Source organism: Clarias gariepinus, chromosome 20 (assembly GCF_024256425.1).
Source record: "Clarias gariepinus isolate MV-2021 ecotype Netherlands chromosome 20, CGAR_prim_01v2, whole genome shotgun sequence".
In the NCBI taxonomy this organism is placed as follows: domain Eukaryota; kingdom Metazoa; phylum Chordata; class Actinopteri; order Siluriformes; family Clariidae; genus Clarias; species Clarias gariepinus.
Window position 1 is genome coordinate 11,785,712 of NC_071119.1, and position 112,450 is coordinate 11,898,161.

Below are 112,450 nucleotides of genomic sequence, written 5' to 3' on the forward strand. Positions count from 1 at the left end.
CGCGATTCCTCAGAACCTGCAAACAGGACACACATGGAACACTAATATTACTGGAAGCCTTGACTACAGTATGATCTAATACTGAATATTCAAATCATCTAATCATGATATAAAATCAATCCCGCACCTTTTTGGTCGGAGCGACCCTTACCTTCACATCTGTGCTTTCTATCAGCCGTACCCCGATTGCCCCGTTCCCAGCCACATCGTTTTCCACGATCTGCCCGTCGCCGCGGAAGCACACGCCATGGTAACTGTTACCGTAAATGCCATTGCCTCGGAGCTCCACTCGGCATTCTCGGTCCACCGTGATTCCGGCCCTGCCGTTGCCATGGACGCAGTTGCTGACGAGTCGTGTCAGCTGCGCGCTCTGAACGATGGCCACGCCCGCCGCCCGGTTCCCGGCCACCATGTTGCCCACCACGTTTAGCGCCTCACTGCTTTTCACATACACGCCCACTTCTGAGTTTAACAAATTGTTTAACAAATTGATAAGCCAAAGGAAACGTCATGTTCTCATTTAACATACGCTTAATAAATGTCTATTTCTTGCTTTGCAATTAAGGATTATTTATTAATTGATTAGGAATGATGTCATCCATGTCCACAATCAACCAATCATTATGTAACCATCATTTTATTGCTTTTTCTGTTTCTTACCTCCATTTTGACTGATGCAGTTATTCTCCACTAAAGCCACGGTGATTGGGCGGCGGTTGGAGAATCGCTCGTCCTCACTGTCCATGTCACTCTCCCACGCTAGCAGTTCGCCTTCTTCATGGAAGTTTTCCTGGCCTCCTCTCTCCCTCTCTCCTCCTCCTCCTCCTCCTCCTCCTCGCTCGCTCCCGGCTGAAAATGCTGGGTCCTTCCGGCAGAACACGGCCAGCCCGTACATACGGTTATGGGTTATGAAGTTTCCGATCAGCTGTGGAAGGCTTGATAACATCACCCACACGCCACAGCCCCTGTTCCCTAGGCGAACAAATTAATGACCCGAGTCAAACGCCTTTCCTTATCATTAGGAACGTCCAGAAGATTAGAAGGAGAAAACGTCATCTTAAGGAGACAGGAGGTTCTCACCGTAGATGTGGTTGCCCTCGATGAGACCTCTTCCTCTCTCGCCCACCACCACTCCGTCAGAGTAGCCATGACAGATGAAGTTATTGCGTAGGACTGGGTCACCTCCTCGACGGATGTCTGCACCACCCCACTGATTCTGCCTGATCACATTTTCTATTAGCAAAAAAATAAAAAAACTGTAAAGGAGCTGATGCACAAACTTTTCCCCAACACTACATAACTCCAATAATGTTTCGATCAGATAATGATGTTTTTAATCACCAGACAGATTCAAGAAATTTGATCGAAATTCCTATTATACAACAATTCCAACTGAGGCATCTGATTGGACAAGAAGCATTCCACTGGTAATGATATAGAGCATAACGGCACAGGGACTTTAATTATATATATACAGTATATATATATATATATATATATATATATATATATACAGTGAGGTCAATAAGTATTTGATCACCCTGTGATTTTGCACGTTCTCTTACTTAGAAATCATGGAGGAGTCTACAATTTTCAGCATACAGTAGGTGCATTTCCACTGTGAGAGACAGAATCCAAAAAATCCGGAAATCACATTGTATGATTTTTTTAACAATTTATTTGTAAATTACTGTGTTAAATAAGTATTTGATCACTTGCTTATCAGCCAGATTTCTGACCCTCATGAACCTGTTATTTTGCAAACTTCAGACGGGCCTGGACATGGGCTGACTTAAGCATGGGAACCTTCCGTGCGATGCAAGATTTTAAACCATAACGTCTTAGTGTATTACTGATGGTAGCCTTGGAAACGATGGTCACAGCTCTCTTCACGGCATTGACCAGCTCCTCCTGTGTAGTTCTGGGCTGATTCTTCACCATTTTTAGCATCATTGATACCCCATGTATCTATTTAGACTTTGGCTGATTGTGGGGTGCACAGGTGTCTTTATGACCGCTAACGACCTCAGACAGGTGCTACTAATTTAGAATCATGAGCAGAGTGTAGCTGGACTGAGGGTTAGAGATCAGGCTGATAAGCAAGTGATCAAATACTTATTTGACACAGTAATTCACAAATAAATTGTTTAAAAAATGTGATTTCCCGGATTTTTCTTTTTAGATTCTGTCTCTCACAGTGGAAATGCATCGATACTGAAAATTGTAGACCCCTCCATGATTTCTAAGTAAGAGAACTTCTAAGTAAGAGGACTTCTAAGTAAGAGAACACAGTGTGATCAAATACTTATTGACCTCACTGTATATATATATATATATATATATATATATATATATATAGTAATACTTGGCTTCACAGATGTTCTAACAGCTGTTCAAATAACTGTCGATCAGCAGCATGAAGACAGTAGGTTGGTATTTTATATTTTACATTTTGCATTACTAGAAAGTGGGGAAAGCAGCTGCCTGCCAAAACACACTGACACGGAAGCACTTTCAGCAAGAAAACACACCTGATAATGGTATATCATCCTAAACAACACTCAACACTATGTCTAGTTATTCACTGCTTCAAAGTTGCCTCTGAACCACCGTGTAGTTTTGTTCACGGCTAACACATGCTACAAAGCTAATCATCTTCTAACACAAGGCTGAATCCTAAATTCACCTTCAACCTTGGTGTCTGGAACAAGGGATTAATACATCCTACATAGTGCACTAGTTTACCATATAACGGCATTTGGGACACAACCCACGAAACCCTGAAGTTAGCAGATATTTTAAAGTGAAATAAGTGGAAATATAAATTAAAGGTTATCAGGACTTTTCAGTACCCTAATGGTTTATTCTCCCCACCTTTTTCTTACCTACATAAAAACTGTTGGTCGCCAGCTCTGCCAGTCACGGTTAGTTAGTTCCACCAGGCACGAAAGGAGGTGTATTGGCGGAGCAAAATACAAACCAAAAATGTAAAAAAAAAATCATAATCTGTTGATAGTAAATGGTATTTGAAAAACTGTGGTATAAAAACAATATCCCACTCGGCATCATTATATAACAGCCATGCTGATATTCAGTACAACGGCACTGTTAAACTTTATATTTTCAGCTGTAGAATATCAGCTAACTTCAGTGTTTCATTGGTTAAGTCCCAAATGGCGTTATATGGAAAGCTAGTGCGCTATGTAGGGTGTACATACATTTTCCAGACACCTTGATCAAGGGTTAGAATCAGATTTAGAATTCAGCCCTGTGTTAGAAGATGATTAGCTTTGTAGCTTGTGTTAGCCGTGAACAAAACAATGTTGTGTGATATTGCTTAAATAGATCGAAATTTAACATTAAAAATGAGTCCAAACCCAATGAAATCAATCTATTACATCATATAATTTGTATATAAAGAGGCACATTGTTTTGCTAGGTAGTGATTAGCATTCGGATTATATTGCGTTCAGAGAAAGCAATATCTCAACTACTTAACTTCAAGTCTACATACATGATGTAATTTTTGTGATTTTATTTTTTTTGCCATTGTTTTAGAATTCAGGAAAGTATTTGAACAACAAAAAAAATCTTAAACCCTTATTGGGGTTTGCTTTAGCCGGTTACGCGCATACTGGGGATGTCAGCAACTTCCTGTGCTTCAATAATCAATTTGAGTAATGTGTATTATCAGATACATCAGACAATGATCATACAAACCAGTAATCAGTCCTCTCCCATTCTCATTAACAGCAATGCCAGCAGCAAGGCCTTGGAATATGTGATTCCCACTGATGATAAAAGAAAGAGGAGGGGAAAATGAGTCTTCTTTGTGTATTTGCATTTTTTGCGTTCTTGCATTTATTGATCAAAAGCAACAGATATGTGAGATGAATCCAACCAGTGTAGTAGGAGACTGTAGCCGATCTTTATCTTTTTTTTTAATCAGTGTCACTTCCTGATTACTGCACTTTTTTTTACCCCAAAATTACCCACGATTCCGCAGCGCAAGAGAGAGAAAAACGTTGGCTCAGTTGTGATCACGTGACGCTCTGCGTTAAAACAAGAAGCCACTTGGATTCAAGAAACACTTGGATTCATCTCACATATCTGTTGTGTGATACATGATACTCAGTACTCGGAAACCAAGACTTGCTCGTTTTTAAAGTCAAAATGTATGATTTGCTTTGTTCGTCTTGCAGAACACTCGCAAACCGTGTTACTCACAATCCGAGGTTTCACTGTATATTATTTCTGGCAATCTTGATCATCAAAAGTAGCTGAATGTGAATAAAATTTACAGTGGAGCTTAATACATAGTTTCATCCCTGAATCAAGTTCATCCTTATAACAGCTCGGCATTCAAAAAAACAAAATCCGGCTCTTCATTTTACAAATAAGATGCAAACCTCACCATTATGTCTATGCTGTAAACCAGGTAGTAAGGGAAAACAGAGGCTTTTATAAGACACACACACACACATTCTTTTCTACCTGACCACAGGATTGCCGTTGTAAAGAATGTAGACTCCGGCCTCTTTGTTGCCGTAGATCTGGTTGCTGCGGATGGAACCTTTCCCATTGCCAAGGACGACAATCCCAGAACGTAGGCCGCTGTGGATCCTGTTACACTTCAGCCATGAAAGCGGGAAGAGAGAAAAGCAGGATTAAAAGCATGCGAAATTAGGAGATAAAGAGGTTCTCAGATAATCAAAGCTCTGCTGTACCAGCTGCAACGAGGAGCAGACATGCATTGGGACATCCAAGTGTAAAAAAATTACAATAATAAACATCTTTCCACTGTGTTATCATGTTGTAATTAAACTCAGATCAGATTTTAAAGCACGTGCAAAAAATAATCAATCATATAAATTTTTTATTATGATTATTATTATTTCTATTTAGCAAGCTAAAAAAAGGTTCCATCAGCAATCAGCTCCAACAACTTAGTGAGAAGGTAACAGTTACCAGGATGATGGGATTGGCTCCTTTGCGTATGTCTAGTCCTGCTTCGCCGTTTGAGTGGATGTTGTTTTCGGCGATGAGGCCTTGAGCAGAGAGCCGCAAGAAAACACCAGATGCTCGGCACCCACTTACTTCATTGCGCAACATCACCATCTAACACAGGAAGAGATCTCCTCAGAAAACATGCTGAGACCTCCTAAGTCGCGTTCGCCTTACTTGGCTGTTCGTGATAAAGGTCACGTGTTTGGGGGGGGAAGTTAGGCTTTCTTTTAACCTCAATACTACAGTTGCATGCTAAAATATCACCATTAGACAATTCAAATTATGCCCAGTCTGGGCATGGATGCACAATAAATTTGAAACAATGCCTAAGTATAGTTACTCAGTTATATATGCAGCATTGTGCTATCTAACAACAAGCTTTACATACAGGAGCAGGAGATTAAGTGAGGTGTTATAGCAAAAAGAGAACTGTATCTACTGTATGGTTTTATCTTATAAGTTACGTTTAAATGTTGTGGAACATCTGGGAAAAGCAGCTGTGTTAAGTCCTGGATAATGAAGCAGAACCTCCATAGCTGTGATACTCTGGTCATTGAGTACATTCAGGTTGTCAGCTGACCTCATTTTATTGCCACATAACACTGATGAGTCCAGTCCTGACCAAGTTAAGCAACCACAGATCATAACACTGCCACCACAGGTTTGTACAGTGGGCAGTGTTTTAATCAATTTATGTACAGCGTACTTCATTAGGTTATAACAGTGCTTTGAAACAATATTTTTTTTCTGTTTCGATGCATTACAATATGGGCTTTATATACATACATTTGGTACACCAAACCTGCTGTCCAGTAAAAGTTGGGGTACGTGTAGGTAAAACATAATCATAAGGATTGGACTTTAGAGCAAGGGAAAAAGGTCTCGTCATCTAATGAGTCCAGACTGACCCTATTCCAGATAAATGGCCATGTAACGATGCACCCATCATGCGTAGTGCCCACTGGAGGCAGCGTTACGCTCTGGAGTTGCTGCAATTGCTCAGGTCCAGGCTCAGCAACGTTATGGGGTAAAAATATTAAGTCAGCTGACAACCTGGATGTACTCTAATCAGGGTATAACATCAGAAGAGTTTTTCTTCCCTAATGACATAGACATTTTTCACAATCCGAGTCCTGAAATATGGCCGAGAACATGAGAAATCGTTTGAGTGTGCAACTTATTGGCCAGGCAGTGTATTACTCAAGTAAAAGTAGAAATCCTATTTGAAATTCTTTCTCCCGTGAATGTATGTATTTGTCACTGTCTGCTTCGGATTTTACCGGGGTTTATAATAGAGGGGAATCACGAATTATGCATAATAACCAGCAGGTGGCTTCAGATGAAATACTACACGCAATGTCATGCTGAAATGTAGTAACGTAAAAAGTATGGATAATTGCTCTAGGATGAAGGTGAGTAAAAAAATCCTTTAATAAAATGTGAAACATGTACATAAAAATAGTAGCAAAATAAATGTACTTGGTTACCGTCCACTTCTTTACATTGTCCTGCGAGAAAGTAAATCTCAACCTCAGTCTCAAATCTCTGGCAGACTAAAACAGGTTTTCCCTCACAAATTGTCCCGTATTTAGTGCCAGCCATCTTTCCATCAATATTAACAGTTTTCCAGTCCCTATTGATTCTAAAAAAAAAATAAAATAAAGAAAAAAAAAACATCCCCGCAGCATGATGCTGCCATCACCATGCTTCACTGTGGGAATGTTCTTTTGTTGTTGTTGTGGTGTTGAGTTAGTGTCAAAATTAAGTTTAATTGAATCAGACCAGGTAACTTTCTTGACCGTGCTTGCTATATGCTACATGGCAAATTCCATGCCTGTTTTTTTCCCTAACAAAAAGCTTTTTTTTCGGGCTTTTCTTCCACGAATCAGGCTTTTACTATGAACGAAGTCTTGCATTTCCTTAAAGGATCTTCTACTTTTCTGGCAGTGGTAAAGTGCTCGCCCTATCATCCGGGGATCGCTGGTTCGATCCCCGGGTGATGCTGTAACCTCTCACAGCCAGAGGCCTAGAGAGAGCTGATTAGCCGAGCTCTCTCAGAGGGGAGGGATGAGAGATACTTAGTGCTCCCACATTAATAACTCTACAGCCAATCAGGGGCGTCTGTGAGCACGTGCACGCGGAAAGAAGCGGCTAGCACTTTCCTCCGAGTGTGTTACTCTGCCCCTAATGGTGCGTGAGCAAGCAGTTCAAAAAGACGCGGTCGGCTGGCGTCACGCGGTTCGGACACGTGATAGTCTCCGGCCCTCTTGACTGAGTGGTAGTAGTAGCTTTAATGTGGGAGCCCCCTAGTGACAGGGGGGAATTGGCCACGACTAAATTAGGTTAGATTAGATTAGATTAAAAAAAAAATCAGGAAAAAAAGTCAGGAAAAAAAAAAGGATCTTCTACGGTTTCTCCAGTCTTACCTTGAGTGCCTTTGTTAAATCTTACATAAATGCACTTTTTTCCCAGTGCCATCTTCTTTCCATTTTTTCAGACCAAAAGGATTTATATTAAGATCTTATGACCAATCATGTGAGACTTTAAGCTCCACCGTTGTGCAATCAATCAACTAATTTGGGAACTTCTGAAAGTAGCTGATTGGAGCTGATCTTGTTTATGGGTCTCACAGCAAAACAGGTAAATAAATATGCATTCACAACTTTTCAGTTTTCATTTTTTATATTCAAGTTTAGATTGCTTGGTTAGGTCCATTACATAAAATCTCAAAAAAATAACCATTTTAAATTGAGTCGTACCCGAGTTCCTTAGGCTGTACTGCAACAAAATACAAAAAAAAACACCAAGGGGTGATTGCATTTGCAAGGCACGGTATTATAGATAAGTATTGTATTTAAACAAAAAAGAACATTAATATAAACCTGTACTGTACGACACCTTGAAGTCAGAAATGTTGTCAGAGGTGCTAATTAACACAAAACTATCCGTCCTGACTTCGTCATGAGTCATGCATGAATGCAAAAAAACTTATATACTGTATATTCGGTATACAACTATCATATTAGTTACTTCATAGTACTATTAATGCTCGAATGTAAAAATTTAATGCCTTATTTGATAAATGTATAGACTAGATCTTCCTAAGTTATTTGTCATTTTTATTTTAGGGGCCTGTACCAGGATAGTGCGTTCTAGATTACAGACGGTTGACATTCATCTGTCCTGCTTACCTTGGCATACTGGATGCAGCGCACTGCATAGTTGAGACTTCGAAACACGTTGGCCTCCAGTCTCGCCTGGGCATGATTACACAGATGAACACCACCTTTGCCATCACGCAGCAGGCAGTGGTGCAGTAGGCACCCATGCACCGAATTTGCCAAGTCCTGTGCCTCCGCATCCCTCTGCAGCTCTGCACTCAGATTCAGCAGCACAGGAAACGTGGAAAAATCCGGCTTCCGTGGCTCCAAGAGGTGCGCGAGACCATGCTGCTCGTAGGACAGCGTGTACCCCACATTATTTCCGTTCTCTAGTTTCTCATCATCACAAGAATCGCTTGATGTGTCCATGCTGTCATCCTCGATCATCGTGCCCTCCTGGCCTGAAAGAAGACCTCTACTGAGGGATTTCAATTTGGTCCTACCACTTTCCCAGTCCATGTCCTGTTTAGTCCAGTCCTCGAGGGCAGAATCTCTGGGACTGACTCCACCCAGGTTTTCTTTTGCATCTTGACTGCTCGTAGACATGGTTGAGATGGTTAACATTTTGGCCAAGGCAGCCAGGTGTTTATAAGCCCAGTTGCGCTCAGAAACTGGTGGACCTTCCACAGTGACAGAAGCAGAGTCACCACCAGAAAACTCACAGCTGTCCATTAGGCTTATGGCCACGCCTAGGAAGTGGGCGGAGCTGCCCTGGGCGAACGAACAGAATCGAGCCTGGCAGGTGCCCGGTCCTCTGACATGAAACTGACAGCTCTCGAAGTTGCAGTTGTCCAACTGGACATGACCTGAAGATGTCTAGTGAGTGCAAAGCAGAAAAATGTTAGGTACTTAAAATTTTGAAATATCATATTGGAAACTTGTGAGTGAGTGTGTGTGTGTGTGTGTGTGTGTGTGTGTATTTGATTACCTTATAAACAACTGGTGAAAACCATGCTGGCATCAAAACCAAATTACAAAGCCGGGCAGTTGGGCACTGCTGATCGAAGCTCACCAATAAAGCCACATCACCAAGCTTCCCCATGCCCACAATCTCAACAGGCACTTTCAGAGTCACCTCTGCCTGCTCCTCATAAATACCTGGATGGAGCAGCAGCCTATCGTACGGCCCAGCAGTCGCCAGTGCCCCTCTCAGTGTCTCATAGCCATGCCCGGGTACGGAGCCCACATGCCACACTTTCCTGTCTTTCCTGCGCCGGAACAGGTGCAGGCAGGTAGACGAGTGGAGCTCGGCTCCATTCTGCATCCATGTGCGGCTTGCCAGGGCTTGCTGGCGCAGCGCCTCACGCCAGGACGGCGGTGCCAGGTGAGGTCGGCGCGGCCAATTTGGATGCCGCCACTCCGAGAGGCCGAGACACAGTTGGCGCCAGCGTGTGCTATCCAGGCTCAATACGAGTTCCCGCCACCCGTGGCATACCAGGCAACAACGGCCCAAATCAGCCAGGGGTAGATAAGCCAGGATAAGGCGCCATAGCTCTGCCGGCAGCCTGGACTCCATCGCTGGCACAGGGGTTAGGGCATGTGCAGGAACATCACCTGAAAGGGGAGAAAGTAGGCATGCAAAGTAAACGTTCTAGAGTAATGCATTCTCATAGCTAGAATCAAACCTTTATGATGATGTGGTGCATCTGTTAAATCTTATTTAAGAAGAGATCTAGTTGATGTTTTTCATGCAACAGACACTATAATGCTGAGGACACAAGGGTACAAGAACTGCAGTGCTGAAGATAAACGCGCACGCAGGCGTGATCATAAGCTGTATGCACATCGCCTCGTGATCAAAAGCCCTTTATCTCTCATCTGAACACAGCGTTCATCACCGGGCCACAAAATCAGCAGTAAGCTTCTGCTGCAACTTTTAAGCTTCCTGCTCGCGCAGGGGAAGAGGCATCAACGACGTCAAAATCTTCCGAAACGCAGGCACTTACATACTAATATATAGAGTATATGAAAAGCATTAAGCCCTGAGCCTACCTTCGGCTCAATCGCTGCCGACTGCAGCTACAGTTTCCAAGCCAAACGCCGATGAGGTCGCAGCGCATAAACATCGCAGCCGCCTTGTTTTCCTCTCGCGCTGCTCCGGTTTTCTAAAGGCGTGGAAAACAGATGAGGGGGCGTGGCCTACTTCTGCGCTCACAAATGGGCGGGGTCAGGGGGATTACGTTCTAACGGTTCCGCGTGCATTCCTGTTATTATTTTCCACAGAATCTGAAAACAAAGATCTAAATGTAATTATTTGCACAATAATATATTTATGACATGTTATTTATTAAACACTGGATTTTCTTCCTCTTCAGCTTGTTTATTGAGTCATGTTTGTTGCTTTTTCAATTTAAATTTGTCGTTTTGGTTTTAATTTGCCTCTCTACTCTAAGCAAAATATGGTTATTTATTTACTAATTATTGCTTAATATTTTTTTACATTTGTTGATAAAGATTATGATTTATGGATGTTGTATTTTTGAATGTTTGCAGATTGTGTCTGTATATGCTTTATATACACTACTCTGAAAAAGTATTTGCCCCCTTCATGATTTTATTTTATTTTATTATATATATATATATATATATATATATATATATATATATATATATATATATATATATTTTATTATTTATTTATTTATTTTTGGCATATTTGTCATTCTTAAATGACTAAGATCTTTAAAAAAAATAATAATAATATAGCACAAAGGTAACAAAATGCAGTTTTTAAATGATGATTTCAATTATTAAGGAGAAAAAAGCTGTCCAAACATGCCCCATGTGAAAAAAATAATTGCGCTTGCCACTTGGCCTGATTACTGCCAGCCAGGTTGAATCAAGAAATCAGTTAACTAGAACCTGTGCAACAAAGTGACGCATTCTAAAATATCTAAAAACAACAACACTGTCTAAAGAAATTCAAGAACAGATGAGAAACAAAATAATTAACATTTTGCAAAAAACATCTTGATTATCCCCAAGACTTTTGGGTAAATATTATGTAGACTAATAAGACAAAAGTTTAACTTCTGCTTAAAACTATCAGTTTTCAGTGTTTCATAAAGAGAACATCATACCAACAGTTAAACTGCTTCAGGACCTGGATGACTTGTCATAATGGATGGAATCGTGAATTCTGTGCTCTTCAAGAAAATCCTGAAGAGGAATGTAGCGGCCATCAGTTCATGACCTCATGCTCAAGTACAGTTAGGTTATGCAGCAGGACAATGATTCCAGCAAGTCCACCTCGAAATAGCAAAATAATAGAATATAGAAATAATAAAATTAAGGTTTTGGAGTTTCCTAGTAACACTTTAGACTTAAATCCAATTGATGCTGTGGCATGACCTTAAACAGGCTGTTCACGCAAAAAAAAAAATAACAATATGGCCAAATTACAACAACTCTGCATACAAGAGTGGTCTAAATTTCCTCCACTGTGATGTGAAAGACTCGTTGCTAGGTACTGCAAATGATTGTTTGCAGCTGTTGCCTCCAAGGATGCCAAACCATTAGGTTTATGGGGCAATTACTTTTTCAAATAGTTCCAGGTAAAGGTTTGTACAGCTTTTTCCTTTAATAAATGTAATTATCATTTAAAAACCTCATTTTGTATTTACTTGTGTCATCTTTTAGTCATTTTAAAATTAGTTTTATAATCTGAGTCGTCTAATTGTGACAAATGTGCAAAAAAATATTTCATCATGGTTGGGGCCAATACTTTTACACTGTAAAGCTCTGATTTTCCTGCTAAATTAGATGCTTAAAATCTGTACTTTGTAATACTGTATAAGAAAATGACATTTAATGTGGTCTTTTGCAAATGAACATTGACTACATTTACTGTATATACAGAGTTGCTGGATGGAATTATATAATCTTATATTGATGAGGCTCAAGTCTCCTTCAGCACACATGCCAAAGGTGTTAACAGTGAGGTTAAGGTAAAAGTGGCTAATTCATGTGTGAAAATGATTTCTTATGGTCCCAGAAACACACTTTCACAGTTTTAGCTCAGCGAATCTTAGGATTGTTGTGCTGGAATATGCTCGAGCTATCAAGTAAGAAAAAATAAATCCTCACTCTATGATATAGTCAATCTAAACTCATCTGTCCACATGCCCTTTCCTTTTCTCCATAGTCCACTCGTTAGGGGCCCAGCAAACTCAAGCATTTTTTCTAATGAGTCTCACTAACAAGTTATTTTTCTTATGGCCAAACAGCTGTTTAGACCCACATTGTTTGTGTGGAATTGTGCTTAATTTCACCATAAATAAGCATTATTAATACAACTTTACCAAGCATTTAAGTAATCTACTAGTCAGTCGGTCATCGTCTATACCGCATTATGCTGTGTTCAGGTTCGCGGGGGGCCTAGAGCCTATCCCAGGAGACTTAGGGCACAAGGCGGAGTACACCCTGGACAGGGTGCCAATCCATCACAGGGCACACATGCACACACTCACATACTAAGGGCAACTTGGGAACCAATTAGTCTAATCTGCATGTCTTTGTGGAAGCAAACCCACCAAGAACAGGGAGGACAAGCAAACTCCATGCACACAGAGACGGAAACTGAATCTGGAACCTGGAGGTGCAAGGCAACAGTGCTAACTACTACACCACCATGCATAACAATGCATTGAACAGTCCTTAATATGATTCCAGTAATTAAAAAAATTATTTTGTGTTTTTCTTGATTGATGCAAACCAGTAATTTTAACCTTTAGAAAATGTGACTTTTTAGCCAGGCAGTGTTTAACACCTGGGGCCCAGACTATCAGGCATCCTAATGGCAGGAGTTTCCAACCTGTCTGCCAATTTTCATGAGTTTCTGAGCATGTTAAGCCCAAAAAGCCCCAAATGGTGGAAAAAATATCCTTAAAAAAAACAATAGAACCCTTCATACACTATCACGACATGAGGCTGATGTCCTAGTGCTTGGACTCTAATAAATAATTTTAGATACAGTATATTTGGAAATGCTCTTACTTTTACAATGAAACATAGATGTGATTTTCACCGTCTATGTTTTTAACGCAACTTCACCATGTCTATCTTTCCAGTTGAGGTCACAGACAGTTGTATAATTAGTTCACTGTATATAATACTGTGTATGGTTGGGTACATGACAAATACATTTTTAATTTTAATTTGAATGTGAAATTTGAATTGATAAAACTCATTTCTGATTTTTTGAAAAAGAGAGAGATAGACAGATGGAGAGAGAGACAGACAAATAGGGCAGGGGCAGAGTGAGAGACAGGAAGACAGTCAGACAAACAGAAGACAGGTAAAAGTGAAATAGAGGCAAAGAAGAAAAAGAAGAAATGAAAAGAGAGATTCTCACCAAATTTAATAAAATCATCCCCAAATTTAACTGCGTCCCTGACCCAGACAAACTGCCCCACCTACTGGGGGCAGCGCAGAGAGAGCTGCACACTGGCAGGACAGTACACACACAAACACACACCTAGCACCATGTTAATGGCAGTGAGTGACCACTTAACATCATATCACACTAGCACACACACAGACACAAATACACACACACACGTACTGATTGCTGATGTTGTTATTATTATTATTATTATTACAATAGCATTCCTTCTTTTTTTCAGTAGTTTTCATCAGTATCACTTTACCTTTAACTGCAGAGCTAAATGTCTGCACTATTTTTTTAAATATATATACTGTATTTATTATTATTCACTTTTATATCACTCTGTTTTTATTTTTCTCTTTTTTATTCCTGCTTATTTTTGCAAGATTAATGTAGATATTTGTCATGCCAATAAAGCACCATTGAATCTATTCTAGACAGCCAGACAGATACACAGGATGACGGGGGGATAGAAAGTGAGAGAGGACAGATAGAGCAAGACAAGGAAAACAGTGACAGAGTGAGGGATAGGTAGTCACACAGACAAACCAATCAGACAGATGGACAGAGGGAAACCAAGACAAAATGAAGAATAGGTAGACAGAGATATACAGGTAGAAAGGTACAAACTTACGGAGAAAGACAAAGAAAGATAGCTAGACACACAGAGAAGACAGACAGACAGAAACAGACAAACAAACCAGGGTCAGAGTAAGGGAGTGTGTGTGTGTGTGTGTGTGTGTGTGTGTGTGTGTGTGAGAGAGAGAGAGAGAGAGAGAGAGAGAGAGAGAGAGAGATGGAAGAAGACAAAGACATGCCAAGAAAGACAAAAAGTTAAAGAGGAAGACAAAGAAGGGACAGAGACAAGTAAGACAGTGACAGAATGAGGGATAGGTAGATAGACAGACAGGTAAAAAAGTGAGAGAGAGACAGAAAAAAAGACGGAAGAGGGAGACAGAAAAAGAGAAAGTTGAAGAAAAAACAAACAAGTATATTGAAAGAGAGGAAGAGTGACAGAGACAAACAGACAGACAGACAAAGAAGCTAATGACAGAGTGAGGGATAGGTAGTTGGACAGACAAACTGACAAACAGATGGACAGACAGAAAGAGACAGATCAAGAAGACAGTGACAGAGTAAGGGATAGCCAGACAGATGGGTACAAAGTAAGGTAGAGGGAAAGAAAAGGACATAGACAGTGAAAGAGAGAAATAGTTAAAACAGCCAGACAAGTAAACAGACTGAGTAAACAGACTGAGGGATAGGTAGACATACAGATAGGTACAAAATCTGAAAGAGACATGGAAGAAGACAAAGACATGCAAAGAAAGACAAAAAGTTAGAAAGGGAGACAAAGAAGGGACAGAGACAAGGAAGACAGTGACAGACTGAGGGATAGGTAGACATACAGATAGGTACAAAATCTGAAAGAGACATGGAAGAAGACATAGACATGCAAAGAAAGACAAAAAGTTAGAGAGGGATACAAAGAAGGGACAGAGACAAAGAAGACAGTGACAGACTGAGGGATAGGTAGACATACAGATAGGTACCAAATCTGAAAGAGACATGGAAGAAGACAAAGACATGCAAAGAAAGACAAAAAGTTAGAGAGGGAGACAAAGAAGGGACAGAGACATAGAAGACAGTGACAGACTGAGGGATAGGTAGACATACAGATAGGTACCAAATCTGAAAGAGACATGGAAGAAGACAAAGACATGCAAAGAAAGACAAAAAGTTAGAGAGGGAGACAAAGAAGGGACAGAGACAAAGAAGACAGTGACAGAATGAGGGATAGGTAGACATACAGATAGGTACAAAATCTGAAAGAGACATGGAAGAAGACAAAGACATGCAAAGAAAGACAAAAAGTTAGAGAGGGGGACAAAGAAGGGACAGAGACAAAGAAGACAGTGCCAGACTGAGGGATAGGTAGACATACAGATAGGTACAAAATCTAAAAGAGACATGGAAGAAGACAAAGACATGCAAAGAAAGACAAAAAGTTAGAGAGGGAGACAAAGAAGGGACAGAGACAAAGAAGACAGTGCCAGACTGAGGGATAGGTAGACATACAGACAGATAAAAGTGAGAGAGAGAGAGACAGAGAAAAAGACAGAAGAGGAGGACAGAAAAAGAGGAAGTAAAAGAGAGAAAAAAGAAAAGTGAATGAGAGGAAGAGTGTGTGTGTGTGTGTGTGTGTGTGAGAGAGAGAGAGAGAGAGAGAAAGAAAGAGAGACAGATGGGGGAGTGGCGCTTCAGCACCAGTGACGTCATTTCAACATGGCTGCACAGGACGAGCTAAGTAAGTTTGCCTGCCTTTTCGCTCATATTCCTTGAAGATTACGCCCATATTCAGTATAATTTCCGTACAGACATTCGTATAAAAAGCACGAATCTCTATAATTATGGGTCAGTATGAATATCCCGCTGTGTCCGCGCTGTGTAATGCAGGGCTAGCCGACAGCTCAGTGCTACAGGCCCAGTGCAGAGTCATGGTCCTAAAGGAAAGTGTGTGTTTTTAACCGTTACTGAGCTCTGTGATCTCCTTCCGTGCTCAGAGTGCTTTATTAATGTGTTATACTCGCTTATTGCGCAGTGTCAGTGTGAAAGAAGTTAGCGCGGTGTCTTAAGTCAAGCTAGCTCTGTATATATGCGTTGGTACAAGTTTGCTAGCTACAGTGGCTAACATGCTACAAAAAAAGCACAATGTAAAGCTGTGGCTGTGTTTAAATTGTTTCTTAGACTGTGGAGGAGTTCTGGGGTGAGATATGATATGATATGTGATAAATAATGTAAGTTTATTTATTGTATATTATGCCATAATAATCAGTTTGTCATACATATAACTAACTATAAGCTGCTCTTTGTTAGCAAATGCACTTTTAGAGCTGGTGTACTTCTTACATAACCTTATCAGCTTAGTTCTGTTTAACTTTATATATATATATATATATATATATATATATATATATATATATATATACAGTACTGTGCAAATGTTTTAGGCACCATATTATATGCTGTACCAATTTTGTTCTACATGTTTATCATGTCTGCATAATTATGTACGAAATCATTCAGTATTTTCATATATAACGTAAGAATTAATAAATAAATAAGTAAATAACATTACAGGAGAATATATGCATGGCTGTAAAGAAAAAAATATTCCGACCAGTTTTCATGTAGAAACAAAAAAAACCTTATGTACGCTCCTGAGATTTGCATAAAAATATAAAGGAGTGAGTGTGACAAAGAAGAACTCATATTCTCCAGCAAGCTCAGTAAAACCTAACAACTGTTTTACTTACATACAAAACTATGGCATAAGCAAAAAATGGTTTTGAAAACATTTCTGCATGAAGGAAACTTCTATAAAGAGCAATAAAATAAACAGTCAATATTTGAAGTGAAAACTCATTGTTTAAAATCAGGAGTTTTAGACACATTTGTGCAGTCTTATAAGAAAACAGCTGTTAGGTTTTACTGAGCTTGCTGGAGAATATGAGTTCTTCTTTGTCACACTCGCTCCTTTATATTTTTATGCGAATCGCAGGAGCGTACATCAGGTTTTTTTGTTTCCATCTGAAAACTGATCTGTCTTGTACTATATTTCTTTTCTTTACAGCCATGCATATATTCTCCTGTAATGTTATTTATTAATTTCTAAGTTATATATGGAAATACTGAATGATTTTCTACGTAATTATGCAGACATGATAAACATATAGAACAAAAATAGTACAGCATATAATATGGTGCCTAAGACTTTTGCATAGTACTGTATATCTAGTAGAAGTGCTTGTGTAGATCAAATTGATGAAAAGGTTAATACAGGTTGTGATAGTAAGGTGTTAGAACGCCCTGCACATCATTGTTATGGTGGCAAAAATGGGACCTACTCAATATTAGGCAGGTGTTCATGATGTTATGGCTGATCTGTGACTATGTAGTACTAAACCACCTTTCTGTCCTCCTCTTTTTCTCGCTCTCCTCCTCCTCCCTGGCTTTAGATCAGCTGGAGCGCGTGTTCCTGCGGCTGGGCCATGCTGACACCGACGAACAGTTGCAAGATGTCATATCAAAGTTCCTGCCCCCGGTTCTCCTCAAGCTCTCCAGTGCTCAAGAGGGCGTTCGGAAAAAAGTAAGTCCACACCCAGGCCGTTATTTATCATACACACTTGGGATATGCGATGGGCTTTTTGTCCTACAATATTGTTGTTTCTACCAGCTGAAATTTTTCGGTGTCATGATTGCGCACTGTCCAGGTTATGGAGCTACTGGTTCACCTGAATAAAAGGATTAAGAGTCGTCCTAAGATTCAGCTGCCCGTCGAGACGCTGCTAGTGCAGTACCAGGACCCAGCAGCAGTGTCTTTCGTCACGGTATGTAATCACTCGCATATACACACATTATTCTGCGAGACATTATGTTTGTATAATGATATTGATCTGGATCTTTCAATCTCAATCGCATTCACATCTGAACACACACAGAAACAAAGTTTGTCACTTTGGTTGTCTGTGTTTAATTTTGTTATTAGAGCTACACAATAAATTATCGAAATGGACCAGTGGAATTATGTAATCACAAAGGGTTGCAATATCTTACAGGAATTTATTAAGGGTTTGTCAATAATATAAATTTTTTATTACTTATAAATAACCTTTCGAGGTGCTAAAAAAATATTGGCAAGCACCCTTTTAATGGTCCAATTTGTACTATTATTATTTTTCTGTTAAAAATGTCACTTAATGGCATCCGGACTTGGACTCACTGACGATTCTATTCATACCCTGACGCTTTTTTGATTAATAAGCATAATTTACATACCAGTAATGTGGTGTTTTTTTTTCCTCGAGTATGGAGTGGATATGTGTGTCACTTAAACGAGCATGGATGGTCATGAGTGTGCAGAAGAAACAGAAATGAAAGCGCAACATACTGTAGCATGGCTTCCTTCAAAAAAGGAAAGTGGAGTATAAAAATTTTAACCTTCGGAGATGAATAGACGGATAATCCGTGGCGATAATAAAAAGCAGTAACGTGAAACGCCACTTTGAGGCAAAATGCAGGTTGTTTTGAGCAAACATATCGGCAGCAGTCCGAGGTGAGGGCGTGTAAAATAACCGGACTGAGAGCGCAGTCAGAGCAGAGTCCTTTCACATTTGTTTCCAGCTGAGCAGCGTGCAATTAAAGTAGCATGGATTTTGAGGCAGCACAAAAAAAAACACTTACGGATGCAACATTTGCTGTAAAGTACGCTTGTCTGCGGTGGCTTACATTTTAGTTGATGGTAGACAAAAAGACATCCCAATGCCAGTTTACACAGCAAGACAGAAATATTAAATGGAAGACAGGTATATTGACCTGACATAAGATTTTTATTTTAGTACTTCTCCTGACCTAGATAAAATACGACTAAATACTAAATAGTAAATGTGATAGTTACCCATCTAAGCTTAAATATGTGCCTAAATAATCTGTGTTTATTTCTTTTCCCCTGCATTGACTGAGAAGTAATGTTTGTGTGTTTGCAGAATTTTACAATAATCTACATAAAGATGGGTTACCCCAGACTGGATGTGGCCAAACAGTGCGAGCTTGCGCCCACTCTGCTAACAGCCATGGAGGGCAAACCTGAGCCTCAGCAGGACAGGTGAGACTGATCTCACGTTTTTAAATCCGTAATTTGGTGCACAAGAGCTGCTCAGAACATGTCAGCAGAAGATCTGGTATAATAGCAAAACAGGAGATCTCCAGCACAATTTTATGGCGTCAGAAATTACTTTCAGAGATACTAATGGCCAGCGTGAATATTTGCAATAAATTGCTCATATCACAGATTTTTCTTTTTCTTTTAAACAGCTTGATGCATTTGCTGATTCCTACTCTGTACCACATGAAGTATCCGACTGAGCCTTCAAAAGCATCACCTTTTGTTCTCACGGAGAAGCCCAAAACAGTTCATCAGCTTCTGGAGTTCATGCTTGACGTCCTCCTGATGCCTTATGGGTAGGCGTTTGTTTGTAAAGTGTGTTAAAGGAACTTTAAATGCCCAGCTTCATAGAACGTTAAAGTGGAACATCTTTAATAGGAAAAGCTCACTGGTGCGGCTTTTAACTGCTCCTTTTTTTTCTCTTTAAACAGGTTTGTGTTAAATGAGCAGGCAAGTCGTCCCACTCCTTCCTCCCCACAGGGAGGCGCTTCAGGAGGAGCGGTAGCAGGACAGAGTCTTCCACAGCCTCCTCCAGGGATGAGCCTGTACGCTGTTAAAAGAGTTATTGGAGAAGCACAATGGAGTCCAGAGCAGCTAGAGCAGGTGAATGTTGATGCTGAAGTGTGTAAATGTAAATGCATTTTTTTTGTTTTTTAATAAAAGCATACTAGTTTGAACTTATTCTTCAGGTAACAGTGATCAAGAAGACTTTTATTCTTTCTTGGCATGTTATGTGGCATTTTAATACTGATTATGGAAAGGCACACGTTCACATCAGACCTGATAACTGGTGTAATAACTGTTCTTTCTGTAGTGCAAGCTGGGTATTGTGAAGTTCATGGAGGCTCAGCAGGTACCCGAAGTGGAAACAGTCGTCCACCTGGTCGTTGCCTCTAGCGACACCAGGCACAGCGTAGCCACGGCAGCTGACCTCGAACTGAAAAGCAAGCAGAGGTACTGTATCGGGTGTTAATATTGTTATTATTAAATGGTGTTTTTTTTTTAAATAAACGAAATATTAAAAGGTCTGTTTCTGTTGCAGCATTATTGACTGGAACAACCCGCTCATCATTAACAAAATGTTCAAGGTTTACCTGGGCGATATTCCACTCAAAACAAAGGTATGCTTCTTATTAATGGTACAGACTGTACATCAACCAGCTTCATTTCACATCAGTCAGGTAATTTGCGTTCCATCCGGTCACCCCATCCTTACAGGGGGCCTCGGTGAAGCGGGAATTGAAGCATGAACCGGTCAGCACCAGGGTCAAGATGAAAATTCTGCCACATCTGCTTCGCTCCAGACTCGCTGCTGAGTGTTTCCCTGCAAACATCCAGGTGAGTGAGAGAGAGAGAGAGAGAGAGAGAAAGTGCTTCAGCGACGCACAAAAGGGAGGGATGCTTTGACTTTGAGAAGGCTCATTAATTTTAACGGGTGCTTTGTGTTTTTTAGGTTGTGTATGACGGGCTGTTCGGAGCCAACACCAACAATAAACTCCTGTCTCTCACTTTGCAGTTTGTGCACCACATCTGTGTTGTGTAAGTGTTCTTGTTGTAGCGCATATAAGACTTGAAATACTGCAGGAACAGTATCCTCGCACACCCTGTGCAATAAAATGCACTAGAATGTGTCCTTAGTATTTCTTCTATGTGTTATCTAAAATTCTAAGCATTATTTTTATGCCAAAAAATGGCAACAGCTCTTTTGTGCCCAAGTGTTATATAGTATTTAGCAGGCGTCACTAAATGGCCGACCACAGTCCAGACTCAAACCGAGTGACCGTTCTATCCGGACCCTGATGCTTTTTTGATAAACAGGAATAATTAATATAGCAGTAATCTAGTGCTTTTTCCCCTTGAGGTAGGTGTGGCTATCTGTGTCACATAACAGAGCCGATTAACATTATAGTTCACCGTGTATAGACAAAGTGTGTGAAAACTAAAAACGAAAGCGCGACAAAGCATGACCCTCTCCGAAAAAAGTGAAGTAAACTAGTGGTAAAGCGCAGTGGTAAAGTGCACCCCCTTTTATCCGGAGATCGCGAGTTCAATTCCTGGGTGATGCTGTAACCTCTCGCAGCCAGAGGTTTAGAGAGAGCTAATTGGCCGAACTCTCTCAGAGGAGAGGGATGAGAGGTACTTGGTGCTCCCACATTAATCACGGCTCTACAGCCAATCAGGAGCGTATAGCATATGTCCTCTAAGTGTGTTACGCCGCCCCCAAGTGAGTGTGAGTAAGCGGTCTGAAAAGGTTCGGAAGAAACATGTGACAGTCTTCGGCCCTCCTGACTGAGTGGTAGTAGTAGCCTTAATGTGGGAGCCCCCTAGTGACGAGGAGGAGTTGAACACGACTAAATTAGGGAGAAAATCTGAGAAAAAGAGGGGGAAAAAAATAAAATGCCAGCACGGTGGTTTAGTGGTTAACACTGTCACCTTGCACCTCCAGGTCCTGGGTTCGATTCTCGCCCATGGTCTCTGTGCATGGTAATGGAGTTTTTATGTTCTCCCTCTGCTTGGTTGGTTTTCTCCTGGGGTTCTCCAGTTTCATTCCACAGTCTTAAGACAGGCAGATTAAGCTAATTGGCATTCCCAAATTAGCAACAACTATAGTGTGTGAATGTGCACGTGAAAATTGACTGGAGGTCCTACCACGGTCATACAAAATGCGAAGAAAATGGGAATGGTCACCATTGGTCTTCACGGTCCCTAGTTGGACTACAGAAGTTTCTAGATGGATAGTTGGGATGCATGGAGATTATTGAAATGATATTGAAATTTTAAACTGATCATTTTTCTTTTATAGACTTTTGATATCTGCATGTATAGATAGATAGATATCCGAATCCTAACACAAGACAAAAATTCGGATCTCGGCTCAAAGAAGATTTTATCAATCGGACCTTCTTAAAATTTTTTAATTCAGACCACTGGTCTATAGTTTATGGTCAACATTTTTAAAATGATTGATTTCTTTCCTCCCTCTCTGCAGGTGTCCTGATACTAATAAGCCCTTGGGCCTGATGCTGTTGAACGGCCTTACCAAGCTCATCAACGAGTACAAGGAGGTTGAAACAGCTCTTGTATAATAACTATTCTCACCACTTGAATTTAAACTGACTTTTCAGTAATCTGACCACTTATGAATAAACTTAAAACGGAATTACCATACTCTTAAATAAACACTGCTGTTAATTTTGCTCTTCAGGACCCTAAATTGCTGTGTATGGCCTACTCGGCTGTTGGAAAGCTTTCAAGGTGATTTATTATTTAAAATAGTTCAAGACTTCTTTTTTTTTTCCTCCCCTCTCTGAGTTCTCTAAAAATGTTCGAGTAATATATGTTTCCTTCCAGCCGCATGCCACAGCTCTTCACTAAAGACATAGCCCTGGTCCAGCAGTTCTTTGAGTCCATGTGCAAGGCAAGAATTTGACATTTTATTATAAAATTAAAAGTTTTACTGACACACAAGTTTGTTTTTAACTAAATGATATCTCTACCTTTGCGTTAACAGGAAGAAGCCGATGTGCGACTGGCTATACAAGAGGCTTTGTCTATGATGGTGGGTGCGTATGTCAACCTGCAGGGGGCTCTCCTTAACCTAATGGAGGCACTGGTCGCTGCATACATAGGAAAGGTTTGTCACATGACTTTGTACTGATGAGATAAATCTATATATTTATGTAAATAACTTGAAGAATGACCTAGATTTTAATTTTTTTAATGAGAAAAATGGTATTGCTTGTTGATTTTTCTCAGCCGGAAGTGCAGGTGCGTCAAGTGGCGATGAAGTTCGCCAGTGTAGTGTTCGCACCTGACCATGTTCCCTCTAGATACCTGCTTCTGCTAGCTGCAGGAGATCCGTAAGTCAATTTTACAATTATTATTATTATTATTATTATGACTGGTATATTTGGTTTCAAAGCCTTCATATTTTAACTATAGTTGTGAAGAAGTTTCAGGAGAGGCCCGGCGCTCTCTCAGATCTCTCCCATTTAAGAATGCGGAAAAGGAACAGCTCAAGCCAATGCCTTCCTTCGCTGAGATGGTCAGCTACATTCAGGAGAAGGTCAGGCCATCTGTAATAAAAATAAATTAATAACGGTTTGATTAATAATTGTGTGCCATTGTTGAGTTATTACATAACCTTAATAGGTTTGATTTGTCGTTAAGTGTTTTATTCTTCTCTTCACGTCGATGTGTTTTAGGCCGCAGAGAGGATGAAGACTCCAGCTAAATACATCGTCGGAACTTCGACCCTACCTTTCAACCCTGCCACATTCGAAGAGGTGAAAACAATCGATATCTCTCCTCTCCATTTGTCTCTTGCAGCAGTTTTTAATATAAATTATTCATTAGTAAGTATCGAGCCAACGATATCCAATCGCCATTTACCTTTTCTTTTTTCTCTTCTTGTTTTTTTTTCTTCTTTCTTTTAGATTGTGTTGTATCTCAGGATGTGTTTGGCTCATAGTGCTGGAGCCACACCTGCTTCGCAAAGTTTGATCGACATGCAGGATGACGCTCCTGTTGTTGGCCGGTATGTTCGGTCTTTGCTCGCAACTGAAGTTCCACCCTCTTCCTCTGCGCCTAAAGGAGGAGACGCCAATCCGGTTCAGGTCTACATGGATCTGCTGCAGCAGCTGCTGTCGGCCGTTGGAGGTAAAAAATCAGAAATAAAAGTGCCAGCCAAAGTACTGAAAATTTAAAACCCGGGGTATTTATCATTTTGATCGATCCAGTTAACTGCAATTTCTTTTAAGGAAATATTTAGGGCTATGTCTAATAATTGTAAGCTTATTCCAGTGTCTAAAGTGATCATGTTAGCAGGTCATGTTTTCATCATATAATTAATGGTCTGTATGTGTTTTCTTTATGCAGGGATTCCGGTCATGTATTGCTTGCTAGAGGTGGTGTCCGTCTGTCCACAGAAACTCGCTCCGAGATTTGCAAACAAAATTGATTGGATAAAAGTGAGAAATTCGAATTTTTAAAAGTGGGGGAAATTTCGATTTCAATTGTATTTGAATACTAACGGTTGATATTTTTGATTAGGGTCTGATGAACACCAACAAGGAGGACATGCGCGAGCTAGCTGCTCAACTCTATGCAGTAGTTGTCTCCACCATGTCTGGCAATGAACTCAAAACTGCTGTCCAGAACCTGATCAAGATCACAAGAGACACTCATGTATGTCCTTTTTACTTTTTGTTTTGTGTGCTCTGTATCCTATATGATATGACACAGTTGCAGCAGGCAAAAAATTTCCAAAAAGTACTGCTCGGGTAGCCTTTATATGTGGTGCTATCAGGGTTTAAGTTTGTATGTAGTGTATATGCAAAGTAAACAGATTCTTGCTGCTAAATGTGAAAGAAATGTTTGTTGACTGCTGTCTTTGAAACGCAGAGTCCCGAGTCCCAGCATGGTGCCATTTTGGCTTTAGGATACATGGTGGGCAGGTACATGAGCCGGAGACGTGGCTTGACTATGCTAGAGCGGAAAGGTGCCACATCCAACGATGATGAGGAGTTGATCACTCTAGCCACCAAAACTGTCGGTAAGGCAACTGACAATCAAGAAGCAGGTGCACTGGGTCACACTGATTTAGTTAAGCAGATTTATTTCAAATAGCTCAATAATAACATCTTAACATTAAATGCACGTTGTGTTATACGTTACTATAAATAAACATTGCCTCCCAAATGCACAACATTTAGGAGCCATATCAAATAGGAGCCATATCAAATTTTTAAGAGCCAAAATGTTTTTATTTGCGGATAACCAGGCAAACCTATGAACCCAGACATTAAACTTGTTTACATAAAAAAATGTCTGCGGAAAAATAATTTGGCGGGATATAAGATGAGTAATAGAACACATCAAGAAACCATTATGTCTGTTTGTGCATGCATGACGTAAAAACTGCTGAACAGATTTTAATGTGATTCACAAGGGTTTTTGGCCAGACTTGAGGTAACATACAAGCTTTGTTTCATCATAGTCGGCCTACAAGAAGAGAAGAAAACCCACTTGTATCATAAAAAAAAACATCTCAAAATTCAACAGATGGCGCTGTACATTTTTAATACACGCTTATGTGTGTAATTAAAATCTGCTTAATGAAACGCGCTCTCACGCCATTATTCCGCGCACTTCAAGTTAACACGTAAAATTTTTTGTTTAACTTCAAAATTCAACAAAATTCGCTGTACATTTTTTAATCACACAATTGAGTGTGCAGTTAAATTCTATGCAGACAACATGTAGTGATGACTAAATACCGACTGAGTCAGGTGCTCTAATAAATTTGTCCTACTCACACTTACCACGCATGAGCGTGCCAAAATAATGTCATGTTTAGCTGCTTTTGGGCCCCGGCCATCAACCCATGTTACCACACCCAGTAACTTGTGGGTTTATGTTTTGTATTGAATTTTTTTGTTTTTATGTTTTATTTACACATAAAATTTTTATTAATATGGTTACTTTAACAGTCGACTATTGGATAGACATAACGTTAAATCAATTACAGAATCTACTACCAGCTATAAGGGATAAGGATTGTATATTGATAATATTTTTTTTTAAAAACATGTCACAAAGTGCTAGCAGAGTATGTCAGGAAATGGTTCCTCCGATGAAACTGTCTTGTATATTTGCCATACTCCAACCGTTTAAGAATACAGGTAGGAGATAATAAGAAAGGATTGTAGATTGATATAACTGTAAATTTTTGCTACTGGTAGGAAATTCTGTAAAAGACCAGTTGGGGTGAATTTACCAAGAACTTTAATTGGTCAACTCTCAATTCTCTTAGAGAGCTCCTATCTTAGCTTAAAAAGTCCTAGCTGGGAGTCCTAGACTAAAAGTAATTTAGGAAACTTCTCAGATTAACTCTGAGAAAGGAAAGTACAAAAACCTTTATCTTAGTTAGGAGGTGTGGTCAACCAGGATGACTTAGCAATTCAAGGACTGTGATTGGTTGATAAAAAAATCTGTAAAGGTCTTAAATGGGCTTTTTGTGAAAAAAGAATAAATGATAATCGAACTGACAGTGAAATCATAATGTTTGCATATAAAGAAATTGTATAAGTCTCTTAAAAGTCCTCCTCTCCACTCTTAACAATTTTTACCTTAGGAACTGTTTTTAGGTTTAAGATGTTTCATGAATAATTTTAATCTTCACTAGGATTTAGTCCTAAATTTAGGGGGAATTTCTAAGAAAATGTCATAATCAAAAAGAATTGTCCAAAAAAAGATTTCTTAGAATTTCGTCACTAGGAGCAACTTTTAGGCTTAAGAAGCTTTGTGAATACGGGCCCAGAGCTTTTGTTTGGTCATTCTTAATAATTAAACGTTAGCTATTTGGGCTTCCCAAGCCAGCTAAGCTGTTTTCACATGTTAGGTAGCACGGCACTGCCCGAGTGTCAAAATCTGCTAAGTTTCAAAAAGGAAATACTTAACGTCATTACTAAATTTGAATAAAGTATACTACCAAATTACATGTTAAATAAATCTCTTCTATTGTTTAGCAATTCACCTAACCAACTGTTTTTCGACATCCAAATACATTCACTGTGAACAAAGCACAAGCGTAGAAGAGTGCTCGCAAAACGTTTGCAAACAGAAGACAGTTAAATGATCTGAATAAAAAATAGTTGTAAATTAAAGTTTGCAACTCAGTCTTTTGAAAATGTTTGAAACTACACCTGAAATGGCATGGTTTAAAAAGCATTCTGCATTAAGAGCATTATTTGGATACTATTTATTATTTTATGAATGCACTTCAGATCTGCATTATGCTTTTGGACTGTTACCAAATGGGTAATTAGCCAGCTGGTGATTTTGTGTCTTCAACCTTTGGGAGAAATCACTTTTTAATATGAGTATACATATATGCATGCACGTACGTAAATACATACATACATACGAGGTTAAGTCAAAATGATATGCTCTCTGGCTGTAGAATTTAATTTTAATTAACTTTTAGAAAAGAGAAATACATAATAGACGGTCGACAATTTGCACAGCAGTGCGCTAAAGTTTTTAGGCTTCAGCTCTTCAATAAGCATCTTACTGTAATAAATACTGTTGATTGTTGAACCTTTTTTTTTCTGATAATTTTCCAATACTGGGCATTGAGAATCCCAGAAAACTGTAAGCATGAATGAATTTTCCAGCTGACAGTTGATTTTGAACTTTTTCTTGGTCGGCGATTGAGGATGTTCCCGTTGGAAATGTCTAAAATTATTTATCAATGTGTCAGTACAAGTCGTCAATGAAGATTTGTGTTTAAGATGCATCACCCAGTGTAGAGACTATCAAACAGAATTAATCTTTGAATAATTTTTTTAATCTTAAAATAAGGATTAATCTTAAGGATGGAAAATAATGTGTTAATTGTTGCTCACATAAATGCTGATGCAGAATTTATGTTTAATGTGCAGGTTCCATTTAGACATAAAGTAAATCTCACGCTTACCTTGGCAGGATCGTTTTTGGACAGTACAACTCCTATGCTGACGATCGCTGCAGCAACAGCTCTGGGGGAGATCGGTCGTAATGGACATCTGCTAATACCAAGTGAAGGAGACGGATTCAGCAAACTCAGCCTGGTGGAGAACCTGCTGGCCAGGATAACATCAGGCAAAGAAAGTGGCAAGGTACCATGGATGAACAATCTCTAATGGTCATGTTAAGCGTTTTATAATTAGAAGTTCTTTATTACTGTAGTCACTTTTTTGGGGCTCGATTATAAATAAATGATGCATTTTCTGTGGTCAGATGAAGGAACGTGTAATCCAGACCCTGGGTTTCCTCCCAGTTGGAGATGAAGAATTTCCACATCAGAAAAAGCTCCTGCAAGGCCTTATGGATTCAGTGGAGGTACTGACTTAATTGTTATTTAAAGACTAAATAATTATTGCAGACTATATTTGTACATTCCTTTATTTATCTCACTTCAGTAACGCATTTACTTCTCCACTGTTTTCATATCTTTCACACTCTGTCTTTCTCAGGCAAAGCAGGTCGAGCTGCAGTTTACTGTTGGCGAGGCCATAACCAGTGCGTCTATTGGAACCGGCTCCGGTGCTGCCAGAGATGTTTGGACCTGCACTGAGGACCAGTACTGCCCTCCTGAGAGTGAGTGTGTGTGACTTACAAACATCCGAGTTATGAATTTCCACAGATATGAACGATTTTACGAACATTCGTATATGTAAACAAATCACTGCAGTTCGCACCTATGAACTTGTAAATATTGATAACTGGTGCACCACCAGATATCAATATTTACAATTATATACAACATTTTTAATGTGTAAGTGAATATATAAGATGTATAAAGTCCGGTATATTGTGTGCATGTGTGTGTGTGTGTGCGGGAGAAATCAGTCGGCCTCACCGGTTTCAGTAAATCAGCCCAGAAACATGATAATAGAAAAGGGCTGTCTTGTAAAGCTGTTCAGTTGGTGAATAATCCTAATTTCGGAAAATCCTCAAGAAAATAAAGTTCACAGTCCAATATAGTGAAAAACGGCGTTCGGGATTCCCCTTCTCCCCGGGGCTTAAAAGCGAACCAATGTTAGATTTCACATTTCAATGAGAGATAAATTTTCTTAGGCACAGTTAGGTTTTTTTTGGCTGTGTGGAGAAAGGGGACAGAGATTTAGTCAAGTGGATTGGTATGCTTTACATTGTATATTCGTGTCAAAGGCATATAAGACTCACTTTGTCTGACTTAAGAACAAATCCGACTTACGAATGTGCTCCTGGAATGAAACTACCTGTGCTAACATCTAAAGTGTATAGACTTTTAGCCACATCCACAATGTATTAATAGGATAAACCACTCATTTCTGTCTGTCACAGATATCAAGAGCAATGATGTTGTGTCCTGGGCATTGAGTGCCATCTTGTCCAAGTACATAGTGAGTCAGAATCCCCATGTGCGTCAGGCTGCCTGCATATGGCTCCTGTCACTCGTAAAGAAACTGAGCCAGCATAAAGAGATTCGGGTAAGCACGCATACTCAGAAATCCCACAGTCTTATATACGCGTGTGACAGTATAAATATTATTTTAGTTTAAAACTGTGATTGAGTATGTTACTTTAGTTTTAATAGCTATTTTTCCTTTCATGTAGTCTCATCTAAAGGAGATTCAGACCGCCTTCATTTCCATATTGTCTGACCCAGATGGTGAGTTAAGAAATACACTTCCTGTAATGATTGACGATTTATTATTATGTAACTTTAACAAAATGCTTAAATGTATCTATGTGCGCAGAGCTGAGTCAGGACGTGGCGTCTAAAGGCCTGGGGTTAGTCTATGAACTGGGAGGAGAGCAGGACCAACAAGAACTGGTGTCCACTCTGGTGGAGACTCTTATGACTGGAAAAAGGTATTTAATTAGCCGTGTATTAATGCCATATATCTAGATATAGATACATTTGAGAAAAGAAATTATTAATGCAGGTTATAAATGCAATCAAATTTTACAAGTTTGAATAATAAAGGCTTATTGTGGTCTTATCTAATATTTATTAAGGTCCTGTCAACAGCGGCTCTAACAATAGTTTCAGCTGTAAGGCAAACCACAGGATTACATTAATGGGCTTGTTCTTATTGCATTATTATTTATTTAACATTTCCACATGAGCTTTTTAGCAGTCAGAGGCAAGCCTGTAATTTTGTAATGTGTATTTTGTTCTGTATTTGTTTTTTTTATTTTTTAGAGTCAAACACACCGTATCTGAAGACACTGAGGTGTTTCAGGGTGATGCTCTTGGTAAAGCACCTGATGGGTAGGTCAACCAGTATTCACTAGTTTTAGTACCGAATGTTTTTCCCCCTCATATAAAGTGGGTAGGTTTTTCCTACCCACTTTATTATGCGTAGATACACTGCAGGGCAAAAAAAGATTCTGTTGATCACCTTTAGCTGTAATTACGGCGCAGTGTGTGGTGCGTGAAAATGATTTATCATGCTACCAGAACTATCATGTGGTCAGTCCGAAATCATCAGACCACATGATCTTTTTTCCATCACTCCAAAGTTCAATCTTTATGCTCCCTAAAAATTTTTTACTGTTTTTTCCCCCCTGATTAGTCTCATGAACAAGTGGTTTCCTTATAGTCATATTTTGCTTGTTTTATCATCAAGCATCCTTATTAATCTTTTTTGACCAAATTTCTTTCACAAAGTTGAAGGTTCAGCACTGTCCTGACAATCTGTTATAATGTATTTAACTGTTCTTAACCCCATTCCAGTCTTTTTAAATATCCTTATCGTTTTTGCTACTTGCAAAAATCAGGTCAATAATTTGACTTTTCAGAAGTAGTGATCTATCTATTTATTTATTTATTTATTTATGGTCACCGAGTGTAAATAGTTTAAATCTTTCTTGATTAACAGGCAAGGTCTCTCAACCTACAAGGAGCTTTGCTCTCTGGCTAGTGACCTTAACCAACCAGATCTTGTTTACAAATTCATGAACCTGGCCAATCACCATGCCATGTGGAACTCAAGAAAGGTAAGCTTTACAAATCAGATCATGTACTTATGGTTAATTTGGTTACAGCTTTTTTTTTTTGGTACTTTGCATCTGTTATAAGTGCTTTTATTGCTGCTTTTTGTTGCAGGGCGCAGCATTTGGCTTTAACATCATTGCAGCTAAAGCTGGAGAGCAGCTTGCTCCGTTTTTGTCCCAGTTAGTGCCCCGTCTCTACAGGTACCAGTTTGATCCCAACCTGGGCATCCGTCAGGCCATGACCAGCATCTGGGACGCGCTTGTCACTGACAAAACTACTGTACGGTTTTACACGCTAACTAGTCATTTTAGATTCTGTATCGACTGTATAGATATTTCACTACATTCGTGTCATATATGTACATATTTTGCTTGTTACGAGTGTATCTAAGTTTTTCTTTTTTTCTTTTTTAATTAAGGTTGATAAATACTTCAAAGAGATCCTGCAGGATGTTATTTCCAACCTGACCAGCAATATGTGGAGAGTTCGGGAGTCAAGGTAACATACAAAAAACAAAACCTTGGCAGACAGAATTGTGATGTTGCTTTTCAGCAACTTTAATAGACACTAAAGGTGACGATTCTTCCCTTAATAGCTGCTTGGCTTTAAATGATCTGATTCGCGGACGGCCTGCTGATGACTTCATAGAGCACCTGACCGAGATCTGGGAAACACTGTTCCGGGTTTTGGATGATATCAAGGTATCAGGATGGACATAAAGTCATGATCTTCCATAATATAAAGTGAAAAAAAAAATCAGATGCTTAAGTACGAGAGGTGTTCAAGTCAAACCAGGACTTTTGGTTGCACAGAATAACAGAACACGTCTGTAAGAGTTTAAAAAATCACTTTATTTCTCTATATAATCCTCTGCTACACTAATGCACTTATCTTAGTGTTTCACTAGTGCTTGGATACCATCAAGTTTTCTCAGTATACCAGAACCATGACCGGACTGCCTGCTGGCCTGGAACGCTGGCCTCCCAGGAACTCCTTTTGTGAAAATGACTTGGAGCATGGTCAGGACTGTACGAGGGCAATAACTGTGGAAGTTGTGTTTGTGAATGATTTTATGTACAGTTCCCAAAGACAGATCTGTCCTGCAAGTTTTTTTGTTCAAAGTCTATTGAGGATAACATTTCCACAATTATACACAATTTTTAACCAATGAAAACCCTCTACGAGGGAAATTTCCCCACAAGTGCTGGTTTGATTTGAACGCCTCCCAGGTTTCAGTTAACCTTTTTAAATTACTAATGCTTCTAAAGTGTCTAAGTCCATTTCTTAAGTCCATCATTTTTGTCTGCTTCAGGAATCGGTTCGAAAAGCAGCAGATTTATCCCTGAAGACCCTGAGTAAGGTAAAAAGTCATGTGTAATGCATATTTTCCACCAGTAAATGGGTAGAAAAAGGTAGTGATTGTATATGTTGCGCATACTACAATATTAAAAACATAACTAGTGATTGGTACTTTGTCTTTTTTTTGAAACCGTAATCAAAAATGTGTGGTTTTCAGATATGTGTGCGAACATGCGAGTCTACAGGTGCATCAGCTAAACGAACAGTGGGTGTGCTCCTTCCAATTCTGCTAGACAGAGGCATCGTAAGCAACGTGGCTGAGGTGCGCACTCTCAGGTAGGATGTAAAGGGTTTCTTTAGCTTAAAATATATAAATGTGCTTTCTATTTTGGATTCGAGTTTGTTTTCATAGTCATGTGTGTGTATGTTAGTATCCAGACTCTTGTGAAGATCAGCAAAGCAGCAGGGGGCTGTCTAAAACCTCACGCCCCTCGTCTCATTCCGGCTTTGCTGGAGGCGCTGAGTGTACTCGAACCACAAGTACTCAACTACCTCAGTCTGAGAGCCACCGAGCAGGAGAAGGTGAGCAGCAGCTAATCTACCTCTCTCACAGTATATGAGGTATGGAAAGCACCAAGGCGAGGTTTACATAGGCAAGCTTATAGTCTCATTTTTAGAAATCAAAAAGGTTTCATGTAAATTCACATTTTCAATTCCACAAAATAACCAGTGTGATGATGTTGACAATCGGGCACCATCAGTTATTTAAAACTAGAGCTGCATGATTAATCACTGTAAACCACAGAGCTTGTTTCCTAGAGAGGCGTATGGAAGTTCTGGTTCTCAACATTATACATTGAACACGCCAAAGCCTGCTGTACAATTTGGCTGAAGTGAGCAGCACGACTAATTTATTTTAGCAGCTTAAACAGAGGCACATTGTCGAATAGAAGGCGTGTTTGCAACAACAAAAAAAACAACCATCAAAAACCAGGTAAAATTAAGAGGCCTCGTTTCCCCACTGTATCCCGTGTGATACGATAGATATTACTGATGGTGTGGCATTATATCGCTTAATACATCATGCCCATACACACCGTCGTAAACCCTGGATCTATTTATATGCTCAAAATAATTGACCCGATTTTGAGTTTCCAAGCTGAAAGTATTTTTCAGAATCATAAAAAGCAACATGAGAGAAACTTTCTTCTCTATTCCTGCTACAAGTGCCCCATCAGAGAGCATCTTTAGTGTGGGTGGGAGCATTGTAACATGCCACAGTGCACGTCTCAAGCTTGATCCAGTGGACAGACTTGTGTTCTAAAAACATGCAAAATGCTGTAAGGCACCTGTTTGATTTTATTTAGCATGTAACGTGATGTGGTTTACAGAATTGTTACTATTTTTTTAATAAAAAGTCATTTAGGTCTGTAGATTGCACTTTACCAATTCCTAGAATAACTAGTACTTGTGAAGACTGGTGAAATTTTGTTTATACTTTATTAATCCCGAAAAGAGGTATGTATGTTGTGCTGATTACTGTTTTTCTAAAAATAACAAGAAAACCTGTTCGTGAAAGTAAGTTTGCATTTTTGGTCCAAATAAGCAGGTCCTGTTTGGTTAAATAGTTTTGCCTAAATAAACATATATATATATATATACTCTTTGCTATACCCTCTAGTGTTTTATTAATTTTTTTTTTCATTCTAAGAAAAATAATGTTTCGAAAATCTATAGCTCTATTTAGCCCTATTTAACACTAAGGATACCAGCACAAACAATAAACAGAAGTTGCTCTTCTGAGTGAAACCATAGCCGCCGTCGTCCTCACTGGACTCCCAGTCCATCCAAGGTAACTAATGTAGCTAGAGTAACTAATGGACTTCATTTAAAATCAGCTCGCTAATGTTATAAAGAACCCTAATCGATACGTACATGCATGTACATGAACATGCACATGTGCAGTGAAAAAGAATCAATGTATGTTTACATCCGAGACTTGCATGAACTCACCAGAATTAAATAAATAAATAAATAAATAAATAAATGAATTGTATTCCCCGTCCGAAATCTGAAACTGTTCTCCTCTCATCACAGAGTGCAATGGATACAGCCAGACTGAGTGCAGCCAAGTCCTCACCTATGATGGAGACCATTAACATGGTATGAATTCATAACGGCTCGCGCCAGACTACTGCTCTGTTGCTCTGCCAAAACATGCATTATGGCTGGCGGTAAATGGATTTTGCCGGATACACTCCGGAAGCTTAAAGCACTTACGGGGCCACCCCTATAACGAGGGGGGCATTACCTGGCCAAAGTGCTCCAAAATTTCACTCTTTGTCTCTTTAATTTCACTCTTGACTCTTTGATATCATATGTTGTATTATTTACATATATATATATAAAATGTAGAAAAGTAATTTAAGTAGATTGAAATCTAATGTGAGTGCATGTAATTAATTGTAAAGGAGCGCTCTTGATTCTAATTGGTCAGAAGGTGTTGATTAATTTTCAGTGACAGCAGCTGTAATAGTAGGGTGCGTGATTAATATTAATATGCTTGTTGTAATCATTTCTGAAGTAACAGTAAGTGCACAGAGGTACAATCAATAGATACAGCACACCGACACTGAAGACTCCTTACAAAAAAATGCTTAAAGTGTTGTAAATCTTTATTATATTCGTTCATGTTTGTTACAGTGTTTGCAGCATTTGGATGTGTCCGTGCTCGGTGAGCTGGTGCCAAAGCTTTGCGATTTACTAAAGAGTGGAGTCGGTCTTGGAACCAAGGTAAACATGTAAACACAATGTAACGTACGTGTATGTTTACTTTGTGTGTATACTGTATATGTATATGGAACACACGGTTATATATCGATGTGGTTTACAGGGTGGCTGTGCCAGCGTGATCGTGTCATTGACAGTACAGTGTCCTCAAGATCTTACACCCTACTCAGGTAGCTAACGCTATATGCTCATATTCATGTGTCTAAACAGTTCGCACACACACCTTCATTTTGTTTTTTTTGTGTGTATGTGGCATTTACACTTCTAGGTAAATTAATGAGCGCACTTTTAAACGGGATCCACGATCGCAGCGTCGTGCTTCAGAAATCGTTCGCCTTTGCCATCGGTCATTTGGTCAGGGTGAGTACATGAAGGTCGTTGAAAAAGTTAACACACAAGTGTGTTAAGTACAAATTTTGATCGTTATTTTTTTTACTTTTCCGCAGACAGCAAAGGACAGCAGTGTGGAGAAGCTTCTGCAGAAGCTCAGCACCTGGTACCTTGAAAAAGAAGGCAAGATTTATTTATACATTTTATTTATTACTTTTAAAAGGAAATATATAAAATGGTTTTCTCAGTATGTCCTCACTTCTTTCTTGTCCTTTCTTGTCCTTTTTTTTTTTCTTTTCCCCAGAGGCCATGTACAAGTCGTCATGCTGTTTGACCGTTCATGCCATCAGTCAATACAGTCCTGACGTGTTAAAGGCTCACGCTGGCGTGGCTTTGCCCCTGGCGTTCCTGGGCATGCACCAGCAGTCTGATGAACACGGGGACGGCGCAGATGCCAACCTGTGGGCGGAGGTCTGGCAGGAACATGTGCCTGGTAAGGAGGTTTGGACTTCATGGGAACCATAAATCAGACCAAGCTGCAATTTGGTGTTCTTCATTTTTGTGCTTCATTTGCAACCAAGGATGCCTTTATTTAAAAAGATTAGCCAGTCAGGTTTCATTAGCCGTATCATAGGGTTGAACATCATGTCCAAATTTTCCCCCTTTAATTATTTAAGAAAGTCCCTGACTTATGTTCGAGTTCTGCCTCGGGAGCATGTTCGTAAGTCAGATTCGTTCGTATGTCCGACAAAGCAAGTCTTACCTCACCTATGTGGAGTCAGCGCAGTTACGTGTGGTGGCCGTGAGTACGGTTTATCATGATTCACTGTGGGTTTTTGCTGATTTGATTTTCAATCTTTCAGTGTGAAAAATAAAATATGTTTAATTTTTGCGGCGGTCCTTGCGGAAGCTCACAGAACATCGGGCGGTCATCGTGAGTCACCGCGTAGGTGGGATAGGGGTGTTGTACACCTTTGACACAAATAGACAATGTAAAGCATTAAAAAAAAAACTTATAACACAGATTTGATATTTTTTATCAGCATTATGTTCCCACGAGAATGCGCCTCCAAATTACGAGGGGAATGCTGGCGCCGAAAAAGAGGCAGTTTAACTGCATTCCCTGAAAAGGCGGCGGGGGGAGGGGGGCATAACGCTACACAGTGTTTACTGCACGCTTGAACGGACCCCGTTTTATCTCAGAGCTGTTTTGGGCTTTGAACTCTGTCTCATTGAGGATTTTTTGAAATTACAAAAAGGTCCGCCAAAAAATTAAACGTTTAATTTTTCACACGGAAAGATTGGAAAAAAAAACTGCAAAAACTTGCGGTGAATAACGATTAACTGTACTTAAGGCCACCATTCAAAACTGTGCTGACTTCGCCGCATAAGTGAGATAAGGGTGTAAGACTCGCTTTGTCCGACATAAGAACAAATCCGACTTACGAAAAAACTGCTTTACTGGACAGCCATTTTTTACTATCAAGCTCCCATACTGGTTTATTGAAAGGCCAATTACTTTCTTCCGCAACCCCTAACACACACATACAATATACCAGACTTTAGACATTTTATACATTCACTTACACACTAAAAATATTGTATATAATTGTAAATATTGGTGTCTAAATTCGAACTCTAAACTCAAATGTTTGTAAGTCGGGCACTGTATGTATAACTTGTAAAAAACTGACCAATGGGGCCACTGTTTGAGAAAGGGTGCATATCACCACAATATTTTATTAGCTATTTTTTTAAACTTTTTTTTTTTATTGGTACTAATTTCCTGATGCATTAAAATGGCAACGGTTTGATCATTTAGAGCAGTGTAAAACTTAGGTTTAATGCGAATTAAAGTGTTTTAACAGAACTTTAACCTAGTGCTTTTAAATCTAGGGCTTATTAGAGCTTTAATCCAGCGTTTACAATCATTGCAGGCAGTTTTGGCGGAATCAGGCTATACATGACTGAGCTCATAGCCATTACCCAAAGAGCCTTGCAGTCTCAGTCCTGGAAGATGAAAGCTCAAGGTGGAACTGCCATGGCAACCATCGCCAAGCAACAGACCGGCTCTCTCGTGGCACCTCACTTGGGAATGGTGCTAACTGCGTTACTGCAGGCGCTGGCCGGACGCACGTGGGCCGGCAAGGTGAAAGCACACACACTTTTTTTTTACTTTTTAGAGCAAATATCAAAAACATCAGAAATGTAATTATTCATTTCTTTATTTTCTAGGAGGAGCTGTTGAAAGCTATCGGGTCTGTGGTGTCTCAGTGCAGGTTTGTCAGCTTATAAATTCTGCTTCTTTGCAAAGACATACATGTATGTAGTCCATTGTTATATGGTCTTAAATTTTTTTTTTTATATATATATATCTTGTGTGCGTTTGTAGTGCGGAGCTGCAAAAGCCTGCAATAGGTCAACCAACCATGCGTCAAGTGTTGGACACGGTGCTTAAGGAATGCAAAAAGGAGAGTCTTGTTTACAAAATGGCCGCTTTGCGCAGCGCCGCAAACATTTTGGAGGCAGCCAAAGAGGATCGCTTTCAGGAAATGGCTGCTATTTTATTCCCGATCATTAGGAAGGTAAAGTAATTGTAGCGTCAAGACGATTTTGTATTTCCAGCTGTTATAAAAAGCAGCGCCAGAAATATTGGCACCATAACAATTGAATGCAATGAAGAGCTTTATGTAGTATCTGTCTGCCAATATTACAGCAGTGAGTCATCTTATGTAATATTTGGATGCTCTAGTGTGAGACAGTCATCACGGGAGATCTCAGGTCCTCCTGTGTCCAGAGCATTTCAATTGTTTTCTCTGTTTTGGCAGTGTGTCGTGCTTTTTAAACAAAAAAAACGTGCATTAAAGTTCTCCTCGGTGGTCCTCAGAGTCAACCTGCGAGTGCTGGTTCAACGAAACGTCACGATGACGACGACGATGACGAAGATGTGAAGGAACGGGAACTGAAGGCTGACGTTTTGCTCTGCGCATTTGAAGCACTAGGAAAAGCCTGGCCCAAGAACGTGGATACGCAGAGTAAGAATGTTTAAGATGAAGCGTAGTATGTGTGAGTGTCATTAGATATTAAATCACTGTACTTAGTATAACTGTGTGTTGCAGATCGGTACCAGGCAGAAGTGTGTAGGCTGATGTGTGACAGATTGAAACTGAGCACCTGGAGGGTTCAGCTGGGGGTCTTGCAGTGCATGAAGGCGTTTTATCAGGGGTGAGGAAATGTTGGCATCCAGTTTTTCTATCTCTAACAGAAATGTTATTAGTGATGATTAAAAACTAAAGTAAAAGAATTTACAGAAAAGTTTGCAATGAGGAAAGGGTGAAGAATGAAAAACGATTCTCTCATCTTATACATGGCCCTCATCGTATTCTTTGGTTTGGGTTTAGATTGCTGCTGTTGGAAAAGGACCATCAGAACTCACAAGTACTGACTGAGCTTCTGTCAGAAACCTGCACTTCACTTGCATCACCACTGGGTAATACAGCTTCTCAATTTCAAAATCTTTGTTAACGAGAAGAAGAAAGAGAATCAACTCTCTCTCTCTTTCTGTTTCTCCAGAAAACAGAAGTTACTCATCCATAAGGACCGAAGCCTTGACGATTTTGGAGCTGCTCCTGAAAAGGATTGAAGGTAGGCTTCCTGCTTTGTTCAGTAATAAGAGAGCTCTACATTATAAGAAAATTAAAGCAAAGATGCTTAAAGGGATATATATATATATATATTTTTTAACTATACAAAGTATCTGTTTAGCTGAAACTCGAACAAAGCTTCTGGTTAGCTGTACGAATAGTAGGGCTGGGCAATATGGCTGAAAACTGTATCACGATATCAGTGTTTCATATCGGTCGATATCGATAATTATTGATATTTTTATGACCTATTTAAAATAAGGACCAGGAGAAAAATATATTACATTTAAACATTTTTATTTTAAACGTAACCTTTCTCTGATCAAAGTCCAAAGCGATGACAGCAACCAAACTAGCATCGTGACCTCTGTTTTCTTCCGACAAAGAATAAAAATTATCTAATATTTTATCGAACACATTTTTATTGATATCGATCACGTGTCTATCGCGATACATATCGTTATCGTTTTATCGCCCAGCCCTAACGAATAGTTCCGGAAAAAAGTAGAGTGTTAGAGTGCCCGACTTACGTTTATTCTGGGAGAACGTTCGTAAGTCCAATTTGTCTGACAAAGTGAGTCTTGTACGCCTTTGACAGGAATACAAAATCTAAAGCATACCAATCTGATGGTGTTCAGGGCTACATCAGTGGTTAAGGCACAACTACGGTTCGGAAGGTTTCAGGTTCAAATCCAACGACCACCAAGTTGTTCCTGTTCGGTTCTTGAGCAAGGCCCTTAACCCTCAACTGCTCAAATGTATAATGAGAAAAAAATGCAAGTCTCTCTGGATAAGGGCATCTGCCAAATGCCTAAATGTAAAACTTGATTAAATCTGTCTCTTTCCCTATGGCCAAAAACCATAATTTCGCTTAAGGAAATGAATCTCTCAGAATCCCAGACATTGTTTTGTCTCTGTTTTTCCACTGTGAACTGTTTTGTTGAGGATTATTCACAATCAGAACAGCTTTACAGGACAAATATTTTATATCATCGTGCTTTCCGGACTGGTTCATTGAAAACATAACCATTACACAGACATTTTATACAATGGCTGAAACATACTGAAAATATTGTATACTATTGTAAATATTGATATCTGGTGCACTGCAGTGTTTTTTTTGTACAATATACCTAAGCCACTTATGCAATTGAAACAGAAGTAGAGCCGCTGGCCGTTTATATATGTGGTAACTCGAATGTTCGTAAGTCAGGGACATGTACTGTACATACTAACTTTTTAAAAGATACAGAGTTGATTTAGCTCAGTTGGACTGCAGCAGCTTCTTATGAGTTTCAGCTGAATTCTAGGATGCATTTTTGCTTGAAACAAGGGTTGTAGAATTTGACCCAAATTAGTACTAGAATACATGTACACAGCCAATGTACAGAGCAGGAAAATTAAGGCTATGTTCTTGTATGCACCTCAATTTTGACTAAAGACGGATTTGAAAAAGCCTGGATTTTCCCTTTAACATTCAGATTAATTTGAAATGCTGAAGAACTGTTTTCCACTTCATATCTTGTTTCATTAATGTGTTTGTGTCTTTAGAGAGCGACCAATGGGATTGCCTGTGTGAAAAGAGCCGACAGCAGCTCCAGCGTTCTCTCGCGACGATGGAAACGGACAGCCGCCCTGAGCTAAAAGACAAGGCTCAAACACTGAGAAGGAAAATCCAGGGTCTGCCTTAAACAAACCTGCTCATGTTAGAAGATTATTCTTACACACTCCTCTCGTAAAAGCAAAAACCCTAAAATTGCATCACTTTGGCACAATGGACAATCCCACTCCCCATTAACATGTTGAAATGGAACAAAACTGCCTCCACGTTTGGTTTTGAGAGCCTGTAGTTTAAACACGCTGCTTCTGGATGTCCTAGATGAACTCTTGCACATTACCTGTGCCAATCATTTAACAATTACTCCTGACTAGATCCGGAGTGTCAGATCTTCCCTGGAAAAGACTGGTGAGTGTGTGTAGGGCTTTGATTGGATCAGAAACCTTGACCCACACAAACTGGTCCTTTTTGGAGGACATTTGACACCGGTGGTCTAGATGATCCTGATGATCCTGATGTGTGTATTAAATTTTGTGTTTAGAGCAACTACTTTAAGTATAAAACAAAAGCCTAAACTGTTGGGTGTCAGCCTAATGGAACTGCCACTTGCGTGTTTATCTACACTGAACTTGTCCCTCAGTGGGTTGTGTGACTACTGCTTTCATTCCTCATTCCACTTTAAAAAGTTAAAAGAAATCCATCTTCTCCAATAGTGTGATCTTCTAGCGCAACTGATTGAAAGAACCAAGCCATAAATGTTGAAATGTAAAATTCGAGCTTGTGTGCGTGTATATTTAAAGTAGATCTTGTAAAGTTTGCATGTTAACACCAAGAAGGAAAAAAAAAAACAGCACAGCAGCAGGCTTAGCCAAGTGTTAACTGATGAGTTTTGAAAAAAGTAATAAAAGAGCCAAATGAGTGGTTTGGAATGATTGTAATTCATAACAGCTTGTCATTTTGTATTGGAATTGGGTAGTAAATCCTGGTTAAATGTTTTATTTCCTGTTTATACCTGTAGTAGCATTCACCTCTCAAGTCTTACTGGAGAAGTCATCCCAGCACCAAGAGGTTCGGTTTTACTCTACAGCAAGACATTTAATCTAAGATCGAATAGCTGCTGTGATGCAAATGACAAAACTCACATGATCAATTGCACATGTTTATTGAAAAAAGCTAAACCAAACAAGATATAAGGAATGAAATACATCATGGGGAAGTAGAAAGTGTAGAGGAGAAAGCAGGATAGAACATCTTTTGAAAGAAGGCAGTATAGAGGAAATAAAATGCAGGATAGAAAATATAAACATTCTGTACAAAATGCAGGATAACGCTCAAGACCTGGTAATAGCAAAGTACTGTATAAGGTCTACCATGATTTACTGTTCGAAAGCCTTCACATCAAGTCAAAAACACAGCTCAAAATATCCTGAATAGACTAAAAGCCAATATACTAATCGTTTCTAAAAAAAAAAAAAAAAATCTGTATATGCATTTAGAATAAAGAGGCTAAATTAATAAAGATTATCCTCATCATCCTGTGAATTTAGTTGGCGAGGATCTCACGCTGGCGTTTATCCTTGGTCTTGGCTTTGTCATGCGAGCGCTGGGCCAGGACTTTCCCCTCGTGTGTCTGAGCCGTGCGCGTCACTGTAGAAATACCGTCCACAAACTTGGTCTTATAGAGAACGTTGGCGTTGGTGAACATGCCGTCTTTTAGAGACACGACCACAAACTACAAAAAGGGAAGAAAAAACACACATATATATATATATATATTTTAATAACACTAAATACAAATGAATATGATTTGATATACAGTGGAACCTTGGATTGCGAGTGTTCCGCAAGACGAGCAAAGATTTTTTACATTTTGACTTGGGAAACGAACAAGTCTTGGTTTATGAGTACCGAGTATCATGCATGCACTTCAAGTTGATCTCAACTGAACCAACAGGTGTTCTCTCTCGCGCTGCAGAATTGTGGATAATCATCTCCCCTACTGGGTGTTAGTGCGCGTCTCTGGTATAAATCAACATCCGTGCACGCGTGTACCGTTTACACTGACCACGTGTGTGCAAAACATCTTTTATTGTCTGTATGCATGTACAGCACGCATGATTAATAAAGCAAAAGCAAGTCTCATTAGAGAGGTTTATCCATTTTCTTTCTCTGTATCAGCCTGCTCTTTGTGTCTGTGTGCACGCATCATTGGACACCGTGCCCCACACACACACACACAGACCCCTCCTACTTTCGCCTTTACAGACACACACACTCTTTCTCTCTGCTCTACACAAACATTGCTCTTGCGATTCTTTTTAAAGGTAAAGTACGGGTTAATTTGTTTTATTTTTACTTTACAGCAGTGATTCCGTTAGTGCGCCGCTCAATCGCGTGTCAGATTTCTTGTTCATTTTCCGATAAAAGTGTTTCCGTTATGTGCGCGCGTGTGTGTGAAGAGTAGAGGAAGTGTAAATGCGTAAGACAAGAAGGGGGAGAGGGGAGCTTACTTTAGATTTACACACACACACAGCGCGCCTGCGCGCACAAATGGAAACACTTAAGCCCAATCCCAATTCTATTTTCTACCCCTTCCCCTACCCCTCGCCCCTTCCCCTTGAAACGAAGTGGAAAGGGGAAGGGTTAAAATATTTCCCCTAAGAAATGGGACACCACTACAACACTGTTATACGTCATCATACGTATCCGTTCATTTACATGTACACATACAGTATGGCCGTAAGCAAAACAAACAATGCGTTATCAAAAGCTCGGCAAACTGCCGTGCTACTGGACTTTCATATTTGTTTGTAGCAGTAAAGTGTATATGACATAAAAATATATTTTTGTAATATTGCGCAATCGGCGCTATCCGCTAGCAAACTTTAGCGTTTTTTTTGCAAACGTTTTTTTACAAAACATCACCATAAACACAAACACAAGACTAAAATTAATATACATATAATAATAACTTGTCATAAAAATCCTTATTAATGGCAAAAATTCGTTAAATTTACGGGTCTGCTTGCACGAGTGAGCGGCCATCTTGAAAATTTCGTTAGCCCTTCGTTTGAAGTGAGGTCCCGAAAAATCTTCGTTCGGAGGGCTATCTGGCCCTTCCCCTTACCCCTCCAACCAAAAGAGAAACGAGACACCCCTACCCCTTCACGTGAACGCGCCAAACGGAGGGGTAGGGCTAAGTGTAGGGGTAAGGGGTAGAATTGGGATTGGGCTTTACTGTCGGAATTTATCTTTACTTTTTTTAAAAGGTAAAGTGCAGATTAATTTGTTTTATTTTTACTTCATATTTTTTGTTAATTATTTTTATGTATTTATTTTCGGGGGGCTGTGTGACGAATAATTTGAGTTTCCATTATTTCTTATGGGAAAATTCAATTTGGTTTCGACTGTTTTAAAATATGAGCCCGCTTCAGGAATGAATTCTGCTCTTAATCCAAGGTTCCACTGTATATGAATAAGATTGCACAAATAGTTTGTAAAAATGCACTTCTTTGATACAGGTTATTCATAATCTTGTATGAGTGTATAAACCTGAGAGTGTGTGAAGTGTGTGCGCAGCATCTGGCCGATGTTCTGCGTGTGCGAGAGGTCGAGAGCAGCGTCCACTTCGTCTAGGATGTAGATCGGAGCAGGTTTAAAAAGCAGCATGGCCAAAATCAAAGAAAGTGCCACCAGAGACCTGAAACACACAACAAAGTGCATTAGTTTAGAATAAATACAACACACACACTTCAAACCACTTCCACTGGGTTCTAGGTGCAGTATTTGAACACGTGTCTGGCTTTGCCTGACCTTTGGCCTCCACTCAGTTCTGTCAAATTGTCCTTCCACGTGTTTCCAAGAGCAACCTTAAACTCTAGGCCGTCCAGGACGCCGCAGCCCTCGGGCGGGGCCAGACGAGCATCGGCGCCAGGCAACAGAGTGGAGAAGATGGAGCCGAAATCCTTATTCACCTAAAAACAGAATCATACAATGGGACACGTTTATTTACAGGTTCCTGTTCAGAGAAACACACCTAAAATATTAAACTCTTCCTAACGCTGACCTTCTGCCATGCCACGTTTAGCGCCTCGTTCTTCTTCTGGTCCAGCTCCTTAATCGTCTCCAGGATCTTTGCTTTATCGTTCTCAACAATCCTCTTCTTCTTTTTCAGATCGTTATACTAAATCAGACACGATTCAATATCATTACCAACAAATATTTTGATCCAACTATGAGTTATGTTAATATATAATATTGTTAAATTATATATGGTATACAAATAAAATAAAGTTGAACTGAATGAATGCAGACCGCTCCAAAGAGGTTAAAGTTCATACCCTTTCTTCAGCCTCACTGAGCATGTTCATGGCTCTGCGGTTGATGTTTCTCTCCAGCTTGTCTTTGGTCTCCTCGAGTCTTTTTAGTCTCTGGCCGGCTTCTTTAGGGTTGTTCACCTTAAAGTCGTATGCGGAGTTGGCCTGGCCGAAAAGATGCCGCTCCGATGAGATCCAGTCGTTCTCAGCCAGCATGCGGGTCACCTGTGTAACGCCGGATCAACATGCATTATTTTTACACTCTCTTTCTCTCTCTCATTCATCGATATCTCCCTATCCATCTGTATCTCTCCATCCCTCCACAAGCAGAAAAAAAAAATTCTCCAGACTTATTAAAATCAAGAATCCTAAAACTTAAAAAACCTAAACTGAAAAAGTACACCTATATATGTGTAAGAAAAAAATAACTACAATGTCTTGAAATATGATTTATTTAATTAATTTCCTTTTCCAATCTATTCATTTCTCTCCATCCATCCATCCATCACACTGTCTTTCTATCACACACCGTCTCTCACTATCCATCCACCCAATTCTCCATCCATACATCCTTCCATCCCTCCCTCGACCCATTCCTCCATCCATCCACCGACCGATTCCTTCACCCATACATGCTTCCATCACTTCCTCCATCCATCTATCAATCTCCCCTCATCCATCTCTCCATCCATTTATTCCATGCTCACTCTCCTTCTCTCTCCCTCTTTCACTCCACTCTTTTCTCTCTCTCGAGTATTAGGAGTGTAATCTGCTTTAATGTAGTCAGGCGCTGAATCAGGAGAGAGGGGAACAGAGAGCGAGCTGAGTGTGTATGAGCGCTGAATGTGTGTGTGTGTGTGTGTGTGTGTGTGTGTGTGTGTGTGTGTGAGAGAGTAAACGATTTGAGATTGGTAGGCTGTGATAAAAGATGGCGCGCGCACACACACTCACTCACCCTGGCAGCAGCATCTGCACTGTCCTTCTTGTGCTTGCTGATGTTGTGTTCCAGCTCTTTGATTTTGAGCTGAGCATCGTTGTTGTGTTCTCTTAAGCGGTTCGCCTCCTCGCTCTTCCCTTTGATCTCTCTCTCCTGGGCCAGGATCACCTCTTTCTGCTGGGTCAGCTGCTCCTGCGCCTGCCGCACTGCATCCTAATAGACACGGTTTTGCCCTTCATTCAGTATTTACATCATCACATTCCCTAATTAATAATTTCATTTTTAAATATCCTTATCAAATGAATATTGCTTTTAAATAGTTTTCTATCGTTATTGTCATTCATCTAATTCTGCTACTGTAATAGCACATTCCAGTGAGTATATTTCTTACATTTTGCACAATAATGCATTAAAAAAATATCTGAAATTATTAGAGGCATGTGTTTCAGATACACCATGCACCAAACATCTGCTTGAGCACGAGCTGATAAATTTGGTTACATTTGCATAATGTGCATTTCAGTTTGTTTGATAAATTTTCCTTTTTATAAGTTCATGAACAGCTTTGAGTGAATCCTGCTGAAATGGTTTGCGTACCTTATTGGCTGCCACCTCCGTGGTCATTGCACTGATCTGTTCCTGTAGGGCTTTCAGTGCCTCGTCCACAGCCTGAATCTGCTGCTCATAGCCCGCCTGCTCCCGCTTCAGCTCCTCAAGCTCCAACGCCACAGCGTCAGCCTCCTACACAAGCGGGTTTTTTAAGAGTTATGAATGCGTCTCACACTCAGAATTAGTGGCTTTTTTTTTTGTTGCATTAAACTATCAAATTATAACTTTTCTACCCTGCCATTATGTATATAACCAACCAATCATTCTGAAAAGGGTTATAAAATAATTTTCAAACAATTTGGATAAGTTTCACTCAGCACATTCCCCTCTGCGTCAAACCATGCAATGCTCAGAGAAATGCAAAAAAATATATATAACATTTCAAACCCTACAGTCCTCACTAAGCTGTTAAATTTATAATTTGACAGCACAATTAGACGAAGGAGAAATATGAGCGAGGTTCACAAAACATCCCAACAACATCCCACATGGCTTCCCACATGGGATGTTGTTTTCAACATCAAGGCTTTTGGAACAACCTCCTATGGACACGTTGAGACCAAAGTGGAGTTGCTTGTCCTTAATCCCCAGGGGATAACAGCATTTAAGCAGAAACGCCTTACATCTACAGTGAAGCAGTTAAAGGGGTGATGATTAGAGCCCAAGCAGTATGACATTAGCCCTATGTTGTTGTCAGTGTTTGAAGGCTCCTCTTGTTTTCCTATGGAAAACCCCCAACGTATTGTTTTTTGGGGGTCTTAATATGTTAAAAAAAAAAAAAAAAAAAAAGCCCTTAGGATGCCTGAGAGTCTGGGCCTCACACGAGATTTTGCTACATAGCTCATACAAACCTGGTACACATTTAGAGCATGTCCTGGGCTCAACTCAACATGAAGTCAGTTATTGTGTGTTGTTTGTCAAAAAGCACCCAAAGGAATATGATACACTCTTTCTAGGGAATTTATACGATCGATGCCTTAAACTTGTCACACAAAGTTATTAACCACTTTTTGCACATCACATTGAGTGACGACATAGTGTGATTCTTTTTATCCAGTATCTGGGGCTTTTTGAAAATATAAACATAAAATTCCCCCTTTTCTAAAATGATGTCATAATGGTACAGGGATATCTCCTTTAAACGCATGTGCCCACTGTCTTTCTTGTGGTTGCCCAGGTGGTGCATGGTGCTATATTTTGGACTTGTGTCATGCACCATTTGTAGAATTGGAATCATGCAACATGACCGTGGTCCGAAGCCCACCAGTAAGTCTACATCAGAATGACTGAACAATAAAATAATCAAGGTTTTGGACCGGCCTGGTCAAAGTCCTGAAACTGAAATGCTGTGGTGGACAGAGCTGTGCATAAGCGAATGTGTGACGCATTGTAAGGCTTTTTCTCGGCTCCGTACCTGTTGTCTCTCCTTGAGCCTCTTGTTGAAGGCGTCCGCTTTGCTTTTTGCCTGGTTGAGTTTCTGCTGCGCTGCTTTCAGCTCTTTCTCTCTCTCGGCCTCCGCGTTCTTCATCTTGTTCTCCAAGACTTTGTACTTTTCCTCTGCCTTTTTCTGCACCTCCTTCGTCGTCTTTAGTGTCTCCTCGCTTTCCTCTAACGCGGGAAACAAACCAGACGCTCAAGACACTTCAATCAAAAAGCAAATCGATACCGACCTAATATCATCTGGCAGGGCACGGCAAGTCTCATTACATCTGCTGTATATTAGAACACACTGTATTATTAATGCACTGTTATGATGATGATCAATCAGATATGCTGATCACTAAAAACATACAGGTTTCTACAGAGTTTCTGTGCAAGTGTGTGTGTGTGTATACACAAACCAATGGTTTTGCGGAGGTTCTCGAGCTCTTCCTGTTGTTTATGAAAAGAGCTTTGCTGGAGTTTTGTTTCCAGTATCTGAGCTTCTTCAGTTTTCAGGTCCAGCTGCTGCTTCAGGTTACGATACCTACAAGAGGAAATTAAAAACGCTCAAGTTTTCTATCCTGCTTTTTCCTCAGCAGTGGACAAAACCATACAGCCAATAACCAGCACAAAAAGTAAAAACAGTCATGTGTCCTTTTCTTTTCTTCTTTTAACATCATGCCAGCTTCCACGGCTATATTCACGGCAAAAGTGAGTTTTTGTTATTCGATATTAAAACTACATAAGATGTTTAAGATCTATTAATATTTTCTAAGAACTAAATTTGGATTTACAGTGAACCCTCAGTGCGTGTGCGTCTCTTACTGGTATAATGAACATCCGTGCACGCGTGTACTGTTTACTATAACACTGTGACCACGCGTGTGTGCATAAAACATTTTATTTTGTGTCTGTATGCGCGTGTTGAGCGTACGGGTAAAGCAAAAGCAAGTCTCATTAGAGAGTTTAAAGATGCATTTTCTCTTTCTGCCTCAGCCTGCCGTTGTGTCTGTGCACGCGTGTGCATCATTGGACACCGCACCCCTTCACACACTCCCATCTTCCTCTCGCCTTTTACTCTTTCACTCCACTCACACACTCTCTCTCTAATGGAAACACTGCTCTGTCGCGATTTTTTTTAAAGGTAAAGTGTTTTATTTTTACTTTACAGCAGTGATTGCGTTAGTATGCGCTCACGCAAGAGTTATTAGGGATGTTCCTTAATATTTTTTTTTTTAGATAAAACAGTCATTTCGCTATTTTTGTGTGTGAAACTTAAATAAGAGAGGAGGAAGAGGATAATGCTCATAATCCGAAGTTCCACTGTACTTGTTTAAAAACTTTTTCAAGTGTTAATAGAAAAAAAAAATAAGTTCCTCACAAGTGTAAAAGAATTACAGTTAAAAAATGTGTGTGTAGAGCTTTTGAGTTTCCTATTCTGCATTTTGTATAAATGACTTGATCCCAACAATAATTAAAAGGAAATGTACATTTTGTTCATTGTTTTTTTTTCACTCAGACATCCACCTCACTCAAAACGCCAAACCTTAAAGAAGACCCAGGATCGATGACTTACTTTTCAGCAGTTCCCTTGAGGCTGCTAAGTTCCTTTTCCACAGCAGTGAGCTCTGCCTCCTTGGCCCTTAAACGGTCCTGTACATCTTTTACTTCAGCCAGCTTTGAAAGCACAGAGGCCGTCTGAGCCCGAGCACCTACACACACAGTATACCTTTTACTGCATTAGTACATACAATTCACACTCAATCGACACAGCATGACTTTCTCGACTTCCTCACCGCCAGTCAAAGTTCCCTGTGGATCAAACACGTCTCCACCGAGTGTGACCGTTTTGGTGCTGACACCTTTATCAAAGGCAACTTTCTTGGCGTTGTCCAGAGTATCGCACACCAGCGTGGTGCCGAAAACGTACTCCATGGCCTTACGCAACTCAGACTCGTACCCCACCAACGACAGAGCTGTGTGTACGTTATCCTCGCCCACCTGATACATTAGACAAAATATAAAGGCTGGTGTCAATCAGTCGTTCGATCAATAAATATTTAACCCAATATAATCATCTTAATTATCATTACTAGTTTTTTTGCAGTGCGGACTACTCCATCGTCAATGGTTCGTGCAGAAATCTTGTTCAGCGGGATGATGGTGTATCTGCGCTTCAGTTCACCCTTTTCCAGAAGTTTCTTTCCAGTTACCTGAAAATAATATAAAACACAACAATTTTGTGCTGCGCATTATGAAAGGGTGCGACCAAACACAATGCGTCTTGTAGAGATAGGAGGAATATAAATAAAATCAGTTATGTATTGTGATTCTTTTGTGTGGTTTTTCATATAATCGTCACACTGACTCCAAAATAAATAATTTTAGGTTTTTTTTATAATCCCACTGGTGGTGCACTCCGAGCCATTTGCATATATTCATCCCGTGTAGTAAGTTAAATGTATTTAAATTGTATTTGAAGTTATTTCATATAGGTTTATCTGAATAAGTTAGCATATTATCGAAAGGTTTTTTGGGTTTTCATTAGCTGTAAGCTATAATCATTAAAGAAATAAACCCTTGAAATATATCAGTCTGTATATATGTAATAAATCTATATAATATATAGGTTTCATATAAATGTATACAAGGTATAAGTTTATAAGTGTGAATGAGAAGCACCCAAGTGGAACGGTGAGACTACAGGAAGCAAAGTTAATGAAGGTGCAAGACTTTAAGTACTTGATGGGGAGGCAGATGATTAGATGAAGGCAGATAAAAGGTAACACCCGAAAGACAAAGAATAAAATAGAAAGTTTACTTTTTAATTTGAATCACTTAAATAAAAGATAACTTTCCGATTTTATTCTAGTTTACTGAGATGCACCTATATTGTTTAAATGCTGCACTTGGTTTTTTAAGTGAGAAAACTATTATTATAAAAAATGGGCTACACTTAATTACTTAATTTTTTTTTAAAGGTTTAAAATTGTAACAGAAACGTGGAAAAATGTAATATCGAATCCCTTATAGTGACTTATAGAATTGCAATTATTTGCAATAGAATTGCAATTTTATACTTATAGAATTGCAATTTTAAATTAATCGACACCTAGGTATCGCAATATCGCAATTAGGTGATTCCCATCCCCTACAATGTATGAAATTACAGTTAAATAAGTAAGTAAATAAACAACGCTTTAAAACAACTGGTATCAGTCCATGTTGAGCTCACCTCAGTGTCCACCACTACATTATAGAGTCGACCTCCTGCCACCACTTCCAGAGCCGTCGCGTTACACACATCAGTCACAGTAAAGAGGTTTGCAACCAGACCCTTGACTTTATTGCGGTCCCAGTTCTTATCTGGGTCTCTGCAAAAAAAAAAAAACACACCATAAATTTCGTCAACATGAATCATTCCCCTTTATCAGAATCTTACAATGATATCATGATACACCTCATGCATTATAGAAATGTCTTTAAAGATAGCGTGTTGATATTTTAGTCACTACGAGACATTTAAGATAAATTTTTCCATCACGTACAGTGGGGCGAAAAAGTATGTAGTCAGCCACCAATGTGCAAGTTCTTCCACTTAAAAAGATGAGAGGCCTGTAATTTTCATCATAGTTATACCTCTGAGAGACAAAATAATTAGGAAAAAAAATCCAGAAAATCATACTAAAGGTTTTTTAATGAAATAATTGGTAAATTCCTCTGTAAAATAAGTATTTGGTCATACTTAGACCACTGATAATCTCCCTCGATCTGGGGCTCCACGCAAGATCTCACTCCTTGGAGTCTAAATAATCACAAAAACTGTGAGCAAAAATCTCTGAACCACACGGGGGGACCTAGTGAATGACCTGCAGAGAGCTGGGACCAAAGTAACAAAGGCTACCATCAGTAACACACTGCGCTGTCAGGGACTCAAATCCTGCAGTCCCAGTCGTGTCCCCCTGCTTAAGCCAGTACATGTCCAGGCCCGTCTGAAGTTTGCTAGCATTTGGTGATTCAGAAGAGGATTGGGAGAATGTCATATGGTCAGATGAAACCAAAATAGAACTTCGTGTTTGGAGGAGAAAGTTGCATCTAAAAAGCACCATATCTACTGTGAAGCATGGGGGTGGAAACATCATGCCTTTGCACTTTTTGTTTCTGCAAAGTGACCAGGACGACTGATCCGTGTAAAGGAAAGAATGAATGGGGCCCTGTATCGTGAGATTTTGAGTGAAAACCTCCTTCCATCAGCAAGGGCTTTGAAGATGTACTGTGGCTGAGTCCCAAACATCGCCCAGGTAACGAAGGAGTGGCTTCGTAAGAAGCATTTTAAAAGTCCTGGAGCGGTCTAGCCACTCTCCAGATCTCAACCCCATAGAAAATCTTTAGAGGAAGTTAAAGGACCGTGTTGCCCAGCGACAGCCCCAAAACATCACTGCTCTAGAGGAGATCTGCATGGAGGAATGGGCCAAAATACCAGCAAGTGTGTGAAAACCTTGTAAAGACTTACAGAAAATGTTTGACCTCTGTCAGTGCCAAGATTAAATTTTGTTATTGACCAAATACTTATTTTCCACCATAATTTGAAAATAAATTCTTTAAAAATTCTACAATGTGATTTTCTGGATTTTCTTTTTCTTATTTTGTCTCTCATAGTTGAGGTATAACTATGATGAAAATTACAGGCCTCTTACTTGCACAATTGGTGGCTGACTAAATACTTTTGTACCCCACTGTACAGTACAAGTACTCACGCGTATTCGAAGCGCAGGTTAGGGAACTGCCCCATGAAGGACTCGTATTTTTCACGCATGTGGTTGACTTCACGAAATAGCTGCCTTTTCTGCTCAATCAGATGCTCCTCCCGGCCGTCTGACACACAAACATGAAAGATTTAATATTCTACAAGCACCAGGTGTTAACTTTAGCATACTGTGTGTGTGTGTGTGTGTTGCTTTAGTCAGAACCTTCGTAATTGAGTTTATTGAGTTCGGCCTGTAGTTTGTCTTTGCACTTCTGCACAGCCTCAAAGGCGTCCTGGTCTTTTTTATACCCGCTGTCCATCTTCTTCACCTGAGCCTGCTTGCTTTTCAGTTCTTGCTGAGCATGCTTCAGCTTCATTTGTGCCTGAGTGACAAACAAAAGCAGTATTATTATTATTGTTATTATTATAATTTTTATTGACAAAGTGATTGTCTATAGAGAATTTCCACCTAAACACTTTGAAGAAGAGGTTACCTGCTTAGCCTCTGTCTCCGCTTTGCTCATATCATTTTTGCAGGTCACCATCTGACCTGCCAGCGTCGCCGCCTCACCGTCCTCGTTAGCCGAGAGCCCGGCGGACACGGCCTTGAAGTGCTGCTGGGCCGCCTCCAGTTCCTCTGCGTCCTTCTGGCCCTCCTCCTTCACAGCGCTGAGTCGCTCCATCATCTTCACAACCTCGCCTTCTTTTGCCGACAACACCTTCTTGTCCTTGAGGAAGCAAAGATTTTGGGAGCTAGGTTAAAAGCCAGCAAAGTGCTTGTATAAACATCCGGACATAACCCCATCAATGCTGATAACCGACATACAAAGGTGAATCAAAAATTAGCACTCTCGCAGTAGAATTTCTTTTAATTAACTTTTAGAAAGGTAATCTCCTTTTTTTCCCCCAAAACACTGTCCGTCTGTCAACATGCTATTGTATTCCCTCATTTAAAAAAAAACTGCTCTGCTGCCTTTACTTCTTCATCAGGAGAGAATCTTCGTCCTCATAGTGCAGATGAAAGTTCAGGACTATAGGGAGGATTGCTTTAACACCTCAAAACTGAGTTTTTGCCTTGTCCATCAGTCCTCTGCATTTAATCTAAAGTTTAGGCTTCAGCTCTTAAACAAGCAAGCATCTCACTAGAACAAGCACAGTTGATTGGTGAACCTTTTTATAAAAAGGATAACGTTCCAATACTTCTGGCCCTTGAGAATCCCAGAAAACCGTAAGCGTTGATAAATTTTCTCACTGTTTCTGTTCCATACTCTGCCGTTTCCTCTCAGACTCGTAGTGATGAATCCGTGTCTCATCACTAGTAATAATTCTCTATAAAAAACTTTTCACCTTCCTTAGAGTATCGCTCCAAATGTTGTTTGCAGATATTAAACTTTTCTGTTTATGCTCGTCTGCGAGTTGTTTCGGCACCAGGCACTGATTTTTCTTTTCTTCTACACTGTAATACAATGCTAAGGGGGTTCAAAATATGCAGTGATCTCCTTTGAACAGTTAATATTGAGATGTGTCTGCTACATGTGCTCTGTAAGGCCCTCATAACGACTTTAATTGGTGATTTCTGAGGCTGGTAACCCTAAATTAACCTCCTCTGCAGTAGGGGTACGTTTTGATTTTGCTTTCCTGGGAAGGTTTTAATGAGAGACAGTTTCATCACGTTGCTTGATGGGTTTTACAAATGCATTCGACACAATACCGTTCTTGCAATAACTGATCCAAAAAGGCTGACCCCTGTGTCTTAAAATATTAACTAATGCTATTGTTATTTAATTACTTAATGCAATGCTACTTTACAGTTAAAAAAAAAAAAAAATCTAGTATTGTCCTAGAATTTTTTTTATATTGACTGGTACTGTACGTCTTCTAGAAACACAAGCAGAAACTGAGGAAATGTATCTAATCAAGAACAGATTTTTACCTCCTCCATGCTTTTAACAAGTTCTTTTCTCTTCTTAGTTTCATCCTTAAGGTTTTGCTTCTTCAGATCGAGAGCACTCTGAGCTTTCGTGTCCACTCGCTGCGCCTCAGCCAGAGTCTCCTCCAGAGCCTTCAGAACACCTGCCACCTCCTACACACACACTCAGTTACTAACAATAAACCTTATAGATAACTGATAAAGTTTCTATGGTAGGAGTCTTCGCATGCACTACCTTGTCCCTGCTCTTCTCCAGCACTTTAATCTCTTCGCTGAGCTCACGGATGCGGTCTGCGTTCTTCTGCATGCTGCTCTGGAGCTCGCTGATGGAGCTCTGCATCAGCTGCAGGTCCCCGGCCGACTTCAGCTTGGTCTCTTCGGCGCACACGAACTGCCACGCTACGTAGAGCCGGCTCAGGTGCTCAATCTCCCGCATCAGCTTCTGGTACTCCAGGTAGGAAGCACGCTCCTGAGGGGAGGAACAGTTTTGTGAGGGGAGGTAACATGATTACTTAAAAAAAAAAAAGTCACTGTATATTAGGGTGAATCATTATCATTCCCAAGCCTACTATGAAGGTTTAGTTACCTCTTTGAGTTTCTCCATAGCAGGGGTGATCTCCTCATCCAGAATCTACAGAGGGTGAGACAACACACAAGCAGATGATGCGCAACTTTAACACATGCATACACAGGCAACTTTAACACACAGGTATACAGAAACGCAGACAGACCGTTTGAATCTCTTTCAGTTTTGCATCTTTCTTCTCAATGGTTTTCTGAGCGCTGATCTTCTTGCACTCGTACATCCTGGTACCAGCAGCCTCTTCAATCATGGCCAGAATCTACACAGAGATGCCAGTGTTATGTAGGAGGATGATAATTGTAATAATAATAATAATAATAATAAACACAAATATACAGTGAAACCTCGGATTGCAAGTAACGCAGTTTGCGAATGTTCCGCAAGACGAGCAAAGTTTTCAATCAATTTTGACTTGGAAAACGAACAAGTCCTGGTTTACAAGTACCGGGTATCATGTATCACGCATGTTTTCTTGTTTTGATGCCGAACATCACGTGATCACAACTGAACCAACGGTTTTTCTCTCTTGCGCTGAGGAATTGTGGGTAATCGTCTCCCCTGCTGGGTCTTAGTGCTCGTCTCTTACTGGTATAATCAACATCCGTGCACGCTAGTGATGCGCGGGTCGTCGGGTTGGGGCAGGTAAAGAAATTGTCACTTTATTTGCGGAGCGGATCATTAAAAACAAAATTAAATAAGAAAATCCATGTATGTTGCGTGCAACTCCCTATAGCCTATATTAAATATTTGGGAATATTTATTTTCATATTTCATTAAGTTCTTTGATAAGGTTACGTCATGTGACAAGTCACGAAAGCGCCAAGCAGCTACCGCTGCCAGTCACATCAAAAACTAAAAACTAAAAGTAAAGATGGAAGACGAGAAATTGAGGTCAGGAATTTACATCATTAAAAGAAAAAAAGGTCAGGCTGCTAAATCCAATGTTTTAGCACAGCGAACATAAAAGCGCTAACTGAACATTTCCATGTGATAAATGAAAAAAAAAGTGTCAGTGGTTATTTATCGTAGATTACAAACGCTGCTTTGTAAATGCTTAAAATGTGTATCATTATCTTATTATTTATATGACCTGATTTATCGTTTATATTCATAATCATATGTTGTTGCCAGTTTATAGGGCGATGTTTCCAAGCACTTTAAGGCTGAAATAAAGGCTGTTTTCATTTGAATTACAATGCCTAGTATGTCTATTTAATGGTCGCGGGTGCGGGGCGAGTTGTAAAAATAGATACAGTGGTGCGGTGCGGGCCAAATAATTTCATAAAAGCGGGACCCGCGAGTTGGAAAAATACCCGACGCGCGCATCACTAGTGCACGCGTGTACTGTTTACTACAACACTGTGACCATCAGAAAGATTTCTTATTTTTTTCCGATAAAATAGTGTTTACGTTGTGTGCGCCCGTGTGTGAAAAGAGTGGAGGAAGGATAACTAAGACGAGAAGGGGGAAAGGCTCCTTACTTTAGCTTCACACACACGGGGACACACACACGGGGACACACACACGGGGACACACACACGGGGACACACACACGGGGACACACACACGGGGACACACACACGGGGACACACACACGGCGCCTGCACGTACAAATGGAAACACTTATCTGTCTGGATTTATTTTTACTTTTTTTTTTTTTAAGGTGCAGGTTAATTCGTTTTATTTTTACTTTATATTTTGTGTTAATTATTTTTATGTATTTCTTTTTTTTGTGCTGTGAAATAAATCATTTAAGTTTCCATTACTTCTTACGGGAAAATTTGCTTTGGTTTATGAGTGTTTTGGAATACGAGCCCGATTCCAGAACAAATTATGCTCTGATCCAAAGCTACACTGTACACACACACACGTGTATATCTATATATATATAAATCATACATTGCTTTGAAAAAGAATTTGCCCCTTACAATTTTTTTGCATATTTGTCATGCTTAAATAATTTAAATCAAACTAATTTTAATATTTAAAATTCGGAGCTGTCCAAGACTACCTGGCCCTATGCAAAAAACTAATTTTAACTAAAATAAAAATAAATAAATAATACTTTTTTTCCCCACAACATTGTAAATAAACATACAGAATACGTATACTCACCTCAGGGGGTTTCATATTTAGGACTTTGGTTATTCTTCCCTAAAAACATAGCGAGACATCAGTTTACTGCAAAGGCATAAAGCATCAAAAAACTATCCACATTCTTATCTTAAACCACAACTAAGATTCAACTAAAAAAAAAAAAAAAAAATTAATGAAAAAAATTACAAATAGAATTGTAATTATCACCTGCATAATAAGAAAGTGTGGATTGTTGACATTCAGCCCAACAGAGCAGAAGAGATCCTGGACACGCATGTTGTTTGCGTTCACACCGTTAATGAGGTACTTATTCCGCCCACCTATAACAACCTGTAAGGAAAACCAGAAAATTAACGCATTAAATGACTAAAATCTTGCACTTAAAGCTGCAGTAAGCTATTTTTTCTTCTTCTTCAGAACTTTAAGCAGATCATTTCAACAAGTCCGAGCTGTCAGGGCGGATTTTTACTTGTCTACAGAGTTGTTTTTTTTCCGTGTTGAGATAACATTTCTGTCACTGAATCTCTGCCACACCAAAGATTACATACTGCCCCTTTAAATGTGTTCGTGTGTACGGGAGAAGCGTACTTGTCTAGTGATGGTGATCTCATCGTGGGTCTCAAACCCCAGCGGGCTCTGTTTCTTGTTCGAGTTGTCGAAAGTGATGGACACAGTGGCTTTAGTGATGCCGGCGAGTCCATTTTTGTAGACCAGGTCTTGGAGATTTGATGCTCTCACCTGAAACAAACCGGAAACACAAAACAGCATTAAGGGTGGAGTCATAAATATTTGAACAAGAATAGTGCTGTTAGATAGATCATGTCTATGAGAGGCATTATAACAATATTACCTTATATTAGCCAATATTTAGGTGTAAAAATATAATTTTTTAATATATCAAAATTAATTTCTTATTACTTTTTTACATTATATCTGATGTAAAATAATAGACCTTGTGTTATTTAGTAGATTTCACCATCTCTCTCTCACCTTTCATCTCTCACTCCTCACAGTCGCTAGGTGTTAGCTAGCTAGCTAGCTAGCAAAATAAAAAAGCACACGTTAGCACCTGATACAGTGACACGCGTTACTGACCTGTGATAAGTTGGAAATTCCGAGGAGGAAACAGATCGAGTCGAGGATGTTGGACTTCCCGCTGCCGTTCAGGCCGGTGATGGCGTTAAACAGCGGGTCGAAGCCGTTAATTTCCGTCCTCTCCGCATACGACTTAAAGCCCTCCAAAATGATAGACTTTATATACATCTCGAAACAGGTCCTGTGTTCCAAATCAAAGGCGGTAAATCCGACACGAGACAGAAAAAAATAATACGACTCCTTTACTCGCGCTTGGACGACTCGCCTCCGCGCGTGAGCTCTCACTCCAAACTTAAAAATCGGCGCCAAACAAGCCTCAGCGGCCGTTGTTCTTCTTCAGTGGTGTTTCGGTGACTTGCATGTTGAACGTGCGTACTGCCACCTACCGTTTTTTACAAGCAAATGCTACAAGCAAAAAAATAAAATAACATTATATTCACTCACTAGCGCTGTTCATTGACATTTAGGCATTTGGCAGACGCTGTGACTTACAAAGTGCTTTGTAGTTTCCCTCCCTCGCAAGCTTTTTACTTAGCCCTTTGACCATCCCTTCCTACTCTCACTACCTCACTCACTCTTTCACAACTACCTTCACTTTTTTACTGACTCATTCCCTTGCTCTGTTTATCTACTGTATAAATAAGAGAAAGATTTTGTCTGGTCAGAACTCGCTTATTTAATTTAATTTATAAACCTCAGAAAATCTTAGAAATGTTTATGTTTATATGTCCTTCTGTCCGTCCAGTCAGATTTTGTCACAGCATCAAGCGGATTTGCAGCTTCAGAACAGAATTAAGTGAAACTTTTGCAGTACAGTACTTCGATATCTGCCTGAAGTTTAACCAAGTGAAATTAACATGTTAAGTGAAAGCGATATCATAAACAGTTATATTTAATAATCTACTTTAAAATAAGCTACAGTACTAATAAGGTACTTGCTCAATGTAAACAAACACCTGCACCAATAGATATTAATCAGAAAAGCTAAACTGAATATTTTTACTGTGATTAGTTCATATTTTCATGAGTTAAATAACAGTGCTGAAGTGGTATAAGTGAATTTAAACACACTGGAGTCGTTTTAACACAAAATTTAATCTTTATCCGATCTACTTTTTCGATTTCTCATCTGTTTTTGTTTATTACTTATTAGCAATTTCCGTTCTAAGCTACTGTCTCCCCAGATTTACTCTCCGATTACTGAACAGGGAGTGGAAAGATCTACAACTTAGCGTAAACAAGGTGTAAAAACCTCAAGCTTACACAAGACTTCGTTGTATTAATAAGTTAGACAGAGAGTTCTGCCGTAGGGAAAGACAGACAGACATGTACGTGGGCTTCAACCTGAAATAATAACTATCACTGATTACATTCAAGCTAATCAGCTTCTTTTTAGCTTTAACCTTTTAACTACTTCTACAAACTCATTTCTCTTTTATTTTAGCTAGTTTAAAATAAACATATTAATACTTTAGAAAAATAAGGGAAACTTAAATTGACAATATACTGTATTTAAGATTCTAGTACTTTATTCATTCATTCATTCATTCATTCATTCATTTCATTGCCCAATTGTGTGTGTGTTATTTTTCCGAAGACCAACACCTTTGTGTATGTGGTATTTCCCAGAATGGGTTATTAAATTTTAAAACAAATGTTATGTAACCTTCTCGTACTACTGAAGTGAAGGTCAATTATTAATAGTAATCAATGCGCAACTCCTTGGCCCTCTTCCAACATTGGTCTACACACAACATTGACTCTTAATTATCCTCCTCTTTCTGCTCCTTCTTAGATTTGAAAGAAGGCAATAGCCTTTAATGGATGTGAACAATCTTTTGTTGTTGTTTTATATGGAGTTCTGAACAGTGATACATTTTAAAATCTCATAAATAAAGGAAGTTTTATATATCTATATCTTAAACTATTTGCAATCGGGTGACCAGATAATAAACAGTACAAGAAAGATTATGAAACTTTTTGTTTCTATTATTCGGTGTTTTTAGAAACCCCACAGCTTATACATCAGGCATATTATACTTTTTATTTCAGGACTAAAAAACAGTTACATTATATAATACATTATAGAATCAGCTACACTTTGGATCACTTGTAGGTCCTTTTAAATGTGTGTTATATCAGGATATTCCAGGCTTAGATGCTTGTAAAAGCCACAATTTATAATTTCCATAATCATCATGGAATATACAGCATATTAATAATCTAAATGTAAGAAGTGCATGGAAGCTTTAGAGGGAATTAACAATGAACAGTCTGCCTTTTTTAAATACTGTACGAGCATGTTTCTTTTTGTGTGGCTCAAAACATTAATTTAAAATTGTTCCTAATTACGAGCGTGAGTCAAAAATTATCCACACTTCGGTTCTATTAACATTTTTATTGGCCACACTTATTAGCAATCTCCGTTCTAAGCTACTCTCTCCCCAGTCACTGTTTCCCACGTGTGAACATGTTAGATCAATTCATTTGTAACTGCGATGTGAGCAAAATGGATGCCACACTTGTGATCTGCATAACAAAAGAGCAGCTTGCAAAGATTTGCTTTTTGTGGTCTGAGGCTGTAAATGGCGCCATAATGGCACACTTTGTATACAGTATGGAGAAAATGTTTGGATATCTGCAAACTAATTTTTGACTAATATTTTAGGTAAGATGAAAGTTTTTTAAAGAGAATCATTATTGGTGATGAGACACAGATTCACACTAAAAGCAGAACTATGATGACGAAGAATATAATAATAATAGATTATTATAATTGAAGATAGCAGTGCATTCTGTATTCGCAACATTTTTTATGAGGAACACAAAAGCTTGTTGACAGATGGACAAAGTGTATCTAAAGGAAATGAGATGAAATGTTAAAAAATGATGCATTAATCTTTTCAGAAAGTTAGTTAAAATCAATTTTACAGCCAGAATGCGGATAATTTTTGACTATAGCTTCGTATATCCAAAAATTGTACCAAGTACACTTTTGCATTAATTAATACTACTGATAAAGACATTATAAACTTGTACCTCTAAAACAATGCCATTTTCTAGCACATATCTGATTGTCTCCTTATATATTTAAGGAGGATATCAGGGCTATATTTGAATTTTTGTATTAAGGCTTTTGCCTCAGTTAATATAGTAACTGCATGATTCACTCCACTCAGATCAATATATTAGTCGTTTATTCAGTGGTCTGGGAAAACCCACAGGAAGACTCTGTGGCTGGATTTAACAGTTTGGCAAACAGCCAAAAAAGACAACAAATTGTGTTGGCTAAAATGGGGTTTTGCGATCTATAACATGCTCGAACACATCTAATTTAAGCAAGTATAAATATAATTCAAAAATATAGTGTAGATTTGATTCATTTTCCAAACTTAGGTATCTAGGGCTTCTGGATGTCAAGGCAGTTCAAAAAAAATGGCTAATTGTAAATAAAGGCCAGTATAATCAAAGTTTTCATGGAGATATTTATTATGTTTTATATTTTATTCATGACATGTCCAAGTAAAGGTAAAGGAAATCAATACATTGCAGTTGCATTTAGACTAATACTGTGTTGTTATGTCTCAGAGGAATTAGAATTCCCATATGGTGGTAACCCAGTCTTTACAAAGCTAGAACTTTGATATTGAGATACAGTATGTGCAAAAGACAACATAATTCAGTTCAGGAAAGCCTGACGTTTTTCTTTTTAATTCCACCATGTGAAAGGTTTGCCCACTAGGAGACTTGCTAATCACTTTCCCCAGTACGCATTCCGATGACGGATTTGTCCATGTTAGTGGTGTGCCGTCCGGAGCAAGAATCCAAACGTTCAAACCCAGATTTACAAAGGTACGGGACACAAGGAGAGACACACCAGGTTAAAGGCATAGAAGCAGACCCGCATTAGAACCATGCAGTCACCTCTGTTCGAGTATATGGACGTCGGCTTAATGTATGTCCAGTCAAAGTTCCGAAGATGTAATTCAGTGTGCTGATGTGATTCACTAAGAGCAACCAGACAGCGGGCCAGACAATACTTTGCAGCACAGTTTATTGCCTTCACAGGACGCACCTTGTCGAAGTGCATCAGAAAGCAGGGATCATCCTGTAAGAGAAGAAAAGCAAAAAAGTGAATAGTAATTTATTTTGTACCAAAAAAAAAGAATTTTTAGATTTTGTTAGTTGACATTTGAGTCTATTTTAATTTTACCCACAATGTAAGCATTAGGCCACAATTTATCTCTAAAAATAACGTTCATCTCTCATACAGAACAGCTGCCAAAGCTTCAACCATCACACTAACCATCTTATAGATCTCTATCTAGCTGGGTGAGTTCCCGCTGTACTCAGAGCATCATCATATAGCTACATTTAATTCTTTCTAAACTTTTAGTTCAGTGTTTGTAAGAAAAGAAGCACTGTTAAGCAAAAGTTAAGACTGAGACCTGACCGTTATCACATATAAGTAAGATTGTATTTTTTTTTTCTTTTATTGAACATCAGTATAACTACTACTATAGCCGTGTCCTTCTATGATGTGCGAGTAACACAAATAATAACACAGAAATAATAAAAATAGGGAGCACCAATTAAGGAATTAGTACCAGAATCACTAAATGCATCTCAAACCTTTTAAAAATATGCAATGTCCTTCAGGGTAAAGTTGTCCTGGAGTAAATCCTTGCAGATAATGATTTAGAGAAAGAAAAGGTATGAAAGTTAAGCTTTTAACTGTTTAGTAAGTTGCTCTGGATAAGAGTATCTGCCAAATTACTGAATGATTAAGTGGTCTTTATATTATCTTTTTTTAATGCATCTAGATCCTTATGACATCTGAATCAGTAATTAATTAATTATCATGCTTTTTATAAGTGATATAGCACAAATGCAAAAAAAACCCTTAAGCTTTAATTATGAACCAGTGACCAAAATGCTTTTCACTAAATTTGCTTTGTTACGTTCATCAGAAATATTTTCAGTTCACATTGCCTGATCAGATCTGCTAAACTTAAGTAGGCATGTTACTGCCACTAAGAAATGTAAAACTATTGTTATTTTATAGTTTACTAATATAATATTTAAATATATGTATACATATTTTATTTATCATCTCCTTAATTAACTATGATAGAAAATTAGGATAAAGAACTTTAAATCTTCCTGCATTTTGTAGTCTCACAATCTATAAGTTAAAATTACTTAATTATTAATAATGAATAGGATTCCATGTTATAAATTTACACAAAATGCCATGATGTTGCATTTGCAAAAAAAAGTCTATCTACAGCATATGCAGTACTTTGAAAAGGTTTTTTTCATGAATAAAACTTTTAATATAAGAATTTCTTAAGTATTCACCTACTGCTGTGAAACCCCTAAATTAGCTTCATTCAAAACAGTTACCATCAGTTATCATATAATTAGTTAAATATAGTCCAACTATTTGCAGTTGCATTTATTCCAATATAAATACACTCCAAACAAACCTAGACAAAGAAAAGAAAAAGTCAAAGAAAAACTTCTGTAGGACAGTCATCAGAGTTTAGTTAGTTTAATAAATTTCTCCAGATCACTGTTAAATGAATATTTATTTTTTTTTTAATGGAAAAACAGTAGTAACCAGGTAAATAGAGGAAATGCAAAGAACCACCAATTATTTACACAAACAGCATTTAGTACTTATGAACAATTTGTAAATAATGTTTTAACCGTAATCTAAATTACATTTAAATAAAAAACATAAAATACATTGCAACACAAAAATACATACCAGTTTTTAATGTATGATGATGTCAAATGTGTTAATACCATAATATATTATTTAGCCAAATGTAGTCAATTTAATTTAACTCAATTAAATTTTACTTATATAACGCTTGTTACAATGATCATTGTTGCAAAGCAGCTTTACAGTATCAAAAGAAATTTATGGAAATGTGTATGAAAAGTTAAAAAAAAATGTATAAATCAGAATTGCCGGTTGTCAAATTTCATCAATTTAATAAATTTGGTAGACTAGTTTTTATTTTACCCTTATTTTACCATTACAGTACATTGTTTACAGACTGTAACCAATTAGCATAAGTTTAGCTACATATCTGCCCTTTACCTTAAGGTCTGCAAATAAAGTAAAAACAAACATGACCAGAGCTTTACATTTTGATTTATAAGTATTAGATTTTTAGTACTTTTTTATCTTGCCACCCTTATTTGTGATTTTAGAAAAATATTTGATGATAAATTACCTGAATTTTAGTCAATAGATTCAACTTTGTTTGAGCGGTCTTTGAAGTTCAGTGACTTTGTTGTGGTGGTTGTATTAATTGAGTTGTTAGGGTTGATGAAGTAGTGCTTGTGTTGTTATGTTACCTGTAGATGTTGTTCGAGTTGTTTGTAAAGTGTTTGAGTGGTTTGATTGAAATTTTAGTTGTTTAACAGGTGTTATTTTTTGCATGGTGTCTGAGTGGTAATCATGTTTTTTAAACAGTTTTTGAGTTGATATAAAAAGTGTTTGCGTTGTTGCGTTATTTGAGTGGCATTTAAGTGGAATTGTTAGCATGACGTTTGAGTTATTTAAATAAAGATTGCTTTGTCTTTAAGAATAAGTGTTCTCTGACTTATTTAAGTGGTTTGTGCTGTTTTGTAGTTTCTGTTTGGAGAGTGCTTTAATTGTTTAAGTAGTATTTGAGTTGTTTTGTACTGTGTGTCTTTACATTGTGGTTGATTTGTTTGGGTGTTTGAGTTGCTCGAACAATGTTAGAGTTGTGTTTGAGTTGTTTGTATGTTGTTTGACCAGTATTCACGAATTTTAAGTGGTTCCTTAAAAGATGTTTCAGTTATTTGTGTGCCACAGAAATGTCTAGCATCGCGCATTAACGCATTCCCCACTAATTACAGATGGAACCTAAAGGTATCCAGTTGAGGAAGAGTTTGGCTTACTATGTCAGGGTCTCTCCCATCCAGAATCCTCAGTTCTTCAAGAGTCCACATCTCCGTCCTCACGTACTGGTCTTCCAGTCCGATGCGATGGGATTTCTTATTTTTGATATGACGCACTTTTTCACACTGCACCACTGAAATCAGTACTTGTTTGTTCTTAGATACTGTGCACAAAAATACAAAATTTCAATTTTGATCCAGACATTATTTCCCTTTATATTTTAAATTCAAACTCTACAGGGACTAATCAGCACGTCTGGGAAGCATTTGGATAAATAGCTAATTAAACATGTTGACAGTGAATTAATCAAAATGTACATCCTTTTATTTTAGGCACCTTATTTATTATAGAATAATTTAAGCAAAGGAGGTTAAATCTAGAACCCTATGTGGAATCCTACAAAAGCCTATTTCTATATCAAAATAATTGTTCTGTAATGTAACTGATCAGAAATAAAATTGAAAAAGGTTTAATCGTTAACAAACACCAAATACCATCATATACTTTAACCACATAAGAGATCTGGACTTAACGTTAACATTCGCACTGATGGAGCATTAATGCTTGTACTATACAAATATTTTTCTGAAATTAGGTGTCCAATGAAATAGCTCACGCAGCAGCTATTATTCATTCCATTCTGATTCTAAGAAATATGTAACCGAACACGAACACTTACATGTAAAGACAAATCTAATATTATCCTTATCCATCATCATTTATAGTATGAATGCAAACCCAGGCATCTTACTGGACACACAGAGGAAATGTCGTCCACTTTTTTCCTCCTCAATCTCTATAAACTCCACCATTTTCTGTTTTTCTGGTCTGAACAAGACCCTCTGCATCTCCTCTCTGAGCAGTGATGACATCTCTGAGAAAAAAAAAATAAAAAAAATAATTTAAAATAATGCAATAAATTTAAAGAGACAAAAGCAAAACGAGATTTACTCCAGCTTCAGATAACTGCGTGTCGTTATTGTCCTGCCTCTCGTGCCCTCACACCCTTCTCCTTCTCCGCTCGCCTGAGCTTCATAAGTTATCAAGTAGCATCTTCCCCTTAACCCTCCATTATAAAAGCACCAGTTGCTCTGAGACCACTCAGAATATTTTTGTGGCGCTATCAACCATAAAGATCCAATTTGTAGTCGATTTACGAATGCATAATTTATGTCTATGAAATTCATTCACACAAGTGCACACCCACTCTTCCACTCCTTAAAAGTGTATCCACACAAACTCAGAGGCATTTATTATTGTTGGGAAAAGATAATCAATAGCTTCCTGTGTGAAGATGTCAGATGCCACTGAACAGACGCCAAATAACCGAGTTTCAGCTGGAAAAAGCACTGTATTAGATTGGTCCTGTTTGTGTAAGGAAAGCCAGGGAGTAAAGTGCCATAGGAAATCCTGAGAGATTCGACCAAAGTGGTTTCACTTTATTTAAAATGGAAGAAAAGCGCTCGCATACCCCAGCAAAGAAGTAACCTCGTAAGGAACAATATTCACATACGGAATGAACTGTTTATTAGGGTAATCTTTTGAAAGCAAAAGTAAGCAAGAGACTTAAGCAATAAAATAATGTTCTGTATGAAATTACATTTGGGACATCGATAAGGGAATAATAGATTCTTCCATTTTCCAAGTGCATAAAAAACTGTCAGTGTGACAGATCCTCAACCTCAGCTACTCTACATCACTCTAGGAGATAATGCGTCTTGAAATAGATATTTTTTTTCCATGCAAAATTATTATTATATTTTGTTTATACCTATATAAATGTCTTTAAATCTATTTTCCTTACATTGTCTCACATTGCTGCATGTCCATGTGGTCTTGTCTATGTGTTCAAGTATATTTTCTGGCTGTTTTCTTGTCCTTATATGAAAGTAACAGTATGCATGTGAACTGTTTTTTTTTTAAAGAAGCCCTATGTAATGACAAAATAAGTCATACATAATATACTTTAATTCATAGAAATAGGTTTCCTATGTTAATGTTAAAAGGCTTATCCAGTAAAGTAAATCTCACTAACAATATTGTAATCTATTCTTGCCCTCTTATAATCCAACCATAACTGTAAAATGCTGACAACAATGAGACATGCAAAAAAAGAAAGACACTACAGGCATATGAAAGAATGATAAAATATACACATAGTCTTTATGTACAAACTGATATTGTAGTTTATTGTATAAAAATCCTGTGTTATGCTGCTACACCATATGAAATATAAGAAAACTCATCTTTTACTGATGATTTTCTACTGTTATCTACTTAATCTTTTCTTACTGAATTTGTGAATCAATAATTCTAAGAACTGTGTAAATTCATATTAGTACTTCGCTTCTCCCTGCCTTGACTAACATGCTTCTGATGTTCTGATGATGTCATTTACAGACAAACACCGTGCCACACCGCAAACACCAAAGCATTTCCAATGCTTTTAACATAGTAGTATGTTTTTTTTCTGCCCACAAAGACTCGGCTGGTAAATGGCTCTGAGTGGACACACATGTTTCTGAAAGCCTTTAACATTATAAAATGATCCATCACAAGTTTCCTTTGAAGGTTTAAAATGCACAAGATAAATAAAAATACAGTCTGGTCCTAAGTATTTGGACAAAGCACACGGTGTTCCACCAAGATGTCCACCAAGTTCACTGTCACCAACCACACCAAGGATCAGGCAGTCACCAAAACAGCCATCTTCTAATCACGGATACTGCTTTTAGGCCAATACAGTAGAAGGAATACAAACATGTTCATACCATCCTCAAGACTGTGCACACTGTGAGTGTTTGAACAGGATCATGAAGATAACATGAGAGACAAAGAAATTTCAAAGTGTACTTACTTAAATTGGTCCTTTCCTACAATAACCATGTCCACTCGTCAACAGGCATCTCTCCATTTTATTTAGCAGATCCCGAGGGACCCATGACAGAGCTGGTGACGTGAGTGCTACGTAATCATAGCCACAAGGACAGAGGTAAAATCTAGGAAATTTGGCAGTATACACCATATACAGTATAGTTATGCAGACACCCCAGTATTTACTGTCAGCTCAGAGTAGGGGGTCCAACCAATGTAGCTGAGACAGCACTCACATATGTGTGAGAACGAACACAGCTTAGATTCCCACCTTTACTCTCACATGCATACACACATTTACCCCAGAATCTTATTTGGCGCGTAGAGTGATACAGTATCTCTCCATAGCATATACTGTATCTCCACAGATTTTAATATTGATGGTATTTTTACCTACATACACACACACTTTTACTGGTGGAGTAATGCACCAGCTTCAGTAGGATAAAATATTCAATACTGTACATGGAAATGTAGATCAATTTTTCTTACGTCTTTCTGTATATCTATATATATATATAGTATTTACTATACTATACATTTACACACAGCGCTAGCATGGGCGTAGTGGTGCCAAAGTGAGTGTTGCATTCGTAATCTTAAAGACTTAATTGTTCTATTCACAGTTTTAGAAATATATTCCAATATCATTTAAAAGAACAGCCACAACTCACTCACTCACTGATCTTCTAAACCGCTTTATCCTGTATTCAGGGTTGTGGGGACCTGGAGCCTATCCCAGGAGACTTAGGGCACAAGGCAGGGCACACACACACATACACACACTTACACACTTATTCACACACTACAGGCAATTTAGGAATGCCAATTAGCCTAACTTGCATATCTTTGGACTATGGGTTTGATTACTGGCAAGGCTTGATTCCTGTCTCGGCATGCATGTTCTCCCCGTGCTTGGACGGTTTCCTGCCACAGTCCAAAGAAATGTAGGTTAGGTTAATTGGCGTTCCCAAATTACCTGTAGTGTGTGTGCTTTGTGATGGATTGGCACCCTGTCCAGGGTGTACCCCGCCTCAGGCTCCTGAGATAGCCTCCAGGTCTCTACACAGCACAATTGTAAAGGGTTTAAGTTTATGTATTGGTATTTTTGCCTTTGCAGCTGGTGTAAAGAAAATAAAAATAAAAGGTGTCAGGCTTTAAACTTTCTACAACCTGTGGCAATTTGTTAAAAACTAGACATAGTTAATACTGTATAGCATTTTGTAGAGAATTTTATCTTTCCATCCATTAAGGCAGGGCAGAAGTGTTCACCATCTTGAAAATTCAGAATTTTGTTGTTATTCATTGCTTTGAAACAGCGGAAACAGGGAACTGACTCTCCAATGCTCCTATGAATGGAGGAGGACGTTTAGGGCCCTGGACTCATGCCTGCTGCATTTTCAAGAATTGTAAAAGAGGACTACAAAGTCCCAGACATTACTGACATTAATCAGCATCAAATCAAATTCAAATGAATTTGTCACATACAGTACATGACCATACACAGTCTGATATGCAGCGAAATGCTAATACGACTGTTTGTGAACTACAAAAAAAAAAAAAGGTAGGATGGAATAGAAAGACAGGGTTAAACTGCAGTAAAAAAAAAATTTCCCTACTGAAGTTAGATTACAAGTATAGTTTGCTTGGAAGGGTTGCCATGACAAAGCATATTGCAGTTAGATTAATTACAGCATAGTAATCTCACACATCAGATGGTACACTTAACAAGAACATGCAGGAGGCAGCAAAATATGCTTGTATTATGCTTTTCATAAAGCATACATTGACAGTTAAATATTGAAAATATGACAGGAGTTAAAATGTTGTTTGTGGCCCGTACGGGGATCGAACCCGCGACCTTGGCGTTATTAGCACCACGCTCTAACCAACTGAGCTAACCGGCCGAGACGCTAAACTAGTCCGCAATATTGGAATATAACCATCTACAATGGTCTGTTATAGCGTATGTGATATATGTTACAACATTTATTTATAGGTAAATGAGCTTTTAGAACCTCATACCGCAAAATAAAATTTTAGAAAAACTGAAACAACGTACTTCCAGGACCAACGTATTATATACAACATAAATTAACAAAAAATAACTACAGTAGCTAACTAAGAAACCTAATTAGCTGACTAGCTAAGACAAAACAGATTAACAATATAAATTAACTTGGAAACTAAACTAAACCAAAAGTCCTATACAAAAAATGACAACATAAAGTGCACGTGCAAATGTGCAAACAAGAGCGACAACATAATACGTTTTAACACTCTGTGGTAATGAGTTGAGGTAGTGGAATGAGAAACAGTTATCATTTACTTGTAGATAGCAGCAGAGATTGAAAAGAGTTTTTTGTGAAAATAACAAATATTGTGCAAAAAAAGCATTTTTAGGTTGGAAATGCTTTTTCTCAATTGTTAGATGGTTGTTGATCAGTGTGTTTGCGCCTGTGTTCATCAGTTCAGTCCCAGTGTAATTGAGGTGATTAGGGTTGATCTGAGTGATTGTGTGTGTCCAGTCCCTTTTTGTTAAGTAGACGTATGGCTTGTGGAAAGAAGCTGTTGCATAGTCTGCATGTGTGCGCCATATGCTTTGGTACCTTTTTTTAGGTGGCAGGAAGGTGAAGATTGAGTGTGATGGATGTGTCTGATCAGCCACAATGCTGGTGGCTTTGTAGATGCAGTGTGTGGTGTAGATGTCTTTGATTGAGGGAAGAGAGACCCTGATGATCTTCTCTTCTGTCCTCACTATCCGCTGTAGAGACTTGCGGTCCGAGATGGCACAATTCCCAAACCAGAAAGTGATGCAGCCGCTCAGGATGCTCTCGATGGTACCTCTATAGAAGGTGTTCAGGATCGGTGATGGAAGCCGGGCCTTCAGGAAAATACGCTGTTGGACATTTTTGTGAAGAGAGCTGGTGTTGAGGGACCAGGTGAGCTTCTCCTTCAGGTGGACACCCAGGAATTTGGTGCTGTTGGCGATCTCCAAGGAAGAGCTGTCGATGTTTAGTGGAGAGTAGTTGCTCCATGTCCTCCTGAAGTCAACAACCATCCCTTTTGTTTTATCGACGTTCAGAGACAAGTTGTTGTCTTTGCATCAGCCTGTTAGCCTCTACACTTCCTCTCTGTATGTAGTGCTTGAGGTGGCAAACTGCTGGTTTATCACACATTAGGAACAAATTCTCAAATGCAGGTACATACAATGGTCCAATACACAATGTAGCATTGAAATATCAAGAATATTAAATGATTTATGTTTACACATGTGCCAAAAGTAAAAAAAAAAAAAAACATGATGTGTGATTGGCGTGTAGGTATGTATACCTGTGCCCTGCAATTGGTTGGCACCCTCTGCCTGAACTTCCTGGGATATGAGGGACTAGCTTGAGGTTCTTGAAGACGTTTTACCTTTCATTTAAAAGCCTTCATTAGTTCCAACTAACTGGCTTCGGCTGGTAGGTATATAAGCTTTGACTTCCATTACTCTGCTTTCAAATCGTCAGAATGGCCTGTCCAGAAAGCTACTGTGTTGTCATTAAGATCCTGTGGTTTTGCAAAGAGGAAGGCTCATTTATAGTTAAACACCACCCCACATCTCCAATGCTATTAACATAGTGGATTCTTTTTGTCTGGGTTGATTCTAATAGTCCCTCAACGCTTTATTCTCTTTGACTCTCTTCTTCCCACATAGACTCAGCTAGGAAATGACTCTAAGTGGACATATACTTCTGAAAGCCTTTATCGTCACCACTGTTCCATCACAAGTTGTCTTAGTGATAGGTTTAGTGCATACAAAATGCACAGGATAAATAGGAATAAAATATAGGTGCTGACAAGAGCATCAAGTGTGTAATTTTTTTTTGTTGTAAAAATATAATTGTGGGTTTTGTATCAGAGGTAATCCTTTGACATAGATGACTTCGTCTTTTAAACATCTGCTTTCTCTGTCTGAAATGTGGACAATAAAATACCAATAATATTCTTAGTCACATTTGCAGTTCCAACATACTCCAATAACAGGCTTACAGAGAGTACTGTGAATGGAGAAGGGTCCAGATACTACTGACTTACAAGGATAATAATTTTATGAATGAGAAACTAACTGACAGCTAGCAATAGCTGAGAGGATTTAACTCATTTGGTAGAAAGGTTGTCAAAGACCTGCAGGAGGAAGCACAAAGTGCTAGGTACAGGAGACATACGAGGGAGAAAATGCTTAGTTTGGCCCGTACGGGGATCGAACCCGCGACCTTGGCGTTATTAGCACCACGCTCTAACCAACTGAGCTAACCGGCCGGTAAAAACTCCAGCGCGCCCCTTCTACGCGCGCATGCCCGTCACCGTGAAATGCATTTTTTTTTTTACTGGTAAAATAAAAAAAAAAAAATTAGAACTCCAAACCGTTATCTTGGCCGGTTAGCTCAGTTGGTTAGAGCGTGGTGCTAATAACGCCAAGGTCGCGGGTTCGATCCCCGTACGGGCCAAACTGAGTTTTTCACTGACAGAATGTAATAAATAACCGCCTGTGGTATTGAGACTGAGAAACTAAAACAAGTGCTTTTATTACTAGCTGTCAGTCAGTAGTTTCTCACTTATAAGATTGTTATCTTGCTATACAGTAATATCTTGGATTTGTGTGAAAGCACTCTCTATACGCCTCTCATTGGAGTATTTTGGAGTTATTCAATCTTACAACTCAAGAGACTTCTGCCAAATGTATTCTAACAGCACAGGTATTACTGACTGTTGCTTTCCTGGAACAGAACAGTTGACACCTTTACCCTCAGATTAGAAATTAAACTGTTAAAATTTATATATGTATATATATCAATGCTGAATTGGGGTTTCTTTTTTCCAGTATACAAGTCCGTGGAAAGGAATTATGTGACACAACACACAGATAGTATGACATGAGGACTAACATGCCATACTGAAAACTCAACCTTCATTGTGTTATATTTCCCTGTTGCATTGGTTTTCACTTACACTGGTATGTTCCAGGTGAAACACACTGAGACACAATGACCCTCCGTGTTGCTGTAGGTAAATGTGGATGCTTTTGTAGTTAATTCAATTACATGTGTACTTCTAAGTTGCCTTCAATTCAATTCAATTCAATTTTATTTGTATAGTGCTTTTAACAATTGCCATTGTCCCAAAGCAGCTTTACACAATAAAAAAAAAATATTTAAGTTTGTATGAAATTTGAATGTGTATGAATTAAAATGGTCAGATAGTCCCTGGTGAGCAAGCCGAGGGTGACCGTGGCAAGGAAAAACTCCCTGAGATGGTAGTAGGAAGAAACCTTGAGAGGAACCAGACTCAACAGGGAACCCATCCTCATTTGGGTGAAACAGAGAGCAGGAATTGATCTGCATTCATAGTGTGTTAGTTCATTCATACTGTGTGTCAGTTCAGCATAACAGTTAATGTTAATTGATGTTAATATGAAGTCCAGTTAGTTATTGAAAACTCAGGTAGACTTGTATGAAGTTCCAGTCCTGAACTATCGATCAAATCCTCAGAGAAACAGCTGCCAACACCAGTCGAGGCCAGAACCGTCTTCTAGGTAGAGAGAACCATTCCCAGACACGAGACACATGGGGCATCCATGTGACGAGATCTCCAACCAGAAGCGGGGCACCAGGATAGTGCATCCTTTGATCGAAGTAGGTGTGGCGGTTTGTAAGACACTAGCAGTTCACTTAGGTACTGTGGTGCAAGACCATTGCTTTCAATATGTCAAAAGTAGTATTTTAAAATCAATGCAAAATTTCACAGCGAGCCAATGAAGTAAAGATAAGATAGGTATCCATAGTATCCATAGTATAACAAATATGGACCGAATTATGTGACACAACACACAGATAGTATGACATGAGGACTAACATGCCATACTGAAAACTCAACCTTCATTGTGTTATATTCCCCTGTTGCATTGGTTTTCACTTTCACTGGTATGTTCCAGCTGAGACACAATGACCCTCCGTGTTGCTGTAGTTAAATTATTTTTCTACAGGATTCAGATATTACTGGCATGCATGTTAATATCCTTACAAGCAAGATAACTGACAGAGAGCTAGCAAAAGCTGAGAGGTGGTAGAAAAGTTGACAAAAACCTGCAGCACAATTAAGTTACTGATTTTTTTTTACAGGTAGAATTTCAGAAAAAATTCTTTTGAACTCCAACACTTTTTTACAGGCCGGTTAGCTCAGTTGGTTAGAGCGTGGTGCTAATAACGCCAAGGTCGCGGGTTCGATCCCCGTACGGGCCATCAGGCTTTTTTTCCATGTCATGCTGTACATAATTAATAACTGTCTGCTGCACAGACCACTGAGATTGAAAAACTAAAACAAGCAGTCTTATTTACTGCTCTTCTGAAAAATCTGTGCAGACTTGCTTACTAGCTTCTTGCTCTTGTTATTATCTTGCATAAGATTATTTTTATTTAGTATCCACTATTTAATATTATCATAGTTTAATATTACTATTATTATGCCAGTATTATTATCTTGCTAAGATTATTGTCTTGCAAGAAAGTATTATCTGTTATGTACTTGTGAAGTTATTTACAAGAAAATGTGAAGCCGACTGTTGCTTTCCAGAACAGTTGACACACCTTTAGCCTGGGATTAAAAACTAAGCTATAGAAAACTCAAATTATAGTTGTGCAGCATTATGTACAGGTAAGTACACATAAATAAAGAAAACAAATGCCATGTCTCTGGGTCTATATAATAATACAGTGGTCCCACTATAAATATTAGAATAGAGGATTCAAAACCATAAGCTGAATTACTGTAATTGATGTCTAGTATACCAAATATGGACAATTCTGTGTATGGTAGAAAAATAATTACACTTCAGCGGATGTTAGGAGTGAATGCAATTCCCTGTTACACTGAGTTTCGGTTTCACCGGTATGTTGCAGCTGTAAAAGCTGTATCACTTTGTGCGTTGATTTTTATATAATTGCTGGTTCTTATACTGATGCGCTGGTAATTATATTAAGTCTCAGCCTCAGAAGCAAATGCATAAAGACTTTTCACTTCACAACATGTGTACTTCTAAGTTTGCCGTGACTCTTTTACAGAAATTGTTGCCATTGCTGTCTCACTGTAAAACAACTATGTGTAATTACGGGACCCGCCCCGTGAGTACTAGATTATTTGGCATGCTATGCACAGTGCCGGCCTGTGGGGTTGTGAGGCCCGAGGCGAGTTTATGAAAGCTGGGCACACTGGTGTAATTGTGTATGTAATTTCAGCACCTGCAATTAGGAATGTGTATAAAAAGTAGTTTTTTTGCTTGAATTAAATGCAAAAAAGGGATTACAGACAAACACATTTGCTTTTCTCAACCTATTTATTTTTCTTAAAATCGGCAACAAGATGGACAACGTTGTGAGAGGCAATACAGGGTCTATTGAATATCAGGTTGCCACATAAATATATATATTTATACACCACCGTGCCACCCGAGACAATACACAAATCAGTTCAATATATCTTAACATAAAGATTAAAATATCGGGAAGTTTATTTTTGACAGTACCTTTTCTGTCAAGCAACTGCCTAATAAGCAATGAAACGTTAATAAATTGTAAGGGCATATCTAATATAAGACATTTTTTAATCAAATGTTAGCAATTTGAAAAGATATAGTGGAATCTATGTGGTCCCCCGAAAATAATGTGGACTTTATAGATAATTGGAAGACCTTTGAGGGCAAAGCTGGCCTGTTAGGGCGGGACGGTGTCCATCCCACTCGGGAAGGTGCTGCTCTCATTTCTTGTAGTATAGCTCATAGTCTCAGAAGAGGCCTAGTTAACCGGTGACAATCCAGAGCCCAGGCCAGGGAGCAGACAGACAGGCTAAACCAACCGTCTGCTAGCTGCATAGAGTCGTCACTCAGGGTTCATCATATTAAGACTGTCTGTTCCCCGAGCTAAGCAAAAATGTAGAATGACTTATCAGATCACTGTCTTGTCTCGATTAAAGTGTGTCTTAGTAATAATGTACGCACAGCACCGCGCTACCGCTTTAAACATGTGTTCACATTAAATACCACACAGAGCTTTATCAATAATCTCCCAGAGTGACCAATTTTGATTGGATCGCCATCTGACTCCAAAGCACTTAATCAGGCAACCAAATATTTAGAGTCAACACTTCGGTATAGCTTAGATAATGTAGCTCCAGTTAAAACGGAAATGATTAAAGATAAGAAACTTTCTCCTTGGTATAATGACCACATAATGATACCTTGGTATAATGAACTCTAAAACAAACCGATCGAAAATTAGAATGCAAATGGCGTCAAACTAAATTGTTAGTATTTCAAATAGCATGAAGGGAGAGCATCCTGAACTATAGAAAAGCTTTTAGTGTAGCTAGATCAACGTATCTCTCCACTCTTATAGAAAATAACAAAAATAATCCTAGATTTTTATTTAATAGCATAGCTAAATTAACTAAAAACAAGACCACTGCAGAAATCTCCACAGCAACAACATACAGTAATGAGGATTTCATGAACTTTTTCAATAACAAAATCATAAAAATTAGGCAAAAAATTCAGGCTTTGAAACCAGACAATTTAAGTGATACAGGTGATCATCACATCACATCACATTAGAACCTAGAATACTTTACTCCCCTTGAAGCGAGAGAACTAATTTCACTCATATCCTCTTCAAAATCGTCAACCTGTGAATTAGATCCTATAAAGACAAATTTTCTCAAGCAGATACTTTCAGCAATAACAGAACTCCTGTTGAAAGTAATTAACTGTTCACTCAGCAGTGGGTATGTTCCTAAATCCCTTAAATTAGCAGTTATTAAGCCACTAATCAAGAAACCTGACCTTGACCCCTGTCAGCTTTCCAGTTACAGGCCAATATCAAACCTCCTGTTTATCTCTAAAATTCTGGAAAAGGTAGTATCACAGCAGCTATGTTCATATCTACATAAAAATAGCATAAACGAACTGTATCAGTCAGGATTTAGGCCTCATCACAGGACACAGAGACAGCACTTGTTAAAGAAGTAAATGACCTCCTACTGGCCTCTGATCAGGCTTGCGTCACTATACTTGTGTTATTTGACCTCAGTGCAACTTTTCACGCTATTGATCATAGTATTCTCCTACACAGATTAGAAAATGTAGTCGGAATTAAGGGAACGGCCCTCTTGTGGCTCAGATCCTATTTGACTGATCGTTATCAGTTTGTAGATTTAGATGGTGATTATTCCTCATGCTCTCAAGTGGAGTTTGATGTTCCACAGGGTTCAGTTTTAGGCCTAGAAGATACGACCACATCACCTCTATCTTATCCACATTGCATTGGCTTCCTATGAAATTTCGCCTCGATTTTAAAATACTGTATTGACATATAAAGCATTAAATTGTCTTGCGCTGCATTATCTGAGTGAACTGCTAGTGTCCTACAATCCGCCACGCCTACTTCGATCAAGGGATGCAGGCTGCTTGTCAGTACCACGTATTATTAAAACTACAGCAGGGGCAGAGCTTTTTCTTACAAAGCCCCAAAGTTATGGTCTCTGAGTACCTGTGACTTCAGTCGCTCAATAGTTAATTGACATGAATAAATTGAATCTTATTGGAGACATTAGACTTGTGGAGTTACACAGTTGTCTGCTGACAGAGAGACAGTAAAACAACAATAAGGCAAACTTAAAAGTACACAAGTGAATTGAAAAGTCTACATGGACTTACTTCTGACGCTGAGACGTAAGAACCAGAGCTTCAGTATAGGAATCAACAATTATACGGAAAGTACTTCATTTAACTACGTTTGAATCGAAAGGATCCACATTTAACTTCAGCAACACGGAGGGTCATTGTGTCTCAGTGTGTTTCACCTGCAACATACCTTAAAGTAAAACCAATGCAACAGGGAAATATAACACAATGAAGGTTGAGTTTTCAGTAAGGCATGTTTGTCCTCATATGTGTTGTGCTTGATGTTTTCTATGTCACATAATCCGTGCCATATTTGGTATACTAGAAAAAACAACCCCCAATTTAGCATTGATTCATAGTTATAAAAAAAAATAATTACTGCTTAATTTCTAATTCCAGGGTAAAGGGTTGTCAACTGTTCTGTTCCAGTAAAGCAACAGTCAGTAATACCTGTGTTGTTAGAATACTCGTCAATTCCTTACACTTGGCAGAAGTCTCTTATGTTGTAAGATTGAGTAACTCCACAACTCCAACGTACTCCAAAAAGATGCGAATAGAGAGTGCTTTTACACAAATCCAATATATTACTGTCTTGCAAGATAACAATCTTATAAGTGAGAAACTACTGACTGACAGCTAGTAATAGCTCCAAGGATTTAACCCAGGATTTCTACCTGCAGGAGGCAGCAGAATTAAGGGGTGTATTTCCTGCACAGATCTTTTCAGATAACCAATAAATAAAACTGCCTGCTTTTTTGGCTGCTTATGACTGGGTGTGTTGTCCTTGGTAGTGGACCTGCTTTTGCACAGGATTCAGGGATTAATACTCTTACAAGAAATAAACAGTCTAGCAACTGAGGTGGTAGAAAAGTTGTTGAAGACCTGAAGGTGGAAACACAAATTAATGGGTGTATTTCCTGCGCAGGTATTTTTGGATGATCAGTAAATAAAACCACTTGTCACTTCTCAGTCGCAGTGCTACGTGCGGTCCTTTTTTACGTTCAGCCAGTGAAAAACTCAGTGTGGCCCGTACGGGGATCGAACCCGCGACCTTGGCGTTATTAGCACCACGCTCTAACCAACTGAGCTAACCGGCCGGTGGGAGGTCTTTTCATCTACATGTCTGTGGCCGTTGCCATGACAAATACGCTCGCGAGTTTTTAAGTATTTAGAACCTAATATAGGACATGAAAGAGGATCTACATCCCGACTACAGAGGAAGAAGAAGAAGTAGGAACGCGCTCCTCACGCGACTAATAAACGGACAGTTCAGCACCAGTGTTTTGGAAAGCGCGAGAATAAAAGCGGGCGGGGCAACAGAGCACGAGTGGTGTGAGATTATTCTTTACCATAGATATATGTTATATACACAATAGAATGGCACTATTAATTTTTACCAAGTCTGCTGCTTCATTGATTTTAGAGCTTTTGCCGGATGTTTCTATTGTATACTGAAGTATTTTCAGATTTAGTATTGTACACATTTAAGAGTGCAAAAAGGTTTTCATTGATAATTACATTAAGTTTATTTTAAAAAAGCATTATTGACCCTTCTTTTTTTTAAGACCTCTGCAGTTCATTCTGGCATTCTGTCAATCAACATCTGGGCCTCTTTCTGTGATTCCCTTTCCTATTGTTTGGGGCATCCTGAAAAAAAAACTTGTCCGAAAAAGAAAATGTAAGAGCTACCATCAATCCTGTGTTATAAGGCTTTGACTCGTATGAAATACTTGAGATTATACTATGTTGGGTCAAATGAGATGTAGTGGGTCGTTTACAAATGAACACCTGGTTGGCTTATACCCAACAACTGGTTTATATTTATTCTCTGGTTTCTCCAAACGGCAGCCTGCAAAATGTTTGAAATATTACTATTATTGTGTCACAAAGTGTAGTTTAAATTTTTTTTTAAGCGAGAATGTATGTGTGTACAGCTCAAAACATCAATCGGTTATTTAAAATAGCGTCTATTTAAAAAATTGCCCCAACGATTTCGGAGATTTGAGCTCCAGGCAGGTATAGCAGGTGACCTGCGCTCATGTAGCCGCCCAACGCAGCCTCACCTCGGAAAGACCTTCTGAAAACTACCGCTGGCTGTGAGGTCTCTGCAGTGGCTAAAACAGCGGATTGATTTTATTTGGGGTATTTCTAACAGGCAATCGTTGGTATAATACGGTATAATATGTCGCAGCTGTGTAACGTATCCTGTACTCTGCGTTCCATTTGAAATAAACCCGGTGTCCTCAGACCCTCGATTGTGCACTTCCAAGTCAAGTCTGTTCTTTGCGTTCTTGGAATTGAGACACGGCATAACGAACTTTCTGGATTCTTCCCTTCTGAAGCGAGGGGCACGCGACTTAAAGCTGGCAGTATTTTATGGTAAGTTAATATGAATTGTTTAACCTAAATGATAAATGTTGTTGTGGTATGAGCAAGCTAATTTTCATGTTTATTTACTTTTCCACCTTTTACTGTAAGTCGCACCTTGTTATGTATGGAACTCCAAAGTGTTCAAAATGTAATAAATAAATAGGACATGATTAAATAAATAACTCTATGAATAAATAAGACACAGATATATAATATGAGAATGATATTGTGAAATAATAGAACACATTTTGAAAAAAGTTATTATAGAAAAGTTATCTGCTATATAAATGTACTTATTATTATAAAATAATATGTCATGGTCATTATTTTTTCCAACAACAGAGATTATTGCAGAGGCATTTTATTTAATTCCAGCTGTTTTTATTCCAAAATGTCATCTTTTCAAAGTATTCGCGCATGATGGTTATCTGGACAGCACTAAAGTCCTGAGTGCTGCAGTGGAGATTTCAAGACGTGGACGACCAACAGTTGAAGAAAGTTCTTCCTCGGCGTATTCCAACCGAACGCGGTGCTGAATTGGTCTTAAACCAATGTTTCAGGAAAGTTTTGGAGAGAGAAATTATTGCTAATGAATTGTACAAATTAGCTTTATTTACAGAAATTCTGGGATCCAATTATTCTGATTATATACAGATGTATGGTTAAGACTGAATGTTCAGGTAAGTGAGACTTATTAAGAAGAATTTATAAAAAAGTAAAGGAAAAAAACAGCCTTTTTCTTTATTCGACACAGAATTCAGGAGTAACAGATAATTAGTATGTTTCTTCTGAGGGTTTGAAACGCTGACCCATAAAACATTTCCTTTGAGATGTTGTGCTTGAGAATTCATGAAAAAAATACAAAGAAAAAAGATTTAAGGAAAGGAAACAGATAAAACATTTGTACCAGTCTCAGCATGTACTGTACTTCTTATACTAACTTTGTATGACTTTTTTCAACTTTTTGTTTTTTGTCTCACGTAAGGACAGGGAAAATGATGTACATACAAATGTACTTTACATAAATCACTGTATCATTTTACTGTATTTCAGTACTTTATACAGGTCCTTCTCAAAAAATTAGCATATTGTGATAAAGTTCATTATTTTCTGTAATGTACTGATAAACATTAGACTTTCATAAATTTTAAATTCATTACACACAACTGAAGTAGTTCAAGCCTTTTAATTATTTTAATATTGATGATTTTGGCATACAGCTCATGAAAACCCAAAATTCCTATCTCAAAAGATTAGCATATCATGAAAAGGTTCTCTAAACGAGCTATTAACCTAATCATCTGAATCAACTAATTAACTCTAAACACCTGCAAAAGATTCCTGAGGCTTTTAAAAACTCCCAGCCTGGTTCATTGCTCAAAACCGCAATCATGGGTAAGACTGCCGACCTGACGGCTGTCCAGAAGGCCACCATTGACACCCTCAAGCAAGAGGCTAAGACACAGAAAGAAATTTCTGAACGAATAGGCTGTTCCCAGAGTGCTGTATCAAGGCACCTCAGTGGGAAGTCTGTGGGAAGGAAAAAGTGTGGCAGAAAACGCTGCACAACAAGAAGAGGTGACCGGACCCTAAGGACGATTGCGGAGAAGGACCGATTTCAGACCTTGGGGGACCTGCGGAAGCAGTGGACTCAGTCTGGAATAGAAACATCCAGAGCCACCGTGTACAGGCGTGGGCAGGAAATGGGCTATAGGTGCCGTACTTCCCAGGTCAAGCCACTTTTGAACCAGAAACAGCGGCAGAAGCGCCTGACCTGGGATACAGAGAAGCAGCACTGGACTGTTGCTCAGTGGTCTAAAGTACTTTTTTTGGATGAAAGCAAATTTTGCATGTCATTCGGAAATCAAGGTGCCAGCGTCTGGAGGAAGACTGGGGAGAGGGAAATGGCAAAATGCCTGAAGTCCAGTGTCAAGTACCCACAGTCAGTGATGGTCTGGGGTGCCATGTCAGCTGCTGGTGTTGGTCCACTGTGTTTTATCAAGGGCAGGGTCAATGCAGCTAGCTATCAGGAGATTTTGGAGCACTTCATGCTTCCATCTGCTGAAAAGCTTTATGGAGATGAAGATTTCATTTTTCAGCACGACCTGGCACCTGCTCACAGTGCCAAAACCACTGGTAAATGGTTTACTGACCATGGTATTACTGTGCTCAATTGGCCTGCCAACTCTCCTGACCTGAACCCCATAGAGAATCTGTGGGATATTGTGAAGAGAAAGTTGAGAGACGCAAGACCCAACACTCTGGATGAGCCTAAGGCCACTATCGAAGCATCCTGGGCCTCCATAACACCTCAGCAGTGCCACAGGCTGATTGCTTCCATGCCACGCCGCATTGAAGCAGTCATTTCTGCAAAAGGATTCCCGACCAAGTATTGAGTGCATAACTGAACATAATTATTTGAAGGTTGACTTTTTTTGTATTAAAAACACTTTTCTTTTATTGGTCGGATGAAATATGCTAATTTTTTGAGATAGGAATTTTGGGTTTTCATGAGCTGTATGCCAAAATCATCAATATTAAAACAATTAAAAGGCTTGAACTACTTCAGTTGTGTGTAATTAATCTGAAATATATGAAAGTCTAATGTTTATCAGTACATTACAGAAAATAATGAACTTTATCACAATATGCTAATTTTTTGAGAAGGACCTGTATGTTGTTTACAAAAAAAAAAGATGACACAATATACAAACAGAGAGTCAAACATTTAGACAGCATTTGCAAACAATACTGTATATAGCAGTGTTCGGCTCTTTTCGACAAATAATGAGCGGGCAAAAATCTGCATCCATATACTGTACAGTGCTTTATGTAGGTGCCGATTTTCTTTTCCACGAACTGGTTTGCTGACCATGATATTACTGTGCTTGATTGGTCAGCTAACTCACCTGACCTGAACACTAAAGAGAATCCATGGGCTATTGTCAAGAGGACGCTGAAAAACAACGATGCAACAATACAGACGAGCTAAAGGCTGCTTTCAAAACAATCTGGTCTTCAATAGGGCCTCAGCACAGACTGATCGAGCTGATCGCCTCTATGCCGTGTCGTATTGATACAGTAATTTATGCTAAAGGAGCCCAGACAAAGTATTGCACATATAAATTAACATATTTCTGTATTTTAAATACTTTTTGAATAATCTTCTAATATTTTGAGATATTAGATTTTTTTATTTCCCTTAACTATATGCTGTAATAATCAAACTTAATAGAAAAAAAGGATTTAAATCTTTCAATTTAAAGCTAGAATATAGACTATGAGTTTCACTTTTTAAATTAAATTACAAAAGAAAAAAACATTTTCAAGATATTAACATTTGAGATGCATTGTACACTTCAGCTGGGATGTTGCATTTGTGTTTTTCTTTTTCGGTTCATACCCTTTTGCTTCTTTCATGACCATAACAATAATGATTTAAGACAGATATAAAAAAGTGACAGTACTATAGAGGTATAAATGGATTAAGAGATTTAGGTGAAAAATGTGGTTAATCATTTCTATATGGGGCGCTGTATTTAATGTTGTGCTTTTGCTGATCAGATTTATCCATATTCTTATAGGCACCATAAAGCTGATTAGGTACATTTGGCTGGCATATTGAACATAAAGTCATTGTTCATTACCTGGACACTGATCGTCAAATTTTTTTTTTGTTAAAATCTCAACTACATGTTTTTACATCCAACCGCAGCTTACAATGGACTCTGGATTTGATTTTTGTAGCTCTAAGGTCAGATAGGATTTAGATCAGTCTCACATTCCCACTCATCTGATCTTCAGGCTCCATATTTTCACAATAAAAAATGAATCAGAGAACAGCATCGTTCCCATGTTTCACCCCCCCATTGACATAGGGTAAACTGTTGCACTATTAGAAGACCGTGATGCTGGACTCCTTGATGGGGGAGACAGAGAGAGACAGAGAAACAAAAATAGACAGACAAGTATATGTACGATAGGGAGAGAAATGGGAGATGGATTTGTAATCATCCTTATATATGTTATATGTTCCCACACTGTTAGATAAACCATTCCTTCTTGCTTTCGTCGATGGTCTCAGTGAAGTTGGGCTCAGTGCCGATGATAGTTGTGTCCGCCGATTCAGAATGCTCGTCCTCCTTGGACTCGTTGGTGTGGTGGGTTCTCTTGTGACGAATCATGTAACGAATAAGGAGCACCAGCGTGCACAGGATGGTAAAGATCACCACAGCTATAATGCCTACATCAAGAAAGGTATCAGTTGGCAAGGATAAAAGGCGAGGCTTAGCTTCTCTCGTATATGAAAGACGGATACAGTAAGATGTAATACTTCCTACCTCCGATTATTGCTGAATTCCTGTTCACCCCTCCTGATATGACTCTCTCTTCATTAAAGGGTAAACCATCACCTAGGACAAAAAAACAGTACATGTCTTATTATCACATTGCACAGTTTATGTAATGTCTGGAAGACTTTCCTGGGTCAGAACAAATAATATTTACTGTATAGCTTTATGTCTAAAACTTCAGCATACTGTATCAGCGATTGCATGTATGAAATCAGTTATGCCATGTGTTATATCCCTGTTACTATAGAAACAATATTTAAATGAGTTCTTTAATATAAACTGTTCAGCTTGACCTACTGTCAGATCTTTTATAGAGAATTATTCAACACCTTCTGACCAATTAGAATTGAGTATTTCACATTGCTGTGCATTCATGCACTTATTAATCAACGTCCTGGGGGTTTCTTAGGAAAGCTATTGCTATGAGAGGCTCCTGTGGTGAGGATGCAGATATTTCTGCATGCAGCTTGGATGGAGTTGACATTTTAAAATGCTCTTCTCAGCAAATGCAAATGCCGCAGTTATTTCCAAGCCAAGTTATAAATTTAGCCTGCGCTTTTTTACATGCTCTAGTCATAATAAGTAAAAATGTCTAGACTTGTGTTCTTTACTCTTCTTTAGACTGCATAATAAGAATAAATATTATATATATATTTGAAATATTGGGTTACCGTACCTCCATTCAGGTGCCAGGGTTGAGTGGCGGTTGACATTGGGAAAAAAGATTTGACCAGGTTGTCCTGGTGCGAGACTGGTAGAGCGAGTGGTGAGTAAAAACGCTGCCTTGAGAGGACACGAGAATGGTGCTTTATAAAGATTTCCCAATCAGTCCCCAGTAACCAATATAGCCAGTTTCTGCAGAACATAAAGAAACAGGTAAAAATGTAACGCTTATTGTTAACTTGTCAATCACATAATCAAAGTTGTATCCTTCATCTTTGTTGGGTAATTTGTCTGTGCATTCACTCACTCATCTTCTATACCGCTTTATCCTGTATTCAGGATCACAGGGATCTGGAGCCTATCCCAGGAGGCTTAGGGCACAAGGCAGGGTACACCCTGGACAGGGTGCCAATCCACACACACACAGAATGGGCAATTTGGGGATGCCAATTTGCCTAACCTACGTGTCTTTGTGGGCCAGAGGTAGCTTAGTGGTTAAGGCATTGGATTACGGTTCGGAAGATCTCAGGTTCAAACCCCACAACCACCAAGTTGCCACTGTTGGGCCCTTGAGCAAGGCCCTTAACCCTCAACTGCTCAGATGTATAATGAGGTAAAAATTGTAAGTCGCTCTGGATAAGAGCGTCTGCCAAATGCCCAAATGTAAAAAAAAGGATTCATCATTCTTTGGACTGTGGGAGGAAACCCACCAAGCATGGGAAGAACATGCCACTGAGACGGGAATTGAGCTTAGCCAGGAATCAAACCCGGACCCTGGAGGTGCAAGGCGACAGTGCTAACCACTTCACTACACAACCGTGCCGCCTCTGTGCATTCAATAAATAAACAAACAAATAAATAAGTAAAACCCTTGACAAGGCAAAAGTCATATTTGTATGTGTGTGTATGCCCAAAATTTATTTTTTGGGCATACAGTACAGTATTCAGTACAATGTGGACTAAATTCTGACTTCATATTCAGTAGCAGTTGCAAATATAGCAAAAGGTGGGTGAATTTCCCTGTAGATGGACCCACAACAACAACAACAACAACAACAGGACACCAGTCATGAAGAGGGGCAATTAAGTGGGTAATTGTGTGTAATTTGGCTACCTGCTTTTTTGTGTGCAGCAGACAGAGGAAACTAGAGGAAACCCAAACAAACAGGGGAACAACATAAGAAAGAAAAACATAGCACTGTGCCAACCTTTTTAAAGGTGAAAGGGTCCCTCTGAGTGCCACCCTACACATTGGGCAATGGATACGCCCCACCCTGGAGATATATCTTTTCATTATGGCAGTTGCTTATGGGTTTGGGTTGTAACTGTATATCTAAGCAACACCTTAGTCACTCCTGCCTATGCCACCCTCGTTACAATTTATTATTTAAGGATTTTTTTTATTTTTTTTATAATACTTTGTGCTCTCATGTTGTCCAATAGGGTCTGTCACTGTGATCTACTCATATAACAACCTTGCTCAATGGTCCAACAGTGGCAGCCCGGCAGCATTTTGGCTTGAACCTGGGGCTTCTGATCAGCGCAAACATCCCTGGTCCCTTCTTAGCCCTTAATGTTCTGTAATTTTCACAATCTGTTCTAAATAGAGAAAAACATCTGATCTGCATCAGGAAAAGGAAAAGCACTCTTACACACAACAAAGAAGCAAAAGTTGTCTCTTTGTTTCTGGTTTGGTTTCCAGTCTGATTTCCATACATGTAATCTATACACCACTGATCAATTCCTGAAAACGATCTTTAACTCCCCAATACAACCTAAACTACATTATCAACGCTGATACCCTTGGTTTAAAAAAGGAACTCTTTCTTAGGGTGTGGCTTAAATTTCTCTGGCCACATATTGATTTGGCCGTCCTATGGAATGATGCATGTTGTTGTTGTTGGAACCCTGTGCTGCTTTCTCATATCTCCCTCAGACCCTCAGATAACTCCTGCAGGATTTCAGTAAAATATATAGCTTGTCCAGTCACAAATGCAGACATGTTACCTAATCCATTGCAGAGAACTGCATTGAGCTCTGCAGTGGACTGAGTCACCATGGCATGTGAGGTAAGCACAGAAAAACACATACAGATTTTATTTTGTTTTTACTCTTCATCTGATGGGCATCCACAGTTTCGTGCTTCTGGAAGGAGTCTCCAGTGAGAATGGTTTGTAAGAGTGTCAAGCATTAAGCCATGACTGCTTAAATCAAGTTATGCATTACTTATTAATGTATTATATATATACAGTACTTCTTCTTCTTCTTTGTCTTTCGGCTGTTCCCTTTCAGGGGTCGCCACAGCGAATCATCTGCCTCCATCTAACCCTATCCTCTGCATCCTCTTCTCTCACACCAACTAACTTCATGTCCTCTCTCACTGCATCCATAAATCTCCTCTTTGGTCTTCCTCTAGACCTCCTGCCTGGCAGTTCCAACCTCAGCATCCTTCTACCGATATATTCACCATCTCTCCTCTGAACATGCCCAAACCACCTCAATCTGGCCTCTCTGACTTTATCTCCAAAACATCTAACGTGGGTTGTCCCTCTGATAAACTCATTCTTAATCCTATCCATCCTTGTCACTCCCAAAGAGAACCTTAACATCTTCAGCTCTGCTACCTCCAACTCTGCCTCCTGTCTTTTCTTCAGCGCCACTGTCTCTAAGCCGTAGAGCATCGCTGGTCTCACCACTGTCCTGTACACCTTTCCTTTCATTCTCGCTGATACTCTTTTATCGCACAACACACCTGACACTTTTCTCCACCCATTCCAACCTGCCTGTACCCGCCTCTTCACCTCCTTTCCACACTCTCCGTTGCTCTGGACCGTTGACCCCAAGTACTTAAAATCCTGCACCTTCTTTACCTCTGCTCCCTGTAGCCTCACCGATCCTCCTGGGTCCCTCTCATTCACACACATGTATTCCGTCTTGCTGCGGCTAACCTTCATTCCTCTGCTTTCCAGAGCATACCTCCACCTCTCCAAATTTTCCTCCACCTGTTCCCTGCTCTCGCTACAGAGCACAATGTCATCTGCAAACATCATAGTCCATGGGGACTCCTGTCTTACCTCATCTGTCATCCTGTCCATCACCAGAGCAAACAAAAAGGGGCTTAGAGCCGATCCTTGATGCAGACCCACCTCCACCTTAAACTCTTCTGTCACACCTACAGCACATCTTACCACTGTCTTACAGCTCTCATACATGTCCTGCACCACTCTAACATACTTCTCTGCCACTCCAGACTTCCTCATACAATACCACAGCTCCTCTCTTGGCACCCTGTCATACGCTTTCTCTAAATCTAAAAAGACCCAATGCAACTCCCTGTTACCTTCTCTGTACTTCTCTGCCAGCATCCTCAAAGCAAATACTGCATCTGATGTACTCTTTCTAGGCATAAAACCATATTGCTGCTCACAAATGCTCACTTCTACCCTTAACCTAGCTTCCACTACTCTTTCCCACAGCTTCATTGTCTGGCTCATTAGCTTTATACCTCTATAATTGCCACAGCTTTGCACATCTCCCTTGTTCTTAAAAATTGGCACCAATACACTTCTCCTCCATTCCTCTGGAATTCTCTCACTCTCCAAGATCTTGTTAAACAAACTTGTCAAAAACTCTACTGCCACCTCTCCTAAGCACTTCCATACCTCCACAGGTATGTCATCAGGACCAACAGCCTTTCCACTCTTCATCCTCTTCAACGCCCTTCTCACCTCACTTCTACCAATATTTGCTACTTCCTGTTCCACAACAGTCACCTCTTCTACTCTTTGTTCTCTTTCGTTTTCCTCATTCATCAACTCCTTAAAGTACTCCTTCCATCTTCCCATCACCCTTCTGGCATCTGTCAGTACATTTCCATCTCTATCTTTAATCACTCTAACCTGCTGCACATCCTTCCCATCTCTATCTCTCTGCCTTGCCAACCTGTACAGATCCCCCTCTCCCTCCTTACTGTCTAGCCTAGCATACAAGTCCTCATATGCTCTTTGTTTGGCCTTTGCCACCTCTACCTTCACCTTACTCTGCATCTCCCTGTACTCCTGTCTACTCTCTTCAGTCCTCTCAGTGTCCCACTTCTTCTTAGCTAGCCTCTTTCCCTGTATACACTCCTGGACTTCCTCATTCCACCACCAAGTCTCCTTGTCCACTTTCCCCTTACCTGATGATACTCCAAGTACCCTCCTACCTGTCTCCCTGATCACATTGGCTGTAGTTGTCCAGTCAACTGAAAGCACTTCCTGACCACCCATAGCCTGTCTCAACTCCTCCCTAAAGACTTCACCACATTCTTCCTTTCTCAGCTTCCACCACTTTGTCCTCTGCTCTGCCTTTGTCCTCTTCGCCTTCCTCACCACCAGGGTTATTTTACACACCACCATTCTGTGTTGTCTGGCTACACTCTCCCCTACCAACACTTTGCAGTCACTGATCTCTTTCAGGTTACAACGTCGACACAAGATGTAGTCGACCTGAGTGCTTCTGCCCCCACTCTTATATGTCACCCTATGTTCCTGCCTCTTCTGGAAGAAAGTATTTACTACTGCCATTTCCATCCTCTTTGCAAAGTCCACCACCATCTGTCCTTCTACATTCCTGTCCTGAAGACCAAACCTGCCCATCACATTTTCATCACCTCTGTTCCCTTCCCCAACATGTCCATTGAAGTCTGCACCAATCACCACTCTTTCACCTCTGGGGATGCTCTGCATCACTTCATCTAACTCACTCCAGAATTTCTCCTTCTCTTTTAACTCACATCCTACCTGTGGGGCATAACCACTAACAACATTTAACATCACGCCTTCAATTTCCAGCTTCAGACTCATCACCCTATCTGATACTCTCTTCACCTCTAGAACATTCCTTACAAACTCCTCTTTCAGAATAACTCCTACTCCATTTCTTTTCCTATCCACACCATGGTAAAACAATTTGAACCCTGATCCTAAGCTTCTAGCCTTGCTACCTTTCCACCTGGTCTCCTGTACACACAGTATATCCACCTTTCTTCTCTGCATCATATCAACTAACTCTCTTCCCTTCCCTGTCATGGTCCCAACATTCAAAGTCCCTACTATCACTCCTAAACTCTTGCCTTTCCTCTTCTCTCTCTTCTTACGAACACGCCTTCCTCCTCTCCTTCTTCGACCAACAGTAGCCCAATTTCCACCAGCACCCTGTAGGTCAACAGCACCAGTGGCGGTCGTTGTTAACCCGGGCCACGACCGATCCGGTATGGGAATTATATTCTTGATTCGCATCATTGATTTGGCAAATGTTTTACGTCGGATGCCCTTCCTGACACAACCCTCTGCATTTATCCAGACTTGGGACTGGCACAAGAAGACACTGGATTGCGCCCCCCCCGTGGTTGTACAGCCCCCCCCATATATATACAGTACATTTCTGGTTATTTACTGTATGTGTTGACAACTGTCCAACTCCAGTCTTCCTAAATTTCTTTTTTTGTCTCTTTTTTCATCAGACCTGTTTTCTTTAAGTATTACTCATTCTTTCCTGCACAAGATTTTAAATACAGTGAGTTCTGCCTTAAAAACCAGATATCAACAAACAACAATCTGTTCCTAGAGTCTTTGTTCAAAATTCAGCAAGAACACCAGCCGATCATTTCCTCTTCATTACCCATAGAAAGAACAGCATGCATTATGAAATCCAAATTAATCAGTGTCAGGAAGCTAGAAAGGCAAGGCAGCAGAATGTTGCTAACGCTATCAATCTCTACGCAGCAATCTGGCAGACAAAACACTTACTCAGCATTGATGTCAGTCTGAGGAATTAGACCACTTCGTTTAAATGTGTGAGCTCCCCCGATGTTACTTCTCAAGTAAAAATAGCTGACATGCTGGTATTTGTATTATGTTTTTAATAATATGGAAGATGTAGTTCATGCCTACAAAGTCCGTAAATCATGGAAACATTATTTCTTTTAAATAAGTGATAGAGAGATTTCAATTATTGTGGCTACAACAAGGATATGACTCATTATCTTTCACTTTGCTTCAAGCTCATTCTCACTAAATAATTAACTGGAGGCCACAGATTAAATCAGAACATTCTCACAATATATTAGGTTCTGGGCTCAAGTTACAAAATTAGGCATAATTATTAACTCATGGCCTTGTTATTTTTATCTGTGGCCATGATTCATTAAAAATAACCAGCTTGTTACATTAGAAGCTCTGTAAAATATTGTCAGTCTGCTTTAATCCATATATACATATATGTTAAAATGACCGGACTGACTCAATGGTAGGTTTCTTCCCCGCAAGGCTGCGGTGACAGTCCTGAGACCAGATAAAATGGGAATTGCATTAGAAAGAACATCTTGTGTAAAACGTATAGGTTGTATGCGGATTGGATGGTCCGCTCGACTGGGAAAGCAGAAAGACTAACAACATGGCTATCAGGGTATTCATCCAGGCTCCCATATCATCCTGCTTCTCCTGCTTATGGGTTTAAGACTTCAACATAGCACTCCATCACTAATAAACACTTGGCGAAATAATGTTAGGGGGCTGTTCCTTATGATTGACTTATGATTGTGCAGAATAACAGGGCACAGTTATCAGTTAGTTATTTCTTTATATAATCTCCTGATACACTAATACACTGATCCCAGGGTTGCACTAGTGCTTAGTGGCAATAACTTCCAGGCGAGTTACTTTAATGTGCAAGTGGTGCTTAGAAATGATTGTGTCTACAGTTCCCACAGATTCTACTAGGATCAGGTATTACACTCACTGAATGTTCACGAGAATGACTGCAGTGGGCTCTGAGCCACTTCGGCCAGGGTCGTCATTGACAGACTTATGGCAAATGTTTTACAGAAAATGTTTTACTGCGGCTTACATTCTCATCACCACACTGTGTTTAAAGGCTTCTGTAAATATACATTGATTTTCCGTGTTCATTTACATGAAATTTCATCACAATAAAACAACCATGTACAATATAAAGAACAAAATTCTGTTCCTGTTAGCACTAACTTTATATATATACAACTTTAAACAGCTATCTATTCCCCAGCTTTTTTTCTTTCCTCTCTTAAATTTAAAAAGGCAAAAAGTACATGTTGTATCATGTATATCCTCACAGACATCATAAAGAGTTTCAAGTAGTGTGACTTTCAGGCCTCCTTCAGCAACCATAGTCAGCTACCACAGACGCACAAACTGCTATTACCTTTGTCCTAATTACATGGCTAGTCTTAATTGCTGTCTGTCATGTTGTTAATTTAAAATGATCACAACAAGTTTCACAACATATTAAAATCAAAATTATTCATCTTGCAGGCAGTCACTTAAGATGCACAAAGTGAGTCTCCTTATATGGAATTTTACAAACTCAATAACTCATAAACGAGCGATTTAAATTCTAGATGTCAGATTTTGTGCATTTGTATAAAAAAATAATCAACATCTTATGATCAATCTGATATGCGAATTCAACAGTGCTATGGTATAAAATAGCCATCACAAAAGAAATATTATTTTAAAAATGGCTTTTATGCATGTAACGTGTGATAGTTTTTTTCATCCTACACACATGTGCCTTTGGCCTAACAAAAAGCCCTACATAAACGAAACGTATGGTTATTGCATTTGAGTAGCTCTTATTGCATTTGAGACAGCTAGGGTGTTAAAATGGTGGTTAATGAGATTCAAGGTCAAAAGCAGCTCCAAGCTAAGAGGCTGATCAGGATCGATACGCCAGTGGAGCACTGGATCAGACAATGCATCGAAAAAGGTCAGGTTAAAAAAAAAAAAGCTGCTTTTTCTCATTTCAGCTTACAGGATTTGCAATTAAAGATGAATTCATTAGCTGAAGAGCATTCATTAGGATTCATTGCTGAATGCATTATTCAAAGAAGAATTGTGAGTGAATTTTAAATCAAGGATTTGCATTAGAATTAGCTTGTTATACACGAAAGGTTAACTTTGTTTTAATGGTGTCTAAATGTTTTGTCTATTTGTCTACTGTCAGACTTGAATGATTCTGATCATCAAAATTATTGAAATATTACAAAAGGATAAAGTAAATACAAAATGCAGTTTTTAAATGATGATTCCATTTATGAAGGGAAAAAAGTTGTTAAACCCTACTTGGCCCTATGTGAAAAACTGATTCACATTTGAAAAAAAAATACTTGCCACACCCAGGCCTGATTGCTTTCAGTCAAGAAATCACTTCAACATGAATTAATCTGGAGAGGGCTACAAAGCCATTTCTAAGGCTTTGGGACTCTAGCAAACCATGGTGAGAGCCATTATTCAAAAATGGAGAAAACTTAAAACAGGAGTGGCCGACCTACCAAAATGACTCCAAGAGCACAATGACGACTCATCCAGGGGCTCATACTGTAAAAAAAACAAAAAAAAAAAACAGAACAACATCTAAAGAACTTCTCAAATTTGGCAAAAATATCTTGATAACCCCCCAAGACTTTTGGAAAAATATTCTGACAAAAGTTAAACTTTTTGGAACAAACAAAGCATTTCATAACGAGAACATCTTACTAACAGTCAAACATGGTTGTGGCTGTGTGATGGTCTGGGCCTGTTTTGAGCTTCAGGACTTGTCCTTATTAATGGAACCATGAATTATGCATTCACCCAGAAAATGCTAAATGAGATGCCTGATGAGAGTCTGGCCATCAGTTTGTGACCTCAAGCTTAAGCGCGCTTGGGCTGCATAGCAGGAGAATAATCTAAAAACACCCCACAGTGTCCACCTCTGAATGACTTTAACAGGTTAAACCCTCCAATGTGACTGAATGAAAATAATTCTGGAAAGAAGAGTGGACCAAAATTCCTCCACAGCGATAAAAGACTCGTTGTGAAAGTGCCTGATGGTGGCAAAAACTGACTTATGAGGCAATAACTTTTTTACATAGGGGCAGGCAGGTTTGGACACCTTTTTTCCCTTAATAAATTAACTTAAAGCATTAAAAAAACGTTATTATTATTTTTTTCTGGTTATATATAAATTTGGATTGGTCTTACAGTGGTGTGATTCAAATCTTGTGAAAACGGAGCAAGAAAGTTGAAAAATATTTTTATGATACAATTGTATCTCAAAAATCATCCAGTAGGTGCGTGTTCACGGTGCTTGAGGTAGCTGCGACTGTTGTCTATAACTGTGCCAAATTTTATAAAAAGCATGCAAAGCATCCTACAGGCTGCCATAGATTAATCTGTGTAACATGTCATACTAATGATAATAATAATGAGCAGAAAAAAACAAGTAGAATCATATGGTTGCAAACAATAGAGTGGATACACAGCTCTGGGGTTTGCCCATTAATATGAAATGATAAAGCAACAATTTATGCTGCATTTCTAAGTGTGTGTGACTTTTTCTGTCGCTTCCTCAGCCCAATTTTTTTTAAAAACTAAGTTCCAAATTTTTTTATATATATATATATTTTATTTATTTTTTTATAAATGAGCATGGCCACATCAGCACTTTTGCACTCATCACTGCAGGGGTGAGCGAGAGAAAAAAAGGGGAGCAGAGAGAAAGGCAAGGTTAAAAAGGGGTGCGATCAAAAGGGTTGCCATGGAAACAAATGGAAGTTTATGCAGCATGAGTAGAGAAATGGAGCGAGAGAGAAAGCGATAATGAGGAACGTGGCATCTCCATCATCCCCATCAACAAGAAGCGTTCGTTTCGCACTCACGTTTTTCTTTTGCCTGTCTTATCATATTCTGGGGTGGGAGCAGCACATGAGAGGAGGGGGGTGGGGGGGAGGGGGCAACAAACCTGGGGATCGCTGCCTGACCAAGCATGAATAGATAGAATAGTGTGTAAATTATATATGAGACACAGGAAAAATGGCACAAATATGGAAATGAGGTGATAACACAATGGTAAAAAATTTTTATATGTGATGAGAAACAAATAAGGATGAATCTATAAAAACAATATTATTAATTGATATAGAGTGTGTGCTTATTTTTCTAGCAACCTTCTAATGAGGCTTTGATCATCCTCATCTCTTGCTCACACACACATGAGCTCTGAGCAATGCAGGACAGCTGCAGAGCAATCCCTCACACAGACAGCATCACCCATTAGTTCACAACTGCAGTACATCCACCCTTACACAGAGAAGCAACACAGGTGCAAACAGGAACAAATAACATGCAACACAAATCATCTTCATCATCAAGTCATAATGAAAAGCGAGCATACCTATACCACCAGCTCGTAGCAAGGTAACCTCTTAAGTAACCTGTATGTTTCTATCCTCCTCCACACCATCTCCTGTGCGTGCATGTGTGTGTGTGTGTATTTGTGTGTGGCGGAAGCTCCCATTCAGCTTCTGCAGCTGGAAGAAAACCTGGACAGTGGACGGCACCTACAGCCTGGATCTGGAGCCTAACCTCACCCGCTGATTATGTCAAATCCTGCTTTCAAGAGATGGACCAGAAAGATCGAATCAGAGAGAGCAGCTAAAGAGGATCTGCATTCTGTAGTGAGCTGGATGCAATGATATTAAACTAACATGATTTATATGTTGTTTTTGTTGTAACCATGTGGGTGCCTGCAGGGGCATGTGGGTGTTGAAGCCAGAATGCATTCCTGCAAAACACGCACATTAAATATGCATAGAATGATATACAATATTTATTTCTACACATTCTCATAAATTTAAGTTTGTTATAGGAAAATAACGAACAATTAAGTGGTGCAATGTGGTCCGACCTGTAGCTGTTGCTATGCAGTGATCAGCCATAACATTATGACCAGTTTAGGTACCCCCCTTTTGCCACAGTTATGACCTGTGTGTTCTGAAACCTTTCTATCGGAAACACCATTAACCGTTTCCTCAATATGAGTTACATTAGCTCATCTATTAGATCGAACTACACGGGCCAGCCTTCACTCCCCATTTACATCAGTGAGCCTTGGCCACCCATGACCCTCTCACCAGTTCACTGTGTGCGTCCACTGAGTGTAATGTAAATTATATGTCTTAAATTATATGTTTTATATGTCTTGCGTGACTTATTGTTATTTTTCGGACAGAATATAACGCACTTAATCACAGCTTGGTGCAGGGAATAATAAGTTGGTGTTTTTTCTGCGTTCAGATGATGTGAGCCAGTTTAGATGATGAGAGCTCTGGTGCTCAGAAGTGTTTCTCTCAAAGCACAAGTAAATGTTCCTGAAAAGGGTAAAGCCTGATGTGGACATGTGCATAAAACAATAGACTTATAGGACAAGAGGTTCAGGTTATGTTCATGGTAAAACTGCTGATCCTGGTGTTTGCATGCACACTTTCAAACAGTCTCTAGATATTACACCTTTAGCAAGCAATAGTTCTTATTTCTTGGGAGCAATCATCCAGAGGCCAAAATTTAATTTTATGGAGAAAAAAGTGTAAAGCAAAAGAAAGTCTCATTAGAGAGGTTAAAGATTGAAGATTTTCTCCCTCTCTGTCGTTGTGTGTGTGTGTGTGTGTGTGTGCGCACATAATTTGAAAAGGTAAAGTGCAGGTAAAGTGCAATACTTTTGTATTAAATTTGTATTTTGCATTAATTAACCTTTATGTATTTATTTTTTGGGGCTGTGAAATGAATAATTTGAGTTTTCATTATTTCTTATGGGAAAATTTGCTTTGATTCACAAGTGTTTTGGAATATGAGCCCCTTCTGGAACAAATTATGCTTGTAATCCAAGGTTCCACTGTAATGTGATTTTTGTCATGGCGTACTCAAAATTGTCCCATATAGAAGGTATGACCAGTGTTCTAGGGATAACACTTAATGTCCATTGTAACCATATAAAAATATTTTCTCTTACAATTATAAAGAACAAGAATCGACGTACTCCTGTCTTGTGTTCTGCAGGTTAAGTTAGAGAAAGGTGAAACGTCCTTAACAAAGACCTGTGTCTGTGAGTATTGTTTGTCTTGATGTTACAGCTACCCTGGTAAGCATGATGGAGTGTGAAAAGACAAACGATCAAATCACATGATGAGTTGGGAAGATCAATGTGAAGCCTATTCAGTCCACTGAAAAACAATACCCTAGTTATGCCTATGTCTGGATCTTGATGCAGTTCTGATTTCATACCTTTGTAATGGAGCTACGAATGCTGAATTTAAATGAAATGTCCCACTTACTGATGAAATAGTGACAGCACATGGGTGTGCACTGAAGACTCCTGATCCCTGATGTATGCCTCCAACATGGTACACCAAGGAGGAAGGTGGTTTATTCATGAGCCTGAGCCTTTTATGCAGACATCAAGGAGACACAAAGGCACTTTATTGTCTCAACTGTGAATGTGAAGGTCTGTCAAGGCTGACTGAGACAATTAGAAAAGTAAGTCTAGGTCTCAAGCGAGCTAGTTCTGTTTCTCAAACTGGTGTATAAAATCTCATATTCATAAAGAAGGGCTCTGGTGTTTGTAGCTTAAAGGACACTTGTTCACATAACAAAAATTTTTTGTTTTTCTCAGATGTTGTTGATGGTCATGACAAGATCTTTGTGGCTCACATGGATTCCTCATGTGAGGACAATTTCCATTCAATAATCCTCCCATTTCCTTTCCTTCTCTTTACAATATACATTACTATAGAAAAGACACTGTACAAAGTACCGTAGATACGCTGTTTGCACTTACAAGGTGACTTTGTTTGCGAGGATAGATTTAATTTATATTATTTGCTATAACACAAGATCTTGGCAAACATGTAGTAACAGTCCTCTACACACACCTGGCAACCTTGTCACTTCTTGCCTGTCCCCTGCTCCTCCACTCAGAACATTCACGGAGAGAGCATGGGGCAGCATGGTTCTTTCCCCAGTGGGCTTCTATTATCACTTGTTGCAGTTTTAATTTTAGACCACTAGGGGAAAGGGTGCAGGTAGAGACATGTATATAAATAATATAAATAATATTTTAACAGATTTCAAGGTGACGCAAGGTGTATAAATACAAGACCGAGGTTATTGTTTTTGGTCCTAATGAGAACTCTTAGCATTTTAGCCCTGATCTGGACAGTTTATCTGTCTTCAGATCATCGCAGGTGCGTAACCTTGGTGTTCTCATTGACCAGCATTTAAAATTTGATAAACATATCGCCTCCGTTATTGGATCAAGCTTCTATCAGCTTCGACTACTCGCTAAAATGAAACACTTCCTCACCCCCAAAACTCTAGAAATGGCTGTGCATGCATTCGTTACGTCTCATCTAGATTACTGCAATTCATTATACTGCGGTATTTCGTAATCTCAAATTGCTCGCCTACAGCTTGTACAAAATGCAGCAGCAAGATTTCTTCGTAAATGTCATAAGCATGAACACATCACTCCGATTCTGAAATTCATTTTAAAATTCTTCTCTTTGTGTATAAATCTCTACATAACCTAGCACCAGTCTACCTCTCTGAACTTCTTCATCTTTACTTTCCTTCAAGAACACTAAGATCTTGTGATCAGGCTCTATTAGTAGTCCCACACGTGAGGCTCAAGCGTCGAGTGGCACGGGCATTTGCAGTAGCAGGGCCTTAACTTTGGAATACTTTGCCTTTAGAGATTAGAATGGCACCTTCTCTGTCTTCTTTTAAGTCCTTGCTCAAAAGATATTTTTTTTCGTTAGTGTATTAATTCTGTTATATAGTGTGTTAAACAGGTTGTGTTACTTTTGTGTGTATTGGTTTTGGGGTACGTTTTATGATCATGCTTTTCTGTGAAGCACTTTGGTCAGCCTGAAGGCTGTTGTAAATGTGCTATACAAATAAATTGAACTTGAACTTGAACTATAAAGATTTTCTTGAGTATATATGTTTCCGAGTTTGTGGAAAAGATCTCCAGCTCCTGAAAAGGTTCCTGGGACAGAAATATGACCTAAAACTTCAGAACACTTTTTAGATAAATGAAAATTTCTTTAGGTCAGATCCATTATGATGAAGAGGTTTGTGATCCTCAGTATGTACTCTTCTTTAGAGAAGCATTACTCAGAATTATTATTATTATTAATAATAATAATAATAATAATAATAATAATAATAATAATATATAAGGATATTATTTGATTCAGAGATTAAACATTCATTATCGGTGCAGTGAGAATTCCTGGCATTTAAACATGAATGTGGCAAAACAACCACTAACTGGTTTGCTGACCAAGATATTACTGTGACTGATTGGCCTACAGAAACAATTGTTGTGCCAGTAAACTTAAACTTACTCGTTGATGATTATTACATCTTTCAGCAAAGAAAAAAAGGGTGAAATACCAAAGATTACATTGGTAGATACAGATCCTACAAAAAGGGCCCATGTCTTTGGAAGTTTTTCAGGTTTATTACTTTTCAACATTGAACACTGGTCAATAAAATATGGCTTTTTAAAAAGTTTTCAAAAATAAACATCAAAATGCAATGAAGAGACTAATAAGAGCTTTTTGCCCATGACAAAAAGGCTAGATGCTATGCTTGGTGGACAGCAAACAGATTACTGCACATTATTACAAACACACAAACTCCACTCCAAATGAGTTTGAGATGCTTCTTGGCAGCAGGCCCTGAAGAACAAGACATTGTTAAAGATAAACAGAAATTAGACAAGTATAGGGAAATCCTGGAGGCGAAACAGAAATGGTTTATGAAATGAGGTGAATGTTCTGGAGTGACCAAGTCGAAGCTCAGAGCTCAATTAAATTTTGAATTTGTGGCCGGACTTGAAAAGGACTGTTCACCTGTTTAATCCCTGTTCAAGATGAAAGACATGGGGCAGTTTTGCAAAGAACAAATTAACGACGTAAAACCAAGTGTCCAGATGTGCAAAGCAGATTGAGCCCCATCTACACAGGCTCAATGCAGTAACTAACCAATTTGAAGGGGGTGAATACCTGTGCAATCTTTCATTTCAGGTTTCATAATGAAATCAAATTAATAAACCTTATTTTGTAGAAATTCATTTTCACTTTAATACTAATTTTGTAGAGCATTCAATGTTGAAAAGCATTAAAAAGGGCATATCTTCCAATGAGATTAATATATATATATATATATATATAGGCTATAACATTCTTTATACAGCATTGTATTAGGAAACATTACTACATGAGTATTAAATTCAGCAGGTTCAGAGTATTTGAAAACTGTAAGTTGATTTTGTTGACTAGGGCGCCATCTGCTGGAGATCTGCTTCTTTTTCACTTAAATCAACATGTATAACCAGTAAAACATATATGTTTATATATAGAGTTAAGAAACACTTATGTCTGCATAAATGCTAGTTTTATAGTAACTAATGTGGAATACATGGTAGTATTGAGTAATTTGCTTGATGATGAATAACTGACTAATAAGTGTATCAGGTTCTGTGTATCATATGTGGTGTGTGAGGGTGTAATGGTGTAATCTCCGCTCTCCCTGGTATCAAGAGATCTGTGATCAGTATGGTCAGTGTAGTCAGTGTTCCTCTAAAGCTGTGATCTAAAGCTGAGCTCAGCATGATCTACTAGATAATAGAATAATAATTAAATTAACCTGCTTTCAGCTTTATTACATTCATAAAGGTAGCTACAGTTTGGATACGAAAGCCTACAGCCACCCTGAAATCCTTCTTCAATGCATTAAGCTGGTCTAGGAGATAAACAGGGCCGGTTTTATATTATGTATTTAATTATATTTTCAAATTTCATTAACTTCTTCCCCATGAGGACACTAAAAGGATTCTGGGCCATCATTAATTATTAATAATTACAGAGCGACCGAATGGGTCAATTTGTCAGTTTAATGTCTGTCTAGTCACTTATAATGTCACCACACTGAGGGAGTTTCTCATGTTGATAAATATGGGGCTAATGCAGGTTGAGTCAGAAGGCCAAAGTGCTTGGTGATGTCAGTTGCACTCATCATCGTACTGCTGAGATCTTTTTCTCATACACAATTTCTATCACAATATAAATGTGGAACTACATTATAAATGTGGCTCTATTTAGCAGATTCAAGCAATCAGCAGTGGATAAGGAATATACCACCGTGGCATGTGGCGGGTGTCTGGAGCTCCCATTGTCCCATTGTACGGCTTAAAAAAAAAGAATTAAACAGAAACATGCTTCGTAAATAGAAAGGGCAATTTGTCTTACTTTAAATTCTTACTGGCCTTTAATGACTCCAACAATGATGTAGTTGCTCAAATATGTCTGGACTTGCTGTCTAGCCTCCCTTTAGCTAATTCCAGCATCAATCACTCAATCAACAAGTATTGTTTTTATCTCATGAGAAATATTAGTCATGCTTATTCTCCTGTTTTTTCTTCTTTGAGTTAATGTGCAACTTAAATATATATCTTATCTTAAAAACTTAGCACATAAAAAGTTTTTTAAAAGTAAAATTGTCATATATTATAAATTCATTACATGCAACGTGAAATATTACAATTTTATTTACAGCCCATGGAACTTAAAAATCCAGTGCCTCAAAATATTGAAATATTTTGTAAGATGTACAGGAACAGTTGTTGCATAATTTCTGGAAATACCTGTGCATGGTGGCTCTTGATGCACTGACTCCAGCCTCATTCCATTACCTTGTGAAGCTCTCACAAGTCCTTAAATTGGTTTGTTTGCCATCTTTTTAAAGCTGCAATTATGCCCATGTGCTTGTGTACCTTTCCCTATCACCCTATTAAAAATAAATTAATTAATAAAATTTCTTCTGCTTTAATTTCCTGTGCTTGGTGGGTTTCCTCCCACAGTCCAAAGACATGCAGATTGGGTTAACTGGCATTCCCAAATTGCTCATAAAAAGAAGAGAACTAAAGGTATGATATACACATTAAGTCCTCTCAGCGATAAAAGCAAAGGATTCAGTTTAATATGGGAGTTTAAGAAATAACTGGCAGCTTTAATGATTATTAGAGATGAGTTCTTTATCCAATTTGTGTCATTTTATGTTCAATTTAAAGAAGAGGTTTTGTATTTTGTTAGATTTTGTACTTGGGTACAGAAGGGTCATAAATACATTTTGAAATGCCATAGTATTAATCTGATGGTTTGTGTGTGTGTGTGTGTGTGGGGGGGGGGTGTTGTTGTTTTTCTGTGTGTGTGTGTGTGTGTGTGTGTGTGTGAGAGAGAGAGAGAGACTGATTCTACTCTTTTATTCTACTCTTATATTCCTCCCCAGATGAAAGCCAGGGAAAGGAACTAGTTTTTTTTTTGTTTTTTTTTACAATTGCATGTTTAAATACATGAGTTTTGTTTCAATGGTTCCAAGTTGATCCAATTAAACTTATATTTTGGTAATAAAAAGTTTCCTTAAAATTTTTTTATATATTATTTATATATAGCACTTCATTCTATTGTGCCTGCTACAATATTAATATTATTTTTTTTATAAATAAACAATTGTGTAGAAACATGACAAATAAAAAGAGTATATAATGTGATATTCAAATAAAAAAATAAGCAAATGACACAGAACCTATGAAAGAACACTTTGTTTTATGTTTATCGATAAAATATGTTCAATTATTATTATTATTATTATTATTAATAATAATAATAATAATAATAATAATAATAATAAATGAATATTATCATCATTAAATTCCTCTCGTAATGTTTGTTTGAAGTATGACAAGGTTACAACAAAACACGCATCTGTGTCATATTTTGCAGCTAAACTGCTATAACATGTATGGACTCTTATGTTTTATGCTTTGTATTCTAATTAAATTGTTTCCAAAAGCTTTAAACAAGTTGTCTAGAGGTTCATGTTATCATTTCTATGACTGCATATTGCAGCAGCATTATTGAAAAGCTGGCCATTTGTCATTTATTATAAAAATGTAATGCATTTTGAATCCACATCATAAGACCTACAGAGCCCCTGAAGGGATATTTGATAAAAAAAAGATAAAAAAAAAAAAAAAAAGGAGTTATGAAATAATTATCATTTTGAGGGGTTCAAATAGACATCCATTTTTTTTGTGCTTTTTTTTGTGCAAATGTTGCATTATAATTCGGCATTGTCAATAGATAACATTGACAATGTCAGTAAACAGTGTCAATAAACTGCAGCTTTTCAATATGAGTATAAGTTCTTTTATCCATCCACACTTGGATGTCTATTGGACGTCGACATTAAAATTAGATAACATACGAACAAACAGGGTGTTGACTCAGATGTTGTTATACACATACAGCATGTTACCAGGATATTTTTGTTTTCTACAGTTTACAGCATTTTGTACAACACAGCTGGTTTACAGGACTCAAAAGCAGATTCTGTTTTACTTCTGTTTCTCATATAAGTTTGGAGTTCTTTTTTTTTTCAGTACAGTAAATCGTCTCCTGTTGCGGTAGGCTCCTCTGGTTTTTTGGTCTGTATTTTGGGTAGATGAATTTTGCTCGAAGCAACTACCAAAATATTGGCTCCGTGCGAGGCAGTGCTGGCAACACAGAGCCAAAATGAGAATCCCAGGTTCTCTTCCAAAACCACAAGGGTGAACAGATTTTCCTGAAAGTTCGCTACGCGCTCTGTTAATCGATGACACCGAACTGCTGCGATGAAACAGGCGAAGCCAAGAGAACAGAACAGAGCTGAGGAAAAGAGAAATGAGATTTTGAGAAGTAAGATTTTGATGCAGTAGGTTATATACTAATATAAAAACATAACCATAATTATTGGCACCCATAATAATGTTTAGTCATTGCATAAGTTAACTTTTCTATTATATTTTCTATTATATAATTATATTTTCTATTATCAATTGACCTCACTTATTCATCATCTATACCGCTTTATCTTGTATACAGTGTCACAGGGGGCCGGAAGCCCCTCCCAGGAGGCTTAGGGCACAAGGCACCCTGGAAGGGGTGCCAATCCAACGCAGGGCACACACACACACACACACACACACACACTACAGCCAATTTGGGAACGCCAATTAGCCTAATCTGCACGTTTTTGAACTGTGGTAGGAAACTGGAGTTCCCGCAGAGAACATGCAAACTCCAAGCACACAGAGGTTGGAATCGAACCCAGACCCTGGAACCACTAAGCTACCGTGCCACTCCAAATTCAACCTATAAGTAAGAAATAACTGGTTCTAAAGATCTAACGAATCTGTCTCAAAGAAGATGTAAATGTATTTGCTCCAGATACAATAAGGAGGATTATGGATGATGTTTATTTATAAATGCATTTTCATATCAATAGTGACATTACTTATGATGCTGACTAAATATAAACTATATAAAGAATAGACTATTCAGAAGCTATCAATAACCTACCTGCTATGAAGTTCCAGAGATAGAGGCCTAATGGTCCTTTGATGGACTGGTAAGGCACTTTTCTGGCATTGTAAATGCAGAAGGCCAGACTCACCAGTGCAAAGCCAATAGCAAAGAAGAGGAAGAAGATTATGATCATATGAAGACCACTGTTGATTTTTCTAATCAGTTTTGGGAAAACTATATAAAAAAAGAGAGAGAGCATACATTACATTACAATAAGGTAAAAACACATACGATTACTATGCACTATATAAGATTAAAGCACAGAGTTCTATTGGATGTCTTGATATCTTCAGAACATTAGAATTTCCCTCCACTGGAACTCCTAGCATGACAATAGTAAGCTACATGAAAACACATGTTGCCAAGTTTGAAACACAGACCATCTCACTTAACATTATTGCCTAAATAAATTGCCTAAATGCCTAGTTTTTATATTTTTCTGTATTTATACAAAAAATCATTTATTTTTCCATATTTCTTATATTTTTCTTATATTTTATATTATATATATATATATATATATATATATATATTTTTTTTTTTTTTTTTTTTTTTTTTGTTTGTTTGTTTTTTTTTTTTTTTTTTTTTTCTCTCTCATTAGCCAAAGTTATTTTCTATATATATATTTTATTTCTTATTTTATCCGCATTTATTTTCTGTCAATAAACTTTTATTTTCAAGGTCACGGGCAGTCGTTTAAGCATTTCACTGCATATCGTACTGTGTACTGTATGTGACAAACAAAATTTGAATTTAAATTAAAACATTTTAATTTGTTAAAGGAAAGGGAAACAAAATCTGGCATGGGATACCACTATTAAAATCCAACTAAATGAAATTAATAATAACTATAGACGTAATAAGTGGCAAATTGCTGGGGTACAAGGAAGATGAAATACATTGTGAACTGCTGTTACTTTAGTAAAAAAAACAAAAAAACTTTTCTATCACAGTTTCTATCACACAATCCCAATTATTTTCCAACAGTGTTTAAAAAAACTTTACTTCATTCTATTTTTAATATTCGGTCTGTAATGTAACATGCTCAGACATGCAGATCATCATAAAATTTTAATTTATATGCAAAGTCCCGTATATGATGACATAATCTGGCACCTTCCAGGCAACTTTATTTTTTTTTAGCTTGGTACTTTCTCCTGAACATTATTGGCACGTCTGGTGGCAACTTAAAACTTGTTTTCTTTCTACATTTTTAAACCACCTGGCAAAAATGGTCTACCAGTTCGACCAGTTTATTTTGAGTTTTGATAGCCGGTAGCTGCTGGGTTTCAATATTTAATAGAAAAAATCCTCACTGTAGATTTTGAAACGACGACTGCCGAGGCCGCATTTCCGTGTTTTGCCGCCTTGAAAGAGCCCGTAGTAAATATCTCCGGTGAACTGCTCAAGCTCCGGATTCGACGCGTTCACCAGATCAACCCCGGTTTGACACAGGACGGTCGCAGTGATCCAGCGCTCGGTGGAGAGCGCCACAACCAGGAGCACCACAGAGCCGATACTCAGTATGGAGCCTACCGAGAACACGATACGCTTCCACAGAGTCGGCATTACTACTTTCACATGCACCGTCCCGCCACATTCCTTCTCACTGTGTCACACAATACTGCTATTCGAGACATTGACTCCTGAAAAAGTAATGGATAGTCCACGGGTAGTCCATAAATGCTTCCTTTTGTGATGTTTTGCTCAACCAGGAAAAGTCTGAATAAGGAAAAAGTGAAGTGTAGCTTAAGGCTAAGCTGAAGTAGCTGAGGTGAGGACGCAGAAACCGAAGCTGAGTCGGGTCAAACCTAGCTCTCTCGCTCTCAGATGGAAACCTTATACTTTAGCTGCTCTACAGTTCCAAGCCAGGGGTTTTTAATGCCCTCCGCCACACACACACACAAACAAACACACACACACACAAACATTGCTATCCCTAAGCAGGCATTTGGTCCTCCAAAGACATAAAAATTTATCTCCCACCCCCAAACACATTTTTGTTTTTCTATCATTGTGGGGACCTTTCATTGACAAATGTATAATGGGGACCAGACAAATTTGTTAAACTCTCTCTCTCTCTCTCTCTCTCTCTCACACACACACATTCTCGTCCCTATGTGCACATTTGGTCCCCACAAAGATATATAAACATTTATGTCTTTTGATATTTGTGAGGACCTTCCATTAATATACTGTATGTACTGTATAATGGGGACCTGACAAATTTGTTATTTGAACATACATTCCTATCCCTTTTTGGACATTTAGTCTCTACAAAAGATATAAACACATGTCGCAAAACACACATTTTTGTCTTTCTGTCATTGTGAGGACCTTCTATTGGCATGTGTAATGTTTAATGGGGACCAGACTCGAAATTTGTTAAAACCTGGACAAATGGACATTTAGAAGATATAGAATGTGTGTCTCTTTCTCTTTCTCTCTCTCTCTCTCTCTCTCTCTCTCTCTCACACACACACACACACACAGGCACCACAAGTCTTCTGCTTCATTGCACAAATTTAACACAACATAGCCAACACACAGTTTTTATTATTATTCATCCTTCAGCTCATTCAGTGCACAAGCATAACATCTCATACATTTCACATATTTCAGCATCATAACCTTGTCAAATAAATGATGAAGATAAAGGTCAGAGGTAAGTGGTTCATGGCCATGTGGTACAGGGAGATACTTCACCATATATCAGCTGTAAAACTGGCTTGCATGTGAAATATCCTTTAGCACAAGGAGTGTGTTAGTAACTGTCCTGCTTTTCTTAAACAACATCAAGTTCTACCATTTCAGTTTATATATATCCAGGCTAAAGGTATATCTCAGTGTTTGCAATTACCTGTTACAATACATTTCTTATGGCAAGTCAGTTCCTTCTCAGGTTCCTCCCCCTTAGGTTTACCAGAACTTCAAGACAACAACAATAAAGGAACAAAAGATCTGCAGACATCAGGTGGCCAATATGTACTGTACATCTATCATTAGAGAGTCTTACTGTACATCACCACAGTCTGAAAGGCCTTTATGGAAGGAAGAAGGCCCTTAGGTCAAAGGAGCCAAACTTAGGTATGCAGGTGGAGGAGCACTGTCTAGTGAGATAAGGCAAAAATTGACTGGTTAGGCATTTTAGTAATAAAGAAAGAAACAAAAAGCATTCAAACTGTGAAGCATGAGCCTGTTAGCAAAACAGTGGTTTTTTTTCTCCACTTGGCCCCTGTACACCACCAGATTGAATTTAAAATGAAACACTCAAGATGCGAGTAAAGTCAAGACATATAGTTTTAAATCAAAAGTGTGCCATAATTTGATAAAATCGTACCATTATTTATTTATGAATAAGAGCCATTTACACACACACACACACACACACACACACACATACACGATTTTGGGAGCTACATAAATTATGAAACAAATAGCTGACAAGCAGTTGCATGGCCAGGTGTGGCCTGCTCCCTCGTTACTCCATGTTAATCAAGCAGATAAACCGCCTGGAGGTGGTTCTAAGTGTTACAGTTGCTGTTCACTTGAACGTTCAACATGAGAGGGCGGCCACCATTGGACTAAACCAATAAACCAATCATAGAGATAGGACAAACATTGGTAGTGGCCAATACAACAATTTGGAACATTCTTAAAAAGTAGGAACTAACTGGCAAGCTAGGCAACAGCAAAAATGACCTTAGAAGACAACTAATCCTGTCCATAGTGAAGAAGAACCTTTTCACAACATCTGGACAAGTCAAGAACACTAGGTGACCACTGTATTTATTCCCATTTTTACAACTGTTGTAGGACCTCCAGTCAAAATGGGTAATTTGGGAACATGTCTTTGGACTGTGGGTGGAATCTGGTCACACAGAGGGGAGCCCACCAAACACGGGGAGAACGTGCAAACTCCATGCACACGGATCACGAGGTGGGAATCAAATCTGAACCCTGGAAGTCCAATGCGATAGTGCTAACCACTACACCATCGTGCTGCCGATACCGAGGTGAAACTGTGAAAAATATATAGTCTAGGTTTATTGAATCATTTGTGAATATATGTCCAAATTTATGCCTTATTATGTTATTATAAGATGATTTGCTATATTATACAGTCCTCATTGCTTTGCACAGATCCTCATCTAATCTATATTAATGATATGAGATGAAGATTCACCAGAAGTCCAAGTTATTCGGTTATTATAAATTAACCACAGTTAAAAGGCAAATAATGAACAGAAAAACAACCTTGAATATGTCAGCACATTGGAAATAATCTACAAGTTGTAGCCTTTTGGCTGTTTTAATCACAAGAGGGAGACATTTCATCAATGATCATTCTTGATTCCTCAAAATGTTTTTGCTTGTATGCATTTCAACATTTTATTTCAAACATTCTCAAGACTAAATTTCTATACCATCAGCATTGACAGTAGTGACAGTAGTGCGGGTTGTGATTCAAACAACACATTTATATCAATGCTTTGTCCCCTTGGAATGGCAGTCGCTCCACATGATATGATAATAATAATAATAATAATAATAATATATTATTTAATATATAGTTAATATAATATATAGTTATTATAAAGTTTTCTGAATGGAAATGTTTGTTTACTGTTTATGGAAAGAATCTACATTGTCAGCAATTTGTCACGGTTAGTTAGTTTCCCCTCCCCCCCATGGGAAAATCTTCAGGATAGGCAACTTTGCAGTTTTCTCCTTTCTCAGGAACATGACAACATGCATTGTCAAGTTTAAGAAAGGACAGTGGGGGGAAAACACTGGCAGTTATAACAACTGTTTCTAGGAGCCATAACGTAAAGGAGAACAGGAACTGACATTACAGCCACTAATGCTCCACAACATTAAATGTAATGGCATCATGCACCAGCCCAGCACTGATTATCTTCCTCCTGGTAATACATTATCATTTCTTTAGGTAGGGACTTGCATGATTGGTGTTTCAAATGAAGACCTACAATAACTGTACTATGTTATACACAGAAATAAATAATTTATTCTTTCATTTTATTCCATTTATGTGCTGTTATTGCGCAATCCTCATCATTTAAAATTAATTTCACTTTTATCTTACAGTGTTTTATTCTGGACTTATTATTTAATATATTTTATCTCTTTAATTACAATAACATAAATCATAAATACAATAGCACAATAAGCATTCTTTGACTATTGCAATTGTTCTAATATAATCTTTTTAAAATTTAGCACATGCCCCCTTGATAAACATGCACACTACAACAACAACTTTTGTGTGTGTGTATGTGTGGCTACACTGTTTTATAATATTGATTGACCAGAAGAGCAGGAGCGGTGCCTGCTAAGCTAACTGTACAAGTCAAATGATTGGACTTGTGGTTTGGCAGTAGTGTGAGGGTTTAATGCATGCTGGAATGTGTATTAATGCCTTTTAATGCAGTTAGGAGAAAAGTTATAAAAGCTTCTAGATGGTTCGGTGATAATGTAAACAGGCCAATATAATTATCCTCATGGCTCTTTGTACTGATGTGCCCTTGGTCACTTTTACCACCTCTTTCCATACACCTTTTTCTTTTCAGGTGACCAGTCTCCCTCATCACTCATCTCATCATTAATCTGCATTTTAATTAATTATCTACTAACAATTTGTATACGTGTAGTTAACCCTAATATATTGTGCATAATTAAGTAATAAAATACAAACCGTTTTTTCTGGTAGGAAAACTGGATAAACACTATTTTGTGGTAAAGATATGAGGACTTGGTCTTGTCCAATGCAGGTCAAATGAGTTCACAACATCTATGGAAAGGACAAGTCAAAGTGGACCACAAAACCGATACTCTCTCAGTCCAAGGGCATGTAAACACTTAAAAACCACTATACAAGACACTATCCTATACCCTGATTATGTTGTAATGGGATGTAACCTCTGATGGCTTTGGATTTTGGTAGACTCGGGTCTTCTGCACAGTCAGCAATAACCCAACGAGGCAAACTTCATTAGGTTAGCATTATCCTCCATTAAACTAGCTCTCATCATTGGCCTCTTTACTCAAGCATAGCTTTAGAGTGTAAACATGGAGGTGAAAGAAGGGATAACAATGAGACACAGAAAGCTCTCCTGTCTGGAAGGGGAGCTTCATGAGTTCATCTTTCTCATCACAGTGAAGGTAGAAACTGTCCAACACATCGGATGTGTCCACAGTGAAATAGCTGACAGATAGAAGTAATGTAAAATTAAATATAAAAAGCAAGTTCATTCATTAAGAAATGCCATGAACACACACACAAAAACAAAACAGAGAAAACTGTGAATCTGCAAAGAATTCTCTTCACTAAAATAAACAGCTCTAATGCAAAATCTATCGAATTCTCATGCCCAGGCTCAGTTGTCAGTAGGCAGATTAATGTGAAACAATATAGTTGTTGTAAAGGATAGCGTTTTCTGATGGGAGGGGGGTGGGGGGGGGGAAGTTATCATATGCCCAAAGAGGTTATAGTGACTCACTGCAAGAGAGTCAGGCAGTGAGTCAGCATCTTCATCTTTCTTTTGTGCTTCCTCTTTCTCTTTCAGCCATACGCATGCGGATGTATAGATACACAAACACTCACAAGCCCTAACCTCCCCTACGTACAGTGGGCAAAAAAGTATTTAGTCAGCCACCAATTGTGCAAGTTGTCCCACTTAAAAAGATGAGAGAGGCCTGTAATTTTCATCATAGGTATTCCTCAACTATGAGAGACAAAATAAGGAAAAAAAATTCAGAAAATCCAATTGTGGGATTTTTTTATGAAATAATTGGTAAATTGCTATGTAAAATAAGTATTTGGACACCTACAAACAATCAAGATTTCTGTCTCTCGCAGACCTGTAACTTCTTTTAAGAGAGCTTTAAGTGGCTCCTCTGTTCTCCACTCGTTACCTGTATTAATGGCATCTGTTATCAGTATAAAAGACACCTGTCCACAAACTCAAACAGTCATACTCCAACTCCACTATGGCCAAGACCAAAGAGCTGTCAAAGGACACCAGAAACAAAATTGTAGACCTGCACCAGGCTGGAAGGACTGAATCTGCAATAGATAAGCAGCTTGGTGTGAAGAAATCAACTGTGGGAGCAATTATTAGAAAATGGAAGACATACAAGACCACTGATAATCTCCCTCGATCTGGGGCTCCACACAAGATCTCACCCCATGTGGTCAAAGAGTTCACAAGAACTGTGAGCAAAAATCTCATAACCACACGGGGGCGGGGGGGTTGTATGAGGTCCTAGTGAATGACCTGCAGAAAGCATTTACAGGTGCATTAACACACTATGTAAAATTTGGGAAGTCCATTTAGCTTAATCTGCATGGCATCGGACTGTGAGAGAAAACCAGGATACCCGGCGGAAACCCATCAAGCACAGGGAGAACATGCAAACTCTATGCACACTTAAATAACCCAACCCCTTCCTCCCCCCAAGCCATCATGCGGCTGTACTTCAAAATATGGCACCTAATGTAATGTCAAACAGTGTGTGTTTGTGTGTGGCCATGCACAGATAGCAGGAACTACCTTTTGTTCTTGTCTGTGGATCTGGGTTAGTATTTTGCCCCACAATACGATGCCACCCCGGTGATTTAACCTGGCCACCCTCCAGAGACCCGGACTCTACTGTTGTGTACATTGCAATTTCTAAAGACTGTTTAACTGATAACTAAACATTTAATCAATGTCTTCAACCAGGAAGAAGTTTGTCAAAATAGTTGTACCTAACAGTCCTAATATGATGATGGTACAAGGATATATATAGACAAATATAGATGAGAGAAAATGTCATGTCCTCTTATAAGGACATTCAGGACACTCAAGAGGATAATGTTTGGCCACGCCCCTTTATGAGGTACTGAGGTACATACAGTAAAGTACCATACAGTGGTCTGTTTGAGAGGGAATCCCAAACAAATGCAGTAACCTATCAGCATTCTAACACACACTCCTCTACAGACTGACGCAGCAAACCGTCACGTCATCTCTCATGACCTGAGATGAGATACTGAGT

General features: G+C 38.7%; 6 protein-coding genes and 5 non-coding genes across 11 annotated transcripts in view; 3 read left to right on the forward strand and 8 right to left on the reverse strand.

The window, feature by feature from the left end:
- Positions 1-10,265, reverse strand: part of fbxo10 (F-box protein 10) — a 12,226-nt gene extending 1,961 nt beyond the window's left edge. The window contains exons 1-10 of the mRNA XM_053480379.1: positions 10,161-10,265; positions 9,097-9,722; positions 8,199-8,984; positions 4,969-5,118; positions 4,495-4,631; positions 3,721-3,791; positions 1,081-1,233; positions 661-972; positions 152-462; positions 1-16 (exon numbers count right to left, since the gene is read on the reverse strand). The exon at positions 1-16 is cut by the window's left edge and continues 166 nt beyond it. Of these exons, the coding sequence (XP_053336354.1) occupies positions 1-16; positions 152-462; positions 661-972; positions 1,081-1,233; positions 3,721-3,791; positions 4,495-4,631; positions 4,969-5,118; positions 8,199-8,984; positions 9,097-9,684 (2,524 nt within the window). The 5' untranslated portion in view covers positions 9,685-9,722; positions 10,161-10,265. The remainder of the gene's footprint in view (positions 17-151; positions 463-660; positions 973-1,080; positions 1,234-3,720; positions 3,792-4,494; positions 4,632-4,968; positions 5,119-8,198; positions 8,985-9,096; positions 9,723-10,160) is intronic.
- Positions 10,266-15,811: 5,546 nt separating this feature from the next.
- On the forward strand, positions 15,812-41,368 carry ecpas (Ecm29 proteasome adaptor and scaffold). Its single transcript, XM_053479685.1, has 49 exons — positions 15,812-15,862; positions 17,574-17,704; positions 17,829-17,945; positions 19,101-19,219; positions 19,429-19,575; positions 19,711-19,882; positions 20,094-20,233; positions 20,322-20,400; positions 20,498-20,617; positions 20,733-20,818; positions 22,269-22,344; positions 22,485-22,534; positions 22,631-22,697; positions 22,791-22,913; positions 23,036-23,139; positions 23,222-23,345; positions 23,485-23,565; positions 23,716-23,938; positions 24,158-24,249; positions 24,332-24,466; positions 24,683-24,833; positions 27,767-27,939; positions 28,061-28,162; positions 28,297-28,420; positions 29,150-29,295; positions 29,423-29,477; positions 29,566-29,680; positions 30,015-30,083; positions 30,694-30,811; positions 30,921-31,088; positions 31,228-31,307; positions 31,405-31,510; positions 32,122-32,169; positions 32,326-32,444; positions 32,540-32,690; positions 34,206-34,271; positions 34,812-34,901; positions 35,002-35,068; positions 35,167-35,258; positions 35,345-35,411; positions 35,533-35,721; positions 37,166-37,377; positions 37,464-37,507; positions 37,621-37,813; positions 38,116-38,263; positions 38,348-38,453; positions 38,630-38,718; positions 38,802-38,873; positions 40,424-41,368. Exons 1-49 carry the CDS (start codon positions 15,841-15,843, stop codon positions 40,561-40,563), a joined length of 5,508 nt encoding a protein of 1,835 aa, XP_053335660.1. The 5' UTR covers positions 15,812-15,840; the 3' UTR covers positions 40,564-41,368.
- A 208-nt stretch (positions 41,369-41,576) lies between these two features.
- On the reverse strand, positions 41,577-58,474 carry smc2 (structural maintenance of chromosomes 2). Its single transcript, XM_053479686.1, has 24 exons — positions 58,167-58,474; positions 57,660-57,809; positions 57,279-57,401; positions 57,090-57,128; positions 55,123-55,233; positions 54,978-55,022; positions 54,627-54,860; positions 54,395-54,544; positions 52,956-53,189; positions 52,685-52,844; positions 52,472-52,589; positions 50,950-51,088; positions 49,808-49,927; positions 49,511-49,715; positions 49,291-49,426; positions 48,134-48,258; positions 47,707-47,900; positions 46,281-46,424; positions 45,702-45,896; positions 44,771-44,971; positions 44,497-44,613; positions 44,244-44,404; positions 43,983-44,130; positions 41,577-42,162 (listed from the first exon to the last, which is right to left on the reverse strand). Exons 1-24 carry the CDS (start codon positions 58,332-58,334, stop codon positions 41,974-41,976), a joined length of 3,606 nt encoding a protein of 1,201 aa, XP_053335661.1. The 5' UTR covers positions 58,335-58,474; the 3' UTR covers positions 41,577-41,973.
- Positions 58,475-61,719: 3,245 nt separating this feature from the next.
- Positions 61,720-66,048, reverse strand: exoc1l (exocyst complex component 1 like). Its single transcript, XM_053480348.1, has 3 exons — positions 65,861-66,048; positions 65,109-65,272; positions 61,720-62,274 (listed from the first exon to the last, which is right to left on the reverse strand). Exons 1-3 carry the CDS (start codon positions 65,979-65,981, stop codon positions 62,011-62,013), a joined length of 549 nt encoding a protein of 182 aa, XP_053336323.1. The 5' UTR covers positions 65,982-66,048; the 3' UTR covers positions 61,720-62,010.
- Positions 66,049-69,816: 3,768 nt separating this feature from the next.
- On the reverse strand, positions 69,817-69,890 carry trnai-aau (transfer RNA isoleucine (anticodon AAU)). The gene has a single exon. It is a non-coding gene; the product is annotated as a tRNA-Ile (tRNA).
- A 2,324-nt stretch (positions 69,891-72,214) lies between these two features.
- Positions 72,215-72,288, reverse strand: trnai-aau (transfer RNA isoleucine (anticodon AAU)). Its single transcript has one exon. It is a non-coding gene; the product is annotated as a tRNA-Ile (tRNA).
- A 114-nt stretch (positions 72,289-72,402) lies between these two features.
- Positions 72,403-72,476, forward strand: trnai-aau (transfer RNA isoleucine (anticodon AAU)). The gene has a single exon. It is a non-coding gene; the product is annotated as a tRNA-Ile (tRNA).
- A 1,717-nt stretch (positions 72,477-74,193) lies between these two features.
- trnai-aau (transfer RNA isoleucine (anticodon AAU)) lies at positions 74,194-74,267 on the forward strand. The gene has a single exon. It is a non-coding gene; the product is annotated as a tRNA-Ile (tRNA).
- Positions 74,268-78,721: 4,454 nt separating this feature from the next.
- Positions 78,722-78,795, reverse strand: trnai-aau (transfer RNA isoleucine (anticodon AAU)). Its single transcript has one exon. It is a non-coding gene; the product is annotated as a tRNA-Ile (tRNA).
- Positions 78,796-82,750: 3,955 nt separating this feature from the next.
- Positions 82,751-85,269, reverse strand: gypc (glycophorin C (Gerbich blood group)). Its single transcript, XM_053480287.1, has 3 exons — positions 85,097-85,269; positions 84,409-84,480; positions 82,751-84,311 (listed from the first exon to the last, which is right to left on the reverse strand). Exons 1-3 carry the CDS (start codon positions 85,131-85,133, stop codon positions 84,112-84,114), a joined length of 309 nt encoding a protein of 102 aa, XP_053336262.1. The 5' UTR covers positions 85,134-85,269; the 3' UTR covers positions 82,751-84,111.
- An 18,152-nt stretch (positions 85,270-103,421) lies between these two features.
- On the reverse strand, positions 103,422-105,958 carry clrn2 (clarin 2). Its single transcript, XM_053479401.1, has 3 exons — positions 105,706-105,958; positions 104,384-104,563; positions 103,422-103,690 (listed from the first exon to the last, which is right to left on the reverse strand). Exons 1-3 carry the CDS (start codon positions 105,956-105,958, stop codon positions 103,422-103,424), a joined length of 702 nt encoding a protein of 233 aa, XP_053335376.1.
- Positions 105,959-112,450: the final 6,492 nt, after the last annotated feature.

Coding starts and splice junctions, on each gene's coding strand:
- smc2 (XM_053479686.1), bottom strand. CDS start 58,334: ATGTATATAAAGTCTATCATTTTGGAGGGCTTTAAGTCGTATGCGGAG. Junction 51,089..52,471: donor AACCTGCGCTTCGAATACGC/GTGAGTACTTGT, acceptor TTTTTTTTGCAG/AGACCCAGATAAGAACTGGG. Junction 44,614..44,770: donor TCAGTGAGGCTGAAGAAAGG/GTATGAACTTTA, acceptor TGTCTGATTTAG/TATAACGATCTGAAAAAGAA.
- exoc1l (XM_053480348.1), bottom strand. CDS start 65,981: ATGTCATCACTGCTCAGAGAGGAGATGCAGAGGGTCTTGTTCAGACCA. Junction 65,273..65,860: donor ACATTTCCTCTGTGTGTCCA/GTAAGATGCCTG, acceptor TTTTGTGCACAG/TATCTAAGAACAAACAAGTA. Junction 62,275..65,108: donor ATGGGAGAGACCCTGACATA/GTAAGCCAAACT, acceptor CTTCTCTTACAG/GATGATCCCTGCTTTCTGAT.
- gypc (XM_053480287.1), bottom strand. CDS start 85,133: ATGTCAACCGCCACTCAACCCTGGCACCTGAATGGAG. Junction 84,481..85,096: donor ACCCTGGCACCTGAATGGAG/GTACGGTAACCC, acceptor TTTTTGTCCTAG/GTGATGGTTTACCCTTTAAT. Junction 84,312..84,408: donor GAATTCAGCAATAATCGGAG/GTAGGAAGTATT, acceptor TTCTTGATGTAG/GCATTATAGCTGTGGTGATC.
- clrn2 (XM_053479401.1), bottom strand. CDS start 105,958: ATGCCGACTCTGTGGAAGCGTATCGTGTTCTCGGTAGGCTCCATACTG. Junction 104,564..105,705: donor TCGTCGTTTCAAAATCTACA/GTGAGGATTTTT, acceptor TTTTTTATATAG/TTTTCCCAAAACTGATTAGA. Junction 103,691..104,383: donor TCTCTGGAACTTCATAGCAG/GTAGGTTATTGA, acceptor TCTTTTCCTCAG/CTCTGTTCTGTTCTCTTGGC.
- ecpas (XM_053479685.1), top strand. CDS start 15,841: ATGGCTGCACAGGACGAGCTAA. Junction 19,883..20,093: donor GTCCAGAGCAGCTAGAGCAG/GTGAATGTTGAT, acceptor TTCTTTCTGTAG/TGCAAGCTGGGTATTGTGAA. Junction 28,421..29,149: donor CCAGTACTGCCCTCCTGAGA/GTGAGTGTGTGT, acceptor TGTCTGTCACAG/ATATCAAGAGCAATGATGTT.